At 38.6% G+C, this 118,832-nt stretch overlaps 7 protein-coding genes, 2 long non-coding RNA genes and 6 other non-coding genes across 20 annotated transcripts; 3 read left to right on the forward strand and 12 right to left on the reverse strand.

Moving 5' to 3' along the window:
- The first annotated feature begins 9,448 nt into the window (after positions 1-9,448).
- On the forward strand, positions 9,449-10,531 carry LOC127657142 (uncharacterized). Its single transcript, XR_007972252.1, has 3 exons — positions 9,449-9,635; positions 9,762-9,873; positions 9,995-10,531. It is a non-coding gene; the product is annotated as an uncharacterized LOC127657142 (long non-coding RNA).
- Positions 10,532-13,463: 2,932 nt separating this feature from the next.
- On the reverse strand, positions 13,464-15,020 carry znf593 (zinc finger protein 593). The gene is made up of 4 exons (XM_052145936.1): positions 14,939-15,020; positions 14,305-14,507; positions 14,151-14,213; positions 13,464-13,953 (listed from the first exon to the last, which is right to left on the reverse strand). Exons 2-4 carry the CDS (start codon positions 14,502-14,504, stop codon positions 13,827-13,829), a joined length of 390 nt encoding a protein of 129 aa, XP_052001896.1. The 5' UTR covers positions 14,505-14,507; positions 14,939-15,020; the 3' UTR covers positions 13,464-13,826.
- Positions 15,021-15,096: 76 nt separating this feature from the next.
- On the forward strand, positions 15,097-20,185 carry morn2 (MORN repeat containing 2). 2 transcript variants are annotated; one of them, XM_052146061.1, is made up of 5 exons: positions 15,097-15,169; positions 15,384-15,434; positions 15,511-15,617; positions 16,251-16,387; positions 19,117-20,185. In XM_052146061.1, the coding sequence occupies exons 1-5, from the start codon at positions 15,097-15,099 to the stop codon at positions 19,217-19,219; spliced, it is 471 nt and encodes a 156-aa protein (XP_052002021.1). In that variant the 3' UTR covers positions 19,220-20,185. The 2 variants fall into 2 exon arrangements, with proteins under 2 accessions (XP_052002021.1, XP_052002022.1); XM_052146062.1 differs by lacking the exon at positions 15,384-15,434 and having other exon boundaries at positions 15,111-15,169.
- Positions 20,186-26,118: 5,933 nt separating this feature from the next.
- On the forward strand, positions 26,119-45,276 carry arhgef33 (Rho guanine nucleotide exchange factor (GEF) 33). Its single transcript, XM_052145188.1, has 15 exons — positions 26,119-26,353; positions 26,602-26,639; positions 27,070-27,234; positions 27,695-27,792; positions 27,977-28,083; positions 28,256-28,351; positions 31,482-31,608; positions 31,936-32,068; positions 33,924-34,025; positions 34,992-35,084; positions 35,286-35,494; positions 35,575-35,640; positions 35,904-36,516; positions 36,736-36,875; positions 45,159-45,276. The coding sequence occupies exons 1-15, from the start codon at positions 26,332-26,334 to the stop codon at positions 45,274-45,276; spliced, it is 2,127 nt and encodes a 708-aa protein (XP_052001148.1). The 5' UTR covers positions 26,119-26,331.
- A 4,010-nt stretch (positions 45,277-49,286) lies between these two features.
- map4k3b (mitogen-activated protein kinase kinase kinase kinase 3b) lies at positions 49,287-84,244 on the reverse strand. 4 transcript variants are annotated; one of them, XM_052145187.1, is made up of 33 exons: positions 84,022-84,244; positions 72,474-72,531; positions 66,262-66,352; positions 65,820-65,884; positions 65,653-65,708; positions 65,522-65,569; positions 64,951-64,993; positions 64,785-64,857; positions 64,541-64,672; positions 62,365-62,427; positions 62,156-62,237; positions 61,940-62,056; positions 61,448-61,526; positions 61,286-61,344; positions 61,158-61,198; positions 58,344-58,382; positions 58,094-58,144; positions 56,190-56,244; positions 55,554-55,728; positions 55,358-55,431; positions 54,856-54,897; positions 52,620-52,704; positions 52,433-52,512; positions 52,130-52,190; positions 51,901-52,018; positions 51,544-51,602; positions 51,300-51,403; positions 51,042-51,213; positions 50,873-50,941; positions 49,876-49,968; positions 49,706-49,776; positions 49,532-49,587; positions 49,287-49,435 (listed from the first exon to the last, which is right to left on the reverse strand). In XM_052145187.1, the coding sequence occupies exons 1-33, from the start codon at positions 84,115-84,117 to the stop codon at positions 49,348-49,350; spliced, it is 2,595 nt and encodes an 864-aa protein (XP_052001147.1). In that variant the 5' UTR covers positions 84,118-84,244; the 3' UTR covers positions 49,287-49,347. The 4 variants fall into 4 exon arrangements, with proteins under 4 accessions (XP_052001147.1, XP_052001143.1, XP_052001146.1 ...); XM_052145183.1 differs by having other exon boundaries at positions 49,343-49,587; XM_052145186.1 differs by lacking the exon at positions 58,094-58,144 and having other exon boundaries at positions 49,343-49,587; positions 55,554-55,704.
- A 2,612-nt stretch (positions 84,245-86,856) lies between these two features.
- thumpd2 (THUMP domain containing 2) lies at positions 86,857-91,915 on the reverse strand. Its single transcript, XM_052145795.1, has 10 exons — positions 91,768-91,915; positions 91,390-91,522; positions 90,623-90,906; positions 89,882-89,959; positions 89,626-89,678; positions 89,448-89,535; positions 87,858-87,932; positions 87,611-87,725; positions 87,372-87,492; positions 86,857-87,268 (listed from the first exon to the last, which is right to left on the reverse strand). Exons 1-10 carry the CDS (start codon positions 91,852-91,854, stop codon positions 86,902-86,904), a joined length of 1,401 nt encoding a protein of 466 aa, XP_052001755.1. The 5' UTR covers positions 91,855-91,915; the 3' UTR covers positions 86,857-86,901.
- Positions 91,916-92,597: 682 nt separating this feature from the next.
- Positions 92,598-95,601, reverse strand: commd9 (COMM domain containing 9). Its single transcript, XM_052145924.1, has 6 exons — positions 95,485-95,601; positions 95,271-95,396; positions 95,038-95,177; positions 94,918-94,952; positions 94,723-94,826; positions 92,598-93,622 (listed from the first exon to the last, which is right to left on the reverse strand). Exons 1-6 carry the CDS (start codon positions 95,533-95,535, stop codon positions 93,485-93,487), a joined length of 594 nt encoding a protein of 197 aa, XP_052001884.1. The 5' UTR covers positions 95,536-95,601; the 3' UTR covers positions 92,598-93,484.
- A 2,012-nt stretch (positions 95,602-97,613) lies between these two features.
- Positions 97,614-100,946, reverse strand: rpl13a (ribosomal protein L13a). Its single transcript, XM_052145675.1, has 7 exons — positions 100,867-100,946; positions 100,096-100,168; positions 99,884-99,949; positions 98,711-98,812; positions 98,410-98,495; positions 98,173-98,232; positions 97,614-97,864 (listed from the first exon to the last, which is right to left on the reverse strand). Exons 1-7 carry the CDS (start codon positions 100,885-100,887, stop codon positions 97,655-97,657), a joined length of 618 nt encoding a protein of 205 aa, XP_052001635.1. The 5' UTR covers positions 100,888-100,946; the 3' UTR covers positions 97,614-97,654.
- Positions 98,586-98,660, reverse strand: LOC127657432 (small nucleolar RNA SNORD50). Its single transcript, XR_007972281.1, has one exon. It is a non-coding gene; the product is annotated as a small nucleolar RNA SNORD50 (small nucleolar RNA).
- Positions 100,243-100,330, reverse strand: LOC127657429 (small nucleolar RNA Z195/SNORD33/SNORD32 family). Its single transcript, XR_007972278.1, has one exon. It is a non-coding gene; the product is annotated as a small nucleolar RNA Z195/SNORD33/SNORD32 family (small nucleolar RNA).
- Positions 100,947-112,981: 12,035 nt separating the features above from the next.
- On the reverse strand, positions 112,982-118,026 carry LOC127657039 (uncharacterized). 2 transcript variants are annotated; one of them, XR_007972235.1, is made up of 9 exons: positions 117,983-118,026; positions 116,241-116,313; positions 114,884-114,924; positions 114,701-114,781; positions 114,410-114,486; positions 114,171-114,230; positions 113,888-113,962; positions 113,604-113,690; positions 112,982-113,406 (listed from the first exon to the last, which is right to left on the reverse strand). It is a non-coding gene; the product is annotated as an uncharacterized LOC127657039 (long non-coding RNA). The 2 variants fall into 2 exon arrangements; XR_007972236.1 differs by having other exon boundaries at positions 114,694-114,781.
- On the reverse strand, positions 113,486-113,563 carry LOC127657431 (small nucleolar RNA SNORD34). Its single transcript, XR_007972280.1, has one exon. It is a non-coding gene; the product is annotated as a small nucleolar RNA SNORD34 (small nucleolar RNA).
- LOC127657433 (small nucleolar RNA SNORD50) lies at positions 113,768-113,842 on the reverse strand. The gene has a single exon (XR_007972282.1). It is a non-coding gene; the product is annotated as a small nucleolar RNA SNORD50 (small nucleolar RNA).
- LOC127657434 (small nucleolar RNA SNORD50) lies at positions 114,569-114,643 on the reverse strand. Its single transcript, XR_007972283.1, has one exon. It is a non-coding gene; the product is annotated as a small nucleolar RNA SNORD50 (small nucleolar RNA).
- Positions 116,388-116,475, reverse strand: LOC127657430 (small nucleolar RNA Z195/SNORD33/SNORD32 family). The gene has a single exon (XR_007972279.1). It is a non-coding gene; the product is annotated as a small nucleolar RNA Z195/SNORD33/SNORD32 family (small nucleolar RNA).
- Positions 118,027-118,832: the final 806 nt, after the last annotated feature.

The following is a 118,832-nucleotide window of genomic DNA, read 5'->3' on the forward strand; positions in this document are numbered from 1 at the left end:
ATATTCCGGTTTATTTCAACTCGTCCCTCCTTTTAAAAAAAAAAAAAAAAAAAGGGCAAAAATTTGGATTAAAGTGAGGCACTTACAATGGAAGTGAATGGGGCCAATCTGTAAATGTTAAAATACTCAATATTTCAAAAGTATAGACACTAGACATGAACAATATGCATGTTATCATGATTTTATTGTGACAAAATTGCTTTCTAACCTTTTCTGTGTAATGTTATAGCCAATTTTACAACTTCATTGCCATGACGATGTAAAACACAAATTTTAAAAGAAGAATTAATGCAAGAAATTTTATAAAATTATACGCTACACATTTCTACTTTTAAATCCTCCAAAAACTGGCCCCATTTACTTCCATTGTAAGTGTCTCAATGTAACTTTTGATTTGTGATTTTTTTTTTTTAAAGAAAAGGACAAGTCCAAAAAAATTTTGTGGTAATGAATGTTATGCCACTAATGCTATCGATTGAGCTTAATTTGTATTGATCCCAGAATTTTACTTTAAATATGGTAGAAAAAAAACATTATATTTCACAATTACTTGCTGCTTCATATAAAAAAAAGACAACAACAAAAAAATAGATAGCTGACGTTATACATCTCCACCCTTACAAGCAGGTTTCAGTCATGGTACATTTGAGCCCATGGCAGCTTTCGTGCAGCTGTGTGGTTTAGCCAAAATCCAAAGCTTTGCTTTGTGTGTTTTAGCATGGTGCCAGTATTCTCTCCAGAGACAGAAATGAAGGCAGTGATCCCCCAGAGTTAAACAACAACATCAGGCCTGGCCTCACCCTCGCTGGGCTTTCAGACCAGACCATCACAAACTGTCTCATCCAGGAAGCCACAGCCAGTACAGTTCTGTCTCTTACAGTACCATCCAGAACCACACAGAAACAAAGTGGTTTTGTATGCAATGAAAAAAAAGTGGAAAAACTATATTAGTGGTATAATATATATAATAGCACTTTTAACTTGTGGCCCTTGTGATAGAATGGTATTAAATTGTGCATTTTTAGACATGGAATGTGTTAGGCCAAGGGACTTGTACAAGACAATGCAGTCACCAGCTTCCTTCTGAGTGAGGAAAAGTTGTATTTTGTTTCTCTTAACCCTCTACTTTGCATACTGTTTTTCAAAGTTGACTCAGGGGGGAGCAAAGCTGATATCATGTCTCTCTTTTCTAAGCTTTTTCTTGTTTTCTCCCTCATACACTTCCCTTGAGGATTATCTTTATGTTTCCAGTAAAGATTTGGCCTTTCCAAGTCCTTCCTGCAGAAAGTGGATGTTGAGGGATCTTCAAACCCTGCTGGAGAGCTGGACCCTCTTCCTCTTCTGGTTTCATGGAAGTCTGGTCCAGGAAATGATTCGCATTGATGTGATGGACCTGGAGAAATTAAGGGAATTTTTATTAAATAAGAGCAGTAGGTATTGACATTAAACCAACCAAGAGCTGAAAGCTAAAAGCAGACTGACCACAGTGCCAATGGGCAGCACCACCACCAAGTACTTTTGTGTACTTTTCAAGATGTGAACGAGCCTTTTCACTCAAACCCAGATACTTCTCATCCTCTTGTACTGAGGTATATAATATTAGAAAAGTATGCAAAATATTAGGGCATCAAACACAATTATATTTTTTTGCTCATTTACGTTTGGCTGTACAATATACGTAAACTAAATACCACAACCCCTCCCACTGTTCTTACCTGTAGCTCCTTAAGTTCTTTGACTAGAGACCAGCTGTTGACAAAGCTCTGGTTGAGTAAGACCAGAACGGGCGAACTCTTGAGAACTGTCTCCTGAAGAGTCCGTCCCCAACCTGTCGTAGAGAGGAGTAAGAGAATGTTCAAGATGTTAATGAGTGTACTTTCAGTTAAGAAGAACATCTAATACAGGGACCCACTTTATATTATGTGTCTTTAACAACTACTGTATAAAGCACTTTATAAGGAACACTATTGTCCTAATAAACTGACCGACGTGGTCTTCTGGCATTCAGAGATGCTATTCTGCTCACTACAATTGTACAGAGCGTTTATCTGAGTTAGCAAAGCCTTTCTGTCAGCTCGAACAAGTCTGGCCATTCTTCGTTAATCTCTCTCATAAACAATACTCAAACCAATCAAAAAAACTGCTTAAAAAAAGTGATACTGTACTTGAATACGCAATGGCATTGTATTATACTGACTAACAATTCATGAATTTCCTTGTTTAATGTCAAAAACGCTGCATCTTTCTTCATTGTGGTTAAACTCAAACATCTTAACTTCATGAATGCATATTATGGACTAATTTCTAAACTTGTTTTCACTATCAGTTGTCAGATTTATTGGTGTATTTGTACATCTATGCCCCGTGGTGTGGGAGGATGGTAGTGGTTGTTGGGAAGGTAGCCAGTGAAATGTTCAGTTTGCTGGGAACGATCCACCATGTGTCGGCCTGGGCAGATTTACTTCTGTGTGGCAGAAGGCCCTTGAACTGACTGGCATAAAAGGTGGATGAAGGAACAGCTTTAGGTTTCCATGACCGCAGCCCACTAATAGGGCTGTGTGAATCCTGATGAGACAGAAAATGCACTGAAGTTTTGAATACCTTTTAATCTGTCCATGTTTCAGTTTCTAAAAACATCACTCTATATGTACAGTATATCTTCCGTCTCAGTTTAACTATTCAAAACATTGGCTACAGTTTATGGTCATCTTATAAGTAAAGCAAGTATTTTGAATCAATCAACTCTTAAATTACCCCAGGAAGCCATATTTGCTCTTAGTCATGCTTTCCAGCAGTAATGGCTGCATTGTGGCCTGTAGGGTCAGCGTCAAGGGCGCAGATGGCACTAGGGACGGGGGGACATGACCCCCCCAGATTCATAGTGACCCGATTCGTCCCCCGCCCTCACTATCCCTACGAAAGGCGACAAAAATCGCAACACATTGTCACACCCAACTCGTCACCTATGGACGCGTGGCGAGGACCCCTTGGCGTCACTTATTGACGCACTGGGTATACCTTTGGCGTCATTTTTCAACGTGCAGGGTAGTCAGATAGAACCGGAGCCTGTAGCGTTGAAATTTGACGTCTTGGGCTGCGAATGGGTCGAGAGTCGAGACTGCTATAAATAAAAATAAAAAGGAATAGGCTACAATAAATGATCTATGCCAGGGCTAGTATAATGGTGGCCCCCAGATCATCTTTATCTGGCCCTCCAACTGTTTTTTTATGTTTAAAAACCCTCACAATCTGATATCAAAGTGCCCTCTCAGCAAAGGTTTAGCGCGTTCATAGGCAACCGCATTCATCGGTGAGTTTAACCGCATTCATCGGTGAGTTTAACAATATAGAAGTCTATCGGACTACCCTGCGCGTTGAAAAATGACGCCAAAGGTATACCCAGTGCGTCAATAAGTGACGTCAAGGGGTCCTGACGAAGCGTCCATATGTGACGAGTTGGGTGTGAGAATGTGTTGGTAAAACAGAGGATTACGGCCCGCCGCTGCTTCAGAATCGGGTCGGGACAGACGCAGGCTGACACACAATAATAATCTACACCGGTCGGCGGTCACCATTAATTGGTACCCACATTCTCACTACATGCTGTTCTGTTGTCAATAAACACACGATGCCATCATGCCACCGACGTTTACACTCTCTCTGTGTGTGTGTGGACTACGACTCCTGAGTGACGTTGCCGGGGTCCTATGAGGAGGTAGCTGTCTCAATCGTGCCTGTAGGAGCGGACCGGTAACCATAGTGATCATATACCATCTATGACTGAGCTGAGTCGGTGATTTTCTGAACTGAGAAAAATCGACTGTAAATGCCACATAAAGGCAATGAAGAGACAAAAAACAATCACCTCGTTTTTTCAAAAACCAAACAATGTAAGTATCCTATGGCTGTTGACTTTCCCAGATGTGGCAGATTAGATTAGTTAAGGGGAATAGCTAGTCTGACAACAATGGCAAAAAGGCTTTTGCACTTAGCAAACACAGCAAAATGTGGAGACCATAACTATGCATTTAGGTGAGTGGACAGAGGCAAATAATGAATGAACATAAAAAGAATGGTTGGATAAATCAAACAATTTATCGTCGTCAGGAAATAATATTTTATCTTATCATTTAACCCATTGTACTGTATAAATTGACTGAGGTATGTTCACTGTCGTGTGTAAGCCACTATAAAAATAATTATAATAAGTAAATTTGTGTGGTGCAAGGTTTATGCAAACAACAAATAAAGGCCTACATAAACTTTTGACATCCTCTTATAGCAGGAAATCATGTTTTTTTTTATTGTACAGAGCAACGGAGGATATAGATTCTTAAATTATGGGCTATGAAAAACATTTCTTAATATGTCATCATTTGAAAGATATTTCTAATCTATAAATTGCAAAAACTTGTAATTAACACTTAAATTTAAAATTTTGAGTTATTCTTAGACATTTGAAATAGTAGTTTTAGCCATTAATTCTCAGGAATATGTTGTATTTCACATTGTTCTGAAATTCTATAGAGGTATAGAGGGTTAACTGAAATTATAAGATTTAAAATGTTATCCTCCTGGCCTGCAGACAATTTCTGATGACAGTGAGGCAGACCCTAGTCAGTCAAGTGAGGATCTGCAGGAGGGCAGCCACAGTAGAAAAAGACAGCATGAGGAAGGAGAGACAGTAGAATTACAGACAGAAGAAGCAGGGACAGAACAACAAGGAGGGACAGGAGGCAACACAGAGGGAGAGGATGTTGACATGATAATGACATATACAAAGCCAAATCAACCTGACCCTAAAGTTTTGCAAAAGCAAGTGATGAAAGACCGGACACTGACATTCCAAAAATCATGGTATGAGAAGTTTTGGTAGGTGATTGGCATACTAGTCAAATAACAGTCTGATCGTGCATTGCTAGTGGTGATCAGGTAGGCCTTAGTTTACCTTTGTTCATTGTTGTTTATCCATGATTTCAAATAAGAATCCCCCAATGGCTTTTTAGTGCAAATCATTAGCCCAAATTAGGCAAAGTAACTACTTGAGCACTAGTTAAAGCCCAAATTACGCAAAATAACGAATTGAGTTTAATTCATTTGCTGACAGCTTGGTCCCCCCCAGTTAAAAAATCCTATCTGCGCCACTGGTCAGCGTTTATCCATTTGGATCATGTGGTGTCTCCTTGTCAAACTCAGGGGTAGGTGCAACACCTTCAGGCAACAGAGATAGATATTTGAATTACAGCAATAAAAAAATGCTTTGTTTTTAAAATCCATATTTTATGGCATTTCGTTTTCAACAATGTTGGAGGCCATCCGGGTTCAATAAAAGTTACGCTCGATCGACAGCATTTGTGGATTAATGTTGATTTCCACAAAAATAAATAGTCCCTATTCCCTTCTTTTCTTTAAAAAAGGCACACATCTGGTTTACAGTGAGGCACTTACAATGGAAGTGAATGGGGCCAATTCATAAATGTTACAATACTCACTTCAAAAGTATAGACACAATATGAAAACAATTTGCATGTTAACATATTTTTAGTGTTATAAATCACTTACTAACCTTTTCTGTGTAAAGTTTTATCCAATTTTTTTTTTAAGTTTTTTGTTTGTTTTTTTTAATCTTATTTGGAATGCCTAATTCCCACTACTTAGTAGGTCCTCGTGGTGGCGCGGTTACTCACCTCAATCCAGGTGGCGGAGGACAAGTCTCAGTTGCCTCCGCTTCTGAGACAGTCAGATCTTATCACGTGGCTTATTGTGTATGACACCGCAGAGACTCACAGCATGTGGAGACTCATGTGACTCTACCCTCCCTAGCAACCTGAGTCACTCAGCCCACCCTGGATTTGAACTCGTGACTCCAGGGGTGGTAGTCAATAACACACAAGTTTTAAAGTAATATTCCAGGTTCAATTCAAGTTAAACTCAATCGACAGCATTTGTGGAATAATGTTAATTACAATTAAAAACAATTGACTCGTCCCTCATTTTCTTAAATGAAAAACAAAAATAGAAAAAAATAAAGGTTACAGTGAAACACTTACAATGGAAGTGAATGGGGACCATTTTTGGTTGTTTTTTAAGGCAGAAATGTGAAGCTTACAATTTGTATAAAAAACATTTCAATTATTTCTGCTATTAAAAATCGTATATTACTTGAACTGTACAGTTGTTTTTATAGTAGTTTTAACAGTCATTTTAGGGTTTATAACTTTAAACAGAAAAGGTTCATATTGTTTGTCTTGTGGCTATACTATATTTTTGAAATAGTGAATGTTTTTACATTTACAGATTGGGGCCATTCACTTCCATTGTAAATGCCACACTGTAATCCAAATGTTTGCCTTTTTTTAAATTAAAGGAGGGACAAGTTGAAATACATTTTTGTGGAAATCAATATTATGGCACAAATGCTTTAAATTGAGTTTAACTTGTAATAAATTGAGTTTAACTTGTAATATTCCTTTATTTCTGCTTCAAAATGCTATTATTTTTTTCAGGGTAGACTACTGCTGAGAGTATACATACTAAAAAGATACCTGTGAGTTTTTCCTTCAATAGGCTTGAATTCCTCTGGACTGAGATGGAGGTCATGAGAGAATCCATCTGCTCCCAGCTCCTTTAACAATGCTTTCTACAACACACCCAATCCAACAGAAAAGAAACCTCATCAACTTCCCCACATCTATCATGCTCAGGCTGCCCCAAGGCAACAAAACACAAGTCTGTCTATTCTTAACTGAATTATTGACATACATGAATGTTGTGTTTACATTAAATGGAGCTAGTGAGGGAGAGCAGGAAAGTCTATGTTTAATGTAGGAAGTGATTTTAACGTAACACTGAGATTTGAGAAAGAGGGGGTTGGTGTTACAACAGTCTTAATCCAGCTGTGGCAATTATCTCACCCTCATGAAGAAGCAGACGGCTAAAGGCAACAGAAGCAACTTTAATGTTCGTGAATACCAACCGAGGACGTGGCAAAAAGTAGGGTGACCATACGTCCTCTTTTTCACGGACATGTCCTCTTTTACGGACCTTAAAAAAGCGTCTGGCCGGGATTTCGGCATTATGTGTGTTTGTGCATATTTGCAGCGCTTTCTGTAAGTCCCGCCTTCTCGCACATCAATTGGTCGATTATAAGAGGCTTCCATCAACTATTGGCCAAATTCCTGCCTGTCAATCTCTCCGCGATCGAAGTTATTGAAGATTTGCACCAAAAATCCCCATGCTTTCGTCCAGGTCGAGAGATCCGTGGGAAGCAGAATGTATGTGGCTAATAAAGTTGCAAGAGATTTAGAAGCACCCATGAGCTCTGCGAAGCATAATGGGTCAGCAAAAGGTGAAAGTTCATCAGGTAAATTAACAGACTACTTTTTGCGACCAAGTACAATTATCACATTACTTCATTTTCCATGGCAATTTAAAATAATATTAATAGTAAAAATGAAGGTACATTCATGGCATCAAATAGGCTATTTTATTTTAGTACATTGACATTCAAAAAATGTTGGAAATGTGTATTTATTTATATATATTAATGTTATGCTAATAGTGTGTCTTTTCACTGTATTATTATTAAGTTTGCATTCATAGTAACACTGTTTTGAACCCTAGCTATTGCAAAATTATTTAGGGACCGTTCAGACCGAACATCGTTCTAACGCAAAAAAAAAAAAAAGCAAGTTAAATAAGCCTAATCAATAGAAAATAACGCATTAGTCTCGAGCTGTGTTTTTAAAAGTTAACATTTTTTTTATCTTGACCTAGCGTCTAGAAAACGCTACGATCCTGCGCGATAAGCTAAAAACAGCTAAACGCGGCCTTTTCTTTTTTTTTCTTTTTACAAAGGAAAGTCTACGCGGACGGACATGTTTGGTGTGAACGGACCCTAATACTTCAACAAACATACGAGTCGCAATGCTCACAATTAAATACACTTATTGTAATATAGGCCTACATAATTATAATAATAGCATTGCTTTAAAATATGAGCAATAACAATAGTAGCTTTAAAATATTTTTTATTGAGAACAAAGTCTTATTGGAAATGGACGCAAATGCTTACGTTAACTTCTCGTTTAACCAGTATATTATATTTTTATATATCAAACGTAGAAAAGGTGCTTATATAGAATAGTTTAAGCGTTATTTTAATCCAGGAAAATATGGATGAGACTGTAAGGTCTTCGTGACCTTGCTGAGAGAAATCTGGTCACTCAGCCATGAGGGAGAGGGTAGGCCTACTCTTCAAAGCACTGAATGGCACAGACAATAGATAAAGATTACCACAGCCAATTGTCAAAGTTATTGTATTATGAAAAATGTATACTTTCATAATAAATTAATTTAAAGGTTGTTTTTAAAAATAGACTGCCAGAATTCCACCATAAAATAAGTCAGAGAGTCTGTAAAATAATGGAGGTGGCGAACAAGGAGAGTGGAGAAGCACGCTTATTGGTTAAGATAACAGGAGGGGTGTGCTTATGAGGTAATGTGTGATAACAGAAGTGTATAAACAAGTAGCTTTGAATGAGAGGATCGGGGGGCTGTTCCATAAACCAAGATTAGAGTATAAGCCAGGTTTATTTCGGTTAGTCAGGCTTATTTTTGGTAGATTCGGTTTCATAAATCAAACTTAAAAAAGTTCAAACTCAGTTACCCCGGCAACTTATGCTGGCAAATTAACCTGGTCCGGGCAGGCTAACTGTCAGGCTAAGTCTGAGTTCAGGCTTAACGCCGCATACCATTTATACTCACCTGCTGGTATTTCGATGTCATTTTATTTTACTTAACCACTATTAATAAAATTTGTTTTTTAAATAAATAAATCAGGAAATGTACTTTACTAATAAATGTAAGAAATTATAAGGTATAAATACACTAAGAAATGTTCAAAACTTGTGTGTTTAATTGGTGAGTTTGGTTAATGAGTTTGGTAATTAATTAAAAGTATATAAATAGGGAGCTGAACTCGTTTCCAAACTTAACCATGGCGTGTCCTTTCATAGATGAGGTGGTGGATGAAGGAGCTATAGTCTTGCGGAGGGCATTTCAAAGAGAGAGAACTTTCAGAGACAGGTCAGACCCATTGGCTTTTAATGACAGCTACCTGTATGAGCGATATAGGTTCTCAAGAGATGGCATTGCATATATTTGTAGATTACTAAGCCCACACATTGCAAATAATACGCGCCGCAACAGAGCGCTCACAGTCCCACAGACGGTGTGCATTGCACTTTGCTTTTTTGCCAGTGGAACATTTTTGAACAGTTGGAGATGCAGAGAATATCAGCAAAGCATCAGTTTGCCGCTCTGTACGAACTGTGTACCTTTCTTTAAAAAGACTACTCAATGTGTTCATCACATTCCCTGGCCACAAAGCTATTCGTACCATTAAACATGCCTTTTATGGAATAGCTGGTAAGTTCAAATAACTATAAAACATAGAAATATTTCTTGACTGTTGATTTTACATGGTACATATTTAAAACAAACAAATAATTTTCCTAGGTTTCCCAAATGTTATCGGTGCATTGGACTGCACCCATGTGCGTATTAAGTGTCCGTCTGGTCCACATGAAGCGGACTTTGTGAATAGGAAATCAGTACACAGCATCAATGTACAGGTACGGTCCCACTAAGAAGATATTGAAGGCTATGCTCTAGCACTGAGTGTTCTGTACTAAGCTGGGCACCAGTGTTTAGTTCATTGCAATTAAAATGTAGTGACCTACAGGTTTAATTTCTTTTAGATGATTAGTGATGCAGATTGCATCATCACAAATGTAGAGGCCAAATGGCCAGGCTCTGTGCATGACTCCAGAATCTTTAGAGCCTCATCTCTCTACCAGCAACTAGCAAGAGGTATGCTAGTAATCACTTAAAAAAAAAAAAAAAAACGCAAAAAGTCTTAAAAAAAGAAGAAAAAAAACCTACACATATACATATATATATATATATATATTCATTCATTCTGTCTATGCAGGAGAATTCTCAGGAGTTTTGCTGGGAGACAAGGGATACCCATGCCTGCCTTACCTCTTGACTCCCCATCAGGAGCCCCAGACAGAGGCACAGCACCACTACAACATTGCCCATGCACGCACAAGAGGTCGTATAGAGATGGCATTTGGGCTGATAAAGTCAAGGTTTCAGTGCCTGAAGCACCTCAGATTGACTCCACCTAGGGCATGTGACATTGTAGTTGCTCGTGTAGTGCTCCATAACATTGCTCGTCTGAGGAGAGAGAGGCAACCAAGGATTGTTGAAGAGGAAGACTGGGGCAATGAAGCAGTATTGGAAGAAAACGAAACAGGCAGACTTATACGAGACACATATGCAAATAATTATTTTGCTTAATATGGTCTAAACCATGTGTAGCCTTTAAAATTTTCCACTGGCCCCTCAACTTTCTCCTTAGTTGAACAAACACACAGAAGTCAAAGTATTTAATGTGATTTGTCTTTATTCAGAGTGAATCTGCCTGTTAGGGGTGAAAACACACAAATAAATGTTGTGGAAAGTGATCAAAAAGGTAATTTTTTTTTTTTCCCCCTTTCCTTTTTTAAAAAATGGTAGTTCTACTTGCATTTTTCTGTAGCTGTTGAATTTCCAGCTCCAACTTCCTAATCTTCAGTTTTTTATACTGAATGTCGATATCAATCGCTTCCATTTGTTTAAAGAGGTAGCGTTTATACACTCCTTTTATGTTTTCTGGGTTCTGTAGCAACATAGATTTAAGTTATTTCATTGAATACTCTTGTCACATTGTTTTCATTTCTTAATACTCACTTTGTCACATGTGGTCCCAGACTGAGAGGGCTCTAGAACAGTGTCAGCATCCTGAAAACACATTATGATCATTTTATCACACAAGTACACTTTTTAATATTCAATACAGTATAGCATGGAACCCGTGAGTACCTCAGGCCTCCTTGAACATACAGACACAGTCTCCTCATCCTCCTCAACTGATGGGCCTTCTCCCTGTGACCACTGATTAAACTCAGTTAAACTCATTAGCTTACATGACTGATTTAAAAGGTCTCATACTCACAGGCAACATGATGTCTGGTGGATCCATAATGCATACAGAATCTTGATAGAAAAAATATATTTTTTTTTTACCAAAATGCACCATTACAGTAGCACAAGTACCTCTACGTGACACTACTGCTATAATAAGGAATAATGATAAGAAGGAATAATGATAATCACACACACACACACACACTTTATATACTCACTCCTTATACTACGTGATATCATTTTAGATGATGTCCCCCCCCTCTATTCCCTCAAGGACGGGCCTCCCTTTATTAATTTCCAAAGCCAGCTCCTCTGCAGGAGTGAAGCTGGCTGGTGGTGGCCCTCCCCCAGTGCCAGCAACCTCAGTCTTCTTTTTGGTCGCTGCAATTAAAAAAAAAAAAAAAAAAAACTGAATAGTTGTAACTTCAAGCTGGCATTGATTACATATGTACATACCATTAGATTTACTTACCATTCTGAAATTTATTTTTATATTTTATTTTCACCTGTTGCCAGGTTCTTTTTCCTTCACTTAAGTTGCTGCTGCGTGAAAGCAATTAACGTTACTGTTATTCACACACAAACTTTGCAATGTATTGTGACACACATTCAATGTTGATAAAGTATTTTAAATAGTTTACACCGCTACTTACGCATTGAGACGATCAGCAATTTCCTGCCAACCTTTCTCTCTTGCTTTATTTATTGCCGCTGTATTGCCTTTTTTGGTGATGACATCTTTAAATTCTTCATATGTTTCCAATAGCAAACGCCGTTCTGTTGCCGTGAACATCGCTGCTCTATCTTTTCCTTTTGTTGCCATGGTAGCCCACAGTAAATCGATTGACCCATGCTCGACTTTTCAGGACTTTTAAACAATGGCGTGCACGCGCAATTATCTAGACTATTTAAACCTGACTCAAATTAGTAAGATCACATGATCCTCAACTTACTGTTATGGAACCAATTTAAGCGCGGATGTTTAGCTCGGCTCACTGAAGTCAGGTTTTGGACTTTAATCCCCGCTTTTCTAAGCGGCTTTTATGGAACAGCCCCCGGAAGATACAGCTGGCGTCTTGACTTTGTTGTTTTGCTCAGTAAATCTAACCTTTGACATCTGGAACCCCTGACTTCGAGAGTGTTCTTATTGAGAGAGAAAATGAGTCTTCAATATTCCACGACACCAGCTGAATGTCCTGGTAATACTTAATGCAAAAGCCAATAATTGGAACAGCAGCGGTCACGAATAAGGTGGAGAGCGTCAGCGGTCGGGTGTGCCTGATGGAGATTGGCGTTCTTCATGCTCATCCTTGGGCTCTCCGGGATTCCTTTAGCCACATCTGCCGCCATCCTCTCTAGTATTCTCTCTATATGTTAATGAATGTCTGACGCTCTTAAAGGGACAATGCAAACATTTATTGCTTTAAGTTTCGCCACGTCTGTAATGCGCAAAATGCTTTCCAAGTATGAAGCTGAGGAGGCTTTTAAACAGCTTTCCACCTGTTATGTCTGACAATAATTACAGAATTGACTGGCTCTGGGTCTTTTAGGTCTTCATATTTCAGTTGTTTCTATGAAACTGCACGTATTTCCAACACAGACAGAATAGACACATTATTTTCAGTTCAAACAAAGTGAGTGTAGAAACAGGAGGTAAACAATATAATAAAAACCTTTGATTAAAGGGATAGTTCACCCAAAAATGAAAATGCTCTCACCATTAACTCACCCTCATGCCATACAAGATGTGTATGACTTTCTTTCTTCTGCAGAACACAAATTAGACATTTTGGGAGATTATTTCAACTCTGTAGGTTCATACAATGCACGTTAATGGGGTCCAAAACTTTGAAGCTCATAAAAGGCAGCATAAAAGTAACCCATATGACAGTGGTTTAATTCATGTCTTAAGTGATCTAATCGATTTTGGGTGAGAACAATCCTTTTGCAAAACTCCTTTTCAATGTAAATCTTGCCATTGCTGTCTCTAGGCATGGTCATGACGTATGCACAGAGTGCTAGATAGCGCTAGAGAGTGTAATCGGGCTAGAAATCATGAACGCCAAGGAGACATTTTGGTCTGTTCTCACCTAAAACCAACTGGATCACTTCAGAAGACATTGATTAAACCACTGGAGTCATATGGATTGCTTTTATGCTTCCTAAATGAAGATTTTTCATTTTTGTGAACTATCCCCATCAACGTTTCCTTTTGTGTTGTTGCTGGGTAGAAAGTAATACACCTTCAGTTGGGAACATGAGGGTGAAAAAATGAGGAATTTACATTTTGGGGGCAAACTATTCCTTTAAATTTTAAGCAATAAACAATAAGGGAAAGTCATAATATACATAAATGTAAATAAACTATATAAAGTAATATTGAACACATTGAACTTTTATATAGAAATGATTTGGGGGGAAAACCATTGGGATTTAAATTTTATTGAAACTCAATACAGCACGTTTAACAATACTGTAATATATGCATATTGAACATTGCAAAGTTTTCAGTTCCAGACAGTTGCTTGTTTTGAGCAGAATTTATCTTTAACAACTTGTCATAATTTCACACATTCACGTGTATATGAATCTGAAGCCAGCTGTTCCAGAGCTTCTCCAATATATGGAATATACACTGGACTGTAGGAGTTTAAATGAAGATTTAGCATCTCAGTCCATCTCCATAAATTAATTTCAGCACAAAAACAACACTAAAACAGAGTCCAGACCAAATGTTTTTACAAAAGAAAAGGAAAAAAGTCCACAGAGAGGCCGAACAGAGCCCTCCTTTAGGCCATTTCCTCCTCGACCTGCTGTGTGTGAACTTCTACGGTTTTAGGTTGGATGTAGGAGCCCATCCCTGCCGCTCTCTCTGCCTCCGCCTGTGTATACGGCTCTTCCCTTAGCTTCTTCAGCCTGAGATAGAAACAATACGTATTAGGGAGGAAGCCTGTATAACTAGTTATGAAGCATTCAGAAGAAGCATCATTCTAAATGGAATGTAAATGGAAGTGATCTAAAGATTTAACACTATCATTATAAGCAGGGATCTGTAGATAGATGCAGATTTGACCGAACAAAATGAGAATGGAACATGTGATCATATATCTTACCGTCTTTTATGAACTTTGGTCTTGAAATGCTCCTTCAGGGATTTCAAATCCACAAAGTATCTCCTGCAGAGGAATGGAAAAAAAATCATGTAAAGAAGAAGTTTTAAACTATAATAAGAGCTCAGTGCATATGGGGTGGTGCGATGTAACTTACGCGCAGTGGAGGCAGTAATTCTGGGCACAGCCTGTGACATCAAAATCTACATCTTGCTTTAGCAACTTGGCCGCATTTTCTGGGATCATGTCTGCATGAATCTGGTCAATGTCCTTCGTCCTGCGTTTAGTCTTCCAAGTCTTTGCAATATTCTTCTTCTTGCCATTATTGTGGTTTCCTATCTGTTTGGACTTACCCATGATCTAAAAGAGAGAGGGGAAAAAGGTGTTTAGGAACGATTAGTAAGTTTTAAACTAGGTAGTAAATGAAGATCTCCAGATTCCCCAAAAGACAAATATCATTGCATTGAAAGAGCCAAAATATGCAAGTGTTGAACCTTAAAAGAAAAGATGACTGCTGTCAAATCTATGATCTCTGTCACACATTGTAAGATTAATACAAGCTCAATTTTAAGGTACAATCTGGAAATGAGCAACACTGTGTTGAGGAGAGATACTTTATACGACACAGATTTCACTAAGTGGGGGTTAGAAATCAAGCAGTAATCATTTAAATCCGAACAAAACATTCTCTCAATATGTCATACTTCAACATAAAGACACTATCAGTACGCTGTCACTATGAATTACGTAGATTTGTAAGGTAACAGATGAATGTTTATAACTTTACTCACGTTGACACGCAGCTGCCTCACTAAAACACGCTGGATCTCTGCTGGAATAACTTCCGGGTCAGCACAGTGGCAAGGTGCGCAGTTTGCCTTTAGATGGCAGTAAAGGCAGCACATCACTCAAGACCAACTAGGCGAAGTAGAGTTGTTGCATTGTTGTCATGGTGAATGAAAACCTTCCTGATCTAGTTTTGAAGTGTTTTGTAAAGCCGTTTAAACACAGCGTCATGTCTGGTAAAAAAAATATTTTAATAAATATAAAGATGGCTGTGTTATAATTGTATCTATCTTCACTTGTTAAACAACGCCACATAAACTTTTAAGATTTTATTTTTATTAAGAAAATGTAAAAGATGAAAAGAGATTTAATAGAAATAATCTCTACTTGCGGTTGCTTATAGCTAAAACAAAGGTTATCTTGATTTAATCTCGTTGGTCTTTGTTTCAGAGACTACAACATTTAAAATCTCTTACATTTTTCCAAATGGAGACAAATATGGTGAGTTATCTGTCAGCCTTTGACATCTGTGTATGTTCATATTTTAATATCCTGACTCTGTATGTGTTGTGTTTAGAGGGAGAGTGCTCTCGTACCTCAGATGGTGTGGTAATAAGGAAAGGGTTTGGCATACAGACTTCGGCCTCTGGAGTTACATACACAGGGGAATGGGAAAATGATAAGGTGTGTATTTGTGGAATATCATCTTTAAATAAGTAAAATAGTCACATAAAATCTGAAGCTCAAAGTGCTGGATTAAGGGGTCCATGATGTGAAATAGCTTCAGTTCTGTTTCTTTTTCTTTCTTTTTTTTTTTTTTTTTTTTTTTTTGTTTATTTGTTTTTTAGATTTTTACCACTTTTTAAATGTAATATGATACCTTTCTTAATGTTATTAAAGCACACAGTAACTTTTGTCTTTGTGTCATCTTAGACTTAGACTAGTTTTCAGATGATGTTGTAGAAATTCAGTATTCACAGTCAGCCATGATTCATTTAATCAATAAGTGAAATTGTCAAATAACAGGACAGTTACTGAGATTAAGCGAGTAGTATTCATCTGGTCATGTGATTCTAACATGGCAGCCCCCATGTGCGGACCCTCTCCATGTAGAATAAAACAGCTTTTACTGTATAAGGTTACTGATATGACTGGAGTCTTCATTTTATTGTGAGTGGTCATGATTTACTACATATATTGCAAAATTACAATTAATTACTTTAGGAGTTAAATGTTTTTTTTAATGAGGAAGAAATTACTGAGTGCACCTTTAAGCAATTATGTAGTGGATGTTGTTTTTATGTGTACCTACTGCAGATGAATGGTAGTGGAACTCTTAAACACCCATCGGGGGCAATTTACAATGGCCTCTTCAGAGACAACATGTATCATGACAAAGGAAATTACCGATTTCCTGATGGAACAGAATACACTGGAACCTTCAACAACAATAGGTGATACACTATAACATCTGTCTAAAATCTGATCTTAAAGGGATAGTTTACCCCAAATATTTAATTCTCTTATCATTTACTCAACCTCATGCCATCCCAGATGTGTATGACTTTCATTCTTCTGCAGAACACAAACAAAGATTTTTAGAATATCTCAGATCTGTAGGTCCTTACAATGTAAATCAACAGGGTCCAAAACTTTGAAGCTCAAAAAGTACATGAAGGCAGCATAAAAGTAAAACATTAACATCCATATCTTCTGAAGTGAAATGGTAGGTGTGGGTGAGAAAAAGATCAATAGAGAGTACATTTTTTTTTTACCATAAATTCTCCTCCTTTCCCAGTAGGTGGCGATATTCATTAATAATGTGAATCAACAAAAGCAAAACAAAAAAGAACTCTTATGGCCAGCTCACACTGCTTCAACAAACACCAACTGATGCCAACACTTCAAACAGTTGGCTGTTGTCTTTAGAATGTTGAGAAACATACCTGTCTTGTTCACTCTAATTCAACAAACACCAACAAACTTGCGTATTTGCCTTTAAAGAATATACCTGACAAGGAGAGGTTGCGACATGCGCGATTTAAAATATAAATATATATGGATGATTTATTAAATATGATTAGCATGTATTCAATGTGACATTTGGCTATAACTTCATTCAGAGAGTGCCAAAAATATTTGGGGTCTTGTTCACGAGTGAAGGGACAAGGAGGTTGGCCGGAGAATCGGGGCAGCGGGGGCGGTATTGCACTCGCTCTATCGCACCGTTGTCACGAAAAGAGAGCTGAGCCGAAAGGCAAAGCTCTCGATCTACCGGTCAATTTTTGTTCCTACCCTCACCTATGGTCATGAAGGTTGGGTCATGACCGAAAGAACTAGGTCGCGAGTACAAGCGGCCGAAATGGGCTTCCTCAGAAGGGTGGCGGGCTTCTCCCTTAGATATAGGGTGAGGAGCTCAGTTATCCGTGAGGAGCCCGGAGTAGAGTCGCTGCTCCTTTGCGTTGAAAGGAGTCAGTTGAGGTGGTTTGGGCATCTGGTAAGGATGCCCCCTGGCCGCCTCCCTAGGGAGGTGTTTCAGGCACGTCCAGCTGGGAGGAGGCCTCGGGGAAGACCCAGGACTAGGTGGAGAGATTACATCTCCACACTGGCCTGGGAACGCCTCGGGGTCCCCCAGTCAGAGCTGGTTAATGTGGGTCGGGATAGGGAAGTTTGGGGCCCCCTGCTGGAGCAGCTGCCCCCGCGACCCGACTTCAGATAAGCGGTTGAAGATGGATGGATGGATGGATGGAATGCTTTAAGAAGTTCACTAAAAAAATTTGATTAATCATTGATTAATCATGATTGACTGCACTCTACCAATGCAGTTATATCAGCGAGTGTTCATTTATTTATGAGTTGACCGGAACGCTTATCTTATTGTCATGGAAATGGTTTGCGATGAAGTCAGATTACATCAGTTTGTTGGAAAATCATACATTCAAACATGATGGATGTTGGCAATTTTTGGGGCAGTGTGAACGGGCCTTTAGGAGAGAAGAGAATTTAGGAGGGCTGTTTGAAAGTGGAGAATTATAGTAAAAAGGACATTAAAATAGATAATATCGCTTCTGAAGACTAGGAGTCATATGTATTACTTTTATGCTGCCTTTTTATGCTTTTGGAGCTTCAAAGATTTGGACCCTGTTGATTTGCATTGTATGGATTTACAGAGCTGAGATATTCTTCTAAAAATGTTCATGTGTATGTAAAAATGTTCAGCACAATAAAGAAAATCATACACATCTTAGATGGCATGAGGGTTGGTAAATGATGAGAGACTTTTCATTTTGGGGTGAACTATTCCTTTAATGACAGCGTGAGCTTAAACTGATGCGAGGAGGAACAAGAATTTCTTAAGATTAATTTCTGTCAGTTGACTTTAAGCATCAAATCTGGTCATAAATGGATTATGAAAGACTTTCTAAGCCTGTTTCTCAGAGTCTGACTGATTTAAATATAATATTGAAATTAACATTAAGTTTGCCCAAAACAGTGTATGTACATTTAAGTCTTGCTTGAAAATGTATGAATATCTTTGCATTATATAGGCCTAACAAAACATCACACTAAGTGGCATTTGTTTTAAAGAAACAGCAAAACACATATTTGTTTACTCTGCCAGGACACATGTCCCCTTAAAGGAGACTGACTTCATACATCCATGAATTTTGGCCGTAGGACCAGTTGGTTAAAAGTGATTAGAAAAGTTATGTTTTTATATTTTCTTATCTAATGTAAATACAATTAAGGTAACAAAATTGTCTAAAAACTGTCGGGGGCCAGTGTATTTACTTTACATTTAATCTTGATATGTGATATTTTAATATTTATGGTCAAATTCAAAAAGAAAATTCCATGTGAATACAGTTAGCACATAAATCTGAATATGCGGTCTGTTCTTCACACAATCCTATTCTGTGGTTTTAGATCATCTACATTATTTACCTACAGATGCTCATTTGATTTAATAAGATCTCATAAGACTTCATTTTATAAAGAAAATTGCATTTGCTGCCATGGCACAAGTTTAGTCTTAGACTGCTTGTTGAAAATGTAGTTTATTTTTAAATTAAGGAAACCAAGCCCAAATTCCCACCACAGCACTCACATTATTTATAAGCTCTTATGTTGACTTAAGAAATATTTATATGTCAGTAGTAGGCATCTATATTTTATTTTTCAGATTTGAGGGTGATGGGGAGTTCACAGATTCACAAGGACTTGTGTGGACCGGAATCTTCCACAGGAAAGCAGCACTAGGACTGAAGCTCAAAGTCAACACGTAGCATGCACCGATACACACAAACAAATGTCATTTCAAGTAATACAGCAAAACGCTTTAGCTATTTTTGCCCATTTTCTTTCTATTCAATTGGATGACATACAAATTTGATTTGACTTTCATGAGACAAATTAAACTTATAACGATATTCTAAAGCACTGAAGTTTTGGAGTACAGTAAATGGACTGCAGAAGTGACAGCATTTTTAACAAGGATCTTTTTGGAATAAACTTTATTTTGATTAATAATTAATTTGAGAAAAGCATCTTATCAAAAAACATTTTAATTTGAAAGCAAATCACTAAGAATTACCATCCATGAAATCATTGTGCAAGATCTTGCCCGACACACAGTTAGTAGCCCTGAGGTATCAATGTGATCTTTTACATGATGAAACAACTTAAGTTCCAGCAGCATGCACTAAACAGCAAGAAAACATTGTACGCACATACAACACTTCAGAAACAATCAGTACTTTGTTTGGTGGAAGGGGTGAGAGGAATGTGATCTTCTGTGAACCACACATTTCCCAGGCATTTAATGACTGCATCTACAAAATACATAAGCATGCACAAGCAGCTGAGCTTATGACTGTGGTGAGGAGTCAGGAGTTGTGTAAGACCATGAAGTTCAATTTCCTGTCCTCTGGAGAGAGAACATGTTTTCTCTGCTGAGTTAAACACTGTTGAAAAAACTGGTTTGCTGATCTTAGGTGGTTTAGCTGGTTGGACAGCTGCCAAGTGCCCTTTTAAACACCTCTAAAACCAGCAAACAGACCAGCTAAGACCAGCTGATTTTTTTCTTTCTTCCAACTGGGATCACAAACACAGCCAATCATTTTTAAGTGAACCCGAAGACATTGTGTAGTGTAGTGCATGAGAGCTACATGAGATGAATTGACATCTTGTGTAATGGAAAGCAAGAGCCATTCTGTTGTGCTGAGTGCTTTTACTGAAACTCTGTGATTTTACTGACACATCTTGTAGGTGTTTTAGTTCACTGAAAAAAAATGACTTGCTTCAGCAAATATTGCTCATTAAAATAAACAGATTTTACTGAAAACGTAATGCTGTCAACTTTCCTTAATTATATGCTATATGTGTGAAACAAGATATTGAGATTATACTGTACATTATTTTGAGTGAAGTGAAAATAATCTGAAGTTTAGTAAACCCAGCCTAATTTTTTAAGATTCCATGGGAAACCACGTGATGCAGAATGTGATTGAATTTTAAGTAAGTTTATTTGGGGCAGACTGCCATTTTTTATGAGGAGAGCTTGTGGGGGCAACACAATTTTTTTGCCAAAAAGTTCAAAGATAAATTACTTTAAACATAGTGTGAAATCAGTAGTTTAAAATGTATAATAAAGTGCTTGTGATTTTATGGAATTATAACGGAATGAATGTTGGCGGTTGAGGAAATGATGGGGAGCCCGTACTTAAAGTGAAGGGCATAAGTATATATATATATATATATATATATATATATATATATATATATATATATATATATATATGGCCAATGAATAGCAAGTGTTCTAAACAGAGAGGACTTGTGAAGAAAGAGACGTTACGTCTAGGTTGTAAAACCTGGGGAATGTGTTTTGCGAGGACCATCCTGCTGCAAAACATATGTCTTGTAAGGACACACCATTCGTCCATGCCCATAAGGAGGCCATGCCTCTAGTTGAGTGTGATTTAGCACCAATTGGGCAAGTCTGACCCTGCTACTCATAAGCCAGGGTAATTGCATCGACAAACCAGTGAGAAGTCTTTGCTTGGAGATGGACATTCCTTTTGCGCGTCCTCCATAGCATATAAAGAGCTGATTAGACAGTCTGAACTGGCGGATGCGCTCAACGTATGTATGTAGCACCCGCACAGGGCATAACAATTGCAATGATTGTTCCTCATCTGAATTAAATGGAGGAAGGAAGAAGGTCTGAAGGTGAACTACCTGCGCTTTGAAGGGTGTGGTCAGGACCTTAGGTACATAGCCTTTCCTAGGTTTGAGAGTGGCTCTTGAAAGGCCGGGGCCAAACTCCAGACATGAATTGTCGACTGATAATGCATGCATGTCACCTACCCGTTTTACTGAGGCCAGAGCCAGCAGTAGTGCAATCTATACAGTTGCTACAAACACTTTGAGCGTTGACGGGGTGAGTCCTGCATCTAATCGCTCTTGAACAAATATTATAATTTAATGTGTGGGGCTGTTTACTGGGTACTTACTGTATGAGAGACATCAATCAGTGAACACCTTCCATTTTAGTGCATAGAGGTGTCTTGTAAACAGTGCTCTGGCTTGTAAAATGGTGTTTTACTGAACGCATCAGTTCTGGCACGTGTAGTGCGCTCCGTTCAGGGGCTACACATGCAGGTTCCACAGCTGGGGCTGGGGATGCCAGATTGTGCCTTGCGCCTGAGAGAGGAGATCCCTCCTCAGTGGTATTTTCCATGGTGAGCTGTATAGCATCTCCATCATTTCCGGGAACCATGGCTGGTTGGGCAATTTCGGTGCAACTAGAGCCATGTCCTTTACCTATGACTGAGTGGATCAGGCATACCAGAGGAAATGCATATTTGCGTTTCCCCAGCCATTTGTGTGCCATTGCGTCACTTCCCAGAGGGCCTTGGGGCTTCAAATAACAGAGGGGACAGTGGGCATTCTCCACTGAGGCAAATATATCGATTTCTGCTTTGCCGAATATTTCTCAAATCCTCAGTACAATTTGAAGATGAAGTCTCCATGTGACCTGTATCACCCCTTAGCGTTACAGTAGGCCTGCGCCATAATTCAGGTGGTCTGGGACATATAAAAACTCTCAGGGAGAGATGATGCTCGCTCCATAGGAGGAGGTGGCACAGTGGGGGTGAATGAATTCTGCCTTGGCTGACTCAATTTTTCCACATTTTGTTATGTTACAGCCTTATTCCAAAATTGATTAAATTAATTATTTTCCTCAAAATTCTACAAACAATACCCCATAATGACAATGTGAAAGAAGTTTGTTTGAAATCTTTGCAAATTCATTAAAAATAAAAAACATAATCAATATTTTGTTGAAGCACCATTGGCACCAATTACAGCCTCAAGTCTTTTTGTGTATGATGCTACAAGCTTGGCACACCTATTTTTTGGGCATTTTCTCCCATTCCTCTTTGCAGGACCTCTCAAGCTCTATCAGGTTGGGTGGGGAGCGTCGGTGCACAGCCTTTTTCAGATTTCTCCAGAGATGTTCACTCTGGTTCAAGTCTGGGCTCTGGCTGGGCCACTCAAGGACATTCACGGAGTTGTCCCGTAGCCACTCCTTTGTTATCTTGGCTGTGTGCTTAGGGTCGTTGTCCAGTCTGAGGTCCAGAGTGCTCTGGAGCATGTTTTCATCAAGGATGTCTCTGAACATTGCTGCATTCATCTTTCACTCGATCCTGTCTAGTCTCCCAGTTCCTGCCGCTGAAAAACATCCCCACAGCATGATGCTGCCACCACCATGCTTCACTGTAGGGATGGTATTGGCAAGGTGATGAGTGGTGCCTGGTTTCCTCCAGACATGACGCTTGCCATTCAGGTCAAAGAGATCAATCTTTGTTTCATCAGACCAGATAATTTTGTTTCTCATGGTCTGAGAGTCCTTCAGGTGCCTTTTGGCAAACTCCAGGTGGACTGTCATGTGCCTTTTACTGAGGAGTGGCTTCCGGTTGGCCACTCTACCATACAGGCCTGATTTGGTGGAGTGCTGCAGAGATGGTTGTTCTTCTGGAAGGTTCTCCTCTCTCCACAGATAAACGCTGGAGCTCTGTCAGAGTGACCATCGGGTTCTTGGTCACCTCCCTGATTAAGGCCCTTCTCCCCGATCGCTCAGTTTGGCCGGGCGGCCAGCTCTAGGAAGAGTCTTGGTGCTTCCAAACTTCTTCCATTTATGGATGATGGAGGCGCTTGTGCTCATTGGGACCTTCAATGCTGCAGAAATGTTTCTGTACCCTTCCCCAGATCTGTGCCTCGATACAATCCTGTCTCGGAGGTCTACAGACAATTTCTTGGACTTCATGGCTTGGTTTGTGCTCTGACATACACTGTTAACTGTGGGACCTTATATAGACAGGTGTGTGCCTTTCCAAATCATGTCCAATCAACTGAATTTACCACAGGTGGACTCCAATCAAGTTGTAGAAACATCTCAAGGATGATCAGTGGAAACAGGATGCACCTGAGCTCAATTTTGAGTGTCATGGCAAAGGCTGTGAATTCCTTAATTATGTACATCGTTTTTTCTTTTTAATAAATGTGCATCCTGTGTGTTTTTAATTACCTGATTTGCCAGGTAATTCAATACAGTTTGAGGGTGAAGTCTCCTGAATTCCGGTTTATGTATGCCACAACTGTCATGTTGTCTGAGCGAACCAGTTTGATATTACTGACTGAAAAGCCTTTAAGTGTAGAAATACAGACGATGGTTTTAGGCACTGTGTGACAACTTGCCCCAGCCTGACACCTCGCTGGTGAAACGCATGAGCTGTCTGTGATGCTAAAGCAGCTATAATCAAGTTGCTAAACTACTAATAATTAAAACCACAAAATGTGATTCCCCACTCCTCACCAATTTGTTTGGGATAGGCATTTTACATCGGCGTAACTGTCTAGCTCATGTTTAGACAGACCAACAATTTCAAACTAACAAAGAACTCCAGGTGTTACATATGTCAACGATGCATAGGCTACAATGTGTTTTGCACTTATAATTGTTAAAGGAATTGTTATTTTAATATTTGCATATTTATTTTACTTCATCTGGAACTCTTCACTTCTGCAGTAGTGTGTTTCAAAAGAATAGACAACTTGTTATATTAAAATATATTATTATAATTAAATTCCACCATGAAAGTCTGTACATGACATCCCTGTTCAGTCACGAGGATTTAATTTATAAATGATGGTTTTGTTTAGAAATTAGATTATTTACAACAATATTAACATTTCAAGATGTACCCACTTCAAAAGGACAGATATAATAATAATTTCCCCATGTTTCCAGTTTTCCTCAATACATTCCTTCACTTCCACCATGTAGCAAACGCCATACGAGTGTTTAGAAAGACCAACAATTTCAAACAATATAACTCCAGTTGTTACACGACAACGAATGACATATCAATTATATGTAACCTGATTTTGTCTTGATTAAGGTTTGCAAACCCTTAAATAAATGATTCTAATAATAATCATAATAATACATTATTATTCAACTATATAGCAATAAAGCATTTAAAGCATAAGATTACGTGTTTACTGATAGTGGTACCTGGTGGCAAAGGTTAGTACCGTATGCATTTTTTTGAAGCGAGCAGAAAAATAAGAGAGAAAATACAATTTTATATTCCTCTAAAAATCTTTGTTTGTGTTCAACAGAAGAAAGTCATACACATCTGGGATGGCATGGTGGTGAGAAAATTAGAGAATTTTTATTTTGGGGTGAATTATCCCTTTAAGCATCACTTTTCTTTTTAATCTGTAATTATTGATTTTGAGAATATTTTGTTGTGAAAATAAATACAATGGAAACTGTTCATAAACATATTGACAGATTATTTATATACATTTAGGTAGAGGAGCTTGACCAAGCACAGAAAGGAGCAGATGCCATCAATGCTTTAGAGCAGGAAGAGCGAAAGTTGCCTTTCGACCCACTGGATGAATTTATTGTCCTTGAAATTGAGCTGGGGACATTTGTCAAAATGTAGGTCAGTGCACTGACTTTTTGGGCTACTTTATGCCCTTCACATCAGCTACCAAAAGCTGACGCTTTTTCTTTATTTATTTTTTTGAGGTCATACAGTAAATGATGGTGCATTTTGATGTTGGCAAAGACTGGCCAAGTCGAAAATTGAAAATGTAAGTTGAAAATCTTTTGAATTAATAGTTTAATTTATAAATAAAATTTATTTAATTAAATTTATACATTTATAAAAACTGTTTCTGGTGTATTTGTTACAGTATTAGTTCAAAGTCTTCTCCTACCTGCATATATTTCTGCAGTGTGTATTCTGTTAAAATGCATGTTGAATTTAGGTTTACTGAAATTCTTTAAGTTATTGCATAGCCCAATTGTTTTTATGTTTTTTGTTTATCATCATGATTTTGTTACTATTTTTGTATACGTATTTAGGTTCAAGGAGAACATGAATATCTATGTTAGATTGTAAATTTGTAAACAACAATAAACACCTTTGACATTCACCAGTTGTCTGTTATTTCTTCAGGTCATTTTATTTTTTTAAGTTAATTGAAAGTAAATGAGCAGAACCGAGAATTTGAAGTTGCTAATAGCACTTACAATTGAGCTAAATGAGCTTAAATGCATATAGTTAGGTCAACAGAGACTCTTAGGAATAAAAAGCCTTAAATGTATTAGCATCTGTGGCACAGTATTTTAAGTAATCATTTTTGAATGGAAGATCATTAATTTGGCCATAGCCAGATAAGTTTTTTTTAGGTAACGTTTAAAATTCCTAGTGGAATTTGCTTTAAAAAGCGGGATGCAAAATGTATGCACTTTATTTTTAAGCAAATCCAGAACATTCTTTTTTTCAGTGTCGATTCATTGTTTGGTACCATGACTGAATGTCCATTAAATTTATTTCAGTAATTTTGTGGTTGGTTTTGTTAATATGTCTAAAATATTCTTTCAGAGTTCATTGTAAAATTGAAAATTGGTCTTAAAAGTTGAGGAGGAAATGTAATCCTCTGATTCTGAGCCTTGAAAAATGCCAACAGACGTTTCTGCCATTCTCTCTCTCCCCCTTCATCCTTTCACTTACTGTAAAACAAAGCATCTTTTTGTCCTCAACTTCATCAGTCTCACATGTTTCAAAGAGGAGGGAAGAGATATGAGGGACAGATGAGAGAGAGAAGGAAAGAGAAGTAATAGACACAAAAATCTCACAGATTTAGAGAGCTCAGAAAATTCTCTCTGTCATTTCTAACAATATCCAATGTTTGACACTTCATCTGCTTATGAGATAATCAGCTTGAGCCAGGAAACTCAACTACAGAGGATCCACACCAAAGAGGATCTAAAACTACAATCCTGGATTTGGAACTGGAAGACCATCAGATCATGGAGAATGGCAAAATAGGAGGTGAACATAATTAAACACATTTTCTCACAGAAGTTTGGGTTAGTCCACAGCAATGCTTGTGCTGATAGATCTTCCATCATGGCGTTTTATGTGCATTAATTTGATTACTAACCATATATGCAACGAATGCCTTTTTTTTATATAGTTTTCTTTCTCCTTTGTGCATAATCCTGTAAATTATACAATTTCTACAGAATGTTATGTCGTATGTGTTTCTGATGAAAGTGTGTGCTTGTGTATTCTTGCAGGTACAGGTGATGACATAGATGCTGTAGAAATTCTTCAGGTAAGATTTCATATTTAATACAGACAGATCAATGAAAGGAGGGCTGTATCACTAAGTATATTGCCTTCTCTCTCTCTCTCGCTCTCTCTCGCTCTCTCTCTCTCTGATAGGCTCCAGATTATGTTGTGTGCTTAGTTGTGGATGTGTGTGGTTTGCACTTCATTATATGTTTAAACACATTGTTTCATTAATCCCTTAACTCTAAACACATAGTCACACACACAGAGAATTATCCTGCAAACAAAGTAAAACTCACTGAGACAATGAATTGCAAATAGGAAGAGTGTGACCTAACTTAGGCCTTATTTAACTTGTCCCTATTGATAATACTTTCCACTCTCTTTTGATTATCTTTGTACTCCTCATCCTCGTTTTCTCTCTTTTACTTCTTTCTACTCTACACCGATTGACCTCTGACCACTTGCTTTAGTTTCAGACAATGTGGGTGGAGATAAACTCAAGAGTTGAACATGTGGCTGAAGATGTTGCCGCCCTACGACAAAGCTACAGCCGACTGGAGGAGAAATTCTCCACCTATCAGCAAGAAACAAGCAACAAGATCCTGTCTCTCAGAAACACACTTAACACCTATCAGGTTTACACACACACACACACACACACACACACACACACACACACACATACACTTTTGTTTACTAAGCCATTTTCCTAGGATTTTATTATCCTCTTGTGGACATTTGGTTATACATTTTTCATTTTGTTACGTTAAATGAGTGCATAAACAATATAATTTTAAATAAAGTAATTATAGTATTATTTTCATTAAGGATTCACATGGTTATAACATTGTACTTACATTGTAATAGATGAGCATTATGATTCATATGTCTAAATTAATAAATTAGTGATAGTTGTTGTGTTAATGTTACTATATGTTATTATTATGATTAGAGTTAAATATATATACTGTATATACACATGATATATTTTACCACAGTGTTTTTTCTCCGATTGAAATAGAAATGATAGAAATCCTGCTTGTAACTTGGTTATATTTTGTTTTTTGTATTTATTTTGTGTATGTTTGTTTGCAGGAAGAAATAAGTAGTGCTCTTGAGCAGCTCTCTGAAGTTAGGAGCAACCAAAAAGATTTACAAATAGACCTGGACCTCTTGCAGAGCATACAACACAGGTGTTACACACAATCTTATATTAAAATGGTTAATCGTCTTTTACAATTCATGCTACAATATATTTGTTTAGAATGTTTGGTCCTGTACATTTGGAGATCAAATACAAGATCGAAAGATTAAATAATATATACATAAATATACTGTATACACAAAAATAGTAAGTCGATGCTGTTTCATTGGCAGGAATGGGTCGAAGGGGGAGGGCACAGTGGATGGCCACACCTATCTGTCAAGCCAAACAGAACTCAGTCTCATTCAACATTACATAAGCAGCCTGTTGGTGAATCCGAGTGAGTACTACACTTTAGAGACAGCCATTTTCGTGAATGAATACACTATAAATTGTACTATAACTATGAATTGTAGAATAAACGCATGAGTATTTAAGAATCACCAGCCAGAAATCGGAAATGAATATTTGAGACTATATAAGATAAATAAAGATGATGTTTGTGTTCTTAGATTCTCCTCCTGAGCATGATAGTGGTTGTCAAAAAAAGTCTCCACTGTGGAGAGAGAAAAAAAACAGCCAAGATCTGAAACAGCTGAACAACTCAAGTGAGTGACATATACACACACAATTAAATTCAGTATTCACGATAATATTTTTCTCAGGAGCACCCTGTGAAATTACTTGACGAGTGCAGATTTCTATCCTGTGTTGTCATATTTTCTTTTGAAATAGAAAGTTTGGGTGGGACATATTGAAGAGGCTCCTTTAAAAAAGAAAAGAAAAGCCAGTAGCCATCAGTTACCCTCACAGCCAATAACCATGATTTGCTTCTTGCTAGTCAGCTAGTCAGTTTCAAATAAGACATTCTCATTCTAGAAAGTATTTAATTGGACAAAATCCTGTGTAATGCATGATGAGTTATCAATATTTTTGGTCCATATTCCTGGAAAGAGAAAGACAGTACATTTTAAATGCTTATATAAAAGATAATTTGGCCAAATTATTATTATTATTATTTTTCATTATTATTTATTCGGTCTATCCTTTTAATACATTGCTCATTACATTGAACATTCTTTTTAATAGACACAAGTATTTATTACTTTTTCTCATTTTTGTTCAGCATATAAAATAACAACAAATGAAAAAGTACATGCATATGTTAACCCATTGTATACACATTTATACAAATATGTGCGTATATCTCAAAATGTTATTCCAAATAAGTACGATATATTTGCATACAAGCTTAAAAAATAAATTAATAATAAAGACTTGGTAAAACAATTCAATTTAACTGTTCACTTTTCTGTGTTGCTACTGTGTTTAGACAATATTTTAAAGCAGGGGCTTCTTGTCTTCTCCAATTTCTTGTTATTTGTTTAAGTACTGTATAATTCTCAAGATTGTAAACAAATACAACTACAGGACATATACTGTACCTAAAACAGTTGAATGCATTTTATTATATTGGATATATTGAAAATATGGTCTATTGCCTGGATGAATGTTGTCCAGATATTCATTTTGATTGTATTTATTTTCTTATTGAAATTTTCTAATGTGCCATAATTACATTTGTACAGATCTAGGGATTATTACATTTATTTTTGTTCGATCCCACTTAAAATCATACTTTAAAAAAAAACAACTGTTTTGTAATGTGTCCCCTATTTCCATAGCTTATTTCTTATTTAAATGTAATGTACAGTATATCCAGACAGGCCTCCACACATATCCATCACATCACCTGTAGTGCAGGTTTACCCTTCCTCAACTTTGAGACCTTTCACTCTACAATTAATTCTTATACTTTCTGCTAAAGGCTCTATAAATAGAGCAAATATTTGAGGTTAATAGCGTGAAGCCTCCACATGTGCGACGTCTCTGTGGTAACGCGCTCAACAAGCCACGTGTTAAGGTGCATGGATTGACGGTCTCAGATACGGAGGCAACTGAGATTCGTCCTCCGCCACCTGGATTGAGGCGAATCACTACGCCACCATGAGGCTTTAGTGCGCATTGGGATTTGGGCATTCCAACTTGGGGAGAAAAGGGGAGAAAAAACAAAAACACTTGTTGCTTAGTTTTTGTTGAATGATCAATAAGATTAAGTGTTTGTTGCACATTATCGACCAATAAATTATTTTTCACAAATCCTATTTGATAACTATTGTTGAAATTATATTAGAAAGTCTTGTAGCTTTTATTGTTGTAAAAAAAACTTTTGATCTAACTTTACTAGAGATATCGCTCTATATGATAAACATTGTGTGGGGGCCTTTCCTTTTTTAAATATTACCGATATCATGGATGAATTCCATATAGGCCACTCACTTTTTTTCTAAAATCCTACTAAAAACCTCCCACAAAATTGGGGACAACCATTCATGAAATTCTTTATAAAACTTGTTTGTAAAACCATAATTTCCTGGACTCCTTTTGCTCTTTTTTAATAACTGTTAAAATCTTTGCCTCTGTTTTTGGATTAACTAAATCCTTATTTTGTTGGCTTGTGACTTTAGGGAGTTTTAAAGACTCTTAAAGGAATTGTTCACCCAAAAATTTTAATTCTCTCATTATTCACTTACCCTGATGCCAGATGTGTATGACTGTCTTTCTTCAGCAGAACACAAATGCAGGTTTTTTTAGAAGAAGATAGATCTCTGTCAGGTCCTTTAATGGGAGAACACAGGAGCCAGCAATTTGATAGTCCAAAAGTCATATTTAGGCAGCATAAAAATAGTCCATGCACCTCCAGTCGATCAATGAATGTCTTCTGAAGCAAATCGATATTGTGGCAGCGTGGGTGTGGTCAAGCGTCCCTCTGGAGAGAGAGAAAGCGGTAAGGGCGCTTGTACGTACCTGAGTTAGATATGTCTAACACATGTTTCTAATTCCAGTGAGCATGGGGAGAGTGGCATATAAGCAGCCACACCATCAGCAGAAGGGGAGAGAGCCTGGCACAAAGAAGTCTATAGTTTCTGTATAGCTGAGGAGTTTACGAGTTTACCTGTGCCATTTCCCTGTGTCCACCTTAATTTGGCTGTGGACCCTTTCATATGTTTTGGATACGTTTGTGTAAAAAAATATATCGATAAACAAAATGTTATTCACTTTTAAAAAGCACTTCCTGACAGCAGCTGATGTGAAGCATGACGTAAACGTGTCGGCATGTTCATGCGAGAATTCTGAGGCTGCACTTATTTACAACAAAAGAACAAACATCACGTGAGAATTCAGCCATTTCAAATAGCATAAGAGCCCTGGATGGAAGCACCAATTTAAAGTTAAAAATGTTTCTTCCATAAACCTTATGATTTGCTTCAGAAGACATTCATTGATCGACTGGAGTTGCATGGATTTGTGACTTATGGACCGTCAAAGTGATGGCACCCATGTACATACATTATAAGGACCTGACAGAGATCTATCTTCTAAAAATCTTAATTTGTGTTCTGCTGAAGAAAGACAGGCATGCACATCTAGGTAATATCAGGGTAAGTCAATAATGAAAGATTTTAAATTTTTGGGTGAACTATTCCTTTAATAGGCCTACTACTTTTGGCAAATTTGGTCAACTCTTCTGACAGCACTAGCATATAGAGCAAAAGTGCATGAATGAGAAGCCAAAAAAATTCTGCTTTGATTTTATGATGTCTTTAATGTTTGGCAATCAAAAAACTGAGCTAGTCTCATCATAACAGTTTAAAAATGTCACATGTATTTTCACAGCTCAAAGGCAGACAGCCGCACAGGAGCTGTTGGAATCGGAGAGCGTATATGTGTCTTGTATGTCACTCCTGTTAAAGGCCAACATCACTTTTAATGGATCAGAAAATGCAATCTTCCAGGACAAACGGTAACTATTGATCTCTCTCAAACATACACAGGGTGAAAACAGTTAAATTGGGCCAATTTAACTGAATTCACACAACAAAACAGTGGGCAGATAATCACACAGGCAACTGAATTCTCCCGATTACAGGCAAGTTCAGTGAGTCCAGTGCTGAATGGGGACTTTAAATTGAATTATTGTGAAACAGGAAATAAAAAAATCTTACCTCCTCTCATCTGATATTGGTTTTAAGAGAATTTACACGTGAATGATGAATTGAACATGATATTATAAATGCATCAAGCTGCTTTATTTTGTCTCTCTCTCTCACTCTCTCTCTCTCTCTTTCAGGCCTTTCCCTCCCTCTCTACGTTTCTTGATTCAGCAGCACCTGGAGCTCCTGCACCTCCTCCAAGAGAGAGTTCTGAAGAGCCAATGGCAAGGCATAATGGGAGATGTGTTTCTAAGGCTCACCACCAAAGAAGTAATTAAAAACTACTTTGTGCCTAAACTTTATACTGCATCTCTGAGAGAACAGTTCCTCAGTATATCAGTATAAACTTATATACATTTATTTTTGTCAAATAATCCAGACTAATGAATCAAAGAGGAATGTGTTTAAGTAATGTTCTAGGTTCAGTACAAATTAAGCTCTTAATCCAGAAATTAATTTGGACTCATTCCTTGTTTATAAATTTAAAAAAAAAGTCTTAATAGTGTGATAATATCCCTGTTTATAATACACTGCCTGGCCAAAAAAAATCACTGTTTGGATTTAAATAAGCAGATACTTATAAGCCTATGAGTGGATCATTATTGCAGTGATTAATATGTATCAGCTGGCAACAATTCTTTTAAAACTAAATGATGCAGTGTGTAGCTTCTCATTTCTTAAACAACCATGTTCGAAGACGTATCCTGTGGTCGTGGACAATGTGTTACTTTGTTTCAGAAGTGGCAAATTGTTGGCTTGCATCAAGCAAAGAAAACAACTAAGGAGATTGCTAAAATCACAAGGGTTAAGAACTGTCCAATGCATTATTAAAACCTGGAAGGATAGTGGTGAACCGTCAGCTTCGAGGAAGAAATGTGGTCGAAATAAACACTTGAATAACCGTGATTGAACACTTGGTGAAGTTAAACAATCTTAAACAATCGACAGTATAACCCACGGCTATGTTTAATAGTGAAATTAAGAGCATTTCTACATTCACAATGTGATGAAAACTTACAGGATTTATACTAAACAGCTGTCTGGCCACAAGAAAGCCACATGTTAGTGAGGCTAATTGAAAAAAAATGGAAAAAGGTCATGTGGTCTGATGAGTCCTGATTTACCCTATGCCAAAGCGATGTGTGTGTCAGGACAAGAAGGGATGTGCATGAAGCGATGCACCCATCATTCATAGTGTCCACTTTACAAGCCTCTGGAGGCAGTGTTATGATCTGGATTGCTTCAGTTGGTCAGGTCTAGGCTCAGCAACATTATGCAGCAGCTGACTACCTGAATGTACTGAATGACCAGGTTATCCCATCAATGGATTTTTTTCCTTCCCTGACGGCACGGCATATTTCAGGAAGACAATGCCAAGATTCATCAGGCTCAAATTGTGAAAGAGTGGTTCAGGGAGCATGAGAAATCAGTCCACACATAAATTGGCCATCACAGATTCCTGACCTTAACCCCATTGACAGTCTTTGGGATGTGCTGGAGAAGACTTTACAGAGTGGTTCGACTCTCCCGTCATCAATACAAGATCTCGGCCAAAAATGAATGCAACTCTGAACGGAAATAAATGTCATGACGTTGTATAAGGATGTCGAAACAATGCCATGACGAATGCATGCTGTAATCAAAGCTAAAGGGTGTCTAAAGAAATAATATTGTATGCAAAGTTTTTTTGGCCAGGCAGTGTAAGTTTATGTGGTAAAATCCTCTACATGGTTACGTTGTAATGACAACAAAGTTGTAATATTGAACATAACTTTACACAGATAAGGTTAGTAAGCAATTCTATCTCACTAAAATCCTGTTTACATGATGTTCATATCTTGTGGCTATAATTTTGAAACCGTGTTTATTTTAACGTTTATGGACAGGCCCCATTCTTTTATTTAAATTTTGTTTTTATCAACATTAATAGAAAATCCCTTAATGCAGTTAAGACAAGGTTCACTCAGTGTCCCACAACTGGTTTAGAAAAAAAATTATAATAAAACTATGCTGATAATTATCATGTAATCTCTTAGTTAGTTATGGAAATACCAACATTGAACATACTGAGGCTAGGAAGTCTACTATTTATTCCAAAATGTGTGTTATCTTTGTGTGCTTTCAGAGTGATTTTCTGGAACACTATGTATCATATTTAAGGGAGCTGCCAGAATGTTTGTCTGTTGTCAGTCTGTTTTCCTCTACAAAATCAGGCAGCTTACTGGAGGTATGCACACACACAAATTTAAAGTTATGTTTTTTTATATAGTAGCCAGGTATATACACTCACTGAACACTTTATTAGGTACACTATGGTCCTAATAAAGTGCCTGACATGGTCTTCTGCTTTTGTAGCCCATCTGCCTCAAGGTTCAACTTGTTGTGGATTCTGAGATGCTATTATTATTATAAGTTACTGTAGTCTTTCTGTCAGCTCAAACCAAACTGGCCATTCTCTGTGTTTCTGACTGCAGAACTGCTGCTTACTGGATGTTTTTTTATTTTTGGCACCAGTAAACTCTGTTGCGCGTGAAAATCCCAGGAGATCAACAGTTACAGAAATACTCAAACCAACCCGTCTGGCAGTAACAATCATGCCACCATGGTCGAAATCACTGAGATCACATTTTGTCCCTATACCGATGGTAGATGTGAACATTAACTGAAGCTCCTGACCCATGTCTGAATGATTTTATGCATTGCACTGCTGCCACGCAATTGGCTGATTAGATACAGTAATTGCATGAATAAGTAGGTGTGCAGGTGTTCGTAATAAATTTCTTAGTGAGTAGTCTGGAATATAATAGAAAAAATATACAGTCATGTATGTACAGTAATAGAAAGTTGGAAAACATTTAACCTTAGGGATATGTTAAAAAGGTTTTACTTAAAAATGTTGTACATACATATGACCCTTACAAATATATGTTTGACAGAAGTCATGTTGTTTTACATTATGTTTTCATGAATGATCTTAATAATTTAGTTTTATTCCATTTTAATTCACAGCACACAGTTCTAGCTGAGATTAATCTACATAGCTGCTTTCTGATTTTTTTAAGCTTTATTTGAGCTTTCAACCTACAGTATAATATAGCAAAGATGACATCATAACAATATATATTATAATGTATAGCAATTGAAGGAATAACAATAAGCTGCTTTCTGATTTGTCGTATGTGTTTTAATCCAGAGTGACATCACAGGAGATGAAACACGCCTGTCTTTACACTCTCTGCTTCTGCAGCCTGTCCGGCGTATCCCAGAATACCATACGCTCCTGCAGGTAGTCAAATTCATCTTTATAGTCATACTAACAGCATATTTAGACACATTAATGGTGAAATGATTAGTGGTAGTGCATTGTTTATGAAGTGACTATTTGACTGCAGGTGTGTGTATTTGCAACCTTAAAACTGTGCAATCAATAAAAAAAAGAACATGCCTGGCTTGTTCAAGTGTGTACAAATGGTATTATGTGTTGCAGAATCTGTTGCATCAGACAGAATCAGACCATCCAGATTATTTCCTGTTACTGGTGTGTGTGCAACAACTTCGATCTTTCATGACCCAGTACAGCCATCTGCTACAGCACAACCAGGAACTCCTTACACACACTCATGCCCTGCGAGAACACACACACAACCTGTGCACACACCAAGAGCGGCCCTCGCACACCCGAAAAGAGATGAGCAGGTCAGTCAATGTTTATACAGACACACATGTGTTTTGTAGTGTTAAAAAAGTTACCTACTCTTACTTGTCTTTCATGTCAGGTCTACAGTGAGGCAGCTGTATAAAGTGGACAATGAGAAAAATTATAGTATCACTAATGCACAAAAGTAAGTAGATATACCAGTACCAACCAAATGTAGCCCCAAAAGGTATTTGGACACTTTTGGATTACATTTTTAAATGTATTTCAATTTAATTTTATTAGATAATAAAATAGTAAATTAAGTGGCATCTGCGAACAATGATACTAGAAATCATACAAAACTAACATTTAGCCATTTTTTAGTGTCCAAATATTTTTTGGGACCACTGTATATCACAAAATTTACTTCTGAAATTCATACATTTTCTCTTCATCTTTCTCTCTAAGTGATCCGCAAGGTTTGCATCGTAGCAAATGCTACCCTGACTATGAGGCAGTGCCCTATCACTATGATTCAGAAATTGCATCCCCTGACTCCTTTCAATCTGACTCTGATTCTCACCACAAAGCACTACCCATTCCTCTACGCAGCATTCCAGAGACAGAAGGAGCTGGATCAACCCTTGTGGATGCTCTTGGTTTGCTCTTTCCATTTGGAGGCGGGGACTCACGCTGCTCAAGTCCGTCCCATTCCTCTGACTCCAGCATTGATATCGCCTTTGTGCGCTGTAGTCCTTCCCAAACTCCACTTCACCAATCCCACAATAGGGGGCGGAGTAGTGGAGGTGTGGTTTATAGGTCCAACCGAGGTTGTGTCTCACCGGATTCAGTAGACATTGTGGGGCCACGCTCTCTGCAGGCGGTGCAGAGAAAGAGCAAATCACTGAATGGCCTGCAGATGGACAGTACTGATAGCCATGCCCACCAGACGAAAATCCCTGGCCACCCAAGGCTGGAGCGGCAGTCGAGTGCCAAATCAAGACTACGGTCCAGCAGTCCAAAACATAGATATGAGACACACACTGACACAGAGGAGCAGCCACGACCAATACATCACAAGGTAGACATCCTAACAGATACATCACATAATGGTCGCGCTAACACTTTACAGAAACAAAGAGGAGAGATTCTAATCCATACATCACATGTTGTCTCTTGTACACAAATTTCATGTATCATTTTAAATATATGCTGTTTGATTAATTGATAATTAACTAATTACTATCTAATAGAAATTACAAGAGAGAGCATTACTGTTTGTGTTTACTCTATTCTGTAGGATCCCAGAAGCCTAGTGTGGGAGGAGCTAAAACTCAAGGGTGTGTCTGATGACTATGATGACCACACACCCCTGAGTGAACGTGGTAGGAAAGAGGGAAAAGGATTTAGGAGCTCCTTCAAAAAGCTTTTTAAGAAGAAGTGAGTTAAACACACTGAAAAGAGACTAAATTAAACTCTGTTGCATTTTTGCAAATTTTCACCCTCAAATTTAAAAGCATTTTTTAGAAAACCTCCCAAATGAAGAAAAAAAAAGACTCCAATTATTCATAAATGATATAATATAATTGTACAATCTTATGATCAAGAGAGCGTTAAAAATAAAACAATTTATTTTTGTAATTTGTAAGCATGTAATTCTGGTCCCCATTTAAAAAGTATTTTTCATTCTACTAGAATGAAAGTACTAGGAAAAATATTTTTTCCTCTATCACCATCCATCACAATATGCAGATCTGAAATGTAGGTGGCGCTCAAACTAATTTCACCCTTTACAGATGTGCTCGTCCATAGACATTAAGTTGAATTCTTAGTTCATGCACCTCCCCCATTGTTTCATCAAATAGCTTGGCCTCTGAGTGGACTAGAAGCTCAACCTAGATCTCGTAAGAAAGCTGATCCTCCCCTTTGCAATGATACATAACAATTTATCACCAATAGTCGATTACATATTTTTTCAGATGATTTGTTTAGCATGCTTGTCCTGCTGGGTTACATATATTTTGCTTTGAACATTTAAGATATAACAGTGGATGCTGGAGTCCCCATGCCAGGGTCGAACGTGTGAACAGTGAGCTCTGCACACTTTACTAGTTTTTAATAATTTTGTGTAATTAACTGGTGAGATTCGATACACCCTGTTCCATAATTGTTCTGTGAGGTCAATGTGTCAAAGAATTCAAAATCATCGGGCTCTGGACACATTAAAAGACACTTACGTGCTCAAGCTGATACTCCTGACTGGGCCACAGACCAGGGACTCAGTTTGGATGGTACGGTGGGTGAGATTCAGTGTCAACTGTCGAGTATGTCGGCAATGCTGACGAAGGTCGTTGCGGACTTGGAGGATCGAAATTCACTGAGTTGGTTACAAGAATGGGGGACATCAAGAAATGTATAGATTATCTTGAGTCATCGGAGAGGGAATTAGCTGTTAATCCATTAGTGACCAGTAGATTTGGAACATGTTTGGGAAAAACTGGAAGACCTTGAGAATCATAACCGGTGAAACAACATCCAAATTGTTGGAATTCCTGAGAACGAAGAAGGCCGAGATATGGTGAAATCCCTAGTGAGCTCTTCCCGAGTCTGCTCGACATAACAGGCCATAAGATGGTAATCGAGCGAGCTCACAGAGTTCCGGCTCAAAGATCCGATGAGGGTGAATCAATTCTGGCCAAATTTCTGAGATCGTCCGATAAAGATCTCATGTTACACGAGGTGAGGAGTAAAGGAAGGCTTTCTTGGAAGAACCACAATATTTTCTTGTTCCCAAACTTTGGGAATTCGACAAGAGAGAAACTTGAACGATTCAAGGAATGCAAGAAACTCTAACATCAATGGAAAGTCACTTTTGCACTGATGATCCTGGCCAAATTGAGAATAGATATTAAGCATGGCCGCAAAATATTTACATGCTCACAACAAGCGATGTCTTTCATAAAATCAATGGACTGAGGAAGTCATGGTGTGATTCTACATTGCATCAAGTGAGGAAGCTAGGTGCCTTTTTTGTTTCTTTTTGTGTTGGATTCGCTTAGCCGCTGGAGTCTGTTTTGTGGAATAACACTCCAAGAAATGTTTGCATTGATGGAGGGTCGTTTTGCATTGAAGTTCCTGGCCAGGTTAAGAATAGATGCTAACAATGGCTGTAGAGTGTTTACTTGTTCCAACATGTGATATCCTTCATAAAGTCTATGGAATGAGTGAGTCATTGTGTGGCGCTCGCTTTACAGCCTAGTGGGCCTGACTCACTAAACATTTACTTGACCATCCTAGGAAACTGGGCGTCTCTTTTGTTTCTTTTTGTTTTGTGGAACAACACTCCTTCCGGACACTTGTGGATGAATCTGTACGTTCATTGTGTTTATGCAACCTATTGGCTGGCGTTTGTTTTGTGGAGGATTTTTTGCAGGACATTGGAAGTATTAGGTCATCTGCTGCAGTCATGAACAGCTAGCTCACTGAGCATTCGTTTGACTGTCCGAGGAATCTGAACAGCTTTTTTTCTTTTCTTTGTGCTGGTTCCGCTAGCAGCAGTTTTATGAATGAATCTACACATTCGTTGTTTTTATTCTGCCTATTGGCTGGAGTTTGTTTTAAAGATTATTTTCTGTTATGTAATTCTGTCTCACAAAATTTGTATAGAAGCACCGGACTTGAGCAATCCGATGGCAAATTTGTTGCAGGGACTCTCGTAGGCATACATGGACTTTTTGAGTTTAGAGGGCTGGACGCCATTTGATGCTGTCACGCACAGGGTTAACCCTCTGGGGTCTGAGGGTGTTTTGGGCCCTGGAGAAGTTTTGACATGCCTTGACATTTGTGCTTTTTTCAGTTGTTTAAAAACATATTAATGGCTAAAGTCTGATAACACTGTATTCAGCACAAACTGGGCTACAATAATATGTGAGCAACATGTGTGTACATGTTTGTATTTTTGAGAAAATAACGTTTAAGCATGTTTTTTTATTTATTTTATTTTAAGTAATTGAAATAAGGCCATATAACACATATTAAATATTTGTCCACAAGACTTTTGAAGATTTAGATCTTGTAGCCTAGAGCTTTTGCTACAAAATTATGTGAAAAACATACTGATCACTCATTCATACAAAACAATATATTAATTGAACTTTTATAAGACACTTTTAATGTTAGAAAGGTCATATGCGAGGAGGTGTGAACTATAATGAATACTGATTGTAATTCACACCTGAGGAGACAAAAGACCCCTCCTCTGTGCCCATCAATGAGGAATGTGACAGAAAGAGAAAAGATGTGAGGAGACTTAATGATCAAAATCATCAATAAAAGTTAAAAGAAGTAATCTGACTATACATTTTCTTTACATAAAGACTTTACTTAATTTTAGACCTACACTACTGTTTAAAAGAAGTCTCTTCTGCTCACCATGGCTGCATTTATTTGATCCAAAATAAAGTAAAAACAGTGATATTCTGAACTCGTTTTACAAAAGAACAGTTTTCTATTTAAATATATTGTAAAAGACAATTTGTGTTCAAAGCTGAATTTTCAGCATCATTACTGCAGTCTTCAGTGTCACATGATTCTTCAGAAATCATTATAAGTTGGTGATTTTCTAATATGGTCATATTTAAAGTGCATTTTACTCATTTATACATATTAGCAAGCACAAGCTTTGTTGATGATAATGAGGCATCATAAACATTAGTTAAAATATAATCTAAACATTCATATTATTTTTATATCATATTACATATCATATTTATATCGTACAGCATACAATTGAAATACCTGCTTTAGCCGAAACAACATTTACATGTAACTAAAACTTGCCTATTAGGATATATTTCAAATTTCAATACTCTGAATCCTGGCTGGCAAGTCTGGAAACAGTCCCACTAGTAAAATATGTACATGTTTATATAAAATAGCATGTCAACTAATTAAAATTAAATGACTTTAGTCTCTCTATACAAACGTTCATCTGAGTCCCGCTCTTCTTCTGAGGAAAATGTTAACTCTTCCATACTATCCTGGAGCTTTCTCGTCTGTGTATCGTTGCAAACGCGCAGAAAAATTAATGAAATGTGTTTAAATCAAACCTCACAGTCGCCTGTGTATTGTTACAAACACGCAGAAAAGTTGAGTTGTGTTTTGTTTACATTAAACCTCACAGTCGGGGGCGTGTACATTTGCCTTGATCGTCTCAGCACATTAGCGTATGAATGGCGCTCTCTGCTGGTGGGTGGGATCACATTACAGATAATTAGATAGCCTAGTAAAAACTGAACATCGCTTAGTTTCAAACCAATTGCATTGCAGGAGAATATTTGTTTTAAATTTGAATTGTTTTATTTAAAAGTAGAAATCTTAAGCTTTCTTTAGACATATGTTTCATGTTTGTGTGATAAGTATTCGTGGAGTTTCAGTTCATTTTTGTGACGTGTTTCTGAAATATGCTTGTGAACACAGAGACTGCTGAAAGCTTTTATTTCTCTTTTATTTTCTTTATTTTACAAAAGCACAAGATTTTGTTGTTATTGTGAGTGTACACAAATAAAAGTAGACCCTTTATAGTCTCTAATGATGTCTTACACTTATCTGTATACCCAAAAATGATGGAGTATTTTAAGTTGTTTCTGCTGTAATGACGAAAATATCCAGCAGGACGCGCCAGCACATCTGTCGACCCAGAGGGTTCTAATGCTTTTAAAGCATTCTATCTTCATCTCTATAGTTCCAAGTCTTCATCTACTGATGAGGATATTATCCTGATGAGGATATTAGACTCCCTAAACTGATTATTTTTATCTTGATAGGGGCACCTGGCAGGGTTGCCCTCTTTCCACATTATTGTTCTGTCTTACCCTGGAACCATTAGTAGCAGCGATAAGTAGGTAAGATGATTTTCCAGGGGTGGTGGCGGGAGGTGTGGAAGTTCTCGGGATACAGAGTCAATTGGTCTAAATCCGAAGCTTTGGTTCTGACAGCAGACTGCCTAGTACCAAAGTTCCAGTGGCCCAAACAGGGTATGAAGTATTTGGACATTTTATTCCCAGCAAATTTGTCTGATTTAGTTAGTTCATTTTGATCTCTTAATGAAAAGGTTTTCAAGCAATGTGGGCAGGTGGGCCTCATTACATTTATCTATGATTGGGAAGGTTAATGTTATTAAAATTAATTGTATTCTAAAATGTTACTTCCTGTTATAATCTGTCGCTGTAGATGTCCCCCTCTCTTATTTCAATTTGATAGCATAGCGAAGACATTCATTTGAAATGGTAAGGGTCCTAGATAGCATTTTTAAGTTACATAGGCCTATTGACATATGTGGGCTAGGCCTACGCAAGATTTTGTTTTATTATTATCCATTCGGTCTCAGACATTTGGCTCATTGCCCATATTTCGCCATTGCAAAGCCTTTCTATCAAACTAATCGGAGAATTTAAGTTACACCCCATTATTTCACATTTGCACTCTGTGTTTAATTAATTAATGACATTTATTTTAATGTTGCCTAAAGCATATGGCTGAAAAATATGTATTGAGAAGTCCCCTTTCTGCTTGTCAGAGTGGATTGTGAGGGGGGTTACTACACTCTGTGACCTATATGAGAGTGGAGTGTTGAGATCTTTTGAAAATTTGGTTCAACATTTTGGGATTCTCAGATCTATAGATATTTACAGCTGCGCCACCTGCTCTGTATTGTTTTTGGGAGTAGCATACACCCCCTTGAAGCTGCAGATACTCTGGGAGAGGTGATTACCAATTTTGAAAAAGGTCATGAAGCATCATTCTATTACTCCCTGTTAATTCAGAGTCTGGGGGTCGGAGCTCTAATCTATCAAAAGATTATGGGAGAAAGATTTTGGTGTTAGAGGAAGGAGAGTGGTCTAGGATAAAAATAAAAAAAGTCAAGTCTACATCTAGAGATGCAAGGGTTCACCTTATGCAATTCAAGATTTTATATAGATTCTATTGGACCACCTCTAGATTGTATAGGCTTGGCCTTAAACTCACACCCACCTGCTGGCGATGTCTCCATTCTGCAATTGGCACAATCCATGTTTTTTGGGAGTGTGTTAAGATCCAGGGGTTTTGGTTGAGGGTTCAGAGTATTGTATGTGACATCTTGAGCACTCGGGTTTCATTTTGCCCCAGACGCTGTATTTTGGGAGATGGGGAGGTCATCAATGTGGGAAATAAAGATGGAGGATTGGTCCTAACCAGTGTTATGGTCGCAGACAGGTGATTTTGAGGGGTTGGAAGTTGGCTGGAGAACCCAATTTTAGGAGTGGTACTCGGAGATGGGGAGGGTGGCGGCTTTCGAAGAAGGGTCATATAGAAGACTGGGGAATTTGGATTTGTTTGTTGGGAAATTGGACAGATACTTGATTACATTCTTGAAGGGTTCTCGGGGTGGAAGAGTGGAGAGAGAGGGGAAGTTGTTAATGTGTGTGATTTTTATATTTTTTTAATTTGTTTTGTTTTCTTTTGTATGTGCTCATGTATGACCGCATTGGTGTTTGTTGAGGGTGGGTTGGGGTTGGGGATGGGGAGGGGTGGTACTGGGAGTTAAAAGTGGATTCTGTGTATTGTATGTTTTGCTTTTCTGTGTTTGAAATAAAATGTTCATCATAAAAATATTTAAAAAAAACGATAGAACATTGAATTATTCACTCAAGCAAGCTCACAGGCAAGTATAAAATGATCAGTACATAAAACAGTTTATAAAAGATGTTTATATTTGATGTCTTACAGAAATCATATTTTATTTGTGATTCTTTCACATATGGAATTAAGGCAGCTAAATAAACTATATAGTCACATTCGTGAGAATGAGAGTTTTTATTTGATATATGAATTGTCCATTTAAGTGGGATGTGAAAAACTTTTATATATTTATATAAAAATTTCTACTACATGTCCTCTAGGTGGCGCTTATTTGTGACACGACTGTATTCAGCATTATATCATTTTGTTATTTTATGTAACATAAATGCAGAAGTGATGGTGTTCACCCTCGTATACAAGACCGCATACCCTCAAATTTAAACCCTTAAGCGATATGTATATATTTAAAGCCGTGGCCAAAAGTATTGGCAGTGACATACATTTTGTGTTTTGCGAAGTTTGCTGCTTCAGTATTTGTAGACGATTTTTTCACATGTTTCTATGGTATACTGGAATACAATGATATGCATTTCATGAGTTTTAAAGGCTTTAATTGGCAAAAACATTCAATATATGCAAAGAGTCAATATTTACAGCGTTGACACTTGTTCTTCAAAACCTCTGCAATTCTCGCTGGCATGCTGGCTATCAGCTTCTGGGCAAAATCCTGACCAATGGCGATCCATTCTTGCCTTATTAGTGCTCGGAGTTGATCACAATTTGTGGGCTCCTGCTTGTCCACTCGCCTTTTGAGGATTGACCACAGGTTCTCAGTGGGATTACAATCTGGGGATTTGCCTGGTCACAGATCCAAAAATTAAATGTAATGATATCTGAGTCACTTCATTTTCACTCTTGATATTGTGCTCCATTATGCTGTAAAATGCATGTATCATCACCAAATTGCTCCTGGATCGTTGAGAGAAGTTGCTCTTACAGGACGTTTTGATACCATTCTTTATTCATGGCAGTGTTTTTGGGCAGAATTGAGAGAGAACCCACTCCCTTGGATGAAAAGCAACCCCACACATGGATGGTCTCAGGATGCTTCACTGTTGGCACGACGCAGGACTCATGGTAGCGTTCACCTTTTCTTCTCCGGACTATCGATTTTCCAGATGACTCAAACAGTTGGATGGGGGCTACATCAGAGAAAATATCTTTGATCAGTCTTCTGCTTTCCAATCCTTGTACTTCCTGCAGAATATTAGCCTGTCCTTGATGATTTTCATGGAGAGAGGTGGCTTCTTTGCTGCCCTTTTTGACACCAGGCCATTGTACAAAAGTCTTCGCCTCACTGTGCATGCAGATGCACTCACACCAACCTGCTGCCAATTTTGAGCAAGCTCTGCACTGGTGGTGACACGATTCCGTAGCTCACTTCTCAGGAGGAGACGGCCTGGCGCTTGCTGGACACTCTGGGACGTCCTGAAGCCTTTTTCACTGCAGTTGAACCTCTCTCCTTGAAGTTGTTGATGATCCGGTAAATGTTTCTTTCAGGTGCAATATTCTTTGCAGTAATTTCCTTACATGTGAGGCCATTTTGATGCAAAGTGATGATGGCAGCACGTCTTTCTTTACCATTGCGAACAAGAACACACTGATTGAAAGCACTTCTTCCCTCCTTTTATAGCAATCAGTATGCTCTTATAATCCAATCAGAATGATAATGATTTCACCTGAGTAGTACTCGTTCACACTTTCCCAGGAGCTGTTGATATGATTATGAAATTAGGTTAGCAGGTCATTTTGTGCCAGGGCCAAAAAAACTGTGGAATTTGGGATTTTGTGATAAAATTATTTAAAATGCATCTGATCACTCTGCACAATAATCTAGAAACAATGTGAATCAACACTACAACAACTGAAGCAGAAAACTTTGCAAAACAAAAAATGTATGTCACTGCCAATACATTTGGCCATGGCTGTATATATATATATATATGTATGTATATATATGTATATATATATGTATATATATATATATGTATATATATATATGTATGTATGTATTTTGTGTGTGTGTTTGTGTGTGTGTATCAGGTCAGATGGGGGTGGAAAAGAGAAGACGACATTGAAAGCAGAGAGTCAAAGCAGTGGAGACCTGGAATCAAACAGAGCCACTCACGCAGGAGACATTGACAAAGGAACTGCTGTTTAAACTTTTTTTAAAAATTTAAACACTGTTTTAAACATACACTGCTTAGTGGCAAATAATTTTCTGACATAAAGCACAGAAAACAATCAATTTCTCATGCAATGTAAAAAATAACAATTTAAAGTATCTATATGATGTAAATAAACAAACACAATCATTCATACAAATATTCACTCACACTCAAATGCACAGGAACACTTATTCTATCAAACTGACAGGATGCCAAAATACATCTGATAAAGTGTAAATGGTCGACATAGATGACTCAAAGATAAATATTAATTTAATATTTTCCACATACAAATCATCAAATATGAGTTTTCAGTTACTCTGTCAATACATGCTTATTACATGTTAATGGTAATAATTCGAAAACTGAATAACATTTTTTATCTTAATATATCTTTATTTTTGAGTTTGTGTGTGTGTGGACTGCAAAAGTCAATACATGAAAACAATAACAACACCATTCAGAGATTTAGTTTTCCTTTTTCACCTTGGTTTAATGGGTTAAATCTCATAAAAGAGTTTCACATTTGAAACAAAATATTGGCTTTATACAGTCTGAAAAACTGAAATTATTTTACACTATATACAAGACATGTGCATCACATTAAGAGAACTCTGCTGTAGTGGACATGAAGATGTTTGACATTGTTTCACATGCTCTGTACTCAAAGAATCACATTATACATTAATGACTCTTTCAAACACACTGATTAATTGTTACTGCAGATTAAACTCAGTCATGGACATGGTTTCTTCTGAGTCTTGACAAAAGTCCTGACCTATAAATCTGTAACATGGATACTTGACAGGATTTAAAATTGTCCAGAAATCGGTTGTTAGGGAGACAGTTCATTTGAAGTTCTTCAAAATTAAGCTTGATATGAGCTTTGCTCAAACTAAGATTTTTAAAGACATATTAAGAGGAAGAGTATTCCTAAATTCGTCCATTCAGCAAAACATAACTTATTAAAAGAAAAAAAAAAGAAGAAAAAAGCAAGTTAGTATTCAAATATAATACCATACAAACTGATGGAAAAGATAGAAATCTTCACAGGCCACTACATTCTAGAAAAAGCTCTTTTTCTGACTTCCTCTTTCATATTTACATATACTGCATTCATAAGATACTGTGTTATCTCTATTAGGTTTTCAGTGAGTCTGATAAATAGCTTTTCTCTGCATAACAGATCTCTGTCTATTGACATCACAGCCTGTAAGTGTGCACTTACTCATTAACACAGAAGCACACTGAGAAAAGCGCACTCATGTATCTGCAAAAGTATTGTGCAAACCATCACTAACAGTGCTTGGCAACAAACTAAACATGAAGCTTGGCTTTTCATTATAAATAACACATAAAAACAATCTTTCAGGACTCTAAAATTCCATTCCTATTAAAATGTGGGGCATGATGAAACTATGTACTAAACATGCTTTTTCATTGATTACAGTATTGGGCAGGACAAAAAGTGTCTTAGAAGATCTTACAAAAAGTACTATAGTATTACCATGTTTTTATGGACACTGATTTTCAGATATGTCCCATGGAAAAACCATGATATTCTTTGAGGTCCCTTGGAGTATCATGCAAATAACATGTTATATGAATATGGTAATTATTCAGCACCATGGTAAATTATATCAAAGTACCATGGCATTACAATCTGATACCATTACTGTACTATGACACTGCCACAATAATTAAGTAATAAAAAAATCAGAATTTACTCACTCTCAGGTTGTTCCTAACCCCTATGACTTAATTTCTGAAGAACACAAAGTCATTTTGAAGAAGTCTGACATGGCTTTTTTCGTTATACAATGAGTGAATTGTGACTGAGGTTCAGTCCCTAATATTCAGCCTAACAATTCCTTGTGTGTTTCCCAGAAGAAAGTAGGTCATATGGGTTTGGAACAACATGAGGGTGAGTAAATTATGATAAAACTTTCATTTTTGTGTGAACAACCTCTTTAAGTCTGACTGGATCAATGCAAGGTGTTATAAATGGGTGATTTACAGGTTGAAACATTTATGTTGGCAGCACTTAAAAGGTGCTGCAAGCGATTTTAGCCGTTCTAGAACTTCAATCGTTGAATTATAAGTGCCCCTCTTTTCCAAGCCCCGCCTTCCACAGATACCGTTAAGACCAGAAAGCAGCAGTCAGTCTTCTCAGGGTTGCCAAACACAAAAGTAGCAAAATAACACTACTAGACTGATCACTAGAGTAGATAGTTCACTATCACTAGACTGATGACTGTTATGAATCTGAATATGGCATTAAACCTTAACAAACTGCTTCAACAACTACACTATGATAACATGCAAAATGTCTGACAGGCAGAAAGCACATCAAAGTCTTTTCATTGGCATTGCGGCCCACAGACACATTTATGTTTGCTGTTTACACAGTCTAGTGCTGTCACAATGACTGATGTTATATCTCAGCACACTTATTTCAGTGATATCTTTCAGGGAGTAGAAACATTTTCTGCATTCCATTCAATAAAATCACTTGCATCACTTTCAATTTCATCATTCAATACTGAATTCACCAAGACAGTGGTAGTACAGTGCAACAGTATCAGGGTCAATACAAAATACCCCTTAGGACATTTCCTCAGTTTGAATAGCATGAGAGGAACCATTAAGATGGGACGAGATAGCGCCACCTTGTTGTTAGTTATTGTTCATTTGTCATTGAAAAAAAAAATATATGTAAACACCTAGTGCACCTAATGTTCCAGTGTGTTCTTGTGCTGTTAATAAGGAAAAATGGATCACTGACTTGCCTGAGGCAAAATGAGTGAAATGAAAAGAAAGGAATGAAGGAAGGAAGACACAGAGAGGAGCTCTTTGCTGGGCTGTATCACTGTAGTACTGAGAGCAACAAAGCTAACAACATCTACAAATCGTGCCAGATATAAAATGTTATTTGTTTCTTGTTTTAGACAAATGTGGTAATAGATTGCGGTGTCTACTCTGTGTCATATTTAACATTAAGATGTCTCTCTGTTATGTTGAACAAATGGTGCATTGGTTGTGTTTTGAGATATCTTGCAGTGTTTGGTTTGAACTGTGTTTATGTATTGAAAAGTATATGTAGTGTTTGCTTTGAACTGCATTTATGTCAGTGTCAGAAATTAAGGGGGGCTTGGGGCAAAAATGCCACCAAAAGTGACAGAAAATGCCCCTGTAAAGCAAAACGTGGGGTCAAAAAATGGCCCCCATAATGAATTTATTCAGATTTTTATTTATAACATCTGATATAGTTCTATAGTTCTGCTAGTTTTGGAAGTGTAGTTCTAGCAGGAAGACTCTGGATCCTTACGCTTTCATTCAATCAAGCATTTCATCCAATCACAATACAGCCTCTACTTTATAGGCCTACACACCTGTCTTTATTGATCACATAATTCCGTTGTTTTCACCCCCCTCTACCCCATCTCCACCAGTTTAGGTCCCGTCCAGGGCATCCAGCAGGATCTGGCAGTTCCAGAAAGTACCTGAGCACTGAATAATATGATGGGGCTTATGCCAAATATACGTTTCTGTACATTCGAAATAATTCCAATCATCCAGAGTCTTTTCTGATAGAAATACATATTATCACAAAAAGAAGATTTGATTAATTAATTTTATGGGAGGTGTAATATATTCAATCTAAATATTCATATTGAGAACTTATGTGAATGAATTGATTTAATTTGAATACAAGTATGACACAAATGTCCTCATAAAAGGTAGCAAATGCTTCTAAAATAAAAAATAAAAAAATCCAGGGGGAAATTATTGCCCCTTTACGGAAAATGTAATTTCTAACACTGGTTTATGAATTGAAAAGTATCTGTAGTGTTGCTTTAATTGTGTTTGTGAATTAAGATATCTGTAGTGTTTGGTTTGAAATCAATAGTGTTTGGACCGTGTTTGTGTAGAAAAAGTTTATGTAGTTTTGTGTTTAGTAGCTTTACAAATGAAAATGAGGTGTATATGTCTCAGTAACAAGTACACGTCTACTTTGTAGCATGCTTTATGTAGTGTGGCTTGTGTGTGTTAAGGCAGTGTTGTCAGTAGCTGTTCTCATGGCCCGCGAGAATGTACAGATTACTTTGAGCCGTGGGGTCCTCTGTTGGTTTGCTTTCCAACACCACCACTCTAAGAAAGAGACAGAGAGAGAGAGAGAAGTTACTACAATAACTGTGCTGACAGTGGCACTGGTGTTGTACAGAACATGTGCTGATGAGCTCATACCTGTCTGAACCCAGCAGCCTATAGTTTCGCGAGTTATCAGAAATCTCCTGAGTAATCTAAAGTGGAGAGCGTTGGTTACCAACAACATACATTTTATCTACAAAAACAGAGCATCTATTAACTGGCATATAAATACAGACTCCTAAAAAAAGAAAAGGTAAAAGTAAACCATACCTCACTGTTTTTAAAGCTTCTCCCCTGCATTCCATGTTTCCAAAATGCCAAAACACTGTCCTGAAGACACACTTTAAAAAAAGAAAATTATCATTAGACCATCAAAAAACATAACCATTCTTTTAGTCTTTTTTTTAATTATTATTATTATTATTTTAAATCATGCTTACCAATTGCCTCAATCTGGAAGTTAAAGGTGAGTTCAGTTGACAACTTCCTGTTGGATTTTAACTTGCCCTGTAAATTCACCAACTTTATACACCCTTAAAAACACAGAAACAAATCAACATGATGAGTAATAACTTGCTAAAGCTGGATCTACTGGATATATATGCATGAACAAATGCATGTTTGAACATGAATCGATTTTACAGGTGCAGCTGAAAAAGATCAGTGGAAAAAGATCCTGTGTGAAGTTCAGCAACCTTTTTTCAAACCATGATCTTATCAGAATTTTACCAAGTTGAGTCTCAAACACTCCTTACCTATGGTAAAATCAATCGAGTGGTTTATTGCTTTCATAAAACAGCAAAAATAACAATATGCTTGGCAAATAATAAATAAAATGCATTTATAAATATATTTTTTATAATAATTTATAGTGATATAGTTAATTATATACAGTACTGTGCAAAAGGCACATAAGATGTTTCACAAAAGCATTTGCCTTAAGATGGTTATTATATCTTCAGCTTTAGTGTGTTAATAGGAAATATACATTTTGGACTGCCAAACATTCCTTTTGCAAATAGAATAGGAGCTCAGCAACAGATGTCATGGCCCCCACAGAGACCCCCACTGAACATCAAGTCAGTCTGGGACTACATGAAGAGACAGAAGCAATTGAGACATCCTAAATAGATAGAAGAACTGTGGCAAATTCTCCAAGAAACTTGGTACATCCTATCTGCTAACAACCAAGAATAACTGTTTCTGTATCTGTATCTAGGAGAATTGGGGCTGTTTTGAAGGCAAAGGTGGTCACACCAAATATTGATTTCGATTTTTTATGATTACTGGACTTAGTATGACATAATTAATAAATGAAAACTATTTATGGCATTATTTTGGAAGACATCCTCACTATGCAACATTTTTCACAAGTGCCTAAAACTGTTGCACAGTACTGTATATACAGTAGTAACTGTAGTAAACAATAATCCTTACGATCAAGACACACTAGAACAGTGTCCCTCTCCAGTTGAGTCACATGAATGACACACGTCTGAGGTGTTTCTGGAAACACAACAAACATTTATTCAGGACCTAATAGCAACATTCCAAAAATGTAAGCAATTTAGTTTTGAAATGTGAGAGTGAGACTTTGTGAACTGACTGGGTTCTGTGAAAGCAGGGGTGGCGGCGTTGGGATCGACTGTGCCGAACGTGACCACCTGATCAGGGTGGCTTCCTTTACTGACTGCTACACAAACCAGTGGATAATGCTGCTCAGGAACCACCAGCATCTCAAAGACTTCTAATGGACATGGCAGAGTGAGCTCTATACTCTGTAGAGACAAACACGTAGGATTATATTTGTGTATGGGTGCTCTCTGTCTCTATATTACCCTAAATCTTTCGTTCTCTCACTCACCTTTATTAACATGAAGCGTTGCATGGCTTCCACCCATTCAAACAGCATTACGCTGGACTGGAATGCTCCACATAAGTACTTATGACCTGTGTATGGGTTACGCACTACACACACAGTGTTTTAGATCTTAAAAATATGTACTGGTAGTGTTTTGAATCTTGTTAAATAATTCCATTTGGCACAAGCTTAAACACAAAACATTAAAAAAATCAAATGTGAGTGCATACATATGAATGGTACTGACCTACACAGCACTTCTGACAACCCCTGGTTTCTGGTATTTTATTGGACACAGTAAACTTCCTGAAAGAAACGCATTAAAATGACAGCCTTGAAATACACAATGAAAAGATGCAAGAGAATGGTATGGAGCATATATGCAGTATATAAAAGTACCACTGTATTTACACTCTTCAAGGATTTCAACCCAAGAATATCTTACTTATATTTCTGCATATTAGACTGGAATATGAGATTGTATTTTAATATTGAAAAGATTTACGATTCAAGAGCATTATACAATTCAAACATACGATTTTAACAGAAAGAATGGCTACAGATCAATAAAAATGGTATTGTAAATGATGAGCCAGAATCGTACCGTGGGATGATTTTGTCTGGGAGTTTATGTGTTGGTATGGCAACCGGTAACTTCTGCATCTGTCGAGCTTGCTCAAAGAGACCCGTCAGGTTATAAGAGTACAGCTGAGACGCTTTACCTGTATAACACACACACATGCACATATAATCACCTTATGGTGCAACAAAATCTCAAAGGTTCCTCCAAAGTCACAAATCTTCAACATTTTTCCATATTGCTTTTTTCTCACCTGATATAGACAGCAGCCAGTTGTTCATTACATACACCCATGTGCACCTCCGTGGAACCAGCTGCAAGAGGATTTAAGTATGCAGAGATTTATAATTAAAATAATTTTCCTCAATAAAATAAATCTATATTCCCATAAGCATATTCATATTCTCTAAATCGCAAAAGAAAAATCCAAAGATCAAGTTAAAATCCATGCAGATTGTTTCTCCGTTTCTCCCTTTCTTATAAGTTTCCTAATTCTTACATTTTACCCAAAATACCAAAAGAATCTCATTATAAAGAGCTGCATGTAGGCACTGACCTGCTCCATGCTGTTCTCGTGGAGTTCGTTCAGATTAAGGGTATAAATTCCTTCCTCCGCTCCAAAAATCAGATACTGATCTGAAGCACAGACACAAGAGAAGCTCATAAAACCAACAAGAACCGTAATTGTGTCCTTCATTTAGATGCACTGAACTAAAATGAGTTCTGCATATGCTGTTTCTCACCCCTGGTGTTGGGGTTTATCCAGGAACAGGCACAGTGAATCTTTAAGGGACAGCCATTAAACACTTTAGAGAAACAAGCTCCCATCTGCAAAGCAGAAAGAAAGATCAACATCACATCAGCAGAACAGAGTTTGAAACACCCCAAGACTACTTGCTGTGATATTTTCAGTGTTGGATGTAATCTGAATACAATGTAATTAGTAACTGTAATCTAATCACTTTTTAAATCCAAAAATAGTGTAAAACATTGCATTTTAAATTTGTGTAATCAGAAAACAGTACATTAAGTTCAAATACGTTAATTACTTTACTTGGGATACACATATTTCTAAAATAATATTATTCATGTAGAATACATTTAAAACATCAATTACATTAATTTGTAATTTATTACATGCATAATATGCAATATATCTGTTAGTGTTTCAGTGACAGCTAAAGTGCATGTTCATCAAATCAATGAACAGGGAGGATTCGTTGAGCAGAAAAAAACAAAAGCTTTCAGTGAAAAGTATCTTAAATTTAAAGTAATTAGTAGGGCTTTCAATTTAATGCGTTACTTCAGTGAGATTATATTAAAAATAACGTGTTCAAAAAATTTATGCAATTAATCATGACCTGGACAGTAATAAGCAATATCCCTACCATAAGAGCAATTCAATCTTGAAGAACCACCTGTTTTCTTAACCACAACTAACGACAACAGACAGCAAAAGATGAGGTTAGACGTGTTCTTCCGTACAAAACACAGCTTGATCCGAAAGCAGGGATCTTAAGACACGTTTTCTATGTTTAAAACTAAGTTAAATCTGACACAGTTGCCTAAAACCGGTATGTTTATGGCAAGACACAACCAAAGTCAGATGCTCCAAAAGGGTCTGTCTGACGCTTGTGTAAATTGCCACATCCTTAGACAAGCCCTTATAAGAAATCTCAAACTGATTGACCAATTAAATTGCAAAATGGATTGATGTGAACTGTAGGCCAATGATAGCCTATGTTCAATAATAAGGAAATAAACAACAAATTAGTTTCTAAAGCCACTTTATGTATCGTCTTATCAATGATTTACTTGACCACCACAATAATGTAATGCTTTTTAATTATACTGAATATGTATATATATATATATATATATATATATATATATATATATATATATATATATATACATATATGGACTCTACATGACCCCTAAAGGTGTCCTGTGGTATCTAGCACCAAGACATTAGCAGCAGATCCTTCAAGCTGCAAGGTGGAACCACCGTAAAAGAAAACAGGACTCATCGGACAAGGCGACCTTCTTCAAACTTTCCAAGGTCTAGTTCCGACACTAGTTTGCCCATTGTAGGTGCTTTCAACGGTGGACAGGGATCATTTTGGGCACTCTGACTGGTCTGCAGCTACACAGCACCATACACAGCAGGGTGCGATACACTGTGTGTTGTGACACATTCCTCCCATAACCATCATTAAGAAATTGTGACTTGTGCCTCAGTAGACCTTCTGTTGGTTCAGATCAGACGGGATACCCTTGATAACTCGACGAGCCTTGGGCGCCCAACACCCTGTCACTGGTTTGTGGTTTGTCCCTCCTCGGACCAATGTAGGTAGGTACTCATCACTGCTGTCCAAGAGCACCCCAGAAGCCTTGAGGGTTCAGAGATGCTCTGGCCATAACAATATGGCCCTTGTCAAAAATCTCTCAGGTCTTTTTACTCCTGCCCATTTCTCGTGAATTCAACACGTTGACTACGAGAACTGATTGTTCGCTTATCGTCTAATCTACCCAGAACTTGACATGTGGCCTTGTTAGGAGATGATCAACGTTATTCGCTTCATGTGTGAGTGGTCAATATGTTTTGGCTCGTCAGTGTATATATATATATATATATATGTATTATTTCTAATTATTTAAATAGAAGTATTTTTAATTCTTTCATCAATATATACTGAATTATTGTTAATTGAGGGGCTTTCTAAGCAAGTATTTATATGTGCGATTAATTTGATAAAATATTTTAGTTGATTGACATTAGTCAATTAATTAGTAATGCATTAAATTATTCTGTGAAGTAATCAGTAAAGTAATCTGTTTAAAATTTTTAGAGAAGAAACTAGTCATTTGTAGTGGATTACTTTTTAAAGTAACTTACCCACCACTGAATACTTGTAAGTGTGTGTGTTATCAAGTTAAGTAAGAGAGAACAAAAAGAGGCAGGGCTGGATGACTCACATGTACTTTAGGGGTTGGTGGCAGGCCATTGCTGATTGGTTTCTAAAAAAAAAAGAGAATAGATAAACACTGTGTGAGACTTGTATCAGGATCAGAGTTTTCCAGAGCAAATAACAGTCTAAAGCCTGTAGAGTTTAATAAACGAATGCAGATGCTACAGTATAAAGCCAGTGCTCAATATAAGGACCATGCCAGTATCACAGTATAAAAGCAGAAAATTGCTGGAATTGCAACATGTTGATCAGTTTTATTTGTTCAGAAGAACATAGTAAAGAAGGATGAGATCATTTCCTAATCAGAGATACAAGAAAGCATTTATAGCATTTCTTTTTTGAGTTTCTATGCAAACTAAAAATGTCAGGAAATATAATTAAAAAAAAAAAAATGTAATGGGACATTTCTGCAAAAAGTTTGTCTAAACACATCCCTAATCTATATCAAACTCAACTCAGAAGTTCCAAACAATAAACTACGGCCCTAAACAAGTTCAAATTAATTATACCTGCAGACTGGATGAGGGAAGAGAGGCCAGTCTTTCTCTCTCTCCATTCTCCTGGGCAGAGCAGACGCCATTACCTGTACACACACACACACACTGTGTTTAGTTCATCTGTCTATTGGATACTGGGCTAAAAAAAAATTCGAGTAAAAAAAATTCCCTGCTGGTTCTGTCTGAGCATGCTCAGATGGTTCGTTACCTAGACTATTACGCCTATGTGGAGGTAGGCGCGGAGGTGGCGGTCTGGGGGGCACACAGGAAGCAGGGCGAGCAGGAGGGGTGGATCTTGCAGAAGTTGGACAACGTTTTATGGTTCCATCTCCAGTATTGTCATCTGAGACTGTACTGTTCTGAGAGGGGGACAGACACTTTGGCTAGAAAGTGAAAGAGGATGAGTGTAAAAAAGAGAAATATAAACATGAAAAGAGAGTTTTTGTGTAAGCAAGGCTAAGCAACTGACAATAAACTACCTCTGTTAATCAGAATTTTTGTCCTAAACAGCCGTGACTACGATAAACAGGACATTTTGTTGGTTGCTTGGTTTCTATTTCTGCGATGTCAAACTGGGTAGCCCCGCCCACAGTAAAATCTCATTGGTCCAAATTCCTGCTGCTTATAACTGTACATTAACCATCAAATATATTTTCATTTGCTGCGATTGTGTCACTTCTTTTATGCTCAGTGTGAACAGACAAATTACTCACTGGAAACAATTGGAACAGCACTGTAAAACAGTATTATCTTGCATTGCACCTATTTATGACTTGGTGTAAGGCAAGTGTGTTGCAATGGAAAAGAGTATGTGTGTGGTGTGTATGAGAATTTTTTTTTTTACCTTGGGTGGAAGTGGAGGTGGAACTTTAGGCCTCATGGTTGCAGTGGAGTTACAGCTGTAAGAATACACACACATACAAATGATATTGTGTTTGTTGCCATATAACCAATCAAGATGCGGCAACAAAGGGAAGAGGGATGCATGGAGTATCATCGGATAGTGGAAACACAAACAGGGATGAGATCAGAGAGAAATGTTCAAAAGTGTGACGCTTTCGTTTTGGCAAGCAAGAATGGTCATGTGGACACAAGACACACAAACAGAGTGTAAAATCAGTTCAATCTACCCTATGCAGAGTAGAGATTTAGAATATTTTGATCTGCTTAGAGACAGCTGCATCTTCCAGGATGCTCCAAGTAGGAGGAACACAATTTGGAATTGTCCTCAGTTGGTGTAAATAAATGTTTTTATTATTGTGCCGTTATGATGGCCTGACTCATCATTAAGTTATACAACAGACCAAAATGACTCCCATGTCTGACAAAATTGACAAAATACACTATATTTAGAATAAAGCAATAAATAAGGTTTGTTCTTATGTGCAAAGTGGAATTTCTGAAGAAAATGTAAGCGGTACATCATCCCAGTACAAAACTCAACACCATGATGCAATTATTCTTTAAAGTTCAAGTCAAAAGTGCCCAACCTTAAGTCTCTATGATATTCTGATCCTAAGATATGGTTTGACTTCCTCCTTCATGTAAGTCTATGGGATTTTTTTTATCTTTCCAATAACTTAAAAATATGTTGATGTTTAATTTCATATATAATTTATTTCTGTACACACCAGATTTAACAACTTCGGGTTATTGGTTTGTTTAAATTCCTAAACTTAAAGGGCATCTATTACGCTGCTTTTCACAAGATATAATTTAAATCTTTGGTGTCCCCAGAATGTGTCTGTGAAGTTTCAGCTCAAAATACCCTACAGATAATTTATTATACCATGTTGAAAATGCCAATTTTTGGGTGGGAATTAAAAACATGTCTTTAAATTGAAATGAGCTGATGCTCCCCGCCCTGTATCCAGAATAGGGATTTTGACATCTCTGCTTTGGATAACTAGACATCATAAGCAACATAATTGACAGCGAAAATAGTAGTGTTCAACCCTATATGTTTGAACCGAAGTCAGACACTGATGAGGGAGAGACTCCATCAGAAGTAACATCTTTGAGAATTAACCAGGAAGTTTCCGAAGGGTTATTTGATACATTTATATTTTTTTCAGCAGTTTTGCAACAATGGATGAGCAACACACACACACACACACACACACACACAAATACTGTTACAATGTTCGCTATGTGCTATTACGAAATAACACACATAAACAAACATGACTGTCGGCAGTGTCCGTCAACAGTCGTGGGCAGGGCCTGTACAAAGTGACGTCACTTTGTACAGAATCTGCAAACGACTTGTTCTGAGACAGAGTTTATGATTCATGGGGATAAAAAAAAGGACTGGGTGGATTTTTATCATTATAGGGTGGTTGTGTACACACACTGTCAACACACATTTATGTTCAAACACCATGTAAAAGTGAATTTCGCATAATAGGTCCCTTTTAAATATTGACTTCGCACGCACCTTTAATAATCCATGGGATAACTAATACATTCAATTTTATTCACATGTCCAAGCCGCTAAGATAGTCAAATAAATACTGAAGTCTATCGGTTCTCCCATTAACACTCATATAAATAAAATCACAAACACAAATGCACATTTTCACAAGGACCATGCAATTCTGAACCAGCAAGCAACTTAAAATCAAACACAATGCTAAACAAACTGAGCAAATCCAACAATCTTACATATGGTTCACAACGACACACAGGGAATCATTGATGATCAAAGGAGTGCCTGAATATCTCAAAACACATCTTCCTCTCACTTACTGCAAATCATCATCACCTTCATCCTCATCTTCTAAATGTGTCACATGACCCCTGAGAGAGATGAAAAGGGTGAGGCTAAGCCAGAGAAGAGAACAGACACACTCACGCAAACATACAGAAACATACACAGACACTCAGCAGTAAGAGCAGCATCTTAGTTCCAAGCAAAGGAAGTGAGCCTACAGAAGTGATTTGTTTGCATAGCTTGGCTGACCAATCGAAATTGGCAATGGGAGGGGCTATTTTGTACCTCTGATTAAGTTCCTCAGCGACAGATTTTAATAGACTCCTAAAGGATAATTAATGAGAGAATGAAAAAACATGTTACAATTATATACAAACACAAACTCATCAGTGTGAATTGTCACAATTATGAAAGTCTAGCAAGCGATGTATTTTAATCAAATAATTGTGATTAATATCTCATTCATAATTTAATTACATACTGCACTAGAAAGAGATATATTTCATGGCATTTCTATAAACCTATTAAAGAAATATTTTGTATAAAGTTAAGCTAAATCGACAGCATTTGTGACAATTTATTTGATTATTGATTTGTCCTTATCTTTAAAAATGCAAAAATCAAGGTCAAAGTGAGGCACTTACTGTACAATGGAAGTGAATGGGGCCAATTTTGGGAGGGAAATGAGAAGTTATAATTTTTTTTTAAATAAATTACATTATTTAATCTGTTGCATGTTGTGTATTATTTGAGCTGCAAAGTTTTTTTTTCTTTTTTTTCTTTTGGTTTTTGGCTATAACTTTACAAAGAAAAGGAAGGTAATCGATTTTATCACACTAAAATCATGTTAGCACACATATTGTTTAAGTTTGGTGACTATTCGTTTGAAACCGTGAGTATTGTAACATTAACAAATTGGCCAAATTCCCTTAAGCCTCACTATAAACCAAATTTCTTCTTTTCTGACACATCCAAATTTTTTTTTTGTGGTAATCAACATTATGCCACAAATGCTGTCGATTCAGCTTCAAGTCGGCATGAAATCATTATTGACCCCTGTGACAGGGCGGAGGGTGGGTCATGATTTTACACACCTGGCCCCGCCCTCCGCCCTGTCACAACCCCATTTATTTTATTAATGCATGTTACTGGTCTTAATGTGAACGATTCATCCATGCAAAAAATGTCAATATTTTTTACCACGTAATCTAATCAAAATGTCAAAACTTGCTCTTCCGATGATATGACTGACTATTCTCTGACGATGTATACAATGCCACGCTACAGTTAACCCTTTAGGTTTGGATGGGCCAATGAGAAAAAATAATTGCCAAAATATTTATAGCTACAGTCTTGACCAACAGAAAAAAGGTATCGTTTCAAAGCTTAGAAGCTCTATTTTACAATGCATGTAGGCATTATGACCAAAACTGAACAAGTGCTTTGAAAATTGCAGACAAATAAGAAGTGTTCAGTTTATTTATTTCTTTATTTTGTAATAAATCTTTTCACGTGGCTTGTTCAGCACGTTACCGCGGAGACAATGTGCGTGTGGAGGCTTCACGCTATTCTCTGCAGCATAAAAGCACGACTCACCACACGCCCCACTGAAAGCAAGAACCACACATTTTAGCGACCACGAGGAGGTTACCCCATGTGACTCTACCCTCCATAGCAACTGGGCCAATTTGGTTGATTAGAAGACCTGGCTGGAGTAAATCAGCACGCCCTGGATTCAAACACGCGACTCCGGGGTGGTAGTCAGCATCTTTACTCGCTGAACTACCCAGGCCCCAGAAGTGTTGCGTTTTGATAATTTACAAAAAATGTTGGGAGCGCCTCCATTTCAGGAGTGCTGCTTGGAGATGGGGAGGGTGGCGGCTTTTGAAGAAGGGTCACCTAGAAGACTGGGGAATTTGGACTTGTTTGTGGTGAAATGGGGAAAATATCTGGCATTTTGGTGGGGGTTATGTTTTATTCTGTTTGTAAATGCTTTTCTTTTCTTTGTTTAATATATTAATCAATAAAAATTGTTAATCAAAAATTTGTTTTTGCACAATACCTAATAATATAATCAGTAAAAACATCAAACTCATCAAATAGCCATGTGTCATACGTTGTTGGAAAAGTATTGTTCTGTTTATACAGCAATCAGATTGGGTTCAGATAGCTCCAACCAGTGGAGATATTCGTCCAAATTTAAGCAGAGTCATGTGATTAATCACTCTAATTACAGATGAGGAGATGGTGCCAAGTACATGACTCAATGATGACTCAAATGGCACAGAATACAACTCATTCTTTGAAATGTTATTACTAAAATCATGTCTGCATGCTATACAAACCTTTAGCCATTGTTGTGTTTACATGTTTTATTAGTTCTTATGTACAACTATTATGTTTTATTTGTTTGGAGATGTTTTTGAACACTAGGATAAATTATATTTGTAATGCTATATCTTTTAATTGCTTTGTAGTATCAACACAAAATTTGACTCTGTTATAGGTGACATCATTGGGAACAAAACAAAAGTAGTTTTTAAAGCCACCTTATTTACAATCAGAGATATATAATTTCAAATCAGAAAAATAAGAATAAATGTTTTGGCTCAAGTCATTTTTTGATTTTTCAACAGTTTCTTAGGCTGAGAGTCTCAGAATTTATAATAATCCAAATAATTTAAAAGCTTTCTTTAAATATGCAACCAAACACTTAACCTTGTTTTTTTGTTTTGTTTATTTGTTCATATTTTTTTGCTTTTTTTTTTAGTTACAAGCCTTTAATTTTGGGTATGCCACTGAAAAAGGAAATCTTTAAAAATAGAGCTTAAAGGTTTAGGCCAATTTTTAGTCAGTTATAACCTGAAAGTGTCATTTAAACAATCCTGAAAATACATCACAATACGGAAGTAAAGTTGCTTGCAATTTCTGTTTCATTCTGAATTTTACTTGTATTGAACCAGGAATATTCCTTTAATCCCCTTAAACTGGATGTGATTGGAATTTAAGGTGCACAATGATGCCGGTTATCTTAAATAATCACAATCAGTCAATCATGCAATAATCACAAAAAGAATCATACAACACAAATATACTCACTTGTTGTCTCCAAGAATGCTTTGAGGCTCTAACTGTAGATCCTGTATAAATCAAAAAGTCAGAGTAGTGAAGCCACACAAACACACCAAATAACAATAAAACAACAACATCAGCATAGTGTCACAAACCATCTCACGGTGCGGTTCTGTCTCCTTCCTCAGAGGTGGGTCGAACTTCACCTTATCAACTAAAAGAGAGGCAAACGCACACACACACACACACACACACATGAGAATTCTTGTACTTATTTCAGATCAGTAAGTAAAGAGGGTGGTCAGCACATGACTTACAGTTAATCTCAGAAAGAGTCTTTCCATCTCGCGAGCTCCTGCTAGTTGAGCGGATTCGATGTGGAACTGACACAGGAGACTATAAACATACAAACCAAATGTAAAGCTTTTTAATGTAAATCTAAAAAAGGGGAAGATATATACACACCATTTTATAATATCTGTCCATAATGTGTTATTTACATTAACAACCTAACCTCCTTCAGACACCCCTCCCCCCCCCATCTTTCCTCAACACAGCACTGCAAGCAACTGCAGTTATATAACTTGCATGCATTCACATACACATACAGTAACATATGCACACTGCAGTGCGAGTAACCACACACACACACACACACTTGTACCTGCCAGCTGGCAGAACCAACTGCCTGCCCTCACTTAGGATATACATCTAAAGAAACAACCATTCAGAGATCAGTGCTTCAGCCCTATCATGGATTCCCATTGGTTAATTCATCATCATAAAAAGAATCAGAGGTATGACGTCACCTCTGGGTCAATGTCATCCTCTTCTACATCGCTGTGTGTGCTGTGGTCGGGGTTGTTGGCTTTGTCTAGCAGCTCGATGGCAAGAGTCCGGCTAAGTGGCTGGGTAACAAATGGGTGCTTTGGAAAACAGATAAGTGATAAAACAAAACATTACTAAATGGTGGAGGATCACAGTAGCCAATCAGAAATGTTCTGTAGAGGAAGGGCTGAGTTTACCTGCAGTAATCTGTCAGCGGTTGGTCTCTTTTTGGGATTTTTGATCAAAGCCATTTTTACAAAGTGATGGAAATTATTTGTCCTTCATAAACAAAAGACACATAAGATGAGTTTATTAACCTTAAAAAACTGATGTGCTAATCATTCATTTGCAAACTGTACTGCAAATCTTAAGAATTACAAACCCACAACAACACATACAGCCTTACCACTTGACTTTGTCTTTCAGTTTGGGTGGTTGGAAATTACTCTTGGTCATTAGAAAGAGTGCCCTGAGAGAGAAAAACACAAACAGAAGGAGCTAAATAAAAGTGTGAAAAAGAAGGAGAGAGAGAGAATGATTTAATATGTGGTTCCCACCACCCAATAGACTGTTCAGATTCACTGATCGTCTGAGGCATACTGCACAAAAACAAAATCAAAGCACTTTCTCAATCTATCAAGCTATAATCTGATTGGCTGTCTTCACTCAATTTTTGGGAGTTGGAGTCGAAGTTTATTACCAGCTGCCAGGAAACAAATTTGTGTTTCTAAAAACTAATCACGTGATTTGACAAGGTTTGCAAGGTTAATCGCAGCAAATCTTTGTTAATTATTTTGGATTGACAAAGCCAAAATACTGTTATTCTACAGACATGGTATAGGTTTGTTTTTTTTAAACCATTTTTTAAACATTTCTAACTGTAACTACTCCTAGAGCCTTTAAGATGATCCACCAAACTTGACAAAGACCTTCTGTTCTGTTCTGACTCAAGTTGCTATGACCTTTCTAACTGATCAGAATTAAGTTTTTCGCATTACGGGTGATCAAAAATCCCCAAAATCCAATAGACTTACAATAATGGAAAGTTCAAACGGGCCAAGTCTATTGAAACTCCAACTCAAAAAATTTAAAACTCAAATGTCAGGTCTTAATGCAGGCCTTTAATCTGCTTTAAAGGAATATTCTGGGTTCAATACAAGTTAAGCTCAATCGACAGCATTTTGTGGCATAATGTTGATTACTACAAAAAATAATTGTGATTCATCTCTATTTTTCTTAAAAAAAAACAAGAAAGAAGCAAAAATCGAGTTACAGTGAAGCACGTGCAATGGAAGTCAATAGGGCCATTTTTTGGAGGGTTTGAAGACAGAAATGTGTATTATTTCAGCTGAAATTTGTTTAAATTGTTGTTTTTAGGGTTTTAGGGTTTACAGTGTTACATCATCATGGCAAAGAAGTTGTAAAATTGAATATAACTTTTCACAGAAAAGGTTAGTAAGCAATTTTATCACACTAAAATCATGTTAACATGCATATTCTTTACTATTAACAGTGAGCATTTTACCATTTATGGATTGGGCCCCATTCACTCCCATTGTATGTGCCTAACTGTAACCCAGATTCGCTCCTTTTTAAAGAAAAGTCGAAATTCATTTTTGTGTTATCAACATTATGCCACAAATGCTGTCGATTGAGCTTAACTTGTATTGAGCCAAGAATATTCCACATAACACATTTCCACCAATTTATCTGGTGTTTTCTGTGCAGCCATTTGTGGACAGACACAACTGTGCAATTATTTAAGCGTGTATTATTGTGAAATCAACTATATCAAATATATCATGCCCCTAAACAGCACGTAAAAAAGATGTTGGTCACTTTACATGTTAGTCAAAAATTTCTTCCTTCCTAAAGGCGCGGTCACACAAACCTTTGAACGGCAAAATTCCACGGGTGAAGATGGTGTGGACGGCTGCTGAGCGCATGTGAAATCGCCAAAAAAATAACTGCCAAGCAGCCGCTTTTTATTGCTACACTTCATACTCTGGCAGAGTGAAGTTGAAAAGAAACTGGCCACTAAAATTATATCCTTCTCCATTGTGCATATTCAGTGTAGCTGTGTACAAAGCACCTCCCGCACAGAGGTTACCGCCAAACTAAGCAACTTCCTATTGGTCAACGAGGCAAAAGTTTGCCGCAAAGTTCACCAAACTTGAAACCTGCAAGGGTAAATTATCCACCACCACGGGCAAAATACAGTCATGTCATTGGGAATCTATCTGAATTTTCCGCAAATTCCCAATGAGATGACTGTATTTCACCTGCGGAATTTTGCCGTGCAAAGGTGCTGTATGTGTGACCATGACTTAAGTGGCCGTTTCCTGGCCAGAATAAGCTGCTGTGTTTATATCTATAGTCCAAAGTCTGGTTACACAAGATTCATTCTCTTGTAAACTAATGGTTGTATAGGCGTCTGCTGAAATATATGATATCGGCTGAATAGGGATTAATTAATTTAGCCAATGTTGACACTTGTGTACAGGTATCACCACTGTAACGTAACATAATTGATAATGAAACAGAGATTGACACCTAACTGACACAAGTCAGAGTATACATACCTCATTGGGTGCAGGTCGAACATTGGCGGCTCCAACTCTGCTAGCTCAATTGCTGTAATGCCCACAGCCCAAATATCACACAGCTGATTGTAGCCCCCTTTCCTCTCCACTGCTGCCACCTCAGGTGCCATCCTACAGAGAGAGATGGAAAGAAAAATTCATACACTTCTGTGAAACCATAAACTAGAATGAAACAATTAAATAAACACTGAAGCATCAACATAACAACAGAGGACTGCCATACCAATATGGAGTTCCAATGAAGGACTTTCTTTTTGCTAAAGTTGCTGATATCTGAGCTGAAACACCAAAATCCGCTGTAGAGAGGCAGACAGAAGGTGTGTGAGAAGAATTCATTGGTTCTGCATAAATGGAAAGTCGTTTGCTACATTGACAAAGTGTTTTCTTACCTAGCTTAACATAGCCATTATCTGTTAGAAGAATATTTGCTCCCTACAATGCCAGAGCAGAGTGACAGTGAGTTAATTACACCTCTTTACTTATGAAGTCATCATGTCATTCTTTACAAAGACCATGGCGTATGATTTAGATACTTCATGTGCTGTGTCATTTTGTGGAAAAGATCTATTTAAAGATTCTTTAAAAAAAAAAAAAAATCTGTGTTCCACAGGCGAGTAAATAATGACAGAATTCTCATCTTTTGGTGAACTACTGACCCTTTGCTAAGCTCCGCCCCCTTGGTTATGGTTGCTCGGTCTGACGAGCTTTGTGGAACTTCCCATAGGAATGAATGGGAGATTGCTGTTAGCGGTGTGGTTTTTGGCATAAATGGCATTGATAATATTCTTAGATGGGCTGGAATAAAGAGTGACATTTTAAAGCATATTTATCATTTCAAAATGTAAAATTTTTGGTAAAAGAATTTGTTAAATTACACAGCGATTTGAACTCTTTTAAGGCGGGACTTAGCAAAGGGTCAATTGTTTGAGATTTGATTGTGTGTGGACATTCAGTTTGTACCTTTATATCTCTGTGGATCTTCCCTTTGTTATGGAGATAGTAAACACCCTGGAATGATCACAAAAAAAAACATATTACCACTTTCATCACTCAAAATCTTCTTTTACACATCTGTAAATGGGTGTATATACCTGCAGGGTTTCCCGACACACATATGCAATCTGGGATTCTGACAAAGGCCCGGTAACTGTTAAATACAGATATAAACATACATGTGTATGAGAGTTATTGTTTAACAACAACTCAAGAGGGTAAGTGTTTTCCAAACTACTGTTTTGGTTTCAGTGACAGTGTTTACCATGGTAAATATCCTGGAGTGAGCCCCCGCCACAATATTCCATACTGATCCACAATTTATCTCTCCTAAAACAGTGATATTAAAACACTCAATCAGTGGTCTAAATGTTAATACATTTATTGTAAGATATCATAGCATATTTACTGTAGTCCTGCCAAACTCTATCCTACCACAGTTATTTAATGTTTTAATGGTGCATGTACTGAGTTGTGACAATACGTCCACAGGTTGCATGAGACCATTCAAGAACTGTGAACTATTATACTAATAAAGGTATACTTAAGAAATGGCATTAGAAAAAAAAATAAGTTGACGTAAAATTTTATGAATTTTTATGTACAACAAAATACCTGGGAGATAAAATGTACAGTATATAAGCTCTGCAAACTAATTGATGCCAAAGACATGTTGGTGTTTGATATGCAAGTGTATACTTGTGTACCTGAGGTAACTGCCAAAGTATGCAACAATGTTTGAGTGTTTACAATCTTTCATCATAATGATCTCTTGTTGCACAACATCAAAGTCTTCTCCTGGAAATCAATAACAAAAATTGGGAAACCAATTATTGGTTATGCCAATATGAGTCAGCCAATCTACTGAACAATCCACAGAACAATATACTTCATACAAAGGAAGAAATACAGTATATAAAGTGACAATTGAAGGCTTGTTGCAAACTAGAGGTTTATCGTAAGGAATTTAAGGATTCTAATTCTGATTCTGGGCCAATCCGTAAACGTTACAATAATCCCTTTTTAAAAACTATAGCCACAAGACGTAAACAACACGCGTGTCTTTAAACCCTCCAAAAATTAGCCCCCTTCACTTCCATTATAAGTGCCTCATTGTAACCTTGATTTTTGCTTTTTTTAAAGAAAAGTTGTGGTAATCAACATTATGCCAAAAATACAATTGATTGAGCTTAACTTGTATTTAACATGGAATATTCCTTTAACAATGCTAACCTCCTACATCATAATTTGTCCTACATATTAAACAAAAACACTAAACAAAAACAGTAGTTATTTGATGTCAAATAAAGTCATTTATTATGACAAAAAAAAATCATACAAATGTGTATGTTGTCATATAAACAAACAGTTACTTTACCAGTAACATTATAAAAAGCTGTTTTATTCTACATGGAGAGGGTCCGCACATGGGAGCTGCCATGTCAGAAATCACATGAACAGCTGAATACTACTCGCTTAATCTCAGTAACCTTCCTGTTATTTGACACTTTCACTCATTGATTAAAGTAATCATGGCTGACTGTGAATACTATATTTCTACAACATCATCTGAAAACGTCTAGGTTACGTATGTAACCTCCGTTCCCTGATGGAGGGAACGAGACGTTGTGTCTCCCCTGCCACGTCGCTGAGCCGAGCATTTTACCATTTCCGGCTCCTCAGAAAAATCCTGAATGAACTCCCGTATTTGCGCCGCTTAAATACCCGTATGTCCGGGGGCGGGACATGCAAATACTGGTTGCCAACTCTCATTGGCCTTTTTTCATAGTTCAGAGGTGAATATCGGCGCTCAAGAGAGACCCCTAGTGTCGCTTCTCTGACACAACGTCTCGTTCCCTCCATCAGGGAACGGAGGTTACATACGTAACCTAGACGTTCCCCTTCTGTCGCTCTCTCCACGTTGTGTCAGAGAAGCGACACTAGGGGTCCACTTATAAAAGCGCCACGCGCTGAGCCGTGTACGTGAACTGCTGATACAGGAGCGAGCAGGTATTCTTACGTGCAGGACGACCAACTGTATCAGGCTGCACGTACCCTTCCCCAATGCCCCATTTAAGCCATCAGGATTCCTTATCGTTACCCTGGAGGGGGGAACAAGGTGCTGGCCGCCAACCTGGGAACGGGCCAAGCCTGGCCGGGCCTCTTTTCTCTCTATGTTTCTCGTATAGAGCAACTTAGGCCGGGGCCCTTACACGCATTGAGGGAAGGGGGTCTTAGCCCTTATTTGGGGCGGAGAAGACCCTGCGGAGGCCACGCCTACCCGAGAGGGGAGGCAAGTTTAAGTGTCAAAACCATCAGAGGCCTGACTTGGGGCCTATGTGGAAAAGTCGGTGCGGTGGTGGATCCAGCCTATAGAGGGGGGAACATACAGCACGGCAACCGAGGCAGCTGTGACTGCCTAACGGAAGCACGGGAGTCCACTCGCCAGAAGGGACAGAACCGTGGCGTTACACAGGGGGAGTCCGAAGGAGGCCTTACCTGTGGAGCACCTATACCAGTGCAAGGTAGCTTGCGGTACCCGCAGTGGCTTGGGTCCGCGAGTTCCTCCGCTGAACTGCGACCCACGAGGGCTAGGGAGGAATCAACCAGTGTCCCAAACCTGAGATCTCCTGGGAATGAAGGCGCACTGTTTCCCCTGGTTAGGGGGAAGGGCGCTAGATGCAAGCGCACCTGAGAGAACACGGGACAATACTGACTCAACTCGGAGATTGTAGAATCTCGTGAAAGTGTTCGGTGTTGCCCAGCCCACTGCTCTACAAATGTCTGCTAGGGCAGTGCCCCTAGCCAGTGCCCATGAGGACGCAACACTCCTGGTGGAGTGGGCTCGGACCCGCAAAGGGGGGGGCACGGCCTGGGTGTGATAAGCCAGGGAAATGGTGTCGACAACCCAGTGGGCGAGTCTCTGCTTGGAGACAGCATTCCCTTTCTGCTGTCCCCCAAAGCAGACGAAGAGCTGCTCAGAACGTCTAGTGCTCTGTGTGCGGTCCAGGTAGATACTGGACACAGCAGTGAAAGGGCTGGATCTGCCTCCTCCCGGGGCAGCGCTTGCAGGTTCACTACCTGATCCCTGAAGGGTGTGGTAGGAACCTTGGGCACATAGCCTGGTCGCGGTCTTAGGATCACGAACGTGTCTGCCGGACCGAACTCCAGCCAAGCGTCGCTAACAGAGAACGCAGGCAGGTCCCCGACCCTCTTGATGGAAGCGAGCGCGATCAGCAGGGCGGTCTTGAGAGAGAGGGCCCTGAGTCCAACTGAGTCAAGCGGCTCGAAGGGGGGTCTCTGGAGTCCCGTAAGGACGACCGAGAGATCCCAGGAGGGGAACAGGTTAGGCCGGGAGAGAGCTATCCTCCGGGCACCTTTTAGGAACCTGACGATTAAGTCGTGCTTACCAAGAGACTTTCCGTCTACCGTGTTGTGGTGGGCCGCGATAGCGGCGACATACACCTTGAGGGTGGAGGGGGACAGCCTCCTCTCCAGCCTCTCCTGAAGAAACACGAGCACTGACCTAACTGCGCACTTCTGCGGGTCTTCGGCTCGGGAAGAACACCAGTCCTTCAGGTCTACTGCTGCGAACCAATCTAGATGCCGGACGCCAGATAGAATTTGTTTCTGGGTGAGCATTTTGAACGGGAGTTTGGACAAGGTCCGATTGAAAACTCGCAGGTCCAAGATCGGTCGTAAGCCGCCGCCTTTCTTGGGTACAACAAAGTAAGGGCTGTAGAAACCCTTCTTCGTTTCGGTTGGAGGGACAGGCTCTATCGCGTCCTTTAATAGAAGGGAGGCGATTTCTTCGCACAAGGAATGGGCATGTTGGCCGTGTACTGCGGAAAAATGTATGCCCACGAAGGCAGCGTGACGGGTTGGGCAGTGAAAGCCACGCCTCTAAACTCCGTGCTAGGGGCACCAAAGGGACGGGTTTTTTTAACGTACCCGCGGGGCTTCGCAGCGGTGCGGAACAGGTAACGTGGCGTCGGGAGGCAACGTGGCGTCCCGAGGCTCTGGTGCTGAGAATAAACTCAAAGCACTTACCTTGCTCCGCGCACCCGGCAGGGGGTGGGTTCGTGACTGAGGAGGAGGTCTGATGCTGGCGTCCTCTGGACTCGTCTGAACCGGCCGGCCGGAGAACAGTCGTGGGGCTGAAGGCGGGGACACCGCGTCCATGGAGCCGGGACTGTTGAGGCCTGAAAGCAGAGTGCCGTGAGAACGGCATTTGCGGGCCATATGCCCCAGAGACAAAGGAAATAGCTCTTTATTGAGAATTTGGTACCGCAGCCCCCGCTAAGGGGTGCGGTAAATGAAAAACAAAGGATTCTCCTCCCGGCCCTCCACCGGGGACGGAGCGGTCTTACCACCTCCGAGCTAACTTCTTGGACTCTGGGTGCGTTGTCTCAGGAGCGCCTGGGAGCCTTCCGGGTCCTCGAGGGGGTCCGTGAGACAGGGGGCGTGCGCTTCCCGCGGTTTGCTCGACGCTGGGGCTGAGAGCTGGGCCCGGGTTGAGGCGGAGCAGGAGCTTGTCTTCTGGCCGTGGGAGGACGCCTCTGGCGAGCAGACGGGGCATGGGCCGTGGCGGCAGGCTTGCGGCGAGGCATGATGTGAGAGATGGCCTCCGTCTGCTTCTTTACCGTGGAGAACTGCTGGGCAAAGTCCTCGACGGTGTCGCCGAAGAGGCCGAACTGGGAGACAGGGGCGTTGAGGAAGCGAGTCTTGTCTGCTTCACGCATCTCGACCATGTTCAGCCACAGTTGACGCTCCTGGACCACTAGCGTGGCCATCGCCTGCCCGAAGCGCTATGCGCTGTGACCGCCGCTCTCAGGGCGAGGTCGGTCGCTGAGCGCAGTTCCTGCAGCGCGTCGGGATCAGGGCCACCCCGCGCATGTTGCGAAGCGCCTTGGCTTGGTGGACCTGCAGGAGAGCCATGGCATGCAGGGCGGAAGCGGCACGTCCGGTGGCGCTGTAGGGCTTCGCTGTCAGCGAGGAGGTTGCTCTACAGGTCCGGGAAGGGAGTACGGGCGACCTCACCAGGTGGTAGGGGTACCGGGCATAGATGGATCGCAACCGCCCTATCCACCTGGGGAATCGCGAGCGCACTCGCGGCGCGCTCCGCCGTCGAGGGTGGCGAGGGCGGACGAGTCTGTGGCGGTGTGACGAGTGGAGAGGGGTGCTCTCCACGAAGACGCCAGCTCGCCATGCATTTCCGGAAAAACGGAACCGGGGCGAGGCTGTGAGCGCGCGCAGACCCCAGGAACCAGTCATCCAGCCGTGATGGCTGTGGGGAGGATGGAGGGTTCCAATCCAAGCCCACGCTGTTGGCTGCCCGGAAAGCATGTCGGACATCTGTGCGTCAGCCTCAGCCTGGGCGTGCAAGCCCGAAGGCGGCAGCCCAGGGGAGTCCTCTGCATCAGATGCCGCGCCCTCCGATGTCGCGGCGAGCTCATCAGCTTCCATCGCAAGAGGGTCGGCTGACTGGCTGTGAGGCAAGTCGCCGCTGCCTCGAGCACGGACGGGAATCAACGAGCTGCACCCGCAGCCATCCCCAAATCGCCTCCATCACCAGCCGCATCGTCCTCAATCCCGTGGGAAGAAGGAGCAATACGGGGGGCGGCTGGAGTGGCTTGCTCACGGTTGTAAGCAAGCCGCGACCGCAACGTTGTCATGGTCATGTTCTCGCAGTGAGAACATGAACCATCCACAAACGCAGCCTCGGTGTGATCGCTACCCAGACACACGAGACAGCGCTGTGGCCGCCGGAAGCGGAGAGCACTCTACCGCGATCCAGAAACAACACAGGGGCGGAAGGGCATCTTTATAAAGACGCATCCTTAAAAGTACGCTCAACGCCGCTGTGTTTTGCTCTTTTAGAGGAAATTACTCTTTTAAATAAAATCACTCTTTTAGGGAAAAACTCGTGAGAGTTTTTAAATCTGCACTGTCGATGCGCTCAGGGGCAGGAATGCACAGCCGTGCAAACAGGAGAAAGCCGCTGTTGTGCGCGTGGAATCCAACAGTTTTGCAGCAGAGGGATGACAGGAACTCGGTGTGTAGTATGCAGCACTTGCAGACACGCACCATCGGCTCGAAGAAATTTTCTGAATGAACTCCCGTATTTGCGCCGCTTAAATACCTGTATGTCCGGGGCGGGACATACAAATACTGGTTGCCAACTCTCATTGGCCTTTTTTCATAGTTCAGAGGTGAATATCGGCGCTCAAGAGAGACCCCTAGTGTCGCTTCTCTGACACAACGTGGAGAGAGCGACAGAAGGGGAACTATTTATTTCAAATTATGCTGTATCCAAGCAACTAGGTGTCAGTGTAAATATAAGATGAAACAAAGACAAAACTTACTGAGTGCACCTTTAAGTATTCACAACACAAATCACCTTTTATTTTGAGTTAGACATGACTGAAATGAATGACTAGAACCGCTCTGACCGATACCTCATGAGTTCAAGAATGATTTATGAGCCATCAATTGATTAAAAACAACTGCCACATAAGAGTAATTTGTTCGCAAATTGAACTACACTGGACGAGATGCATGTTTGCTTTTGCGTGCAACTAGCAAGGAGAATGCAATGGAAAGATTGTTGTCAATTAAATGTCTTTGTATTATTTCGTGACACCTACTCTTTCTCTCTTATCACATTCAAGACTGTCTTCTTGATTCCAAACCCTACAGCAAACACACAGACTGACTTAAACTGCTTGAACCTTGTTGGAAATAACATGGATGGAAACTTCTTTGCTAAAAAGTGAGTGATCACGCTCCTAATATCAATATGCATGAACAAGTCACAGTTGTAATATTTAACCTGAAGTATAGATGAACAGTGATAGGGCACTATCGACAGGTGGTTAAACAGCACTATGTGTGCAACATCACTAGCAGAGCAGCTCACCTGGTTCTAGTTTGATGACTTTGATAGCAGCCAGTTCTCCAGTGTTGACATTACGAGCCTGGAAATGGAAAGCATGAAGCCATGAGAGCATGAAATTGTTTTAGGCATTTAAAGGCCCAACAGGTGATTAATAACACATTCATACTTAACACTGAATGCTCACCCACTGGTTAAATGGATTTCACTCATATTTAAAGATCATTGTGGTCCAATGTCTAATGGTTAAATAATAAATTGTTGTATTTGTATATACATGTGTATGTAATTATATACTATATTGTGTCTGTTTGAGAATATTTCTGAAACGATTTTAAGGAAAACACACACACTCAGAATTTTACATGCTCTCTCTTGCCTGTGCACACACACACTCACACACACACACACACACACACACACACACACACACACACACACACACACACAAGACTGAACTGAGAGACATCTGTCTCCCACAGAGAAGTGAGGATGATGTCATCAGAGAGAGACAAAGGGAGATAGAGAGAAAGAGAGACACTTTCCACCACTTTATCTTCAATGCGAAGTAATACTGAACAGAGCAAGCTATGAAATATTTGTATTGATGGCTGTAAAAAGTAGGACAAGGAGAATATAAAAAGACTTTTAGCATGCACTCACACAGGGCCTTTCAAATTTCAGTGAGGCATTTTTTCCCCCTCCAATAAACAACTTCTGAGCTCTTCTGCTTTATTCAAAAGTTTATATGACTGAAGGAATATACTGTATGTATGCAAAGTAAATTATACTATAATAATAAACCATTTATAGTACTATCCCAAATCTTTAAATTCTCACTGACTCTAGGTAGGTAAAAGTGGGCAAATGCTGACACTGCCTTTGTGAACGCCTCTTATTTTCACACCTCTTGGTTAGAGATGTGGTCAGGGCCTCTTTCGGTACTAGTCAGCTTTCAGGTCAGCAAGAATGCTGCCAGTCACTGTGTAGCTCATGGAAAAACATATTTTAAAGTGTAGGCTATTTGCTGGTTTAGTTAGTCTGGTGCTCGTTCTTAAACATAGTAGACATACCTCCAATATTCCCAAACACCACCACAGCTAGTCTTGTCATGAAATCTCAGGGAAGGCTCTGTTTGAGTGCATATGTGTGAATTACATGGCAGGCACCCAACACACACACACACACACACACACACACACACACACGTAAACACTCAAACTCCATCTCATACAGTCTCACCCACACATACCATAAAACCCCAGGAAGAGGGAACAATTATGAACAAACAGGATGGAAATAGTTTTGGGCAAACACACTAACACAGAGACACACTAGTATTTTAAAATTTAGCCACTTCCTGTCACTAGAGTTGGACACATTTAGTGTTTCTTAAGAACGGAGAGCATTAATTGCACTTGCTAACACTTTGTCAACATGATATTGCCCTCCCCCTTAGGTCCAATACACAAACCTGATATCAAAACATTAGTAGTTACCATCTGCCACTGTACAGACACAGAAGTGCCTTTCTGCAACATACCATTTTATTCAAGTGATTCTCATGAAACTTGACAAGAAATTTCCTCGTCATGTTTAATCCCAAATAATAACAAAAAAATGAAATTAGATTTTGCACAAAGAAATGAAAGTCTACATTCAGGACCATTAAGGACACTTTAAGGCACATTTTATTACGCAATTCTCATTACAGTAACGCATCCAGATGTTTTACTTATACTATTCCCATTGTTTTCAATGATATCTCTCATTACCGTAACACAGTAATTTTTTATGTATTACAGCAAAACAAATATGCTGTGGTACAATTATTTTTCAAATGAAAATCAGCAAAAATGGAAGGCAGTAACAAGAGAGTACTACTATGTTGTACAAATATTTTACAATTTAAACAATATAGGCATTTTCACTTGCAGTAACTACAATATTATAATGGCCACCTTTTTTAACATTGCGGTAATGAGAATTGGGTTAATGAAAATCATAATGACCAGCTTTTTTGTGTAGCGGTAATGAGAATTGCATTAATGAAAAAATCATAATGTCCACCAGTGTTTACCATTAATTACCAAGACTGTGGTGGCCCGATGTTTAAAGTGAACATAAACAGTGGAGAAAAAAGGGAATTTGTATTAAAGTTTCAGATTTGTAAGTATAAATCATTGATTGTACTTACATAAATATAAATATAAATAATCTGTCATTATAATAATAAAACAACTATAACAAGGAAACAAGAAAAACACACTGCTCTTGACTGGGTAACTTTAGTAGCTTTAAAAAGTATTAATGTATTATAACCATACAGTAAATACCAGTAGTAATTGTATGTTGCATTTCTTTCTGGATGTTTCCTTGAATACTTGATAGCCTACTGCTGTTGTAAACTTTTGAAGATGTTAAAAAAGTACAGAATTTTCTTAATTTTGTATTTTTTTTTTCTATACTTTTGTATCTATTTCTATTCATTGCTGTTTTTATTGTTATTTTATTAATGACTGTTTACTAATCTTGAATAATTACTTAAGAACCTAAAACCAGGGGACACGTGACATCATGTGAGGATCAGATGTATGAACAGCGAGTTCTGCGCACTTAAGTTTTAATACTTTTTATGACATAACCGGTGAGATTCCATACACTCGGTTCCATAACTGTTCTAGGAGGACAGTATGTCAAAGAATTCAAAATACTCGGGCTCTGCAGACATTAAAAGTCACTTACATAACTGGAGAAGTTAAGTTACACCCAGTTATCTCGCATTTGCACTCGGTATGGACAAAAGTGTCCAGTGTTTAATTCCGACATTTATTTAAATGTAGCCTCGAGCATAATGGCTGGACACAAAATTATGTATTAATAAGTCCCCTTTCTTTTGGACAGAGTGGATTGAGAGAGAGGTTAATACGCTCAGTGACCTATATGACAGTGGAGTGTTGAGATTTGAAAATATGGATCAATATTTTGGGATTCCCAGATCTCAGTTCTTTAGGTATTTACAGCTACGCCACCTGCTTTGTACTATTTTTGGGAGTAGCATACACCCCCCTAAAGCAGCAGATACCCTGGGAGTGGTGATTACTGCTTTTGAGGTCATGAGGCATCAGTGTATTACTCCCTGTTAATTCAGAGTCTGAGGGACAGAGCTTCAGCTTCCCTCAAGAGATTATGGGTATTGGCGGAGGGAGTGTGGGCTAGGATTCTAAAAAACAAAGTCTACATCTAGAGATGCAAGGGTGTGCCTTATGCAAAATCCACTTTTACATGGTGTATGTACATAAATGTGAATCGGCAGTGTGTGTACACAACCACCCTACAATGTTAAAAGTCCACCCACTCCTCTTTTTTATAATTCTATTAATCAAAAACAGTGTGTCAAAATGAACAGTTTTCGTTTCAGGCCTCGCCCACTACTGGTGACGGACTCCACCATCCTCCCCTGAGTGATCTACACACCGTCCGCCATTTTTTCCACGCTGGAGCAGATACAGTGAGAAGAAGAATGTCTCAGCTTCATAAGCATCATAAGTGTCTGTTGTTGGCTGTAAAAGTACTCATGTACTTCCAGCATCAGAGCCACTGAGCTGGACTGGTAATCTGGCATCCCGGGCATTTTCCCGGTGGGCTGACACACTTTGGGGCGATCAGAGGTGGACTGGCCATCAGGAGAACCGAGCAGGCCGGTGGGTCAGCCGCGAAACGGGCCGAATGGGCTGGGATAAGCTAAAATGAGCTGTCGCAATATACAGAAAAGGACAGCGAACACCCCACCACTCAATTTTTTGCCCAGTTGCTATGTAAAATCCTGGGCCAATTTCTCTTCCCAGTCCAGCCCTTCCTGAACTCCGGTATTTATGCTGTCATTCATATAGGTTCTGATTTGATGTTGCTGTAGTAACCAAAGCACAAGCTGTAAAAGCTTCCTCTTCCGGAAAGGGGGCGGGGAGCAGCAGCTCATATGCATTTAAAGAGACACACACAATATCAACGTGTTTTTGATTCCACCCAAAAAGGCATTTATAACATGGTATAATAAATTATCTGTGGGGTATTTTGAGCTGAAACTTCACAGACACATTCTGGGGACACCTGAGACTTATATTACATCTTGTAAAAAGGGGCAAAATAGGTCTCCTTTAAGATTTTGTATCGATTCTATTGGATCCCCTCTAGATTTTATTGGTGTAATCTTAAAATGGGCAGGGAGGTGTCATATCAAAGGTTAGGCAACCGAGAGTTGTTTGATAAAAGGTGGGGCGGTTATTTGGCCTTTTTGTAGGGCTCTCAGGGAGGGGCAGTGGAGAAGGACTTCTAGTTTTAAATGTGTGTGAGTATTATTATTATATATATATATATATATATATATATATATATATATATATATATATATATATATATACAGTGAGGAAAATAAGTATTTGAACACCCTGCTATTTTGCAAGTTCTCCCACTTGGAAATCATGGAGGGATCTGAAATTGTCATCGTAGGTGCATGTCCACTGTGAGAGACATAATCTAAAAAAAAATCCAGAAATCACAATGTATGATTTTTTAACTATTTATTTGTATGATACAGCTGCAAATAAGTATTTGAACACCTGAGAAAATCAATGTTAATATTTGGTACAGTAGCCTTTGTTTGCAATTAAACGTTTCCTGTAGTTTTTCACCAAGTTTGCACACACTGCAGGAGGGATTTTGGCCCACTCCTCCACACAGATCTTCTCTAGATCAGTCAGGTTTCTGGGCTGTCGCTGAGAAACACGGAGTTTGAGCTCCCTCCAAAGATTCTCTATTGGGTTTAGGTCTGGAGACTGGCTAGGCCACGCCAGAACCTTGATATGCTTCTTACAGAGCCACTCCTTGGTTATCCTGGCTGTGTGCTTCGGGTCATTGTCATGTTGGAAGACCCAGCCTCGACCCATCTTCAATGCTCTAACTGAGGGAAGGAGGTTGTTCCCCAAAATCTCGCAATACATCCTCTCCTTAATACAGTGCAGTCACCCTGTCCCATGTTCAGAAAAACACCCCCAAAGCATGATGCTACCACCCCCATGCTTCACAGTAGGGATGGTGTTCTTGGGATGGTACTCATCATTCTTCTTCCTCCAAACACGGTTAGTGGAATTATGACCAAAAAGTTCTATTTTGGTCTCATCTGACCACATGACTTTCTCCCATGACTCCTCTGGATCATCCAAATGGTCATTGGCAAACTTAAGACGGGCCTTGACATGTGCTGGTTTAAGCAGGGGAACCTTCCGTGCCATGCATGACTTCAAACCATGACGTCTTAGTGTATTACCAACAGTAACCTTGGAAACGGTGGTCCCAGCTCTTTTCAGGTCATTGACCAGCTCCTACCGTGTAGTTCTGGGCTGATTTCTCACCTTTCTTTGGATCATTGAGACCCCACGAGGTGAGATCTTGCATGGAGCCCCAGTCTGAGGGAGATTGACAGTCATGTTTAGCTTCTTCCATTTTCTAATGATTGCTCCAACAGTGGACCTTTTTTCACCAAGCTGCTTGGCAATTTCCCGTAGCCCTTTCCAGCCTTGTGGAGGTGTACAATTTTGTCTCTAGTGTCTTTGGACAGCTCTTTGGTCTTGGCCATGTTAGTAGTTGGATTCTTACTGATTGTATGGGGTGGACAGGTGTCTTTATGCAGCTAACGACCTCAAACAGGTGCATGTAATTTAGGATAATAAATGGAGTGGAGGAGGACATTTTAAAGGCAGACTAACAGGTCTTTTAGGGTCAGAATTCTAGCTGATAGACAGGTGTTCAAATACTTATTTGCAGCTGTATCATACAAATAAATAGTTAAAAAATCATATATTGTGATTTCTGGATTTTTTTTTTTAGATTATGTCTCTCACAGTGGACATGCACCTACGATGACAATTTCAGACCCCTCCATGATTTCCAAGTGGGAGAACTTGCAAAATAGCAGGGTGTTCAAATACTTATTTTCCTCACTGTATATAACAGTTAGTTCCGGTCCTCATATCTGATTGGACGAGAGACGTTCCATGAGCACTGATGGTCTGACACCATCACCACTCGGACGCTTCACTGTGTGTATCAATCCGCTTGTGATCATGTTGTTCTAAACTAAAATGTGAGAGCAGTGCATATATGTTAACAGTTACTGTATAAGTGTCTCTTACATGTATTTTGTTTTTATTGACATATGTTAGCCAGCAGGTGGTGGCAAAAGATAATTTTTGTGTGTAATATGAGCCAGTTATGTGACATGAAGTGAATCCGCATCAGTCATTGTTTACACACAACAGATCTTCATGATCGCTCGTATTACTACTACACGACTAAAGCTAGAAAATCGCTTTAAACAAACAACTTTAGCATTTATCACAGCTGAGAGACACAACAGAATGATTAATTACAGAACTCAAGGTGCTTATCTCTTAATGGAGTTACCACATTGTAGAAAAGTACTGTTCAAAATGGTGGAGAAGACTGCGGTTTCTATAGTAAATGACTATTGCGCACTGGCTACCACGAAATAGGGAGGAATACCGCTGTTTGGGTGGCTATTTTTCCACTGAGAAAGCTGATCTTCAGAAAGCTGACAGCATCTCTGCTTGGGTGGGGCAACAGGTGATTGCACCCGCTCCATCTCTCTCTCTCTCTCTCTCTCTCTCTCACACACACACACACACACACACACACACACACACACACATCCATCCTTGTTTATCCAAAAACTTGTTAGAAGCAGCACAAGCCGTGATACTATTTCTGAGGTGACATTTTTTTATTACTTACGGAGGCTTGGATGCATCATTTGGTTTGATCCAGCAATGGAAGATAATGATCTGTCGCATAAGAAAGCAGTTCCATGCACAAATGTGTTTTTATGACCGTTTTTTTTATTTTTTTATTTTTTTATTTACATGTTCATTGAACTGTTGTATATAAACAATATCACACACGCAATCATGCTATATGGCCCTAAATCAGCACTGCTGTGATTACCTACGGCACTCGGCCTGCGTCTGAATCATAGTAGTGCTGATGTAGGTCCATATCACATTCTTGCTTGTGTGATATTGTATATATATATATATATATATATATATATATATATATATATATATATATAAATACAGTACTGTGCAAACTTTAGGCACTTAAGATGTTTCACAAAAACATTTGTCTTAAGATGGTTATTTATATCTTCAGCTTTAGTGTGTGAACAGGAAAAATAACAACATTATTAATAACAAATATTACTTTTGCAAATAGTAAAGATTAGAACAGAAGAACAGGGCGCTCTGCAAGAGATAGCATTGCCCCCACAGAGCCCCCCACTGAACATTGAGTCAGTCTGAGATTACATAAAGAGACAGAAGCAATTGAGACATCCTAAATAGATAGAAGAACTGTGGTGAATTCTCCAAGAAGCTTGGTAAATCCTATCTGCTAACAACCAAGAAAAACTGGAGAAGAACTAGGAGAATTGGGGCTGTTTTAAAGGCAAAGAGTGCCACACCAAATATTGATTTAGCTTTTTATGTTTACTGGGCTTTGTATGATGTTTATTGATAAATGAAAAAAAAAAAATTATTATTTTTATTTTTAACTCCTCACTATGCAACATTTTTCACAAGTGTCTAAAACTTTTGCACATTACTGTATATATATATATATATATATATATACAGTATATATAAAGATATATATATATTTTTATTATCTGTGTTTGTACTCAGGCTTTGGCCATAGGGATGTTTGTTGGGGGTCGGTGTGGGGTTGGGGAGGGAAAGTGAAAGGGAAATAATGGGGTTTAAAAGGGATAATGGTTTACTCTGTGCAAGCATGTTTTGCTTTGTTATGTGTCATATTTGAGGATCAACCAATAAAAACTTTTAATCTGAAAAAAGAACTTGAAACCATTCTTCCATGATTAACAAATTAGATATTGTTATTATTTGTTGTGGTATTTAAGATGGTATTGAGAATCATAAAATTTCACTACCTAATACTGAGATTTTGGTATTGTAATAATGTATAGCCTTTATTGTGCATGGTAGATCTTGTTGCAATAACATGATGAAAAAGTAGATCTCATTCCATCGAACTATGAGCATCCCTGCTGTTAATGGTGGTGATGGAGGTTTTTCTTTATTTGACTACCGTACGTGACATAGAATAATTACCATATCACAACAGCCTCCTCCCCTACCCAGTTCAGTGTACATTTCTGTCACATAGAACGTTGATTGCATAGGTACACTATTTGGTTGGCCATCGGTCATAATTTTAGAAAAATATACAACAGAATCTTTGACATGTTACTTGAGCATGTAACTTAAAATGTCCTTTGTTCTCTCTGGACAAGTAACTTTTTTACTCGGACAAGTGAATGATAAATGTACTTGTCCAGAAGACAAGAAAATGACAATAATTAATGTTGAGCCCTGCAATGTACGACAGCAAACAGATAAAATTACCGTAGAAGTTATCATTGATCATTTTCATTATTCTAACATTAGCTAAATTAGGTAATGCTAATGTTAGCTAACAACGTTAGCTGTCAGTCTCCTCGCTTATGTCGACTGATATATCCAGCTTGTCATGAAAAACAATGTATAACATACGTAACATATCAAGTTAGCTAATTATCTAACTTTAACTTTATTTCCAGCGGCTCTGACAACGTAACTATTTTAAGCATCTGAGGAGCAAGTTGCCTCATCATGTAACGTTAGGCTATTTGTAATGTTAACTAATTAAGTTGAAGTAATGCTACTGTTTACTGACTCTAGAGGGTTCAAGGTCCACCCACCACATTCTCACAAAATCCTGTGGGAAACACTGTATCCCCCTTTTTTCACACTGCTGTAACGAGAATTGTGGTACTGAGAATTTAATGACCATCTTTGAGAATAGGGGTCATAAGAATATCATAATGAACACCTTTTTTCATGTTGTGGTAATGAGAACTGTTTTAATGAAAATATCATAATGACCACCTTTTTTCCAGTTACGGTAATGAGAACTGGGGTCATGAGAATATCATAGTGACAACTTTTTTGTGTTGCGGCAATGGAAATTGCGGTAGTGAGAATATATTGAACATCTTTTATCACAGCGAGTAAAGATGCTGACTACCACCCCAGGATTCGTGAGTTCGAATCCAAGGCATGCTGTGTGACTCCAGCCAGGTCTCCTTAGCAAATTGACCCGGTTGGTAGTCAAATGGGGTAATCTCCTCGCTCTCGGTGGGGCGCGTGGCGAGTTGTGCATGGATGCCTCGGAGAACAGCGTGAAGCCTCCACACATGCTATGTCTCTGCGGTAACATGCTCAACAAGCCACGTGATAAGATGTGTGGATGCAACTGAGATTCGTCCTCTGCCACCCGTATTTAGGCGAGTCACTATGCCACCATGAGGACTTAGAGTACATTGGGAATTGGGCATTCGAAATTGGGGAGAAAAAAAGATATTATAACATTATAATGACCACCTTTTTAGTATTGCAGTAATGAGAATAGCAGAAATGAGAATATTATAATGACCACCCTTTTTAGTGTTGCCCTTGTTGTAATGAGAATTTCATAATTACGTTTTCTGTGTGTTGCGGTGATGAGAATTGCAGGTAAAATATGCATATCTATCATGAAAATAATGTCACAATGTAAAAAATCTTAATGCCCCTAAAACTAGGCTTAATTTTCTGTATACAAATTACACTGCCTGGCCCCCTGCCCAAAGAAGTTGCATACTCTTAATATTTAGTTGGACTGCCTCTAGCTTTGATTATGGTGCACATTCGTCGTGGCATTGTTTCGATGAATGCAACATCACAACCTAGTGGTGGTGGTGTAGTGGTCTAATGCACATAACTAGTAAACTGGTAATCAGAAAGTCGCTGGTTCGATCCCCACAGCCACCACCATTGTGTCCTTGAGCAAGGCACTTAACTCCAGGTTGCTCCAGGGGGATTGTCCCTGTAATAAGGGCTCTGTAAGTCGCTTTGGATAAAAGTGTCTGCCAAATACATAAATGTAAATGTAAATGTATTGATGACAGGAGAGTCGAACCACTCTGTAAAGTCTTCTCCAGCACATCCCAAAGACTGTCAATGGGGTTAAGGTCAGGAATCTGTGGTGGCCAATTCATGTGTGGAATCTCATGCTCCCTGAACCACTCTTTCACAATTTGAGCCCAATGAATCTTTGCATTGTTGTCCTGAAATATGCCGTGCCGTCAGGGAAGAAAAACTCCATTGATGGGATAACCTGGTAATTCAGTACATTCAGGTAGTCAGCATAATGTTGCTGAGCCTAGACCTGACCAACTGAAGCAACTCCAGATCATAACACTGCCTCCAGAGGCTTGTAAAGTGGACACTATGAATGATGGGTGCATCACTTCATGCACATCCCTTCTTGTCCCGACACACACATCACTTTGGCATAGGGTAAATCAGGACTCATCAGACCACATGACCTTTTTCCATTGCTCCACAGTCCAATTTTTATGTTCCGTAGCAAATTGAAGTCATTTTTTCTGATTGGCCTCATTAACAAGAGCATTTTTTGTAGCCACACAGCTGTTTAAATTATTGTAATCCTGTAAATTATTGTTGCATTGTGAATGTACTCTTTCACTATTAAACATAGCCATGAATTCTACTGTAGATTTTTTTTGTCGATGTAACTTCATGCGTTTTAGTGATCTCCAATCATGATCATTCAAGATGTTTTTCCAACCACATTTCTTCCTTGAAGCTGATGGTTCACCACTATCCTTCCAGGTTTTAATAATCCATTGGAGAGTTCTAAGCCCAATTCTTGTGATTTCAGCAATCTCATTAGTTATTTTCTTTGCTTGATGCAGGCCAATAATTTGTCCCTTCTTAAACAAAGTAACATGTTTTCCACAACCATGGGATACGTCTACAGACATGGTTGTTTAAGAAATGAGAAGCAACACAGTGCATCAGTTAGGGTTAAAAGAATTGATGTCAGTTGAAACATTTTACTCACTGCAATAATGATCCAATTATAGGCTCTAAAGTATCTGCTTATTTAAATCCAAACAGTGATTTTTTTATTTATTGATTTTTGGCCAGGCAGAGTATAATTTCTTATTTTTCAGGACCAGGAGAATTTCTTGTGAGGATTCATGAGAATTACCCATTAGCTCTTAATTTACTACACATACATTTCACAGCAGCATAAAGGAGATACAGTGCAAAGTAAAGAACTTGAGGTTTGACAGCCCTGCATTGGCTTTCTATAGCTGAAAGGCCCTGTTTACTATGGATATAAATGTCTCTAGAGGCTTTCAGCGAATAAGAACGTCACTACAAACACAGAGACAAACATATACATGTCCAGTCTAAACACACATCTGTTGTCTTCTGCATACACTGGTTAAATTGGTGATTTCACTGGCTGTCTCACAGCCTTATGATCTGCTTGCACGCAGCATTTTGGGCAAAAATGCAGTCTACGTACTTAGGCAGCTCACTAGGTTGTGAGACACAGCCAGTGTGTTGTTGCTGTGGATCTCTACCTTGTACACATCCCCATAGGTTCCGCTCCCGATCCGCTGGATCAACTCAAAGTCCTCCTGTGGGTTTCTCCGAGACAGATCCAGACTTAAATTCATCTTGCGATTTAATGTTTGCTCCCCCCGGTTTATTTATGAGGTCCCGATGTCAGAAACGGGAGCGGGCGATGATTGCAGTCATTCAGTACGGAGGGATATGACTGTCCATTTCCACCGAACTACAACAACATGGCCTCCTGTGCGCATGCGCGATGTGAACATTAAAAACAATGCACTGAGCTAGAAAAGGAAGGTGTTGAAGATCGTGGTGGGGTGGCACAGGATGAACTTGTGGGTCATAAGTGGGTGTTGTCACAAACATGTAAATAATCTTAACATTTACTTCTACGTATACATGCACGCTACACTGATATTATGCATAAGGTCATAATCACACAACAGACATAAATATAACGAAATCGCCTTTACATATAATAATCTAACGCCGGTTTCATAGCCTACTCCGTGAGCGGGGCGTGAACAGCGCTTTTTCTTTTCGACGCCGCTGAGAGAGCGCTAAATAAGATTTTGGTTCAGGATATTTTTAAATAGAAGCAAAAACAAATAAACACTATTTAAACCGAACCAACTATACACTGCAATTTATAGGTCTGCTTCTTCGCCAACCTATTTGGAAATGTCTGCCTTTCCTCATTCAAAGTAGCTGTACGTCACTTGTTTACAAAAAAAGAAATAGCTGCACAGCCTGACCAAGAGCGATCCAAAGATGAACACTGCCAATGTAAAAGCCCAAACGCAACGCGTTGCCTATTAATACATGTAATTAATAGTATTGTTAATTATGTTTATTATACACACACGGAGCTCTGGAAATAATTAAGAGACCACTGCCAAATTGTCAGTTTCTCTGGATTTACTATTTATAGGTATGTGTTAGAGTAAAATGAAATTTTTTGGTTTACTCTAAACAATAATGACAACATTTCTCCCAAATTCCAATAAGAATTATTGTCATTTAGACCTTTTTTTTTTTTTTTTTCGCAGAAAATGATAACTGGTCAAAATAACAACATAGATGCAGTGCTTTCAGACCTCGAACAATGCAGAGAAAACAAGTTCATTTTCATTTATAAACAACACAATACTAATGTTTTATCTTAGGAAGAGTTCAGAAATCAATATTTGGCGGAATAACCATGATTTTCAATTACAGCTTTCATGCGTCTTAGCATGCTCTACCGGTCTTTCACATTGTTGTTGGGTGACTTTATGCCACTCTTGGCATAAAAAATTCTAGCAGCTCAGTTTTGTTTGATGGATTGTGACCATCCATCTTCCTCTTGATCACATTTCAGAGGTCTTCAATGGGGTTCAGGTGTGGAGATTGGGCTGACCATGACAGGGTCTTGATCCAGTGGTCCTCCATAAACACGTTGATTGACATGGCTGTGTGGCAAAGAGCATTGTTCCGCTGGAAAAACAATCCTCCGATTTGAGGAGCATTGTCAGAAATCAGCAAGTTTTCTTCCAGGATAACCTTGAATGGGGTTTGATTCATGCGTCCTTCACGAAGACTAATCTTGATTCCAGCCTTGCAAGCACCCCCAGATCATCACCAATCTTCCACCAAATTTCAGTGTGTGAGAGACATTGTGGCTTGAAGGCCTCTACAGGTCTCCATCTAACCATTAGACATCCAGGTGTTAGGCAAAGCTGAAAATTGGACTCAAATAAGATGACCATACTCTAGTCCTCTACAGTCTAATCCTTATGGTCTTTTGCAAACATCAGCCTGGCTCTTTTTTGCTTCTCATTGATGAAGGGCTTTTTTTCTAGCTTTGCACAACTTCAACCCTGTCCCTAGGAGCCGGTTTCAAACCGTACTCACCATGCACTTAACCCTGGCTGCCCTTTGCCATTCTTGTTGTAGGTCAATTGATGGTTGTTGAGCAACAATCGCATGAGTTGGCACTCATCCCGTTCAGTGGAGAGTCGTTTTCGCCCTCTGCCAGTCTGTAGCTTTGTTGTCCCCAATGTTCTAATGAACCACTGTTTTAAAAAGTTTAAGTATGGAAGCAACCTGACGATCACCGTTTCCCTCTGCCAGTAAAACCAGAATGTACCCCTTCTTTTCCTCACTAAAAACTTTTCTTTTCAACTCTTTTAGCATGGTCAATAGTTGTTTTTTTTATTTTATTTTTTTTTATTCCAAATACTTGTGAGGAACTACTAGCACCGTTTTTGCCATCCAGCTGGTCCTATTGCAAAAGGATAATGATGACCACAGCAGTGGTTTTTATACTTGTCCTCGTTAAATAAGATTTAGTTCAGGTGATCACATAATCAGTACCTCATTAAGTAGAAACACAATAGCTTGTGTTGGAATTCAACAGCCACTGGAATGGCTGCCATACATTTTGAAATGCTGATTTAAGAAAAAGAAAGAGTGGTCTTTTAATTTTTTCCAAAGCTGTGTGTATATATATATATAAAATTGTTATTTTACAAACTAGGTTTAGGGTTATTCCAAAATTCCTTAAATCTATTTGACACCACTCACCATCTGTCTAACAAACCTTACTGATATAGTTTGACTTATAATTAAACACTTTTGTCCTTTGTTGAAACTTGTCTTTTAACACTGCAGACTAACCCAAAAACTAATTAAAAAGTAAGAAAAAGTACCATGTTATACCATTGTATCCTTTTGAAGTACTATGCAGTACCATTTGCATGGTTCACTTTATGATACTTCATTTTATTCATTTGGTCCAATTTTTGTAAGGTCAGTGACTATAGTGTTACTAACAACTGAAATGTAACATTAATGGGGAAAAAGAACAATACTGTATAAAGATCTCTATAAAACACTTTATTAGAATTTTAGTCATTTGATGTCTGATTGTCAGGATGAGTTCGTGTTTCTGATTGTATTTTGGTGTATACTTGAATAAATGCATCTGTGTTCCCCAGACTAACCTTGTGTGACCTCTGTGCTTCTAATGAGCTGATTAATATCGGAGTATTTGAAGTTTCAGAGCATGATTTGTAAAATGTTATAGTTTTTGGTGTGTCTTTGCATTCATTTTGTGTGTTTGAGGGGTCTGTGTTAACACTGTGTTTGTCTGAGGAGATTGTATGCTGGTTGTGTGCGCTTGGGTTGTGTTCATGTGTGCAAATTATCTTCTTGAGTTGGGCTGAAAGCTGTAAACTCAGTAACAGAACTAGATGGCCACCAACACGAAGTACCCTGCAAGAAGAAAAACACATTCACTATACAACATCCATAATTTCAATGCACTTCTGCACAGAAGAACCTATGTCTTTAAAAACCACAACACACACTCCCCTACCTCTCCATCTCTCTCAGTAAGTGTGGCAGGGCCCTTGGCATGTCAATGCTGCAACTAAACTTCCTGCCAAATGGAACATCACACAGCACAGCGTCAACCGCTCCATCTGCTAAAGGGATCTCTTGAGGAAAAGAAAAAATATGTATTAATAAGGCAGACATGGCACACTTCACTTATTAATATCCTATGAAAGTGATGCAGTCTTGTAGGTAGAGTGATAACGAAAGAGTTTGTCAAACCCATGACAGAAGACTGAAGTAGCTGCACTCTCCCTTCCATTCCAGCTGCTTTCATGTTATCTGCTGCCTTCTGTAACTGAGACACATCTGTATCCATGCCTAGAAATATAGCATTCTACACACACAAACACATGCACAATGTTAACAGTGAGATGTATATGATTTCAGAGCAGTGTGTGACATGCTACGGTAAAAACTACACATTGTCTTTAGATCAGTTTGTTTGTGTGCGTGTTTGAGTGCATACAGAATTCTCTTGGGCTGCTTCCAGCAACACAGCGCCAACTCCACACATTGGGTCTAAAATCACACAATCGTTTAGCTGAAAAGAGAGAGAGAGAGAGAGAGAGAGAGAGAGATCACAAAAATTATGAGAAACAAAAGGCTGTTATTTTGCTTGTCTGATCTAAAAATATATTTGGGTAGGTTTTGGACTTTTGCAGTTCACTTAAATAGTTCAGTAGAATGACAAATTAGTCTTTAAAACTTCAAATATTCTATGTATTAAAACAAAATTGTATTATACAAAAAAAGATACATAAAAAAAATCTTAAAATACCTTCTCTTAAGCCATTCACTGCTTTCCCAGAAAAGTGTAAACACTGGCACTATCAAAACATTGCTCTGTTTGTTTGAGCATGTATTATCTCAACCACTGTCGTGAGTCTAGATCTTCTGCCTGTTTGTGCAACCAAATGGGGAGCTTTCAGAAAACCTGATTAAAAACAGTCATCAGGTGTGTTCCATTTCATGCAACCCTGTGCAGACCGATCAGCACTGGACTTGAAGCGGTGCTTGTCAGTTCACGGTTATATGGCGCCACCGCCACATAACCTTGACATATGGCATCAAGTACTGTGAGAGCAATTAGAGAGCTCAGCAGGCGCACTTTTCTACGGAGCGGCCGCAAAAGCTCTGATGATGACAGCTTATTCGCGATTTGACAAATCTCTCTGATGACAATGGTCACGCGTTTCATGGGCTGCGTTTGCAATTTCATAATGCACATACATATATACAAGCAGCCATATCACCCTGTGGATCAAGACTGGTTGCCCACTGAAGCCAAGCAAGGTTGAGCCTGGCCAGAACCTGAGTGGGAGACCTCATGTTCGTATGATTGGGATGTGGACACTATACTGGAAAAAGGTTGAGAGACGGATGATATATTAAACTGAGGTCCTGATTCTCTGTGGTCGTTAAAAATCCCAGGGCACTTTTCATAAGAGTAGGGGTGTAACCCTAGTGTCCTGGCCAAATTCCCCCCATTTGAACCTTCTCAATCATGGCTAATGTGTGGTGAGTGTACTGGTGCACTATGGCTGCCGTCGCATCATCCAGTTGGAGGTTGAGGAGAGTCCCCTGTACACTGTGTGAAGCGCTTTGAGTGTAGTGTCTGAAAAGCTCTATATAAATGCATCATTCATATAATGTTATATTATGTTTATCATTATAAAATCATGTTTATTCATAAAAAAAACTTTATTATTCATTAAAAATTAATACAAATACTGACTCTTTTATTGGTATTAAAATATAAGCTTTTATTGGACTTTCTTCTTGAACACACAGCAGGCACTGTATTAGCAGCACATAACCTTTTCAAATAAATAATTCGACTGAAATCAACTTCGTCTGCAATAAAGAACTGCAAACATTGGGTGATCTTCCGTGTCTGATGTAGGTTCAGAGCACAACTGGAAGTGTCTCTTCAAACACCCCCCCGCCCCCCCTCCCCTCAAGAAACTCTAGATTGTGTTGTAATGGTACTGATTTAATGATTGATTCCAACATATGTGTGTGCATATGCCTGTTTGAAGGTAATTCTAGACCTCACCTTTTTAGGGCAAATAGAGGACATGGCCCAGGCAATTGTGGAACGCAACCCGTTGTGTTTCATATAACAACGGCTGGCCAGAGGAAGTCTGAGAAATACACACACACACAGCATTAGACCAAAACAGACAGACTTTCAAACATAAATTGTGGTTCAATTACAAGGTAAAGATACTTACTTCAAGAGAGGGATGCCTACAACACAATGGTCATCACTTAAATACACATTCACCTAGTTCAGGTGAATACAACACAAGAGAAGAGACAACACAAAATAACATTTATAACTGTTGTGCATTTGTTATGCATGCTTGTGCATATCTAGAATGTGTTTGCATGCATGATTATGCATAAACATTTGCATACCTATGGGTCTGCGTTTAAGTTATGCACCTGTCTTATTATGTGCCTGTCAGTGTGTGTATGTTTGTATACCTCGAGTATGGGCTCTCTCAGGTCTACCTTCCACCCAAGCTGTTCTTTGATGGCCATCCCAATCATACGACTCAGTATCTAAGCACAAACACAGACACAGAACCATTGGCACAAGGTTTATAAATGCACTTTTATCCATATAATGTGTCTGTCTTCAACTATGGGCACTTTTGGCCCAGAATGTTTTAACAATACAGTCTCTTGAAACACGCTTTTCACACACTCACTCTTGGTAGGAGACACATTTGTGTCTTTGGTAAACAAGTATACAAACTTTTTTATTAGGGGCCGATTTGTTAATTGTGTTGGAAATGATGCCACAACTGTGGGACATTTATAATTTTTCCAAAAATGTATACAAATCATATTTACACAATAAATATTGAAATTTTTTTTTATTTTACTCTTTGTTCAGACCATAGTTTATCCCATGTAATGATTCATATTTTTCTCATAGATTTTCCAAGTTTAAGATGAAAAGATTAGGTCTGAAACAAGGGTAAAACAGTACAACCTATACATAAAGGATTTGAAAAGCAGCTAATATACATGAAGGCATGGTCAAATGTTTTTATGTGACCTTCATATAATAAAAAGTCCATATCTGTTGTTACTTTTAATGAAAACCCACCCCTAGTGTCCAAAGTTGAAGAAACACCCATTCATACACAACTTTAAAACATGCCATGGCATTTTGAAAAGTACTATTAAAAAACACAGAACACACACACACACACACACCTGAGAGGTATAAGAGCGAGCAATGGCTCCACTACAGCGGCAGCTCACTCTAAAGGATTTTGGGTGGTTATCTAATTCCTTTCCCATTTCATTGTGTCTGTCCAAGGGTGTTCTGGAAGAAAGAGTGTCTAAACTCTCCTCCCGGTCTTCCTTTCTCTTTCTCTTTTGTCCATGCTGCTGGTTGTACTGAAGCTCTGTCTGTAAGGCTCTCCAGGTTAAGAAGGTTTTCCTCCAAATGTCTGGATCTCCCACAATGCTTTGCTGTATAACACCAGCTGCCTTTGCTATAACAATAAAAAAAAAGAATAGAAGCTCAGAAAAAAAAATGGGCTTCCATTTTATAGTACATATTATAAAAAAATAGACTACTACTACTATCATAATTTTCCACTTTCACATTGTGACAGAATGTAACAGTATATAGTATAAAAGTACATAAATATTGATATGATTATCACCCACACCTATCATATTGCTTCTGAAGATTTGTATTTAACCGCTTGAGTCATATGGATTACTTTTATGTGGCCCTTATGTGATTTTTGGAGCTTCAAAGGTTTGGTCATCATTTACTTGCTTTGCAAGGACCTACAGAGCTGAAATATTCTTCTAAAAATCTTAATGTGTTCTGCAGAAGAAAGAAAGTCATACACATCTGGGAAGGCATGAGCCTGAAAGGTTGCATGTGGTACATGAAAATCCTCATTAAGATGTAATCCCTGCTCAACCCAAAGGAAGGCACACTTCAGTGTCACTTCAACACACACCTGGGTTGTTTGGAAGGGAGATGGGTTCAGTTCTGCGCAGGAGGAGAAAGAGCCTTTCTCCAGATTTGAGTTGTGTCACAGTGTGTAGATCACCATTACTGCAGAAAAACACTCTGCCTGGAATCTGCTCCACCTGACAAACAGCGCATGATGGAGTAGTGACGAACAATAACACATTCAAAACACTTTTCATCATAATGGCAATGTTGATCATAGCAGATATTTTATAATCAACTAATGTGCACCGTGATATGCAGAAACGCTTTACGGTCAATCTATCTAGAGCTCTTGTTTTGGATAAGAATGATTTGTATTCATTTTATGTACTTCCACATATTTATGTTATTAATGATTAAATACCCCCATTTATTTACTCACTTCAGTAGCGCAGAGTTTGCGTTGGACCTCCTCGGCCAGCAGCTCCTCCATCCCAGCGCCTGCAGTGCAGTAGAAACGTCTCATCATCGCCTCAACACGTGCACTTTATTATTAAAAATACAATCAATATTGTATTCCACTTCCGGTTTCATCCCGTTTCAAAATTAAACCTCTTCCCACAAACGTACTTTCTAAATATGAATATGACGCTTAAGAGTCATCAATCATGTTTAATCAGTCTTCCCACTCATTATTATATAAACAATACAGGAACAAGAGTTTCGAAATGTTTTATTTATAAACACTACGCATAAGACTTTTATCTTAAAATAATTGTGTCTGTCAGGGCGGTTTTAAAGCTGTACATTGCCTCTCATGACTGTGTAAAATTAAACCATAACGCTGGAAATAAGTTAAGAGAGCAACTCACACCGCCACATTGACTAAAAAATAAACATGATTTGGTAAGTCATAATTATGATATCCTAAACCATAATTATGAGATAAAAATTGTAAAATTATTAGATTCGTATTCATAATTTTGAGATAAAGGGTCATAAATATTAGATTCAAACAAAGTTATATTAATTAAAGTCTTATGATAAAACAAAAAGTACAAAATTATGAGATGGTCAAAATTGAGATAGCAAATTAATTATGAGATTAAATCATAACATACTAAATCATAATTATAACAAAGTAAAAATGATAAGAAAGTCATAATTATGAGATAATAATCGAATAATTGACTTTAATTTCATAATTAGAATTTTTAATCTCTTAATTTTGAATTACTATCTCATAATTACGAATGATCTCAATTATGACTTCATATTTTATGATTTACGAGTCATATTAATTATAGTCTTATAAAGTCAAAACAATGAGATCAGTTATGAGATTAAGTCACTATAAGAAATTAATCATAATTAGAAGTCAAAATGATGATATATTAAGTCATATCTCTGAGATACTAATCTAATAATTGACTTTATTTCATATTTACAAATTTTAATCTCATCATTTTTACTCAATTCTCAACGATGAGACGTCATCTCACAATTATGACTTTATATCTCATGATTTACGAGTCATATTAATGAGTCGTATGACAAAAAAATATATACAGTCATGAGTAAGTCATAATTATGAGATTCTAGTCAAATAATTTTTATTTTTATAATTACAATTTTTATTCTCATAATTAGGAATTCTCCTAATTATGACTTTGTATCTCATGATTTACAAAATTGTAACTTCCCTCATAATTGTTACTTTTAATCTCATAATTGACCTTCCACCTAAAAATTGTTGTTTTATTACTTTTAATCTAAAAATAATGACTTTGAATCTAATAATTAAGATTTTTTTATTTCCAAAATATATCACCGTATCAGGTTTCATTGGGTGGGCCAAATTCACACAAAAAATTCTAATAATTTTCATGTGGCAGAAACGGGCTTCCATACAAGTACTTCTGCAACGAAAAAAAAAAAAGTCTGTAAAGGACAACTTTTACATAAACATTCTATACATGAAACATACCACACATCAAAACATGAGCAAACTCTGTTTTATAAACTACATCCAGTAACCAAGTTTACAAATCTTTTAATGTCCTTTCTTCCTTTACATTGACGACATTCTTCCGGTGTCCGATGATTCTTTGTTTGAATGTGTTCGAATAAACAGGTGTGATGGTGAAGTCTCCCATTCTCTACTTCCTTGCCACTACAGTCAGCTGATCCCTGATGCGACCCAAACCGTCTATCATGGTGTCCAACGTCTCTCTGCTCAGCTCCACTGTAACTCTGGACTCACTTGCACTGCTGTTAATGCACGGAGAGTCCTGAAGCTACAGTAAACACATATGGTGAGAGGTAGTTCATGTGTTTCTACTCCATCACTACAATGAATGGGTAATCGGGACAAACTATTTTTACATGAGCAATTATGAGTTTTTAATCCAACTTCTTAAAGGTGTCATGACATGAGCAATCTAATTATTTTTGACCTATCGGTCATTGCACTATAAAAACATACTGTCATTTCAGAAATTCCTTACAGCAAAAAGAGCATTTGTTGAAAACAAGATGCCAAAACAACCCGTTCTTTAATTCCTCCATATAGTTATCTCACACTGTGGTAGACATTTGGATCTGATCGCCTCCTCAACAAAACACGAATGCCTACTTTACGTTATCACTTTTGTATCTGGTGAGCAGTGAGATGGCAAGGAGAGAGCAAGTCAGTCAAAAGCAGAGAGCCAATCATAACAGTGGGCGTTTACTGTCATGTCAAAGGAGAAGCAGCACCAAAACCAAGCGATTCTGACAAAGGGTCATAATGAGGGTGGAAAATGATCATGATTTACAAACTTCACTGATATTATAAGTGAACCTCAAGGAACACATTAAAATAATTAAAAAAAATATTACTACTACAAATATACACCTGTATATATATATATATATATATATATTTTTTTTATTATTATTTATTTATTTATTTATTTATTTTAATTGTATGTGTATTCTATATTGTGTGTATTGTTTACTGTACATTGTATATTATTATTGTGGAAGTATGTGTACATTTGATATGTAAATTGTGTTGTGTATATATGTTGTTTATTGTAATTGGTATCGGTCTCGTCACTGTCATGACTGCTATGTTGCTCGGAACTGCACACAAGACTTTCACCTATTGTTGCAATTGTGCACATGGTAGTGTGACAATAAAGTGATTTGATTTGCTTTGAAAATGCATGTCATGACCCCTTTAAATTTTAATACCACCTTGATAGGCTCTGACAAAGACTGTCTCTATATTTATAAGGACTCTATATTTTGTGTTTGTATGTGTATTTATTTTTAAGGTTTAATTTTGGACTTCATAATGTGAGTAGATAAACATATATGATGGTTCTAACTATAAATTACCTAAACATCTTACCTTCATTTGCAGCAGACATGTTGGCACTGCCATTCGACTCAACGAGTCCGAGGACGTCTTCATGTCCACTCGCCACTCCATATCCACCAGCTTTGGCAGTGAAACTGAGACATGCACAACCATAATCATAACTTTGCTTACACGTATAGACCAACGTGTACTGTATGAAAACTGTATTGCTCAAATCACACTCACTTTGATTGGACAAAGCTTCATTTCTCCACGAGACACTGTAAATATAAACAAAAACAAGTTTCACGCTGACTGCAGCAACAAACAGAGCATTTGTTGAAATGACAGAGCGATGTAAGCCACCTGTTCTCCAAGATAATTTTGGTGATCAGATTTTTCAAATTTGAGTGGAATGATTCTGGAAAGACAGACAGGATCTGTTCTGGAGAGGTTAAATTCTGGAACACGACGTGATGCGACAGTGTGTGAAAAGCTGTCAGCACCTGTGGATGAATGAAATAAAGGACATATTTACAGCGACAGCATTCGCGTGATTTTGTATGCTTTTTAGTGAACATTAAATCATTAGGACTCGCCTGAATCGCTTCATCTCTGGACACGGATAGTGAATTTGCTGTGTTTTCCAGTAGAGCCTGAGACTTTAACGCTCCGACTGAGAAACTCTCTGTGCAGATCTGCCGCACTGCATCTTTAGATGGAGCCTGAAATAATAGTGAATAGTGGCAAAATGAAAGCCATCGAACATGGACACAGTACATATTGAGGATTAACTGATAATAAATAACCTACCTTTAACAGCAGCTGCAAAGCACCGAATTTCTCCTCTGTGAGAAAAGCCATGTTAAAATGTTGTAACTGAAAGTCAATGTCACGTGAATCCCCGAAGCAGCGTCCAAGTTTCAAAATAAAAGCCCCTACTGTGAAATTATCCAAACACTAGTAAGGAGATTTGATTGATTCATTTTAATCTCATATATCGTCAGTAATTTATATACTTATATATTTCAAATAAATAATTAAACTGCCTTCGACTGCAATAATAAAGCAAACATAGGGCGATCTTCCGTGTCTGATGTAGGTTCAGAACACAACGGGAAGTGCCTTTTCAACTCCCCCCCACCCAAATCTCGCCGATTGATGGCGAGATGTTGAGAAAATTCAAGTAAAATGACTCTCCTTACCACTAAAAACATTTAAGAGGGATTATGGCATGCTACACTGCAGGACATCACTTTCACAGCCCTACTCTTTACGTCCCTTGACATTTCAGTTATTAAAAAAAAAATTAAATGGACAAGAAACCCCATTTAAAAGGCATCATTCTATAACATAAGCTTTACTTGTCTTAAAGGAACATCCCGGGTTCAGTCCAATCCCCATGAGGTACGCTCAATCGACAGCATTTGTGGCATGTTGATTACCACAAATACATTTCTTCTTCCCACTCATTTTCCACTGAGGCACTTACAATGGAAGTGAATGGGGGCCAATTGGTAAACGTTAAAATACTCTATTACTGTTTCAAAATATAAGTTAACATGATTTTAGTGTGATAAAATCACTTCCTAGCCTTTTCTGTGTAAAGTTATAGCCAATTTTACAACTTGCCATGACGTAAAGGCAACAACCGTAAAAATGACTTAAATTACTTTACAGCTCAAATAATACACAAGTTTTAACAGAAGAATTAAAGCAAGGGCTTTTTATAAAATATAAGCTTCACATATCTGCCTTTAAATTCTCCCAAAATTGGACCCATTCACTTCCATTGAAAGTGCCTCAGTGTAATCTCAATTTTTTTAGTCGAAATTATATTTTGTGGTAATCAACATTATCCCACAAATGCTGAATCCGTAATATTCCAATAAAATTAAATGGTGTTTCCTCTCTCTCTCTATACACACAGAAAAAATATTTGAATTTGTCAACCTGAGAAAAAAAAAAAAAAGTGTCTCCTCATCTGGTACACAACTTCTAACATTTAGTTATTTTTTACACATGGTTTTCTCAGGTAAAGCATTATTTAGTGAAATACTTAAGACGTGTTAAAAAGCAAAACTAAATACTTTAAAACGAATGTTTGTCTATGTCATTGAGGGTCATGTTTTAAAGTTGTGGAAAGAACAAGGTCAAAATTTAAAGGGAAAAAAAAGTCTGCTCAAATGTGCAGTGACTTGAAAATTCAGTTAATTTAAATACCTAATTGGTGTTACATTGTTTGTGAAGTTTTTTTTTTTTTGTTAAGTTTAATTATGATTTATTGACTCAAGCCATGGTTTTGTGATGCCATTAACAATCTAAGAACAAATCTTTTTTAAAAGAAAAAAAAAAAAAAAGTCAATGTGTTCTCTTTACTGGTGCTACAACCCTTGCTTAATTCATTAAACAAATTGCAGTAATTAAATACAGAAGTTCTCCATGATTATAAATATCTAATGTAATATTTTACTGGCACAAATTGTACAAAATTGGATTGTAAATGGTAAAGTCAGACAGTCAACAATATTTGAAAACAACCCATTACATAGCATGTCTTTCCATTGTTCTCAATAACATGCAAATGGGGTGAAGGACTTTTGCTAAAAGTAAACAGCAAAATATTTTAGGACAAAGCATTCAATACAAACTAAATAGAAATACCATAAACCATCTACATCTGATACATTTTATTGTAGTAAATTGAGCCTCATCCCCTAATGACCCATTTCATGGTAGACCTCCATGAGAAAACCCCAAGCAAAACACTGAACTGAAGCACATTTTTAACAGTAAAATTAAACAAGCTTTATACCAATTATAATTGAGTGAAGATTGCGTTCAATTAGGTTACTGTTCAACTTATTAGATGGCTATATGCCAATTAAATGCATTTAAAAGGCAGTCTAAAAAGTTGTATAAAATAACCTGAGTCAAGAAAATAGATTTTATAAACATTTATTTCAATGGCTGCAAGAGAAGCTCAAACAAGGACACCATACTGTTTAAGAACTTCAGTATATTTTGCAATCTTGCCCTCTACGTTCTTTTCTGCCTGTTTGGTCAGCTTGATTTGAACTTTCTTCTTTTGATAGCGCATCTTTGCTTTTTCCTTCCTCTTCTCTTCCAGGGTGCTGGTGATGGCCTGGTACTTCCAGCCAACCTCATGGGCCAAACGGCCAAGTAGGGCAAACTACAGGGCAAGAACACCAGTATAAAAGGTTACAAATACAGTAACAATGACGCTTTCATTGTACTGAATTTTACAGACCGGTAAGTAAAGTCATTTGTTAATGGCTGCAGCTTTTGGTAACAACTGGTAGTGCATGAAAGTGGATTCATGGTCGTTAAACTCATACTTGCAGTGGAAAATCACCACTGACAAAAAGCAAATATTTAATATAAAGCCTAAACTAGATATTAAACACCCAGAGTTGTTTGAGGTAATCAAGCCCTATAGGGGTGTTAACTGAACAAGCGTTATTTCCAAGAGCCCCTCACCTTGCGTGTGGGCTTCAGACGCACAATCTTGAGAGCAGCTGGCACGACCATGCGCTTCCTCTGTGAAACGGAGGAAGTTGTAAGAAACAATGCAAAACCATTTTGCCAGTTTTAACTTCAGATCAGAGATGTCTCCGATCATGTGTGTTTTCAATTCAAATTCAATGTAGGTAAACAAACATAGCATCATTAACAGCACTCATCTGTCAAGTCAAAGAAAGCTTGAGAATCCTCTACCTTGTCATAAGGAGGGGGGATGCCGTCAAACACCTTCAGCCTCTCCAGAGCAGCCTGACCCCGCTTGGTCTTGTGTGGAAGCATACCTGTTAAAGAGCGAGACCATAATCGGTGATCTAACCTTCCACGATAGAATGCAACCAGTATGATAACAGTGGATTTCATGGTTACGTTCAAACTCAGCAGTCAGATCCGTAGATTGGTATCATCAAACAGGGTTCAGATTCGGGATAAAGTGTTCATCATTGTTTGAAAACGTAGCCACTGCAATGTGTGATGGTAATATACATAGATAAATCACCTCTTACTGTTCTCCAGAAGATGCGACTGGGGGCTCTGAAGTGATATGGTCCACGGGAAGGGTTGGTGTTCATCCTTTTACGAAGGAAGGCCAAGTACTTCACTGCACAAGTACAAGAAACCAAACTTCAACTTTCACATTGAATCTCAAACCCAACATAATGCACCGGGATGCAACGATGTATCTCCTGCCGATATTTATCGGTTAATTGACCAAATTAAAACCTCAGCAAATCGATTTTAAGCAGCAAAACGACAATATACAAAAAATAAAATAAATTATGGTTCATCTATAGTCAATACACTTGGAAAAAACAGAATTCAAAAGCACAATCCAGAAATACGGATAGCCCCATTCTTGTTCTCAAATTGAGCAAAAACAGGCATTACAGATGTGATTTTTATGATATTTAACAGCTCCATGTTGACAACAATGTCCTAAATTCTTTGTCTTCTAGAATACCCATTTCTTAACAACTTTACTAAATTTACGTTCTCTGTTCTAACTCCTCCAGGTCCCAGCCCACCGCTGTCCAAACATCCGGTGTTATGTCAATTTGACACCGGCCTGAGGCAATAACCAAACTGGATGCGTGCGTTTATCACACCAATGTACATATTTTGCGACAGCAAATCAAAGTTATTAATTGTGAAGGCTATATTCAAAATAAATGGGTAATATTATTTTTTCAAAACCATCTAAATTTGAATGCCTGTAGGAATAACATTTAATGCTTTTTAATGCCCCGCGGAAAAGCTGACAATAGAACTTAAATGCCATTTTGTTCCTTTTCCATGGAACTACCTAACATGTGCATAATATGAATTTCTGATGCCCTTTTACATACTACAAACACGTAAAATATTAATTCTGTTTTGAATTGCAAAAATAGAAGTACAAAATTCTCACATCATGCTTTATTTCTCAGTTCTCTCATCTTTTCTTTCATGTATTCAACAGCAGTCTCAATGTTCAGTGGAACTTCATTTAGAATAAAAAGCTCTTGTTCCGCTTCATAATTATTTTTTAAAAAGGAGTACAAAAAAAAAAATATGAGATATAAAATCTTATTAAATTAAGGTAATTGGCAAAATATCAGTCAATAGTTTAAATCGGTATCTGTCAAATTATAATATCGGTGCATACCAGCTTAAACATGTAAAACAAACATACATTTGTTGCGGTAGAAGTTTCCAGAGATGTTGATGCCCTCACACCTCACGACCACAACTTTGTGACCTGCAAGGCAAAAAGTCAACACGAAAGACAGCCTCAGATGGTAATGTTTTTTTATTCAGTTTAAACTCAAAATGTATGTTAAGGGATATCATTGACATTCTGAACAATAAATACCAGACTTCTCTCTTGCAAAAGTATAAACTTACCGAGCAGGACTTGCTTGGCCAAAATAGCGGCAAGGCGACCAAGCAGATGGCCCCTGCCATCAATGATCAGAACCTTGGAGAGATCAGAAGTGTTATTTGATTAGTGGAGTAGACTTCAACATCTTCAGCTTCTGTCAGAATGCAGCTTTTGTCTCAGATGGTAGTGCACGTAAAGTATTCTCATAGTCGTTAAACTCGAATACTAAACTGTGGATGCGAGCTCATCAACGACAAAAAGCACATCTGACATGAATCGGTTAGTAAACCATGGCATCGGCAGTACACTTATTGCACATGTGGATTCAAGTTTGGTTTACCACTCGAGATTCATATGTAGCACCAGCAACGGTCGCGCAATCATCCAAGGATTATATTCATCTGCACCTTTTACGTATGATGTGGTCCCCTTAACGCTTACAATAATCCTATAGAATACGAACCCACCCCACAATTCAGTCACATACTGGCAGGATATTATCCAAAGACAATTAAAACGGTTGAATATACAAAGCAACGATACACCGTTTCAGATCAGTTTTTATGGTAACACGGGTGTAATGGACATGATTGGGCCTCTGGCTTCCTGCAGGACAACATGCGTGATCTGACACGCATCGTTCTCTTAAAATACTATTTTTATCTTTCATTGTAGACTCTAAACATCAAACACAAAGTCGGGTAAAGTTACCAACGCGATATTATTCCAACCCAACATACTCATACCACGGAAAAGGGAGACATTTGAGTGAAAATTATGCCACACAAACGTACCTTATTGAATCGGTCCGCCATGATGTGGAAAAGAGAGACACGCGGGGCCGCCCGACATGAAAAAAGAGGGGCCTGGGCGGGGCTTTACACATCATCGGATTTGACGTCACAGAAGCGTTTTTCTACACGTTCTCCAAAGGACAATTTATTTTCACTGCCATCAGCTGGAGCACGAACGAGCTGCAACATTAGAGCTCATTTTGGATGATTAAAGTCATAGGCCCATAAATAGAGTGCTTCAAAATTCTGTTAGATAAAGTAGACATACAATTTTATATATATATATATATATATATATATATATATATATATATGATCCAATGGCAAGTGATCAGCATACAGGTGTAAATGGGGTGCAAAAAACACATACAAAACACAACAATGTTGTTGCGTATGTTGTCTGCTGTTGTTGCTTATTTATTCATTGTATTTTTGTGCTGTTGTGACATATACATTTTCCCTTGGGATTAATAAAGTAAATCAAATCAAATCAAGTCAATTACGCATTTGAAGCGTAAACACCGCGCGGGATGCGGAGAAGCCCCACTCCTTATGTGTCAATCAACCGCTGCGCTAAATTAAGAGTTTAAATTGTTCATGTCTCTGGTTCACGTGGCTTTAAAAGGACATAACTGTCCAATCGAAAAATTTTTACAAAGACCTTACATATACATGTAGCCTACGTTATTGTTACGGATCTTCTTCAGTGTCTTCGCGTGCACTGAAGCACTTAGATGACATTTTAGTTGTACCTGGTGTTCCATTTTTCCAAGCTCCTTTGTTTTTTGACATTTTTCCGGTTTATTAATTTATGATTTAGTGATGCTATATGTCAGAAGTGCTCACAGCCACAGGAGATGCATTTGTGCGAACAACAGCGATGTGTCTCATCTGACCATGTGATCGGATAACCCGAGATGCATCTTAATAGATGATGTGCATTAATTACAATACCGGTTGTTCTTCAAGAATCCAGTGTCACTGTGTTACAGCTAATGTTACAAATGATTTGAGAAACAGATGTACAAGACCAACATGTAACATAAGGAGGTGTGAGTCAAAAAGTGAGTCATTCTATTTTGAATAATTGAATAAAACAAATACCAGCTATAAACAAGGTATTATTGAGTGTTGTATTATGTTTGGCTCAAGTCATTTCGGCTAGAACATTTTACGATGTCCTTACAGAGCTCAGGGATAATGTGTGGTTCTACATACATCCTGAGGCCATTTCTGTAAATCGTCCCCAAACCTCTATTAAAGATGGAACGGCTATCCGTATATTGTCCTTATTAAGCTCCATCAGACTGTTCGCATACATCTAGAAGTATGAATGAATGATCAACACAGCAACGAAAAAATTAATGAACACAATGCAACTACAACTGTGTTTACTTCTTAGCCTAAGTACAGCACACATTTCGCGCAAAGCATCACGGGGTGTAGGATAAAATGGATCATTTTATGTGAAGAGCTCTATGGCAGCAGTGGAGTCATTCAGCTTTCTGGGCACTTCCATCTCACAGGACCTGAAGTGGGAGATCCACATAGACTCAATTTTGGCTCGGCAGAGGTTGTACTTCCTTCACTGTTGAGGAAGTTCAACCTGCCACAGGCGCTGCTTATCCAGTTCTACTCAGTAGTCATTGAATCTGTCCTCTGCACTTTTATAACTGTCTGGTTTGGTTCAGCTACCAAGTCAGGCATCAGAAGACTTCAAAGGATAGTTTGGACTGCTGAGAGGATTATTGGCACTCCCCACCCCGCTAGAACTGTGCACATGCAGAGTAACAAAAAAATGGTAAAATGCCTCTTGGCCCCAGTAACAAACTTTAAGGCCAGGAGGGTAAGGAGAACACAGGAAACTGGTTCCTTCGTTTCACAGGTACAGCCTTTAATTAATGATCTCCAGTACTTTACAGCTTCACAATAACATAATAGTTTTACATGAACAGACTCTCTCATATCATGCCAACACTAGACTGGCGCATGTTTCTCTTCTCTCTAACTGGAGGTTCTGTGGCCAACTTTATGCCGCTCTCCCCATGCTCACTGAAATTAGAGACAAGTGTTAGACATAATTTAGCTCAGGTGTAAGCACCCTTACCGCTTTCTCTCCCCGCTGCCACATACCCCCACCGCCCAACTCAGGCCGGGGCGCCATCCGCGGCAGCCATCTGCACCCCCGGTCTGTGGATCACCTTGAATTTAAAGGGCTGGAGCGCCAGATACCAACGGCTGATCCGGGCGTTAGTATCCTTCATGCGGTGGAGCCATTGGAGTGGGGCGTGATCCGAGCAGAGAGTGAAGGCCCGCCCCAGCAGGTAATATCGGAGCGTGAGGACCGCCCATTTGATGGCTAGACACTCCTTCTCTTCGCTGTACTTGGTCTCCCTCCACAATTTCAGGAGGTTGAGATGACATATCTGACGTGCGCCCCTTCTATCGGTTCGTTTCACCTCATAATCGAGATCCCCCACTCGTCGTGTGACCTCAAAGGGTCCTTGCCACTTGACGAGTAATTTAGAGCTCGATGTTGGGAGCAATACGAGTACCTTATCTCCCGATGTAAATTCCCTTAGCTGCGCACCCCTGTCATACAGCCGGCGTTGGCATTCTCGTGCTTGCAAATTCTCCTGTGTTAATTGCCCCAGTGTGTGGAATTTTGCTCGAAGATCAAGAACGTACTGAATTTCATTTTTACTATTAGAAGGTCCCTCCTCCCAAGCTTCACGGATGACGTCAAGCACCCCGCGCGGGCGCTGCCCATACAGCAGCTCAAACGGGGGAAACCCCGTGGAGGCTTGCGGGACCTCGCGTACTGCGAATAACAGGGGGTCGAGCCACTTATCCCAATTCCTAGCATCTTCGTGCACGAACTTACGAATCATATTCTTAAGAGTTTTGTTAAATCGCTCCACCAGGCCATCTGTCTGCAGATGGTAAACGCTGGTGCGAATCGATTTAATACCCAATAGTCCGTAAAGCTCGTGTAGTGTTCGTGACGTAAAAGTTGTGCCTTGATCGGTGAGGATTTCCTTCGGAATCCCCACCCGGGAGATTATTTTGAAGAGTGCGTCTGCAACACTACGTGCTGAGATGTTGCTCAGAGACACTGCTTCCGGGTATCGCGTTGCATAATCCACTAGGACTAACACAAAGCGATAACCGCATGCTGACCGCTCTAATGGCCCGACAAGGTCCATGCCAATTCTCTCGAAGGGGACCTCGATTAGCGGAAGAGGGTGTGGCCTGCGCTTTTGGTGTGGCCGGCGGATTCACCAGCTGACATTCCAGGCATGCCGCACACCACCTGCGGACATTGCCGCCAATGCCCAGCCAATAAAAACGGGCTATTAAGTGGTTCAATGTTTTCCTTTCCCCTAGGTGACCTGCCATCGGATTATAATGAGCTGCCTGGAAAAGCATTTCCCGGCGGCTCCGCGGTATTAAGAGCTGGGTTGCTTCCTCTTTTGTATGCGTGTCCTGTGTCACTCTATACAACCGCTCATTTATAATTGTAAAATAGGGATATGAAGGTGCGACGCTCGGGCGGAGTTGTTGACCATCAATCACTCTCACTTGGTCAAAGGCGTGCTTGAGGGTTTCGTCTCGTGACTGCTCCAGAGGAAAATCCCCTTCGGGAAAGCCTCTGTGGATGGGAGGGGCTGCAGCCTCACCCACCCTCACGTCATCCTGATGTGGAGCTGACGAAGACGGCCCCGGCTCCACCTCCCCCGCCAGAGCATCGCACATAACACATTTCCTCGCTTTCATGCAGGACCCATCCGCGCTTATTCCCTTTAATGCATTCTTAAATTCAGGCCAATTAGTTCCCAAAATCAGCGGATGTGTGAGGCGGGAACTAACCGCAGCCTCCACACTATGTTTTGTTCCCCGAAAATTAATTGCAAGGGTCACCACAGGGTATTTGTGAATATCCCCATGCACACACTTCACCCTCACCATTTTACGTGTGCTCAATGCCCCATGTTGAACCAAGCGTTGGTGGATAGTGGTTTGATTACAACCGGTGTCCACCAATGCTTGGTGAGTACCCCCCTTGATTCTTACCGGTACCCGGTATGCTCCGGCTCGATCGGGGGCAGCCTGCGGGTTGTCGGGGACACGGACCACAATCCCCAGCTCCATCACGGAGCATTGATCCCGGCAGTGCCCCGGGTCCCCGCATGCTGGCCCACACGCCACGCCCGCACCTGTGTCGGCGGACACCTCCACCTGAGGGGGAGGGCGGCGGGATGCTGTAGAGGCAGGGGACGTCCACTGCCTTGCGCGGGGAACTGGTCGCGTTGGCGGGGCTCCTCGCCTCTACATTTCTCTCACAGTGTGGTACTTGGGAAAGTGTTTCTTATCCTCTATTCTCTGCTCTCTCAGTGTCCAGGCTTTCTTATGTCTTCCTCTCTCTATTTCTTGATCATGATCACTTAATCTGTATTTTTAGAAGATTTTCTCTCTTTAAATTGTTTAATTGATATGTAGTTTGCCAAAAAAACAGATTGAATATTTGACTAAAGCTTTGATTATGTTGGGCCTGCTGAGTTTCAGCATTTCGTTGCTAATGTTGTCTTGTCCACATGCTTTCTTTAATTTAAGATTTTTATATGTGTCATATTCCCTGTTGCTTTTGTACTTTTATTTTGAAATTCTTGTTTAGTTCCTGTTTCCTGTTAGTTTTGTAGTCCCTTGTATTTCCTTGATTGGTTCTCCCTGATTATTTCTCATTCCTTGATTGTTTCCCCAGGTGTTCCTTGTTCCCTTGTTTGTTCCTTGTGTATTTAAGCCCTTGGTTTCCCTGTTTCCTGTGTCAGTTCTTGCATGTTTAGTTTCATGAACTGTGCTTGGTTGCTTGTGTTTTGTTATTCCTTAGTTAATAAAGCTGTGTAGATCCACATTCCTTGACTGCATTGTCACAATATGCTCTATTTCTGACATTGTTATATGAGTATCCAATGGATTTTGATAATTTTTTTTAATTGTTTTCTTTAAATCTTCTAATTTTTGTGTTATTTTTCTTTGAGGCTGGTTGAGGTCTGTGGGTTAAATTTTTTTGATAAATATTTTTTAAATAAGATTTCCAAATTGAGCCACTCTGAAGTGACATTTCTGGTTTGGGGGTTAGAGAGATTCCAAAAAGCATTTTAGCCTTACTGTCTAATTCGTTGTTTTTTGTTAGAAAGCCTTAGTTCTTTTCTGAAACATTTATATTCATAATCAAACCACACCTTTTCTTTTTTTCTTTGTTTAATATTTGTTTTGTTTTTTAACGTTAGATAAAGAAGCCAATGTTTCAAATACATGATTAAGGTTGTTTGTTGCTACATTTATTCCATTAATATCTGAGATGAAATCAGTGGACATAAAACCATCCAGCATTTTTTTATATAATAAAATTGGTCTTTTCACATAAAGCACTGTTTGTCAGTGATCAGAAATGGGGAGTTGTGGTCTGACTGTAAAAGCACCAATAAAGTTTGGATCAATATCTTTTATTGAATAATCGACCACACTGGTTCCTGTGAGCCCTGCCCACAAAGTTCACCACAGACAGACTGTGACATATTAGAACTGCTCCAAGATTCAGCCCCCAAGGACAACTTTCTGGAAAACATCCAGGGAAACCAGGACAGCATATTACAGCCCCTCTCACCAGACACGTTATCCCTCTCTCCAGCATCTCCACATCTGTGTTTCTCAGAGAAAATGGAAGAACTGGTGTATGCTGGAACCAAACTATCCCACTCTTTTGCTGCAAGCCCCCAAATATCAAGCAAAAAACGTCAGGCCCCTCAAGCACCTGCGGGCCAAGCTCGCACTCCCCCTCCTCCTGTGAGAGCTCTTCGACCTCTGCCACAATGCCAGGGCTCACACCCTCCTCCATCTGCTCGAGGTGAACCAAAAACAACTGATACCAGCTCTCAGTGATATGTGTTGGGTCCCCGCTATGATAACAGTAACTTATCTTATAAATCACGAAAAATAAATCACTTCTAGTCAATGACTTAATAAGCACATACAACCTGGATTTTATGTTTCTAAATGAAACTTGGCTAGAAGACAGCTGTAGTGCAACAGTCCTTAATGAAACATCCCCTCCTAACTTTACTTATTTGAGTGTCTGCAGAGAAGGTAGGAGAGGTGGGGGTTTAGCTGCTCTTTTTAAAGATGTCTATCAATGTAAGCAAATATCATTTGGGAATTACCCGTCTTTCGAATATCTGGGTAGTGTGTTAAAAGGTGCTCCACGCATTTTACTTATCATTATTTACAGGCCTCCAAAATACTCTCCAGCCTTCGCTGAGGACTTTACAGAACTGTTATCAAAAATTACCTCAGAGTTTGACTGTTTTGCCATTGCTGGAGACTTTAACATTCACATAGATAATGCAGAAAACAATATGAAAAAAGAAATCATAACTGTTTTAAAAAATTTTGATCTGACTCAGCATGTACATGGACCCACACACAATCATGGACACACTAGATTTACTTATCAGTAAGGGTCTAAACATTTCATCGATTGTTATTAAGGATGTAGCACTGTCTGATCATTTCTGTATTTTCTTTGATATATTGATCTCTCCTGCCATTGAAGCTAGATCTGTGTCTGTCAAGAAGAGATGCTTAAATGAGAACACTAGTGTACAATTTATGAAGGCTATATCTTTAACACCAAGTATATCGGCTGACTCTGTTGATTTTCTCCTTGATTCTTTTAACTAAAAAGTTAAAAGTGTAATTGATGATATTGCTCCTGTGAAAGTCAGGAAGAAGAGTGGCAGACAAAAAGCACCTTGGAGAAACTCAACAGCAGTGCAAAATATGAAAAGACAATGCAGAAAAGCAGAGCGCATGTGGCGGAAGACAAAACTTGTAGTCCATTATAACATCTACAAAGACAGCATCCATGCTTTTAATATGGAACTAGGCAAAGCTAGACAGACTTTCATCTCGAATATTATAAACCGCAACTTAAACAACACACGCACTCTTTTTGCGACTGTAGAGAGACTGACAAACCCCCCCCAAGCCAGATTCCCAGTGAAATGCTCTCAGACAGCAAGTGCAGTGAGTTTGCTTCTTTCTTCTCTGAAAAAATCAATAATATCAGAAAGGTGATCAGCACATCCTTGAGTTGTGCTGGGGTCAGACAAATCAAACCACAACCTGAGAAAGTAGTTACTATGTCTGATTTCAAAGAAATTGATGGCAAAATTTTGGAAGAAACCGTACAGCACCTTAAAACATCAACCTGCGCCCTTGATGCACTTCCCACATCTTTTTTCAAAAGTGTGTTCAACTGTTTAGAAGCAGATCTCCTAGAAGTGATAAACTCTTCACTTCTCTCTGGGAGTTTTCCAAACTCCCTGAAAACTGCAGTTGTCAAGCCCCTCTTGAAAAAGAGCAATCTGGATAAGACCATATTAAGCAACTATAGACCGATCTCAAATCTTCCTTTCATAGGCAAGATCATTGAAAAAGTTGTCTTCAATCAGCTGAACAAATTCTTGAACTCAAATGGATACTTTAACAATTTTCAATCTGGTTTCCAATCTCATCACAGCACAGAGACAGCGCTCACAAAGATAATAAACAATATTCGCTTAAATACTGATACAGGCAAATTATCAGTACTGGTACTACTCGACCTCAGTGCTGCATTTGACACTGTTGATCACAACATACTTCTTGACAGGCTGGAAAACTGGGTGGGGCTTTCTGGGCTGGTCCTAAAATGGTTCAGGTCATACTTAGAAGGGAGAGGTTATTATGTGAGTATAGGAGACCATAAGTCTGAGTGGACGTCCATGACATGCAGAGTCCCTCAAGGCTCAATTCTTGCGCCACTCCTGTTCAACCTGTATATGCTCCCAATGAGCCAAATAATGAGAAAGAACCAAATTGCTTACCACAGCTATGCAGACGACACACAGATCTACTTAGCCCTATCACCTAACGATTACAGCCCCATTGACTCCCTGTGCCAATGCATTGATGAAGTTAACAGTTGGATATGCCAAAACTTTCTTCAGTTAAACAAAGACAAAACTGAAGTCATTGTCTTTGGAAACAAAGATGAAGTTCTCAAGGTGAATGAATACCTTGATGCTAGGGGTCAAACAACTAAAAATCAAGTCAGGAATCTTGGTGTGTCTCTAGAGTCAGACCTTAGTTTCAGTAGTCATGTCAAAGCAATAACTAAATCAGCATACTATCATCTGAAAAATATTGCAAGAATTAGATGCTTTGTTTCCAGTCAAGACCTAGAGAAACTTGTGCATGCTTTCATCACCAGCAGGGTGGATTATTGTAATGGACTCCTCACTGGCCTTCCCAAAAAGACCATAAGACAGTTGCAGCTCATACAGAACGCTGCTGCCAGGATTCTGAGCAGAACCAGAAAATATGAACATATCACACCAGTACTCAGGTCTTTACACTGACTCCCAGTTACATTTAGGATTGATTTTAAAATATTATTACTGGTATATAAATCACTCAATGGGCTAGGACCTCAATATATTGCAGATATGCTCACTGAATATAAACCCAACAGATCACTCAGATCATTAGGATCACATCAGCTAGAAATACCAAGGGTTAACTCTAAGCAAGGAGAGTCTGCTTTTAGCTATTATGCCAGCCGCAGCTGGAACCAGCTTCCAGAAGAGATCAGATGTGCTCCTACAGTAGTCACATTCAAATCCAGACTCAGAACACATCTGTTTAGCTGTGCATTTACTGAATGAGCACTGTGCCACTGTGTGTCCAACTGTTTGTACTGTATTTTATTGTATTTTATTCTAAACTGTTTCAATTATTCTTATTTTTGTATTATTATTTTAATCTCTTCTATGTAAAGCACTTTGAATTACCATTGTGTATGAAATGTGCTATATAAATAAACTTGCCTTGCCTTGATCTGGAGCAATATGTGAATCTACCAAGATAATCTCCCCTGGTTCAGCCATTAATGATGTACAGCCCTAAACCTTTACAGAGCTTTAACATTTGCTTTCCATTTGTGTTCACTAAACTATCATAGCTGATTCTTGGTGTGACAATTGAGGAGAATTGAAAGATGGTGTCACCGAGTTTGTGACCGTTATTGACAATATTTACATAATCAATTTCCCTCCCAATCTTTACTCTGTGGTAGGACTGATTTTATTTCAAGCCAAAAAAATGAATTTTCAGTTTTTACTTTTTTAATCAAGTGGTTTAGATTGCCTTTATGCCATATAAGTATTCCACCTGAATCATGGCCACATTTTATTTGAGATTTTTTTAATGAGGTAACATTTTCTCTGTATCCTTTCAGACAATGTAAAGTCTCATTACTGCGACACCAATTCTCATGAAATATAGAGATGTCAATGTTTGCTAAACTACTAAGTACCTTGTCGTCTAAATATATATATATATATATATATATATATATATATATATATATATATATATATATATATATATATATATACATACATACAGTTGTATGAGTTATGTAGAGTAATTCATAATTTTTGAGCAGATGATGTTCAGGAGATGTCTTATCTGGTTGAGTTCAGGATCAGCAGGGATTTGTGGTTGTTGAACTGCCGCTGCATAGCTCTTGTGTTGTGATGAAGATCCTGTGTCCAGTCTGGACTGTGGTGGAGGTTTCTTGATGGCTGAGAGCTTCTGTTGTCAGTTGAATTTTGTGTGTTCCCAAGGGCTGTGCTTTTTAGCACTCTGGCAAAGACTATTAATCCTTGTTTGTTTAGGTGGACATGGTCATACATATGATGAGGCCGTATATCTTCATGATGTTTGGAAGAAGTGCACAGCTTCTGGGAGTTCCACATTATTTTTATGAATGACATGGAATGGTACATCACTGCGTGGTAGTAACATGGACAGGGTTATTTTTGCCTCTGGGAACCATTGCATGGCTCTGATGGCCACCTTTCTGAGCACAGGAGCCACATGCCCTTTTGTGGCCCTTAAATCATTGTCCCTGTGTGGATTATAATGTGCTTGTATGTTTCATTTAGATGTTTATAAGAAAGGATCTGAAAAGCACTTGTGTTCGGGCAACACATTTTCTGGGCTTTCATGTTTGGGAACAAAAGTTTCTCATTAATATATTTCCCATTTGAATGAGTCAAGATAAGAGCCTGTGTTTCTCTGGGATTCTCTGGAGCAGAGCTGCAGATCTGTGCTGGTGGATCAGTTGAGAAATGAAGCTCTTCCTGCACTGGTGAGTCTTCAGGTTGGCTATTTTCAGTGAGGATCTCTTAATACGTCAAGGGCTTAGCAGGATATTCTTTGGGTGCTGAAATGGAGCTGTTCTTTCAGATTATTGATGAGTTCATCTCTGGTGTGGAGTTCTGAATTCAAGTCAAAGTGTTCCTTCTTCATTTCTGTCTTAACTGTAGGTATTCAATTGGAATTGGAAATGGAATTATAGTCACTGCAGTCGTTGTCTTATTTTGGACTACTTGTATGAGTGAGGCATTCATAATCAAGTCTTTGTTGCCACCACGAATGGGACCTTCATCAGACAGTTTCAGTGTTTTTATTTGTTTAAAATGTTCTATGAAAACTTTGAGATAAGGCTCTAATCCCTGGTTCATAATCGTGCCATTTTGATACAGGTTCAAAATCAAAATTCTTGCTTCATGAGTTTTTCGGCATCTTCAAAAACCAAGATCTGTCTTCCTTTACAGATGAAGTGCTGGCAGAAGATGGTGTGCAATAAAGGGCTGTTTTCAGTGTAAAAGAGCAGTTTTTGGTTATGACACGGTCATCTTCAGCAAACAGTGTTTCAGGCTTTCCCTTCATCTGCGGAGCTGTACTCAAAGCTCGACTGAAGGTAAACAAAGGGGCGGGGCCAAGCTGCTGCACTGCCCATAGTTGATTTTGGAATGTAAGAAATCAACTGAAGAAAAATGCCTTTTATTTTTGATATTTCTAAACACTTATATTAAACGTGTAAAAAGGTATAAAAATGAATAAGCTCAAATAGGAAAGACCACTTTCACTGGCTTTGTTGCTTAGAAAAAATGCAATTGTGTACAAATTGGCTCTCTATGCTGCCCTCAAAGAGAAATATGATTCAGCACTGTTTGCTCCTGAAGTGAAGATCACACTCTTTTCCTGTGAGTTTTCCTTTAGTTACGGTTGCTTAATATGGTCTTTTCCAACATGAAATCCTCTTCTGCAGAGGTTATCCTGTGATTAGCTGATCTAAGACTTCTCAGATTCAGACGTTACATGCTTTAAAACAAAATAGTCATATCGACAAAAACGTCATCTTAGATGTTGTTTGGATGTGTTCCATGCTGAATTTTCACCCTTGTAGCAATTTATCTTGAGCTTCTCTCAAGGATGACTGTTCAGTATCACAAACTCTCCACAGCTGACAGTTATTGCCTCGTAACATCCTGTTTACTATCAAGGACTATATATTCTAGAGGATGACATTTAATTATTTTACTTACAAAAATACAATTTTAATGAACATTTGTGCCCTTCATATTTTGTAAATGTGGTGACCGTTTTATAGAAGCATTAAGGCACTGGTGATGTACGATATAGTGAACATAGTCATGGCTAAATGGGTGACCGCAGAAAGTGTATAGCTGAGATGGGCCACTTCTACTTAAATGTAGAAAGGTAGTCCCGCCTTACTGGTAAAAGAGCAAATCACCTTTAGACATTACTGTATGAAATTTACATTTTCCAACAGTCTTTTGGAAGGGTAAAAGACATTCCTGAAGATCTTCGTTTGGAGCGACCATACGCATGTTGTCCCAAAATGATTTAAAAGTACGGTTTGGAATTTGCCAAATGTATGAAGTTGGGGAGATCAAGGATTCAGGGTTGGAAAAACTGGCCAAGTGCTGAATGGCATCCTACGATACTATTCTTAGGGATTTCCCTTTAAGCCATCGTGACCTCATTGCCACAATTCAGTTAACAAAAGCAGGTACCAGGGACAGATGACTGCATTTGGCATCATTTGCTCCAAACTTATAAAAATGAAGAGGCTTTAAGAACACACTGAATTATTTGGTCAACAAGTAGAATATTGATTAGCGAACACTTAGTTTGAGACATGTTTATTAACAAAAACAAAACAAACTATTACAGAAGATCACACCAATATATCATAACGCAGATATGGTTATATTAAATGAGCAGAGAACAAAAAGTGGTTATTTGACTGCTCATTAAAAATGCATCTACAAGTCAAAACTGTAAAAATCTGTGGTACAATTTATGAAAGGATGTAGACATTATTAAAACAGTCCTAGACATTTACATTTTTTATTTTACCCTCATGGAGGACTGTTCTGTTGTAACCTCAATTTCCTTATTGTGGTACCTACATGTTTGTCATTTAAATACAGGTTGTACAACTAATGGAAGACATATTTAAAAAAAAAAAAAAAAAAAAAGTATGACAGCACATCTTGGCTTTCCCCCTCTCTTCCAGGATGGCCTGGTACTTCCAGCCAAACAGCAAAGTAGGATCAACTACAGGGCAAGAAATTCAGTATAAAAAGGTTAATGCTGCAGAATATGGTAAAAGTCTCAAATAGCAATATCAGATCAAAGCGGTCTCAGATAGTGTGAGTGTTCTCATTTCATATTCAAACAATGTAGGTAAATAGACAAAGCATCATCGACTGCTCGAATCTGGAAAAAAAAAAAAGACCTTGAGAATCCTTTACCTTTTCATAACGGGAGTGGGATGCAGTCAAACACCTTCAGCCTCTCCAGATCAACCAGACACCTCTTGGTCTTGTGAGAAAGCATACCTGTTAAGAGAGCTATCATAAATTATCTCCTTCCATGACAGCATGTAGCAAATCACAAAAGGACTCAGTGCCGTTCAAACTCAGCAGTCAGATCCGTAGATTGGTATCATCAAACAGGGTTCAGATTCGGGATAAAGTGTTCATCATTGTTTGAAAACATAGCCACTGCAATGACTATGACATAATGGATAAATCACCTCTTACTATCCTCCACAAATGCGACTGGGGCTCTGAAGTACTTCCAGCCAACCTCATGGGCCAAGCAAGGTTACCTACAGGCAAACAACAGCAGTAGAAAATGTGACAATGGGGCTGAAAACAGTAAAAGTCTCAAATACCAATACGGCAAACTATGGTTGGTTTCTTTCATTGTACTGAATTGAATGGGCCAGGTGAGGAAAGTTAAGAGCTGCTGCTTTGCCTTAGCTGGTAGTGCATGAAAGAAAAACTTTACAAGCAGTATTTCCAAAAGTCCCTCACCTTACATTTGGGCTTCAGACCAACAATCTTGAGACCAGCTGGCACAACCATGTGCTTCCTCTGTGGGAGAGAGAAAAATGGTAAGGAACCAAGCAAAACCATTGCCAGTTTTAACACCAGATCGAAGAGGTCTCCGATGGCGTGTGTTCTCAATTCACATTTAAACAAAGTAATTAGCCAAAGCATCAGACAGCACTCATCTGGTGGAGGAGAAGAAAAAAAGCTTAAGAATCCTCTACCTTTTCATGAGGATGCAGTCAAACAACTTCAGCCTCTAGAGCAGCCTGACCCCTCTTGGTCTTGTGTGGAAGCATACCTGTTAAAAAGACCATAATCAGTGGTCTACCCTACCATGATAGAATGCAACCGATCACAGAGTAATTCACATTAAACATTCAAACTCAGCAGTCAGATCCGTAGATTGGTATCATCAAACAGGGATCAGATTCGGGATAAAGCGTTCATCATTGTTTGAAAACGTAGCCACTGCAATATGTGATGGTAATATACATGGATAAATCACCCCTTACTGTGCTTCAGATGCAGCAACTGGGGGCTCTTAAGTGATCTGGTCCACGGGAAGGGTTGGCATTTTATCCTTGTACGAAGTACTTCAGTGCACAAGTACAAGAAATCAAAGGTCAATTTCCATACTGAATCTCAAAGCCAATAAACAAATTGCTCAAACTAACGTTTGTTATGGAAAAACTTACCAGAGATGTTGACTCCCATCTAACCACCACAAAATTGTTTCCTGTAAGGGAGGAAACAAATATAACATTGTTCAAACTTTCTTGGAAAGGTCTACATCATGAAAGATGGTCTTTGGAAGTCATTGTTTATGACTGTGAATAACACAGGAATATTCCAGGTTCAGTTAAAGTCATTTTAGGGTTTGACATTAAAACCGGAGTAAAATACTGAATCCCCAAACAAAATCATAACCCACAATCTGAAAATAAATCATATCACAGACACACTTTGTCAATATTACAAAAGAACATTTCAAATAAACACTGAATGCATCATAAATTAAGGTTCTCTACCTCATATAACATTACAATTTGCCATTTTATGCGCATTTAGAGTTGCTTTCAATACAGATTTCACCGGTCAAAGGTGATTGGCTCCTTTTCCTTTAAGGTGGAACTTTTACACATCTGATACTTTGTTGGGCATTCCAGTATCTCCCATTCTTTTAAATAGCAGTGGCCCCATTTCAGCCAAATAGTCTCGTCATATACAAATTTTAAATACGCAAGACATTACTCACCCTTTATAAATGTTTATTTACCATTATATCAATAAATTGGAGGTCGACCAATATTGGATTTCACCGATATGTTTTTAGTTTTTCCTTCCTGTGATGGGGAGGGCTAGACAGAGGCTACAAGTGTCCAAATCAAAATTTAATTCCAGATGCAGTTTATGGGAATATCAATAACAAAGTATAAAAGCAAGCAAAAATGACTTTATCCATAGCATGGAACTGAACTTTAGACTGAAATACACTGGGGGACACTCATTTTGAAATGCCCTCCACTGCTTCTAACTGCTCATTCAAACAGAAAGGAAATAAAATGTATACATTCAATAAATCTACACATTGAAACGTGACTTTTTACTTCTAATTGTTTATATTGTAAATCAAAACTACACCAATTTATTAGTGCTCACTGGTCATTGGGGCCGAAACGATTAGGCCTAGTTGAGATCTCATTTAACGTAGCATGAGATCACATTAAACTGATGATACGCAAGTGCAGCACTGCAGTTCACGCCTGACTGAGGGCAAGAATTACACCCTTCACATAAAGGGTTCAAATCACACTTAAGTAATATTAACACATAGTAAGTCTTGTGGCTATACTTCTGAAATAGTGAGCATTTTAATGTTTACAGATTAGCCCCATTCGCTTCCATTGTAAGTGCCTCACTAGAACCCAGATTGTTCTATTAAAGTGGGACAAGATTACATTTGTGATCATGTATTTTATGCCACAAATGTGGTTGATTCAGTTTGACCTGTATTGAACCTGGGATATTCCTTAAACACAAGTATCAACTTACCGAGCAGGACTTGCTTGGCCACAATGGTGGCAAGGCGACCGAGCAGATGGCCCCTGCCATCAATGATCAGAACCTTGGAGAGATCAGAAGTGTTATTTGATTAGTGGAGTAGACTTCAACATCTTCAGCTTCTGTCAGAATGCAGCTTTTGTCTCAGATGGTAGTGCACGTAAAGTATTCTCATAGTCGTTAAACTCGAATACTAAACTGTGGATGCGAGCTCATCAACGACAAAAAGCACATCTGACATTCATTGGTTAGTAAACAATGGCATTGGCAGTACACTTATTGCACATGTGGATTTTAGTGTGGTGCACCGCTCGATTCATATATAGCACCAGCAATGTGCTTCGCTGCCCTATTCCACCAACATTGTTCTGGGGGCAGGTTCCTGGGGTCAAAAATAGTCCCCATATGACAGCAATTCCACTAGTAAGGTATCCTATTCAGTGTCCAGTTGAAAATCTTAGAAATTCACTTAACTCAGATTTAACTAGGTAAACACGACATTTAAATGTCTTTAAATGATATGGCACACATAACTGAAGTTATAGCTTGTCAAATTTAACATGAGTCGTTTGTGTTTTTCAGTTGCCTAGACTTCAATGGAATGCTATTACGATATTATTATGCTATTGTTCAGGCTTCACAAGTTACCCCCATGGGGACTTGAGATTTACCATGACATGTACTTCAGATAATTGACCAAAGCATATAAAACTAATTGAAAAATACTTAAGGGAATGAAGGGACCGTGAGTAGGACCCAAACAAAAGCGACAGTAGACGAAACAAAACGAGTCCGCCCGTTAAAATGAGCACGCGACTGACCTCATGGCGATTCCAATGGCTCATAACTTTTAATGACTATTCACTTCTAGAGTACAAATCATACAAAGTCCTTTAATAATGCAGATCAACTTCGTAAATACGCGATTTAATTTAAAATCATAGGTTACACAATAGTACATTTCTTGTTTTTCAGTTAGCAAGCCATGTGCCATAGCATTACTGAACCACATTACAACATCCTAACTTACAATCGTATATGCACTACAGCATATATTATGGAAAAATATTGTACGGAGCACATCGGCGTACATTTAGCTAAACCATGTTTTAAGGATCATGTTTAAAAAAAAATAAAAAATTAAAAAAAAAAAATCGTTTTTAATTATGTGAAGCCAGTCAAGTTGGCACATAGTGCCTTTCATGGATTCAAAAGCTATCGCGATAACTTAACTCATGGGGAACATTTCACGCGTGGCCTTATCCTATTACGACAACGGTTAACGAAAGCTTCATGGTTACCCTGGCCGTCAACCAGCGGAACACAGACTCGGCATTTCGGTGGAAAATAGCTCTCAATCCACTCCATTAATCTGCACCATTCATTTACGTCTGTGGTCCCCTTAACGCTTATAATGATCCTATACAATACGAAACCACCCCACAAAGCAAATCACATCCTGGCAAGATATTATCCCCAAATAATTTAAACTGTTGAACATAAAGCAACGATACTGTTTCGGGTCTATTTTTATGGTAACACATGAGTGGGCCTCTGGCTTCCTGCAGGACAACATGCGTGATCTGGCACGCATCGTTCTCTTAAAATATTAATTCTATCTTTCATTGCAGACTCTAAACATCAAAAACAAAACCGAGTTAAGTTACCAACGCAAATTTACAACCCAACATACACATACCAAAGTGAGTCAAACTTATGCCATACATACATACCTTATTGAATCGGCCCACCATGATGTAGAAAAGAAAGAAACGAGGGGCCGCTCGAAATATAAAGACAGGGGCCTGGGCGGGGCTTTTCGCATCATCGAAAGTGACGTCAAAGAAGCGTTGTTCTCAGTAGTTGTTCTCCAAAGGATGAGTCAAAATTTATTTTCACTGCCATCAGCTGGAGAACAAACGAGCTGCATGGGCTGTAACATTAGAGCTCATTTTCTCTTATTAGTCTCACTTTAACCCAATTTGAAAACCCCTGGTCTAACACACCTGATTCAACTCGTAAGTCTATTAGTAAGAGTGCTTGAAATAGGTATCAATTAATTCGGAAGCCCTGAACCACAAGCTGGAGAATTTTTTTTTTCCGCTCTTCAATTTTTTTTTTCTTTGTTCAAATTTTTGAAAAGACAACTTGTTATTAAAATATATTATTATAATTAAATTCCACCATGAAAGTCTGTACATGACATCCCCGTTCAGTCGCGAGGATTTAATTTATAAATGATCTTTTGGTTTAGAAATTAGATTATTTACAACAATATTAACATTTCAAGATGTACCCACTTCAAAAGGACAGATATAATAATAATTTCCCCATGTTTCCCGTTTTCCTCAATACTTCACTTCCATGTAGCAAACGCCATACGAGTGTTTAGAAAGACCAACAATTTCAAACAATATAACTCCAGTTGTTACACGACAACGAATGACATATCAATTATATGTAACCTGATTTTGACTTGATTATGGTTTGCAAACCCTTAAATAAATTATAAATGTATTTATTCAACTATATAGCAACAGATTACATGTTTACTGATAGTGGCACCTGGTGGCCAAGGTTGAT

This window comes from Xyrauchen texanus, chromosome 16 (assembly GCF_025860055.1).
Source record: "Xyrauchen texanus isolate HMW12.3.18 chromosome 16, RBS_HiC_50CHRs, whole genome shotgun sequence".
Taxonomy (NCBI): Eukaryota; Metazoa; Chordata; class Actinopteri; order Cypriniformes; family Catostomidae; genus Xyrauchen; species Xyrauchen texanus.

Bases quoted from the DNA above. Each gene is read 5' to 3' on its own strand.
- znf593 (XM_052145936.1), bottom strand. From the start codon at position 14,504: ATGGGTAAGTCCAAACAGATAGGAAACCACAATAATGGCAAGAAGAAG. The intron at 14,214-14,304 runs GTAAGTTACATC...ATTCCTCTGCAG, and splicing joins AATTACTGCCTCCACTGCGC to GAGATACTTTGTGGATTTGA. The intron at 13,954-14,150 runs GTAAGATATATG...TTTCTATCTCAG, and splicing joins ACCAAAGTTCATAAAAGACG to GCTGAAGAAGCTAAGGGAAG.
- morn2 (XM_052146061.1), top strand. From the start codon at position 15,097: ATGGTGAATGAAAACCTTCCTGATCTAGTTTTGAAGTGTTTTGTAAAG. The intron at 15,618-16,250 runs GTGTGTATTTGT...TACCTACTGCAG, and splicing joins GGGAATGGGAAAATGATAAG to ATGAATGGTAGTGGAACTCT. The intron at 16,388-19,116 runs GTGATACACTAT...TTTATTTTTCAG, and splicing joins GGAACCTTCAACAACAATAG to ATTTGAGGGTGATGGGGAGT.
- arhgef33 (XM_052145188.1), top strand. From the start codon at position 26,332: ATGGAGAATGGCAAAATAGGAG. The intron at 31,609-31,935 runs GTAACTATTGAT...TCTCTCTTTCAG, and splicing joins GCAATCTTCCAGGACAAACG to GCCTTTCCCTCCCTCTCTAC. The intron at 34,026-34,991 runs GTATGCACACAC...GTTTTAATCCAG, and splicing joins AATCAGGCAGCTTACTGGAG to AGTGACATCACAGGAGATGA.
- map4k3b (XM_052145183.1), bottom strand. From the start codon at position 84,117: ATGAATTTAAGTCTGGATCTGTCTCGGAGAAACCCACAGGAGGACTTT. The intron at 52,191-52,432 runs GTCAGTGCCTAC...ATCCTCTTGCAG, and splicing joins ACGAGAACAGCATGGAGCAG to CTGGTTCCACGGAGGTGCAC. The intron at 51,404-51,543 runs GTCAGTACCATT...CTGTGTGTGTAG, and splicing joins TTGTCAGAAGTGCTGTGTAG to TGCGTAACCCATACACAGGT.
- thumpd2 (XM_052145795.1), bottom strand. From the start codon at position 91,854: ATGATGAGACGTTTCTACTGCACTGCAGGCGCTGGGATGGAGGAGCTG. The intron at 89,679-89,881 runs GTATACAAACAT...CACCTGAACTAG, and splicing joins TGAGAGAGCCCATACTCGAG to GTGAATGTGTATTTAAGTGA. The intron at 87,933-89,447 runs GTGAGGTCTAGA...CTCTCTTTTCAG, and splicing joins CCTCTATTTGCCCTAAAAAG to CTAAACGATTGTGTGATTTT.
- commd9 (XM_052145924.1), bottom strand. From the start codon at position 95,535: ATGGCTTTTCTCACAGAGGAGAAATTCGGTGCTTTGCAGCTGCTGTTA. The intron at 95,178-95,270 runs GCGAGTCCTAAT...ATTCATCCACAG, and splicing joins CCAGAGATGAAGCGATTCAG to GTGCTGACAGCTTTTCACAC. The intron at 93,623-94,722 runs GTAAGATGTTTA...TGTTTACTGTAG, and splicing joins CATGTCTGCTGCAAATGAAG to CTTCAGGACTCTCCGTGCAT.
- rpl13a (XM_052145675.1), bottom strand. From the start codon at position 100,887: ATGGCGGACCGATTCAATAAG. The intron at 99,950-100,095 runs GTAAGTTTATAC...TTTGCCTTGCAG, and splicing joins GGCCAAGCAAGTCCTGCTCG to GTCACAAAGTTGTGGTCGTG. The intron at 98,813-99,883 runs GTATGTTTGTTT...GTACTTGTGCAG, and splicing joins AAACTTCTACCGCAACAAAT to TGAAGTACTTGGCCTTCCTT.